The 102,834-nt window shown below is 41.1% G+C and overlaps 5 protein-coding genes across 17 annotated transcripts; 3 read left to right on the forward strand and 2 right to left on the reverse strand.

The window, feature by feature from the left end:
• Positions 1-543: 543 nt before the first annotated feature.
• Positions 544-3,995, reverse strand: LOC113036786 (non-histone chromosomal protein HMG-14A-like). Its single transcript, XM_026193275.1, has 6 exons — positions 3,787-3,995; positions 2,737-2,766; positions 1,670-1,699; positions 1,535-1,573; positions 1,325-1,441; positions 544-1,231 (listed from the first exon to the last, which is right to left on the reverse strand). Exons 1-6 carry the CDS (start codon positions 3,799-3,801, stop codon positions 1,169-1,171), a joined length of 294 nt encoding a protein of 97 aa, XP_026049060.1. The 5' UTR covers positions 3,802-3,995; the 3' UTR covers positions 544-1,168.
• Positions 3,996-4,180: 185 nt separating this feature from the next.
• On the forward strand, positions 4,181-7,934 carry get1 (guided entry of tail-anchored proteins factor 1). 2 transcript variants are annotated; one of them, XM_026193274.1, is made up of 6 exons: positions 4,181-4,253; positions 4,433-4,614; positions 5,082-5,247; positions 6,528-6,595; positions 6,768-6,882; positions 7,600-7,934. In XM_026193274.1, exons 2-6 carry the CDS (start codon positions 4,525-4,527, stop codon positions 7,671-7,673), a joined length of 513 nt encoding a protein of 170 aa, XP_026049059.1. In that variant the 5' UTR covers positions 4,181-4,253; positions 4,433-4,524; the 3' UTR covers positions 7,674-7,934. The 2 variants fall into 2 exon arrangements, with proteins under 2 accessions (XP_026049059.1, XP_026049058.1); XM_026193273.1 differs by having other exon boundaries at positions 4,188-4,614.
• A 246-nt stretch (positions 7,935-8,180) lies between these two features.
• On the reverse strand, positions 8,181-11,177 carry LOC113036782 (lebercilin-like protein). Its single transcript, XM_026193262.1, has 9 exons — positions 10,979-11,177; positions 10,645-10,880; positions 10,292-10,548; positions 9,864-10,106; positions 9,620-9,757; positions 9,288-9,357; positions 9,078-9,205; positions 8,856-8,967; positions 8,181-8,680 (listed from the first exon to the last, which is right to left on the reverse strand). Exons 2-9 carry the CDS (start codon positions 10,841-10,843, stop codon positions 8,208-8,210), a joined length of 1,620 nt encoding a protein of 539 aa, XP_026049047.1. The 5' UTR covers positions 10,844-10,880; positions 10,979-11,177; the 3' UTR covers positions 8,181-8,207.
• A 2,317-nt stretch (positions 11,178-13,494) lies between these two features.
• sh3bgr (SH3 domain binding glutamate-rich protein) lies at positions 13,495-40,826 on the forward strand. 10 transcript variants are annotated; one of them, XM_026193266.1, is made up of 10 exons: positions 13,500-13,729; positions 15,743-15,928; positions 16,109-16,189; positions 30,120-30,194; positions 31,803-32,006; positions 32,496-32,525; positions 36,313-36,339; positions 37,548-37,574; positions 39,176-39,237; positions 40,082-40,826. In XM_026193266.1, exons 1-9 carry the CDS (start codon positions 13,685-13,687, stop codon positions 39,191-39,193), a joined length of 693 nt encoding a protein of 230 aa, XP_026049051.1. In that variant the 5' UTR covers positions 13,500-13,684; the 3' UTR covers positions 39,194-39,237; positions 40,082-40,826. The 10 variants fall into 10 exon arrangements, with proteins under 10 accessions (XP_026049048.1, XP_026049049.1, XP_026049050.1 ...); XM_026193267.1 differs by lacking the exon at positions 37,548-37,574 and having other exon boundaries at positions 13,502-13,729; XM_026193263.1 differs by lacking the exons at positions 37,548-37,574; positions 39,176-39,237; positions 40,082-40,826 and adding an exon at positions 36,882-37,250 and having other exon boundaries at positions 13,495-13,729.
• An 807-nt stretch (positions 40,827-41,633) lies between these two features.
• On the forward strand, positions 41,634-63,199 carry igsf5b (immunoglobulin superfamily, member 5b). 3 transcript variants are annotated; one of them, XM_026193023.1, is made up of 10 exons: positions 41,634-41,801; positions 42,774-42,869; positions 46,166-46,474; positions 50,856-50,983; positions 52,915-53,080; positions 55,688-55,819; positions 58,560-58,584; positions 59,131-59,219; positions 61,674-61,738; positions 62,269-63,199. In XM_026193023.1, the coding sequence occupies exons 2-10, from the start codon at positions 42,821-42,823 to the stop codon at positions 62,377-62,379; spliced, it is 1,074 nt and encodes a 357-aa protein (XP_026048808.1). In that variant the 5' UTR covers positions 41,634-41,801; positions 42,774-42,820; the 3' UTR covers positions 62,380-63,199. The 3 variants fall into 3 exon arrangements, with proteins under 3 accessions (XP_026048808.1, XP_026048810.1, XP_026048809.1); XM_026193024.1 differs by lacking the exon at positions 41,634-41,801 and adding an exon at positions 41,820-41,915; XM_026193025.1 differs by lacking the exon at positions 61,674-61,738 and having other exon boundaries at positions 62,269-62,336.
• The last annotated feature ends 39,635 nt before the right edge of the window (positions 63,200-102,834 follow it).

Below are 102,834 nucleotides of genomic sequence, written 5' to 3' on the forward strand. Positions count from 1 at the left end.
CATTTACCACGCAGATCAATTAACCATGACCACCCATGACCCTGTTGCTGGTTCACCATGGACCACTGCAGACCAGTAATGCCCCACAAGAGCTGAAGTTTTGGAGATCGACTGACCCAGTCATCTAGCCATCACAATATGGCCCTTTGACAGACTCGCTCAAATCCTTACGCTCGTCCATTTTTCCTGCCCCCAACACATCGAGTTTGAGGACAAGATGTTAATTTGCTCCCTAATATAACCCACCCACCATCAGGTGCTATGATGGAGATTTAATCACTGTTATTTACTTCACCTGTGGTCATAATGTTATTCCTGATCAGTGTAAATGTCACCATCTTTATAAAGTGATCTTCAGTGATTCTCTTATCAAATTAACTGAGAAATCTAAAAAAAATGAAAAAGCAACAATTAGTAACTTAGGCATTTTAGTTTGAGGAATTTCTAATATCTATAATTTAAGTGGTTTACAATAGAAACATCTGAAATAGGTCATTTAAGATAAATCCCTCTGGCCAAATACAGTACACAATGGCTGAGAAATGCATGGTTAAATCAGTCCTCACTTTAATTGGTATTTTATACCATTTATAACAAAAGGAAACTTGTTTTGTTTAAAGGAGGAAACTACATTAGTAGAGAAATCCCCAAACCAAACAGATTTCACAATAGGAAAAAAGTCAGAAGTACAACTCTAATGCATTTAGTTTAAAGCAAAGCAGAAAACATGGATCAATCGTATTGGTCTCAAATACACAATAACATAAAAATTAACCCAACGACTTCCTGTGATGATAATGAACATGAGCAAGGCATTACTTAACATAGAACACAACTGTCAAACGATTACCCATCCAGCACAGAATTTTGATGCATTTTCCAAAACCGGTTACAAAGTTCCAAAATGGTACCTCTGAAATGTCTCGGGTAAACAGGCTTTAAAAAAGACAAAGAAATTAAACACAAGACAAAAAGATCACAAGGACACAATAAACTTTCCCTTCACAGAAGCCGTGATACTGAATGGAAACCATACTATTCTTAAAAAAAGCAATCATATCCCTAAAAACACTGCTGTCTTAAGAAAATAGTAGATAAAAATATTCTCTGCATTTTACAACAAAGGAGGTACAGGGAGCATTGACGAGTTAGTTCAGTGGCAACACGACTACTCTGCTGCTTTCTCCTCCTCTTCAGCCTTGGCGTCCTTTTCGTCTGCGGCTGCGGCCTGCTGGAGAACGGAGAAAACACACTTTTATTTTGTTCTGTTTTGCGACAGTGTAAATGTCACGTGGCGCTCACAAAAGAGGGAAACTTAGAATACCTCATCAGCTTTGGCCTCTCCATTTTCTGCTGGCACCTCTTCCTTTTCTGCCTGAGGTTCTTCTTTTTTCTCCTCTGTCTTGGTTGCCTCTTTCACCTTTTTGGTCTTGGGGGGTGCCTGTGGTGTCATTAACAAACCAAGCATCATGAACCTGCTGTGCATTTTATGTGGTTATAGCGGACGTGTGCAATGGTAAGATTTGGCTTTTACCTTTGTCTTTTCTGGCTGGGGTTTTGGTTGCGTCTCTTTCTGTAACACACAATGATGTTCCAAAATTACAAACACAGCAATGAGAAAATCCACAGATTAATCTGTCAAGGCCGTTGCTGAGCTTTGTAGACTTACCTCTGATAACCTCTGAGACTTTCTCCTTGGCTGAAGAAAAAACAAAGAAAAACAAAACAAAACACAGAAGGCCACATTAATTCAGTTAAGCACTCCGGAAGAGAAGCCCCCCCACGCATTTATGATGGAAAAAAAAAACAAAACATGTTACTCAATGAGAGGTGCTACAATGACACAATGAGCCCACAAAGGGAAGTAGGAACTTCCAGCATGTGTTTCAGACATGCCATTTTATTTACATACCACCAAATCACAACAGGACACCTAAGGATTCTTTATACTGTAATGTAAAGATGTTGCAATAATAGAGAAAACCCCAACAATCAGACAATCCCCAATTTCCAAGCACTTGATGACAGTGGGAATGAAAAACTCCCTTTTAACAGGAAGAAACCTCGACAGAAAGGCTAAAGGAGGGGTGGGGCCATCTGCCGTGACTGGTTCGAGGTTACAGGACAGGGGACAAAGACACACTGTGGATATAATTGCACTCTGTATGCTCTTCATTATTTGTCCTTTAAGGGAGCAAAGATGAAACTTTGCATTATGGGAGTTTGTTTTGATTCATGCTGCAAATTTAGCATTAGCAATATCTATATTGCTATTATTTAGGTTTGTAATCAGTAAGGAAGCTGGATAAATATTAATTGCCAACTTAAGGAGAAGGGGTGGAATTAAACAAGTGTGCACTTCTTCCTGCTCCTATTCAATATGTATACTGAATCAGCATAGGTGGAGCATTATCAGAGTGTAATTTGCTTTATTCTGTATAGTATTTTTTTGTCCTTCCTTTTTTCCCTAAATGAAATAAATTGAACGAATAGTTTACTGTTTTAGGGTATTAGAAACACTAAACTCTTTACCTGTGCACTCATTTAAGACAAACCAGGTAAACAAGAACAATTTGGGCTGCACAAACTCAATGTAACTTGCACTTTAAAACCCATCCAATTTACGATCGGTCTCAAAACTCCGATTAAGACTGGGATGCACTGAGCTGGCTATGAAGCATCAATCTTATTCTGGGTATCAGCATTAGTTTTGAATTTATTAGTGGAAATACTAACCTCTGCACTTGCATCTGCATCAGTGGTAGCCTGAAAAAGACAAGAGAGTGAGGGGGGAAGAAACATAATGAGCCAAAACCAACAACCATTCATGAGTGAGCTAAAGTGGGTGTGTAACGCAAAGAGGTGGGGATGGTGGGGGGGATGGGCACTTCTCCTTCCCTTCAAGTCACAAAGAAATTATGCAATCTGTACGTGGGGAGGATCACGTTTTTGAGCTGACTCAAAGGATCTGGCGGGTGCCAGTTTATTTCCCACAGAGCAACAGCAGCTCCGTGGACACAACAAATAAGGAGTGGATTCGCCCCGCCTGCTGTCACTGTTTATATCACCAGCGTGACTAAACTGAAAAAATAAGACCATCCTCCATTACTAACAGAGCTCCGCTTGACATCAAAACGGCCAGATGTGTCGCTGTGCTGTCGAGGATCCATCAACTGCCATTAACGAGCCTAACCAGAGAGAGGGGGAGAAGGGACTGCACACCTCAGGAGTGACGCGCACCAGCCTTCCAGTGCGCGCACACTCGCCTGAGGTCAAAATCTCCGCCAAATTTGGCCACAAATGCGGCTAAAAAACGCGACACGTGACCGAAGCTGGTACCTGAAACGGCACGCGTGCAACCCAGAGCACAAGTAAATAAATAAATTAATAAGGAGGCAATTACGAAAGAAATTTCCTCGAAATGCCAACCTGTGCGCCTCGACGGTGGTTACACCCCTTTGTTTCAGCGCACAGTTGGTGATTATTAAAACTCAGCCGGGCACACATTTTACAAAACAGAAGCTTTAAACTGGACTGGGGGAAGAGAGCGAAAAAAGCAGTGCTAAGTAAAAAGGCGCCACTTCCCTGTATCAGCCGAGTGAGACAAGACAGACCTGAGCGCAGGAAAAGGTGGACTCCACGGCACGCACATGGACACGCCGTAGCGTGTTGCATTGCTCCTGCATACGTGTATTAACACCACAAAACAACTGCTACAGTTTCTTAAAACGCTATTTCTGCATCATGCCGACCCAAACGTAAAGCACACATTTTCTTTCCACTTACTTTCTTCCTTCCCATTGTTGCTTAGGTTGCACGGCAGGAATTTAAAAAAAAAAAGGGAACACTGCCTTTCTTTTAACAGTTACACAAACAAAAGGAGGACTTGTTGTTGTTTTGTCAGCCCAGCTACCTCTGCCTACACCTCCACCAGCTGCAGTCTGTAACTTAACATAAACGTCCGAGCAGTACCAGAACTAGCTCAAACCGGATTGGATCCCCCTCTCGGTATATTTTATCCCTTATCCTACCAACCTACCAGGAAGACAGAGCCCCCGCCCACTGCTTCCTGTGATTGGCTTTGAGGATGAGGCAGCATATTTTTGAAACACAACATCTTCACCTGTGTGGGCAGGACAGTGTGCCAATCAGTCAATCCAGGCCTTATCTAACTTTATAACCGCTTATAACCTGCTCGCAGGGTGTATTAGTTGTGTGTGTACGTGTAGGGTTTGAATAATGCATGGCAAATGGTGAGTTTGAGATATAGTTTACATAAACAAAGAAGAATATAAAAATAAATAAATAGATCCTGCATTTCCCCCATTTTCCTATCCAGTCATTTATTATAGAGGACGCCATATATATGCACGTTACATTATTTTAGTGTTTAAAGAGAGTCGTAATTACTAACAGCATGTCCCGTCTTTAGTGGGATAATTATTAAAGTCAGTGCACCGAGCAGTCCAGTCGCTCAACAGCTGCAACAAGGAGGAGGCTGAGTGGAGGAGAAAGGAAACAAACATGGCGGCCGGTTATGCATGGCTCCTGGTGCTTGGCTCGGTTTTTCTCTGCAATCTTATGAAAATCCTTCTGCCGACCATATCTTCCTTCGTGAGTAGGAGTTATTGTTTGCATATATGGTTGTTGTTAAAGTTGTTTGAATGCCGGTATATTATTATCTGTGTCCTCGTCGGACACACGGTGGATTGTTGTTGACTAGCTTAGCCGTCTGTCAAGCTAACTTATAGCTGCTGTACCTCCTCAGTTATAGCAGAGCTACAACCAGAGGGTGGGGTTTCACCGAGAATCCAGTAGTTGCTGCATTTAACTGGGATTCCTTTTCCTCCTTTATCGCCAAATGTCCTGCTTTAATGTTAAGAAACTGTTTACAGCTTAGCTTTACGGCTAAAGATTGTTTGTAGCTCGAAAGGTTGCCTCATGGAAATCCTCATGGAAAGTGTTAAACTGACATTCGTAGGTGCTGATTAGACTGCCTAATAGGGACTACTACTGTAATTATAAAAAATTTCAATCAGGCCCAGGCTGCTCAGTGATAGTATTTTTCCCCCTTCTTCAAGCTCTCAAAGATGGTGCAGAAAGATGCTGAGCAGGAGAGTGAGATGAGGGCTGAAATCCAAGAGATGAAGAAGGAGCAGTCCTCCATTAGCATGATGGATGAGTTTGCTAGATATGCCAGACTGGAGCGCAAAATCAACAAGACAACAGACAAGCTGAAAACACATGGTGAGATTTAAAAGTGCCTACTGACATTCAGAGGATAGATGGTGTGACAGGAGCCTCAAAATGAAGTTTACTGCAACAGAGTGATGAGCTCTAAAAAGTTAAAACTAATTGCTTTTTCTTTATGGAACACAGCAGAAAATATGTAGTAGGTACTCTGAAAGGGCATATATTATGTCTTCCACAGATGTGAATGTCTATTAATGTAGATTTACATGTTATAAATTATCAGTCAGAAGACATATTTGGGGGATTTTCGAGGTAAGTAACTGTTTTTGGCCCCATAGCCTCAGGATTAGCATCCACTTCTGTCACACCAACCCTCTGCATGTGTTCCTTCACTGAATCCATCAGTCTTCTCTGTGGTCTTCCACTTTTCATCCTGCCTGGCAACTCCATATTAAACATCATTTCATCCAGCATATCCACTCAGCTTCCTCTGCACATGTCTAAAACCTTGTCTAAACCATGTTAGCTTGCCTCTAACCATATCTCCAGACTGCAGACCTGTCAATCTTGGTCACTCCCATCTTCAGTTCTGCCACCACCAGCTTGAGCTCCCGTCTTTTTGTCAGCACCACCCTCTCCAAACAATACATCATAGCAGATCTTACTCCCATCTTATGAACCTTCCCTTTCACTCTTGTTGCTATCCTTCTGTCACATATCACCCCTGACACTTGTCTCCATCCACTCCAACCTGCCTGCCCTCTTCTCTTCACCTCTCTTGTTCATTCTCTCTTGTTTTGGTTGGTTGACCCCAGACAATCTGGTAAAGAAACACTGTCTATTCTGTGTGATAACTTACTTAGCAATACAAAGGCTGCTAAAGACTGTTTCTTTGCTGACCTATTCCAAAACCTGCACATTGTCAATTTTAAATTATTGTACAATCAGCATTACACCCAGGCTCTTCTCTATTTTGATTTTATTCTGACCGCACTGTCTTGTGATTCTCAAAGTGTTGACTCTAGTCTTCACCTGATTCTTGAATAAAAAGTAATAGTGCTGTCTGTTTACATTTAAGCAAAGATTTACTTTGTGTAATGTTGGTATTAACAAAGACCATATAAAGAATGGACTAATACTTTCCCTGTTACCCTGTGACTGGTTAAAAAAAGGAATTTATCCTGGTTTCAGTTCCCTGGACATGGGATGGTCAAATAATAAAGTGAAACAAAATGACAGTTCCGTCTGATTTAAAGGAACTGGCAGTATCACTACAAAATAAAGAAAAATTAATATGTTGAGACTAACAGTTGCATATTTCTTGTCTATTGTAGTCAAATCAAGAACCGCTCAACAAGCCAAAATGAAGTGGGTTGTGAGCATTGTTTTTTACATACTGCAGGTAGGTGGAGCTTTCGAGTAGAAGCATGAATGTATTTTAATTTAGTTGTGAGTCTATAGCACTGGCCAAAACCTCCAGATAATCGTTTTTTGGTAGCTGAATCAGCTTATTTGCTGTTATTGACAGTATATGTCTGTTTTTGTGTTTTTGTTGTTTTGTTTTTTCTTGTCAGGCTGCGCTGATGATTTCATTGATATGGAAGTATTACTCTGATCCAGTGACTGTGGTACCAAGTAGATGGATTGCTCCCGTGGAGCGCCTCGTGGCTTTCCCAACAGGAGTGGCAGGTTTGTGTTAGATAGCATAGCCTGTAGTATACACTGAATGCACACAAGCTGCACGTCCTTGATGTGACTCTCCTGTTCTACCACATTCCAAAGCTGCACTATTGAGCTGAGATTTGGTGACCGTGGAGGCCATTTGAGTACAGCGAACTCACTGTCATGTTTAAAAAAAGTTTGAGATGATTTGTGACATGGCATTTTATTCTGTTGGAAACAGCCATTAAAAGATGGGTATAGTGTGCTTGATCCCTGAAATACTCAGACCAACACATCTGACACTAACCATGCCGCATTCAGAGACACTTAAATCAGCTTTCATTCCAATTCTGGTTCCCATTTTGAACTTTAGCATGTCATGTTTCACGTAGCTTCATGCCTAAATTCATGGAGTTGTTGCCATGTGATTAGCTGAATAGATAATTGTGTTGAGGAGCAGTTGAATAGGTATACCTAATCAAGTGGATGGTAAATCCATAACAGCTTCATTATTAATAAAACAAACAAACAAAATTACACATAGCTTATAGTTTAATAGAAATCATGATGATTTTATTATCCACTGATAATAAAACCTAATTCATTTCACTTCAGTGCAGGTATTCTGCAATATGTAGATTTTATACAATATGATGCATGTAGTGTATCAATATGTGCTGTTCTTTTCCGCCTGGAGTCAAGCTCCATCAATGAGCTGTTTGTTTTGTTGTTTTTCTTTTTCAGGTGGAGTAGGAATCACATGCTGGTTGGTGGTTTGCAACAAAGTAGTTACTCTGGCTCTGAATGCTGTCAGCTAGAGTGTTTCCTAATCCTGTGTTCAACAGTTTCCTTTGATGACGAACGCTGCAGTTTTTGTTTTGTCGTTTTCAGTCAGCTGTTCCTAGCAAAGAACGTTAAAATAATGCAGTGCATTTTGGTGATCTCGAATTGCAGCAGAAGTTTACTATAAAAAGTGTTATCATTGTTATCATTGTTTTATAATTATGTGGTTATTTGATTGTGTGTATATTGCTTTGAAACAGTGGTATGGAAATGTGGAAATTAATTTTTATTAAAAAGAAGGAAAAAAAAAAAAGATGTGTTTTGTTATTTTACCTTTACCTGGGAATGAGCCAACCAAAGCAAATTGGGCAGTAAAACATTACTGTAATGAAATAACGACTGAAATAAAGAGTCTGGAGTAGAAAAACATTAGTTTACAGGCTGTTAATACGTTTCAGAAAGTCATACTGTGTGTGTTATGATGCAGAAAGGAGTTTCTCTATGGTAGCTGCATAATAATCATATGATGAGCTAGCCTGCACTTTCCTTTCAATTGCACTTTATTCAGTCTAAGAGCTGTGTGCTCCACCTCCATCAGTTTTCTCATCTGGTAGATGAAGCTCAGGAATTCTACTGAGGATCTCCACCTCAGAGCTTTCCTGTGGGCTCAAGTCCTCAGTGCTGTATGCTGGTCTTCCACAGTGCAGGTTCTCTGTGGTCTGTTTGAAGGTGTAGCTGCTTCTGATTCTGGGGATTCTGCTTTCTTTTCTCTTCGGTGCTGCTCGATTCAGACACCTCTCTAAAGTAAAGGCCATTGTGCTTTCGTGCTGTGTTTGTCGCGTCTCTTCCTGCACCTGAGGGGCTTCTCCGTTATTTTCATTTTCTGGGCTCTCATCTGAACAGATGTCTGAAAACTGATGTTTTACTATGGATTCAGGTCCATTGAGCGCCCGTGTGGGTTCTGGTTCCTCCTTTTCTTTGATACAATCTTCTTCATTTAGAGGCTCTGGACTGTTGTCTGAACTCCTGATGTCACTGCAATCTGAAAGCAAATATTTCAATTTGAAAAATACTGAATAACCTGACAAAATGCCAAAACAACTTATGCCTCTGTTACTACGATTTCAACCGTTCTTTTTTCCCCCCTTTTACAGTGTTTGGTTTCTTGATTGTATATTGTTAGAGAATTGTCACTTTGTTAGGATTGAGTAACTTACTTGCAGATATCTTTGCATCGTCTTGGTGATTCTCTTTTAAAGACAAATGAGCAGGACCCTTTCTCTCTAGACGTTTTATAACTGAAAACTTCTGCGCTGGACCGTAACGACCCTGAAACAAGAGAAAGATTTTAAATTGGTTTGCTGATAAAATAATTTAAAAATGATAAAAGACAGGTATGTGAGAAGGTTGTTCTGTTTTTGAGTAACTGAACCATATACCCAGTTCACAGAGCTCTCCTGCTGCTCCAGTCTCTGAACATGCTCTGAATATTCATTCTCCAAAAGACTTGCAGGGCCAATGGGGAGCAGGCCTAATCCATCTGTTTGAACCATCTTGTTTTCCCTGCCTAAAAATCAAAACCACTCAGACAGCCAATCAAGCATGAGCAAGCTGCGATAAGGCAGATTGTTTTTTTTTTGTTTTTTTACCTCTATTGCTTGACCCGTTCTGGAATCGGTGGGAGTAAATGTTACGTTTTCCCATTTCCCGCTCTCTGTACTGTATGAGTAAAAAACATACCGCACACCGATCATCAGTCAGCGCCTTTAAATTGTTTACATATTTTTTTATATATATATTTATTTATTGAAAAATGACAAGTGAGTTTAACTAGTAACACCCAAGCATAAGACCTTGTGTTTCTACAGTTGATCATTGGCTATTTTTCTAATCAAGACTTTTTCACTTTTTCTTCTCCCAGACTTATATGGCGACAGGGGGAGGTGCCTCAGAATGACCACACACATCTCTTTCAGCTTACCGCTAGTTCTCTGGTGAGCTGATATACTTGCTGTTGCAGGTGGATGGATATTTTTCTCGCCTCTTTCATCTTTCTTTGCTCTGTGACTATTTGCCGCTTGAATGAAGCTTGGCACAACTCAAAATTCTTCTCCATGTCCTAGAATAGAGTGAAGAGACAATAAAGAAGCAAATGTTTAATGTAAAACATATTTTTTTAGGATGCTATATCGTCCACCATCATTCTACTCTCTGCTCCTTCGTACCAGTATCTTCTTGTCCTTCTCCTCCAGCTCAGCAGAGGCTTTGGCCAGCCTCAGGGTGAGCTCCTCCCGCTCCAGCAGGTTGTGATCCTGGCTGAGCAGCTGCAGGTGCTGGAGAGCTTCCCTTGTGTGCAACATTTTGTCTTCTGTGCTCCTCAGCTGCCTTGCTAGGTTGTCACGGCAGGTGCGGGTCTCACGGAGCAGATGCTGAAGAGCTCTGGCCTCGTTTTTGTGCTTGGTTTCAATCTGTGAACAGATATGGTCAATATTATGACAATAACAGAAACACTGATGTTATTTGTGAGAGGGACGTATACAGGCACTATAAAGAGAAAGATGAGGAAAAATAGCAGTATTTTGTACACATACAGTTAATTGATAACATGAATCTGAAAAGCAAGAGAGACTAGTGGCAGAAACCACAAACCCACCTGTGCAATACTGTTCTCTGAGTCTTGGAAGTGCTGCAGTGCCACCATGTGGCGATGTTGCACGTTCTTCAGGAGTTTGTTCTCCGCCCTGGACTCACACAGCTGCTGCTGCAGACTCCACACCTTGTTCTCAAGCTCCCTGATGCGCTTCAGGCTTGGCTTTGGAGTCTCCAGGGACCTGATTGGAGGCAAGCTAACCATATAGCAGTTTGTAGTAGGGTTTGTCTTTTGCATGCTGCCCCCATGAGCTTTATTACCTGAAGAGGAAGGACACCCCCAAACACTTTACTCATGGTAGAGGGAATTGTATATAAAATATTTAGATATTGAGATGTTTGAGATATGAAAACTACCAAATACAAGTCTTCTAGACCGCTTTGATCCTTGCCACTGAAATGATGGGATGGCATCTGCTTTGTCTTCACACACAGAGGTGTATTGTGGATCATCAGAGCTACTGTATGATCCGGAGGGACTGGACCATATAGAGGTGTCAGAGCTGCTGGTCATACCTTCATCCTGCTTCTCGTGGGCAACAGCCTTCTGCATCATCAGGCCCTGCTACCTCCCACTCACGAATCCTCTTTACCTGAGAGAAAAAGCACAGTTCAAAGCCAGACTGGCATGAATAAGAATTTACACGAGGTAAAATAAATAATGCACCAGCCATAACGGTAATAAACCAACCTAAGTTGCTTCTATGCGTGGCTATCTTCTCAAACTCTCTCTGTTTCAGGCTGTAATGTTTAGCAGGGTAAACTATAGTTTGTTTATATACGAACTCGTTCACTATTCGTTGCTGGGGCTTTTTATTTATTTATTATTTTTTGTAGATGTACGTCCACGGTTGCCATGGTACCCAGCCGGTAAAGAAACAAAATAAAAAGAAAACAATAAAGTGACGGTAACTAGAAAAAAAAACTGAGCAAAAAACAAAATAAACAAAAAAGACCATTGTAGTCCTGCATGTAGAGGAGATTCTTTTAAAATAAATGTTCAATGTCCTTAATTTCTTATGAAAGGGAATGTAGACCACTCACGAAGAAGAAAAAAAAAACTGTTCAAGGACTCTAACAGGGTTATTGAGTATGAGACTTTGTTATTTGCCTACTCGAGCTGGCTCCATTCTTACAATGAAACTAAAGTTTAGAAAATGAAAACTTCATGTGGAAAAACTGAACAGAATGTAATTTAGAAAGGATTTCACACTGAAAGGTACAGGTTGGCGGATCGAGCCAAATATCGATGACATCAATACCGACGCTGGTAGTGGTTCACTAGCATGATAGGATCGATACTTTCTTTCTATCCTCTGAGTTCAGTATTGCACTGAACCATAGCTGGACTGGCCATCGGGCATACCGGGCATTTGCCCGGTGGGCCGCTGGCGATTTTTTGTTTTTATGGGCCGATCGATTTTTTTTTTTTTTTTGGAAGGGTATAAATAATGAAAGGTGTTGGATTGGCCAGTTGGTCATGATCGACTCTGGGCTGGACCGATTACAGCCGAGGAGGTCGGATGCACCCTCCCCCTTGTTTAGCAATCTTATAGACGAACTAAAGAAAATGGAGAACAAAAAAAGGAAAGAAGGTGCAGAAAAAATTAGGACCAAAAAGAAACAAGCCCTTCAGGCAGACGCTGCCAAATGTGTAAAAAATAACTGAATTGTTTGGCGGTAGCTATGGCATAGCTTCCACAGATTTAGCAACATCAGCAAGTGGTGGAGGCCAGCAGGTGGATAAGGGAAAGGGGAGGCAAGAGGAGGAGAGACCGAGGCGGCCGCCGGTCATAGTGGCAGAGGAACTGAACTTCAGGCAAGAAGTTATGACCTGCTGTCTGTGTCAGATATAAACCAAGTTTAGTTGTAGTTTGTTTTCGTTGTGCTGACTTTTTACAGGCGCTTAGAATAACTGGTACTGCGTACTAGCTAGCATGATGGAGTTTATATACTGCTGGGCGGGTGCTATGAAGTTACTGATAGTAAATTTTATTTTATGCTTTAGGTTAGTTTCTCAAACTCCTCAAAATCTTAACAAATTGTGCCAATCCTTACATGTTGCACCAGGCTGATTTATCATCTAAAGTGGAGAAGTCTGTGACAGGAGACAGGAGAGCAGCAGAGAGAGATGGAGAGATGACTTCATGTCATCCATGAGGGATGCATTTGACATATGTTTCACATATTATAGCCCAACAAGTTACTCATAGCAATTTAAATACCAGCAATCAGTTTTTGGCAGACTTTTTGGCACAACACCGGCTATTGCAGTTAATAATACAACAGCTTCTTGCCATTTTTTGTGTTTCTTTTTATCGCTGTGTAACTGAGCTCAGAACTGTCTTAAATTACTGCAGTTTTTTATGAAAAACTATACCTCAAACATTATAAAAAAATGTCTGACTGACTGTCAAGTCTATTTTATTTATAGCCTATAGCCCATCTGCAAAAACCCCATGAAACACGGAATTGTTGGTTTATTGTGTTTACTAATATTTGTGTAAAATAACAATGATAGTGATCACAGTGTCATTAAAATGTGTTTAAGAATTTGCAATCTGATGATGATTATTCTCATAAATCAGCATATACTGATCTTGGTATCGACAATACTAGCCCTTTATTTACTTGGTATTGGATCGATACCAAAATTTGCAGTACCGCCTGTAATCTTTCAAACATCTCAAACATCTCTTACGAATCAGTTTTTGGTTATATTGGTTATATAGCCTTTAATGCAGGCAAAATTCTCACTGACATTAAAAATGTCTTTGTCAAGAGAGATCTGATAGAGGGAAGCAAAAATCGCAACAGATATAACATCACAGCTCCAATAAGATATTTTAATAATTTTTAGGATTAACATGTAGGTAAAGTAACACAGAGTCATAAAGATTAGTTGCAAAAACACAATTTCTTTATTTTATGTATGATCCCTTTGTAAAAACCTTTTCACCACAATATCTTTACCAATATAAGCAAAGGTGTCACGCAAAGAAAACATACAGAAACATCGGAATACAGTTTTTGGCAGCCGATCACTTTTTGGCACAACACCGGGTTTGAAAACCTGTCAGCCTATAGTGCTGGTCAGTGCTATTTCTGTCCATATATGCACTCAGCAGGACGCTGGGAACCAGCTCCACTGCGCCCCCTCCCTCACCGACAGACAGCTGAAGTTGCCAATCAGTGTTTGTGAGTAGTGCTGCGCCCCTACGGGCCGACCCTCACTAATGGAGCCTGGAGACAAAAATAACCGTGTGTGTGTGTGTGTGAGTGAGTGAGTGATCGCTGTGCTATGTCTCCGTCCAGGGTGTGCTCTAATAATAGAGAAGGCTGCCTGCTCCTTTAAGAGACCGCTTGTTGCATAGTCGACAAAATAAATTGTAGCAAAATGGTCATTAAAGTTTTCCTCGCGTCTTCGTCGGGATCCACAGCGGTAAGCTTTTTACTCCAAAGGATTTATTTCTCTTAAAGTGAACTTTTGTGGTTGTAACCGGCCAGGACTGTCACTCATACAGTGACACGAGAGCGTTAAACCTCGAAATGAATGTGACTTGACTTTTATTAGGCATATCTAAACACTGCAGGCAAGTGCACGGTTTGATTTGTGCCTGAGTTTACGCCTGAGAGGCTCTGGTTCTTTGTTTAATTGTCTCGCAGGTCGATGTGATTTATATGCAGAGCTTTCTAGAACAGGGGCTCCCAAAGTTTTTTTTTTTTTTGTTTTTTTTTGCATGTTAAGGACCTCCACATGCAGACGCTTGACGTCGGTGTCTTCCCCAAAAAGAGATTTAACATGAAACTTTAAGTCAGACTCGCATTGAGGTAACGGTGTATATGTTAGGTGGGATGATAACAGCAGAGGGGAGGGTGAATTTATTTCTTACATCCACTTTTGGCCATGCTAAAGTGGTTGGGGCCCACTTAGCAGTGTTGTATCACAACACACACTACTTGGGGTTTATCCTTTGAGTGGACTTGTTTCATGCGGGTATGGTCATCTACCCGTATTAGCAGATGACACTCAATGACTGACCACAACAGTCCTCATTAACTCTTAGAAAATGCATCGTTGTTTATCCTCTTATTTGTCCCTTTTTCGACCCTGCTGTTTGTATTTTTTTTATTGTTTTTTTTTTTCATTTTTACACTTTTTAATCAGTTTTTTTTTTATCAGTTTAAATATGATCTGTCAGCAGATGTAGATACAAGTAAAAATATCAAACATGAAGACATTCAACCTTCACCAGAGCCCAGAAACATGGATTATGGATTATTAACAGACCAAAACAGAAAACTATTAGTCATTCAACACCATATAACACAAGGATAATAGCATATGTTGGCATCTGAGAAGCTGGAAAAAGCAATCATGTTGTGTTTCTGCTTATTTAAGGGCTTAAAATAAAATAAGATCAGATAATATACACTCAAGAGTCGCTTTATGAGGCACACCTTGTTAGGTCATAAAGGGATGGACAGGGTCAGCAGCAATCAATACTCCAGTAGGCTGTGGTGTTTAAATGGTGCTCAGTTGGTACTAAGGGGGCTAATTGTACTGAGATCCACATCCGTTACACAACCACCAGCAACCTGAACTGTTGATAAAAGGCAGGATGGAAGCATTTTGTGTACACTAAATTCTGACCCTATTCGAACATTGCAGAAAAACTCAAGACTCACAGGACGAGGCGATGTTTTTAGTCTTCTGTTGTCCAGTTGATGAGCCTGTGTGAATCGTAGTCTCAATTTCTTGTCCTTAAATGACAGGAGTGGCACCTGGTGTGGTCTTCTGCTGCTGTAGTCCATTTGCTTCAAGGTTTGATGTACTGTGCATTCAAAGATGCTCTTCTGCATACAAGAGTTTTTTTTTTTCTTTTTTCTTTTAGTTAGCATTGCCTTGCTATCAGCTTGAAGCCTCTGGTAGACCTCTGGTATCAACGATGGATTTCTGCCCAGACAACTGCTGCTCACCTGCTTTCTCATTTTGAGACCATTGACTGCAAAGCCTGAGATAGTTGCGTGGGAAATGAAATTAAGCCACAGCGTAAAACACAACCTGTAACAACTTATATACTATGATAGATGAAGTAGAAAAGCTCAATAAATATTAATAAAAAAAATACAAAATGAAAACAAGATAAGTAAAAAATACACAGAAGATAGGACACCTGTTACATAGACAATAATAATAAACCAAGTACGGTAAAAAAATAAAGTAAAACTCGTACTTCTTTTAAATTGTTGTCAATGGTTTCTGTGTTTACTTAGTAGGAGAGGATGGGAAGGGAGCACTATGTAGAGCATCAGATGTGAATCCATGCTGTCATTTAAATAATGTTAGTTGATATTCCAAACCCCAGAATGCTGCAGCTGCCATCCTGAGGTTAAATATTCCAGGCTTCTCCTCATATACAGTGCAATCAGGGAGGATTTCTCTGCCTCGCAGATCAAGAAGAAGCAGCAAGATGTGGTTGGCTTCTTGGAGGCTCTTAAAGTTGACTACACTCCACTGGACATCGCGTGCAATGAGGACAACCGCATGTGGATGAGGCAGAACGTCCCTGAGGACAAGAAGCCAGCCAACGGCATCCCCCTCCCCCCACAAATCTTCAACGAAGAGAGTTATTGTGGGGTGAGTATACATCGCATTCAGATACGCCAATGTTTTTAACTTGTGTCTACCTTCAGAATATTGAGAGAAACGCATAGGAAATGCACTTTAATGTCTGTAATGGAACAACTGTAGCAACAAAGTTAAAATTGGAGGGAAAGTAAATTATTGTATTGATTTAGATCTCTAAATCTTGTGCAGGACTACGACACATTCTTTGATGCCAAAGAGGACAATTTAGTGTACACCTTCCTGGGGTTGCCCCCTCCTCCTGGGTCAAAGGTCAGTATTATTTTCTACTGTATGTTGTGGAAAACGTATGCAAAAGCCACATTTCTTCTCTAATATCTCTAATCTTTTACTTCAGTACTGATACAACAGAGTTAGTCCAACAATTCAGCTTGGACTAATTCTGCTTTGACTTTCTTCAATACACAATATTCTTTTATCGATTGTATATGAATTGCAACATTATGATACATTATGTTTTAGTTTTCCAGGTAAGACTTGAGAGTTTAAGGTGATTAATTTGAATCAAAAGAATGTCAGAAGAATAAATGCTCTTCTTTATTGTTATTGAAAGGTTTGTAATCAGATGAAATCAATGTATCCAGCTATCATTTTGGACACAAACAGGTTTAACTCCCTTCTTATAATGAGGGGGTTCCTATCATTTATGGCTCATAAAACAATAAAAAGTCTGAAAATACCATGATGAATTTTCAAAACTTCATGTGTACAACAAAATTCCCAATTAAATAAGAACATCTGTGCTGTCATAACGTACAAGTAAAAACAAAGATGCAACAAATAGTCTCTCTTCCTTTATTCATATATTAAATAATTTAGACCACGTTTATGCTCATCACAGGAAAATTCTTTCAGAACTTAGGTTGTGTGTACCTAGTTTAGGCTGCACTTTAGTCCATAAGTATTTGAACTATTACACGTTTTGTAGTTTTAACTCTTTGCACCAATGCAGTGGGATTTAGATCAGCCAAAATGTGATTGAAGTGCAGACTATTGGCTTTAATTCAGGAAGTTTAACATCAGTTAAGTGTTAACTGTTTATGAAAAACAGCCCTTTTTGTACAAAGTAATCACTTTTCTGATCTTCAAAAGTAATCGGACAACTAGTATAGTTTTAAATATAAGGATTGTTTATTGTTTTTTTTTTTTGTTTTTTTTAATGACCTCCTGAAGTGTAGAACCTATGGTTATCACCAAATGTGGTGTTTCCTTGTTTAAGATGCTCTGCCAGCTTTTTACTGCAGCCACCTTCACTTGTTGCTTCTTCTGCATTTGATTTTGTATTTAATAACTACGAAGCTGCTCTGTTGGGTTGAGCTCAGATGCCTGACTTGGCCATTGTGAGTATCATGTTTCTTTGCCTTGAGGAACTCATGGGTTTCTTTTGCAGCACGCTTTGGGTTGATATACATTTGCATTGTGAAGCTGTTTGATCAGTTTTGCAGCATTTGGCTAAATCTGAGCAGAGGGTGCAGATCTGTACACTTCACAGTTCATCCTGCTGCTTTTGTCAGTCACATAATCATAAACACTAGTGACCCAGATGTACTGGCAGCCATACATGCCCATGTTATAACATCTACAGTATTTCTCTCCTTCTACTTACTTTTTTCTTCCAATTATTCTTTTGCATCTTAGTTTCTGTTTCTGTCCAAAGAATTTTTTCAGAGCTGTTCAGGCTCCTTTAGATGTTTTCTGTCTCTAACCTGACTTTCTTGCTCTTGAGTGTAACCGGAGGTTTGCAACTTGTTGTAAACTTTCTGTATTTACATTTAATAAGGGTCTTGACTGTAGGTCTTGACAATGAGATGCCTACCTTGTGACGAGTGTTCTCGATGTTGTAAAGTTGTATTCATCCATTTTAACTGTCTGTGATGTCCCTGGCATTTTGGTGTTAAGCAAGCAGGTGATTTGTGAAAATGAATCAGTTAATTGTGTGGATGCTTTAAGCATCCACACTATTGAGTTCCTGTTTCTCTTTATTCTTTATTTTTGTGTGGATGCTCACCACAGGGAGAGCAAGTAAGTTTCCTAGGTCAGCCTGGGAGCTGTGAATTTGAATCCCACCAATCAGAGAGGCTGTGACTTTTCCCCCAAAACAGGTGCATCTGTTTACACACGCAGCAGCACAGAGAGGCACAGGATTTTTGCAGCCTTTTCTCATAGTGACGACTCCCCTCAAACAAATGACCAAATTTCCTAACCGTAGGGGCTAGACGGTCATTCTTACACTGTTTTGTCAGAAGAGATGGGAATCTTCCAAGTGTTGACAATTTAATATTAAAATATGAATTTTTAGAGATATATGACATGGATGACTTGTTGACTTAGAAGCCACGAATTCCCCAATATGCAAATTTGAATGCCTGAGACCACATATGTGATTGGCTGGCTGGGAAGCCGTGCAGGCCCTGATTTGTGGATTTGAATTCCTCAGCCCTCAGATATGATTGGCTGGCTTAGAAGCCACGAAGGCCCCAATATGCAAATTTGAATGCCTCAGGACACTTATTTGATTGGCTGGGAAACTGTGCAGGCCCTGATTTGAAAATTTGAATGTCTCAGTCCTCACAGAGGATTGGCTGCCTGGGGACCTGGCAGAAATATATAGAAATACTATTATTAAAAGCATAAAATACTACATTTAGTAGAAATACTATGTTTTAGCACAAATATTATAAAAAGAAGAAAAACTATAATTATAGCAGAAATACTAATATTAAGCACAATCCTATAAAAGCAGAAATAGTATGATTTAGCAGAAATACTGTATTTAGCACAAGTAACCGAAAAGTACCAAGAAATACTATGATTTAGCAGAATAGTAATAACTTATTGAAACACAAATGCACAGAGGGACAACACAACACAGGCTCTAATCCAGTCAACCAGTCTAACTATGTTCAATTTAAATCCTACAATGACATGCTGTCAATAAGGGCAGGGTCCTCTCTCTCCCACTAAACACACACACACACACAGAGACACAGACACAGACACACAACACAACCCAACACCAACCAACACGGGAGAGAGGACTAAGTTTCTAGTCAGCCTGGGAGCTGCTGAATTTGAATCCACCAATCAGAGAGGCTGTTTACGTTTTCCCGCCAAAACAGGTGCATCTTTTTACACACGCAGCACAGAGACATAGACCTGCTTTCTTTCAGTTTATTTCACATAGTGAGGATTCCCCTCAAACAAATGACCATAATTTCCTAACCATAGGGGCTAGAGCGGTATTCTTACACGTTTTGTTCAGAAGAGATGGGGAATCTTCAAGTGTTGACAATTTATCATTAAAATATGAATTTTAGAGATATATGACATGGATGACTTGTTACTTAGAAGCCACGAATTCCCCAATATGCAAATTTGAATACCTGGACCCACATACATGATTGGCTGGCTGGGAAGCTGTGCAGGCCCTGATTTGTGGATTTGAATTCCTCAGCCCTCAGATATGATTGGCTGGCTTAGAAGCCATGAAGGCCCAATATGCAAATTTGAATGCCTCAGGACACATATATGATTGGCTGGGAAGCCGTGCAGGCCCTGATTTGAAAATTTGAATTTCAGTCCTCACAGAGGATTGGCTGCCTGGGGACCTGGCAGAAATATATAGAAATACTATGATTAAGCATAAATACTACATTTAGTAGAAATACTATGTTTTAGCACAAATACTATAAAAAGCAGAAATACTATAATTTAGCAGAAATACTATATTAAGCACAAATCCTATAAAAAGCAGAAATAGGATGATTAAGCATAAACACTACATTTAGTAGAAATACTATGTTTGAGCAAAGTACTATAAAAAGCAGAAATACTATATTAGGCACAAATCCATAAAAAGCAGAATAGTATGATTAAGCATAAATACTACATTTAGTAGAAATACTATGTTTTAGCAACAAATAGTATAAAAAGCAGAAATATTGTAATGTAGCAGAAATACTATATTAGGCACAAATCTTATAAATAGCAGAAATAGTATTATTTAGCACAATAGTAATAAGTTAAACAGAAAAATTGGAAAAGCAAAATGGACAGCTGAAAAAATGCTGAACATGCTGAGGGTCCCTCAAATATACTTGTTAAATGAAAAAATCAGCAAAAAAATGCACAGGGAGAGAGAGTAAGTTTTCTAGGTCAGCCTGGGAGCTGCTGAATTTGAATCCACCAATCAGAGAGCCTGTGTACTTTTTCCCGCCAAAAACATGTGCCTCTTTTTACACACGCAGCACAGACGAGGCACAGGATTATTGCAGCCTATTTCTCATAGTGAGGACTCCCCTCAAACAAATGACCATAATTTCCTAACCGTAGGGGCTAGAGCGGTCATTCTTACACCGTTTTGTTCAGAAGAGATGGGGGAATCTTCCAGTGTTACAATTTATCATTAAAATATGAATTATTAAAGATATTGACTTCTAATGCACCATAACTGAGTAGAGCGAAGCAAAAACTGCCTTGACTTGCCCTCAAACAACGCTTTCTAACTCGAAATCTATTTGGAGTATCGATATCATTCTTTCACCGTAAGAGACAGCCAGGCTTTGGTGAACAATCATGGAAATTTTCAGGTCTCTGTGGAAATCCAACAAAAGTTATGAACGAGAGAAAAAAGTGGTTCATTTCCACAGTTTGAAATCTTGAAGAAATCTGAGCGAAGGACAAATTTCCTACCCTCAAACAAGTCCAACTCATTTCAGAACGGTAATAGGTGAGAAAGAAATTCTTGAATTGTGAGCGTCAGGAGTGTCTGAAGATATTCGGGGACAAGCCTCATGTCTTAACTTTGCTTCGTTAAGGAGATATGACGATTCGAATATGCCTCTCATTACAGAAATCCAGCGGTGATTTTGAACAAGCTCTCCATTCACTTTATATGGAGAGTTTTCTGACCTTGTGTTAGTCTGAGGAGATTTGCCAAAAATTCTATAAATCCCACAACAATGATGGTGGACATTTTCTGAAAGCCAGCAAAAATACCTACGTTTTGATGTATAATTTGTGGAAGTTGAGTGAAATTGGAGCAAGTAGCAGGAAGTTGTTCGGACATGAAGTGAAAATTGCAAAACCTTCAGTGGCACACTGGAAGCCAAGAGCATAGCAACCATAACAACACCATGTATTTTGTGAAAAATCACAATTTTGCAACTCAAACTTTAAGAGGCATAAAAGTAAAACGGTATAAGATTTGAAAAAGCTGAATCATACCTGAATAGCCCAATAATTTGTGAAACATTTTAAAATTTGAATGGTTGTTCTAGGTGAAATATGAGGAAGTAGTTAAGTTTCAAAAACAAGCAAATTTAGCAGAATTGCAGAAGTTTCCCATTCATTTCAATGGGACAAATTAAAGAAAAAAGCTTAATATTTTAAAAGTATAATAGTTAAAAATAGCAAAATCATAAGCAAGGAAAGAGCAAAAATAGCAGAATAGTTTAAAATTTGAACGGTGAAAATCGGCTGAAAAATTGTGGAAGTAGTTAACGGCGAAAAGTGTAGCGGAAGCAAACTGAAAAAATAATAAAACTAGAAAAATTTGCATTTCCTGCGAAAATGCAGTGTGGATGCTTAAGCTGAAGCTGTATGCAAAAAGTAGCTGAAAAAGCTGAAAAGTTGCAGAAATTGTAAAAACTTTGCAGAAGCAAAAGAAGTTTGCTAAAATGGAATAACTTAGCAGAACTGCAATATCTTAGAGGAAACATAATACTTGGCAGAAATACAATAGCATAGCAGAATTTAGCAGAAATATTGTAACTTACCAGAACATGATAACTTCTCAAAAATACAAGAATTTAGGAGAAATAGTATAAAGATAACAGAAAGAATATATTTAGCCAAAAATACTTAAACATTACAGAAACACTATGATTTAGAAAAATAGTACAACAGAGCAGAAATATTGTGATTTACCAGAGACACTGTGATGAAACTATGAATATTGTAATTTTAAATTAAGACTATGTTTTAGCACATATTATAATTTGGCAGAAATACTATAATTTAGCAGAAATACTATATTAAGGCACAAATCCTATAAAAAAGCAGAAATGGTATGATTAAGCATAAAATACTACAATTTAGGTAGAAATACTTTGTTTTAGCACAAATCCTATAAAAGCAGAATACTGTACTATGATTTAGTAGAAAAACTTATAATATAATCAGAATACTAAATTTAGCAGAAATACTATATAAGCCAGCAATACTATAAAAGCAGAAATAGTATGTAAGCATAAATCACATTAGAGAAATACTATTTAAAGCAAGCAAATCCTATAAAAGCAGAAAATAGTAATAATTAAGCACAAATTTTAAAAATAGCAGAAACAGTAAATGATTTAGCACAATAGTATAGTTAAAACGGAAAATTGGAAAAGCAAAATGGACAGCTGAAAAAATGCTGAACATGCTGAGGTCCCTCAAATATACTTGTTAAATGAACAAAAATCGCAAAAAATTTATTTACAGCCCACAATCAAAATATGTAACATGAAGGAAAACACACATGTGCACAGAGAGACCACACCACAAGATCCAATTCAGTCAACCAGTCTAATAAATATATTGAATTTAATCTTAGAATGAGATCATCCCATTAAAAGCCTTTCTCTCTCTCTCTCTCTCTCTCCTGTCCACACCACACACAACACACACACAACCACCACACACCACCGCCACACACACAACACACACACACACACACAGGGAGAGGAAGTAAGTTTCAAGGTCAGCCCTGGGGAGCTGTGATTTGAATCCACCAATCAGAGAGGCTGTGCACTTTCCCCAACCAACAACAAGTGGCATCTGTTTTACACACTGCAGCAGTCACAGAGAGACAACAGGATTTTTGCAGTCTATTCTCCCTAGTGACGACTCCCCTCAAACAAAGACGTAATTCCTAACCGTAGGGGCAGACGTCTTCCTACATAAAACCGTTTTGTTCAGAAGAGATGGGGGGAATCTTCAAGTGTTGACAATTTAATATTAAATATGATTTAAAAGAGATCTAGAACATGGATGACTTGTTGCCTTAGAAGCCCGAATTCCCCATATGCAATTGAATGCCTGAGACCACATATGTGATTGGCTGGCTGGGGCAGCCGTGCAGGCCCTGATTTGTGGATTTGAATTCCCAGCCTCAAGATATGATTGGCTGGCTTAGAAGCCACGAGGCCCAATATGCAAATTTGAATGCCTCAGGAACACTTATTGATTGGCTGGGAAACTGTGGCAGCCCCCTGATTTGAAAATTGAAATGTCTCAGTCCTCACAAGGATTGGCTGCCTGGGGACCTGGCAGAAATAATATAGAAATACTATTATTAGCATAATCACATTTAGTAGAAATACTGTTTTAAGCACAAATATTATAAAAAGAAGAAAAACTATAATTAGCAGACAATTACTATATTAACACAAATCCTATGAAAAAGCAGAAATAGTATTGATTTAGCGAAATACGTATTTAGACAAGTACCTCTGAAAAGTACCAGAAATACTATATTTTAGCAGAATAGTAAATAACCTTATTGAAACACCAAATGCACAGAGGACACACAAAACAGGCTCTAATCCGTCACCAGTCTAACTTGTTCAATTAAATCCTACAATGACATGCTGTCAAATAAGGGCAGGGTCCTCTCTCTCCCATTAAACACACACACACACACACACAACCACAGTGAAGAGACTAAGTTTCTAGGTCAGCTGGGAGCTGCTGATTTGAATCCACCAATCAGAGAGGCTGTTTACGTTTTCCGCCTAAAACAGGTGCATTTTTTACAACACGCAGCAACAGAGACCAGACCTGCTTCCTTCAGTTTTAATTTCACATAGTGGGTTCCCCTCAACAAATGAACCATAATTCCTAACATCAGGGGCTAGAGCGGTCAATTCTTAAACCGTTTTGTTTCCCAGAAGAGATGGGGAAATCTTCAAAGTTTGACAATTTATCATTAAATATGATTTTTAGAGATATATGACATGGATGTCTTGTTGACTTAAAGCCACGAATTCCCCAATAATGCAAATTTGATATACCTGGAGCCCACATACATGAATGGCCTGGCTGGGAAGCTGTGCAGGCCCTGATTTGTGGCTTTGATTCCCTTCAGCCTCAGATATGAATTGGCTGGCTTGAAGCCTGAAGTCCCCAATATGCCAAATTTAATGCCTCAAGTGTGTGTGTGTGTGTGTGTGTGTGTGTGTGTGTGTGGTGTGTTTAGTGGGAGAGAGAGGACCTGCCCTTATTTGACAGCATGTCATTGTAGGATTTAAATTGAACATAGTTAAACTGGTTGACTGGATTAGAGCCTGTGTTTGTGTGTCCCTCTGTGCATTTGTGTTTCAATAAGTTATTACTATTCTGCTAAATCATAGTATTTCTGGTACTTTTCGGTACTTGTGCTAAATACAGTATTTCTGCTAAATCATACCATTTCTGCTTTTTATAGGATTTGTGCTTAATATAGTATTTCTGCTAAATTATAGTATTTCTGCCAAATTATAATATTTGTGCTAAAACATAGTCTCAATTTAAAATTACAATATTCATAGTTCATCACAGTGTCTCTGGTAAATCACAATATTTCTGCTCTGTTGTACTATTTTTCTAAATCATAGTGTTTCTGTAATGTTTAAGTATTTTTGGCTAAATATATTCTTTCTGTTATCTTATACTATTTCTCCTAAATTCTTGTATTTTTGAGAAGTTATCATGTTTCTGGTAAGTTACAATATTTCTGCTAAATTCTGCTATGCTATTGTATTTCTGCCAAGTATTATGTTTCCTCTAAGATATTGCAGTTCTGCTAAGTTATTCCATTTTAGCAAACTTCTTTTGCTTCTGCAAAGTTTTTACAATTTCTGCAACTTTTCAGCTTTTTCAGCTACTTTTTGCATACAGCTTCAGCTTTAAGCATCCACACTGCATTTTCGCAGGAAATGCAAATTTTTCTAGTTATTATTATTATTCTTCAAGTTGCTTCCGTACACTTTTCGCCGTTAAACTACTTCCACAATTTTCAGCCGATTTTCACCGTTCAAATTTTAAACTATTCTGCTATTTTTGCTCTTTCCGGCTATGACTTTTGCTATTTTTGCTATTATACTTTTTAAAATATTAAGCTTTTTTCCTTTAATTTGTCCCATTGAAATGAATGGGAAACTTCAGCAATTCTGCTAAAATTTGCTTGTTTTTGAAACTTAACTACTTCCTCATACTTTCACCTAGAACAACCATTCAAATTTTAAAATGTTCACAAATTATTGGGCTATTCAGGTATGATTCAGCTTTTTCAAATCTTTTACTGTTTTACTTTTATGCCTCTTAAAGTTTTGAGTTGCAAAATTGTGATTTTTCACAAAATACATGTGTTGTTATGGTTGCTATGCTCTTGGCTTCCAGTGTGCCACTGAAGGTTTTGCAATTTTCACTTCATGTCCGAACAACTTCCTGCTACTTGCTCAATTTTCACTCAACTTCCACAAATTATACATCAAAACGTAGGTATTTTTGCTGGCTTTCAGAAAATGTCACCATCATTGTTGTGGGATTTATATAATTTTGGCAAATCTCCTCAGACTAACACAAGGTCAGAAAACTCTCCATATAAAGTCAATGGAGAGTTTGTTCAAAATCACCGCTGCATTTCTGTAATGAGAGGCATATTCGAATCGTCATATCTCCTTAACGAAGCAAAGTTAAGACATGAGGCTTGTCCCGGTATATCTTCAGACACTCGTGACGCTCACAATTCAAGAATTATTTTCTCACCTATTACCGTTCTGAAATGAGTTGGACTTGTTTGAGGGTAGGAAATTTGTCCTTCGCTCAGATTTCTTCAGATTTCAAACTGTGGAAATGAACCACTTTTTTCTCTCGTCATAACTTTTTGTTGGATTTCCACAGAGACCTGAAATTTCCATGATTGTTCACCAAAGCCTGCTGTCTCTTACGGTGAAAGAATGATATCGATACTCCAAATAGATTTAGAGTTAGAAAGCGTTGTTTGAGGGCAAGTCAAGGCAGTTTTTGCTTCGCTCTACTCAGTTATGGTGCATTAGAAGTCAAATATCTTTAATAATTCATATTTTAATGATAAATTGTAAACACTGGAAGATTCCCCCATCTCTTCTGAACAAAACGGTGTAAGAATGACCGCTCTAGCCCCTACGGTTAGGAAATTATTTTCATTTGTTTGAGGGGAGTCCTCACTATGAGAAATAGGCTGCAATAATCCTGTGCCTCTCTGTGCTGCGTGTGTAAAAAGAGGCACATGTTTTGGCGGGAAAAAGTACACAGGCTCTCTGATTGGTGGATTCAAATTCAGCAGCTCCCAGGCTGACCTAGAAACTTACTTCTCTCTCCCTGTGCATTTTTTTGCTGATTTTTTTCATTTAACAAGTATATTTGAGGGACCCTCAGCATGTTCAGCATTTTTTCAGCTGTCCATTTTGCTTTTCCAATTTTTCTGTTTAACTTATTACTATTGTGCTAAATAATACTATTTCTGCTATTTTATAAGATTTGTGCCTAATATAGTATTTCTGCTACATTACAATATTTCTGCTTTTTATACTATTTGTGCTAAAACATAGTATTTCTACTAAATGTAGTATTTATGCTTAATCATACTATTTCTGCTTTTTATGGGATTTGTGCCTAATATAGTATTTCTGCTTTTTATAGGATTTTTGCTCAAACATAGTATTTCTACTAAATGTAGTGTTTATGCTTAATCATCCTATTTCTGCTTTTTATAGGATTTGTGCTTAATATAGTATTTCTGCTAAATTATAGTATTTCTGCTTTTTATAGTATTTGTGCTAAAACATAGTATTTCTACTAAATGTAGTATTTATGCTTAATCATAGTATTTCTATATATTTCTGCCAGGTCCCCAGGCAGCCAATCCTCTGTGAGGACTGAGAAATTCAAATTTTCAAATCAGGGCCTGCACGGCTTCCCAGCCAATCATATATGTGTCCTGAGGCATTCAAATTTGCATATTGGGGCCTTCATGGCTTCTAAGCCAGCCAATCATATCTGAGGGCTGAGGAATTCAAATCCACAAATCAGGGCCTGCACAGCTTCCCAGCCAGCCAATCATGTATGTGGGCTCCAGGTATTCAAATTTGCATATTGGGGAATTCGTGGCTTCTAAGTTAACAAGTCATCCATGTCATATATCTCTAAAAATTCATATTTTAATGATAAATTGTCAACACTTGAAGATTCCCCCATCTCTTCTGAACAAAACGGTGTAAGAATAACCGCTCTAGCCCCTATGGTTAGGAAATTATGGTCATTTGTTTGAGGGGAATCCTCACTATGTGAAATAAACTGAAAGAAGCAGGTCTATGTCTCTGTGCTGCGTGTGTAAAAAGATGCACCTGTTTTGGCGGGAAAACGTAAACAGCCTCTCTGATTGGTGGATTCAAATTCAGCAGCTCCCAGGCTGACCTAGAAACTTAGTCCTCTCTCCCTGTGTGTGTGTGTGTGTGTGTGTGTGTGTGTTTAGTGGGAGAGAGAGGACCCTGCCCTTATTTGACAGCATGTCATTGTAGGATTTAAATTGAACATAGTTAGACTGGTTGACTGGATTAGAGCCTGTGTTTGTGTGTCCCTCTGTGCATTTGTGTTTCAATAAGTTATTACTATTCTGCTAAATCATAGTATTTCTGGTACTTTTCGGTACTTGTGCTAAATACAGTATTTCTGCTAAATCATACTATTTCTGCTTTTCATAGGATTTATGCCTAATATAGTATTTCTGCTAAATTATAGTATTTCTGCTTTTTATAGGATTTGTGCCTAACATAGTATTTCTGCTAAATTATAGTATTTCTGCTTTTTATAGGATTTGTGCTTAACATAGTATTTCTGCTAAATTATAGTATTTCTGCTTTTTATAGGATTTGTTCTAAATTATAGTATTTCTGCTTTTTATAGGATTTGTGCTTAATATAGTATTTCTGCTAAATTATAGTTTTTCTTCTTTTTATAATATTTGTGCTAAAACATAGTATTTCTACTAAATGTAGTATTTATGCTTAATAATAGTATTTCTATATATTTCTGCCAGGTCCCCAGGCAGCCAATCCTCTGTGAGGACTGAGACATTCAAATTTTCAAATCAGGGCCTGCACAGTTTCCCAGCCAATCAAATAAGTGTCCTGAGGCATTCAAATTTGCATATTGGGGCCTTCGTGGCTTCTAAGCCAGCTAATCATATCTGAGGGCTGAGGAATTCAAATCCACAAATCAGGGCCTGCACGGCTTCCCAGCCAGCCAATCACATATGTGGTCTCAGGCATTCAAATTTGCATATTGGGGAATTCGTGGCTTCTAAGTCAACAAGTCATCCATGTCATATATCTCTAAAAATTCATATTTTAATATTAAATTGTCAACACTTGAAGATTCCCCCATCTCTTCTGAACAAAACGGTGTAAGAATGACCGTTCTAGCCCCTACGGTTAGGAAATTACGGTCATTTGTTTGAGGGGAGTCGTCACTATGAGAAATAGACTGCAAAAATCCTGTGCCTCTCTGTGCTGCTGTGTGTGTAAACAGATGCACCTGTTTTGGTGGGGAAAAGTGCACAGCCTCTCTGATTGGTGGATTCAAATTCACCAGCTCCCAGGATGACCTAGAAACTTACTTCTCTCTCCCTGTGTGTGTGTGTGTGTGTGTGTGTGTGTGTGTGTGTGTGTGTGTGTGTGTGTGTGTGTGTGTGTGTGTGTGTGTGTGTGACAGAGAGAGAGAGAGAGAGAGAGAAAGAGAGAGAGAGAAAGGCTTTTAATGGGATGATCTCATTCTAAGATTCAAATTCAATATATTTAGACTTGTTGACTGAATTGGATCTTGTGTGTGTGTCTCTCTGTGCATGTGTGTTTTCTTATGTGTACATATTTGTGATTGTGTGGCTGTTATAGATTTTTTTGCTGATTTTTTTCATTTAACAAGTATAGTTGAGGGACGTTCAGCATGTTCATCATTTTTTCAGCTGTCCATTTTTGCTTTTCCAATTTTTCTGTTTAAGTTATTACTATTGTGCTAAATCATACTATTTCTGCTATTTTATAAGATTTGTGCCAAATACCGTATTTCTGCCAAATATAGTATTTCTGATTAATTATAGTTTTTTCTACCAAATCATAGTACAGTATTTCTGCTTTTTATAGGGTTTGTGCTTAATAAAGTATTTCTGCTAAATTATAGTATTTCTGCTTAATATAGTATTTCTGCTAAATTATAGTATTTCTGCCAAATTATAATATTTGTGCTAAAACATAGTCTCAATTTAAAATTACAATATTCATAGTTCATCACAGTGTCTCTGGTAAATCACAATATTTCTGCTCTGTTGTACTATTTTTCTAAATCATAGTGTTTCTGTAATGTTTAAGTATTTTTGGCTAAAAATATTCTTTCTGTTATCTTATACTATTTCTCCTAAATTCTTGTATTTTTGAGAAGTTATCATGTTTCTGGTAAGTTACAATATTTCTGCTAAATTCTGCTATGCTATTGTATTTCTGCCAAGTATTATGTTTCCTCTAAGATATTGCAGTTCTGCTAAGTTATTCCATTTTAGCAAACTTCTTTTGCTTCTGCAAAGTTTTTACAATTTCTGCAACTTTTCAGCTTTTTCAGCTAGTTTTTGCATACAGCTTCAGCTTTAAGCATCCACACTGCATTTTCGCAGGAAATGCAAATTTTTCTAGTTACCTTTGAGACTCTGAAAATGGGGAAGTGTGTATAAAAATGGCTGTAATTGCTAAATTGCTTTAGTTAAACCACTGAACCGGAAGTTTAGCACTTCAATCCTATCTTAATTGTTTGGTTTAAAATCCGCTGTGGAGGTAATTATGGCCCTAACTGTATTTATCCAAAGTTCCAGTCTTCATATATCTGCTTTTGACTGATGTGAGATTCGAACACATTTTTCAAAATTCAATTAATTTAAAATTTAAAACTGAAATTTGTTTTTTCTTTAACAATTAAATGTGTTGAAATTAGATGCAGTGGAACTTGTTTTGTAGGTAACCAGATCTGAGTGACTAAAAGAAACAAAAACATGCCGTGGACATTTTGGCAAGTTATCCGGACACTAAATGTCAACGCGATTGTGTTAAACCTGGTAATTTCCTTGGTACAGGAAGCAGAGCAAGCTGACAAGGATAACATTGTGGAGAATGGCACCCATGCTGAGGAAAACCTTGACGACACAATAGTAATGCCTTCATTTAGTCTGTGTTTAGTTTCTTTTCTCCGTGTCTCATCTTAAATTTTCAGCGTCACTTAACAACTTTCCTTCTGTCCATAACTGGTGACTTAAAGAGATTCCTAATTTCTTCATGGCTGCCCCGTCTCATCTACCACATCGACTTATTCTGGTGTTGCATGAGTGAGAAATGTGAGCTCATAATAACACACTATTCTGATTTGTCATCATAACACTGTGACACTGCATTGCTGTGTTCAGACTGCCAAAGGGCTGTGAAGCAACCAAACTGTGGTATTATTGTGTGTAAATCGTAAAATTTGATGTTTTATTTTTATCAAAAGCATTTTTTTCTAATAGATATATTTAATAACATATTTATTTCTGACAAGATTATTACCACGAGAAAATTCCTGCTAGTTCTCAGTTCACTAGAGCTTACCTACCGTAGCCCAGATTTCCCTTTCTAATTTCCCAAATTTTAGCCCCAAGAGTAACGATTTTCTGCAGCACTGATCTCTTGTCCTATTTGCAACAATATTGCATTTTACTGTTACATTTCATGTTCTTTATCATTTTTATCACAATTTTATAATTTTAGTCTCTGAAGTAGGCAATGCTTCAGAAGAGTCATATGGCAGAGAAAACGTGACTTAGTAGTCAACAATTTGCTAATAATATATTTAGGATTTCCAGTTACAGTATATATTCTCAATATGAGATCAATAAATTTTCATCAGTCTCTTCACATAAGAGACAAAGCCAAAAACCTGTATTGTAAATGATGACTGCGTTTAACTGTGACAGTCCAGGAACACTTTTCACATCGGCCTGCTTCAGAAAGACAGCGCCAAACTACTTTAGACCAAACCTGTATTTCTGGTTAATTGAACTAACAATGTGAATAAGATTTTTTTAGATTTAGCCTTGTAGAAGAATAGTTTGACATTTGGATAAAGATACTTATTGGCTATTTGAAAGAGATATAACACAATATGTTAAAAAAAAAAAAACCCATATTGTACCTCTCTTATAACTGAAAATTTAATGTGAAATTATGCTAGTATTAGCTTAGCAGACATGGTAAAAACAGGTAATCTAGCAAATGAGTGCTTCACAATTAACACGTTACATTTGGTGTGTTTAATCTGGCGCAGTAAACTTTTTAAACTAATGAATGTTGGACAAATACTGTTACCTGTTTTTCTTTGTTTGTTTCTTCCTTTTGCAGGTTTCGTGTTAGGCTAAGTTAAGCTAATTTGCCGTTAGCTGTAACTTAATATTTTTTTTACAGAAAAGAGAAAAATATCTATATTCTCATTTTAAAATGTCAGTATTAATTTTTAGCATATCCAACTTTGGATTTGTTTTCTAACAACCTACACCTTGACTTTTTAGCTTTCCCTTCCTATTTTTATTTATTTATTTATTTATTTTTAACTGGATGACAACCTACCAGGATAACATCATTGTTTTGAGTTCATAAACCTTTCCATCTGATGAGCCAACCATCGTAATGCTGCTAAAGCAGTGCCTGAAGTAGTATATCAGATTTTTTTTTATTTCTTTGTGTATTTCTTCTTTCACACACTATTGTTTACACCTTACAATAACAAGGTTCCAGTGGAGGATCGTAATGGGGATTCAAATAAAGAGGTGAAGCAGGCCACTGATGAGAATGAAGAAGGTGAGGGTGATGAGGAGGAACAGGAGGGGGCAGCAAAGGAAGAGACTGCAGAATCGGTAGGAGACGAAGCCCCCACAGTGAAGGAGGAGGAGGAAGCAGCAGTGGAAGAAACAGACGAGGTCACAGAAGACACTGTAATTGCGCCTTAACTAGACCCTAATCTCCCTTCGTTTTTCCTCTGCCTCCATCCTTGGAATGCCAATTTCTTCCACTCAGAATCCTTGTTTTCCCTTTAATCTCCTCCTTTACTCCACATTTAAGGTTTCCCTCATTTTCAAGTTCCTGTCAACCTTGTATCTGCATCTTCTCCTCAAGTCTCCTTCCCTGGACTCAGTAATTTACTAATTCACCTCGCCGAGATCCCTAATCATCATTCTTACACGTCTCATCATTGCCAGTGGATGTTTAATTTATTTATTATTGCCTTTCTGTCAATTCCATTAGGTGTCTTATGTTTGGTTTTTGAGTTGATGACACAATTCACTTACTGTTAACTATCCTGGTCAAGGTGTGTTAGTATAGGGTCCCCAGAAACTCCTCACTCTGTCGTGTGTGTGTGTGTGTGTGTGTGTGTGTGTGTGTGGTCTCTGATGTCTCTAATGCTATCTTATCTCCACTGTCAGGAGGGCCAAGCAGAAGAGGAAGAAGAGCAGGTGAGATTATCTAAAAAAATTCACGTAACACTTATTTCACTATTTAATAGGGAACAGTGCTTTATTGATGTTTTATAGACACAATACACAGAAACAGCAGCAGTTACTATCCCAGCATTTTTAATAACTATGTGCATTCAATAAATGACATGTGTTCTTCATCTTTTTTATTTGAGAGGGAAAATAATTTATTAACATACTGTGCAACGCATGCAGAATAATTTAAGCGGGTGCTTATTAATTCTTTCTTTTCTTAGCAGTCATTGCTGGTTTAGACCAGTCTTCACCTTTACCCAAACACGTGTACTTGCCAGTCATTCAGACTTTCGGACACTGACATGAGCTAAACTTATAAAAGATTTCTAAAAAGTTTTGGGTCACTTAAATTTTTTTTAATTTTTTAAATTTTTTTTTTTTTTTTTTTTTTTTTTTTTTACATTATTTTGGATGTAAAATTTTGTGAAAGGAGTCTGCTAGAAGGCAGTGAATCTCACTTCTGTCCAATGGCAGCCATAGCCAGGTGAGCTGTTGAGGATAGATTGAACTTTTCTATCGGTAAGCACTGCTGTTTCTGCTACTGTTAGCTGCTGTTAGCCCCTGTTAGCCAGTGTTAGTGAAACTTTCTTTGAAATTGACCTAACATTATTGGGCTTGGACACTAAGTTTATGAGAATACATAAAATTGTTGGAAAATTGAATTACACACTTATTAATGCATAGTTACAACATTCTAGGTTTTTTGAGCATCAAATAACTTCCAAAAATGAATTATTATACCTCCAAAGGAACAATTTAAATTTGGCTAGTCGAGTGTGTGAAGCATTAGTCTGCGTGAGTCAGTTGCAGTCTCATAACGGCCCCAAAAGAGCCCTTTTCTAAAACTTAAGTCTTCTTGTTCTAAAAAACCAGGACTATTCCATCCAAGGAAATGGACCCCCCCCCCCAAATTTAAGATCCTTAAGACTTCATAGCAGAGAGTTTACTCTGTTCTGGGAAGATTTCGGTATATCTCTTTGGAGAAGATGCAGTAAGCTGCTATTCTGTGATAACAGAGTGACCAGTCCCTGAGTTGCTGTGGGAAGTGACTTAGTTTACTGTAGGAAGCGTGGGGGGAAGGTTTCCATATTACTTTAACAAACTGCTCTGCAAAGGTGTGTTTAATGACACCAGAGTTGGAAGGATGAACTTCTCATTGTGGCTAACCTTGATTTCTTCACTGTATTTTCTATTCATTTAAAGTTTAAGGCGAGTCTTTGAAAAATGTGAATTTTTCTGTGTGACCCCACACTTTTGAATAGCAGTGAAAACATGCTGTACCACCTCCCTCACTCTGTGCTTGTCAAGGCCAGTGAGAATTTTTCTCTCTCTTTGTCTCCCATCACTTTCACTGTTTACAAAAATCTGAGTGCTTAAGAAACCTCTGCTATTTAAAATATGTCTTTTAATCTTGTGCAGTGTAAACACTTATAATACGGGGTTTTAAAGCAGTTCTAACTGAGATAGGCTGAATGCAGGTATAGCTCAGTAGGTAGAGTGGTGGCCCCATGATCGGAAGGTCGGGGGTTCGACTCCACTGAACGGCTACCCTGAGGTACCCCTGAGTAGGGATGGGTACCGGTATCTGGTGCCATTACGGCACCGGTTCTGACATAAACGGTAGTAACCAGACCGAAAGGAAGCGCACATTTCGGTGCTTTATTTCGGTGCTTTTTTTCCTGAGATGTCATACACTTTGGATTCCAGCCAATCATTTTACCTTTGTGAGCGTAGTAGGCGGGCCCAGGTACGTACGTTTTTTTTAGAGCAGAGCTACAGATTAAAAATGCCCAAAGCGAAGCGGTCAAAGTCTGGCTGTACTTCACAGCAAAATATGCAAACTCAGCAGCCTGCAACAAGTGCTTTAAGGTGATACTGTGATACTGTCAAAGGAGGTAACATCTCAAAACTGATGAAACACCTGGCGACGTATAGGGTTTTTTAAAAGCCGAGAAATGCGCCGTATTTGATAGCTTGCTGTGTGACCTCACATTGAGCACATCTACTGCGGGTGTGATGCCTGTTATCGGACCCGGAGTTAGCAACATCTGCAAAAAACCCGAAGAGTAGAGTCCTGGCCCCTAGCCCTGCCAGTGTAGCAGAAATGATGACGGATGATGATGATGGCAGCAGCAGCCGTTCTTCTCTGTGTGAGTAGCTTAATGTTGTTCGTGTGTAATTTACGTTGAGTAGGCTAACCACATTATTACATGAAGGCATGTAAGGTGAACTAGCAAACACCGTCGTAGTTACATGAGGCTGTCTTCTTGTTTAATGGCTGATACTCCCTTCACCCTGGCCAAAAAGGCTAAAATGAGGCTAAAAGAAAAAGTGGAAAACAGCCAAACATGAGAGGTTTTTGGACAAAGTTTGTATTTTTTCCATTGTTTAAGCACTGCTTCCAGCCAAGAGTGATGCCATAAATCCCCTATAGCTGCAGAAAAGGCACACATTGTTATCTTTTTACAAAAAAAAAACAGCTGAACATGAGTGTTTTGGACCAATTATGTGTTCTCTATTCTTTAAGCACCGGTTTAAGCACTGGCACAGTTTCAAAAGTACCGGTTTGGTACTGGTATCGGATAAAACCTAAACGATACCCATCCCTACCCCTGAGCAAGGTACCGTCCCTTCACACTGCTCCCCGGGCGCTGCATTGGTGGCTGCCCACTGCTTCACTGGGTGAATGGGTTAAATGCAGAGGAACTATTTCCCTATGGGGACTAACACATACACATTAAAAAAAGCTGCCTAATTGACTCACGCGTTAAACACCAAATGACTGATCTCATTTAGCATTTCAGAGTTGATATGTTGTTGTTTTTTTTTTTGTTTTTTTTGAGTTCATGTTCCAGCCCATCCCTCACCTGACTCATTTCACACAGGCTAGGTCAGGGGGGTCAAACTCAATTTACATTGTGGCCAACATACAGCCCACATACAGTTTAACGACGCATTTAATCCCCTTTAATATAAATTAATTTCAGTATTTCTCAGTTTTTATGCACAATAAAGAAATGCTGCTGTAGTAAATGCAAGAATGCTAAACGGTCTTTATCTGTAGGAAAAGCAGCAAAACTTAGTAAAATACAGTTTAAAATCCAATATTTATGCCTTAATTCACATTTCCCCCAATGAGCTTGATTGAGGTCTTTGCGGGGCTGATTCTGGTCCCCGGGCCTTGTGTTTGACACCCCTGGTCTAGATGCATCAATATCAGAGCTGTGTCTGCTGGTTCCTCGTGTACACAAACACACACACGCTGTATGACATTTGACTCCTTTGCCCTCTTGGTTTGCTCCCTCCAGGAGGAAGAGGATTTGCAGTCAGAGGTAACTGTGCTTCTCTGTTCGTCTCTTTCTGTGCGGTTCCTCCATACAGTCATCAGCAGTGTGGGTTTGATGGTGCAGATATCAGGGAAGGTCGTCCAGATGGGTTTGGGAGGGTCTTGGTCTGCCTTTTAAATTGCCAACTTTGAAAACTTCACCTGTCTACCCCTCTCTCTACTCTCTCTTTATTACGATCTCCTCAAGTTTTTTTTTTTTTTTTTTTTGACCTTTCCTGTCTTTCTGCTAACATCCCGTTCCTCATTTCTTCCCAGTTTTCTAGCTGCTTCCTGACAACTTCGACTGTTCCCATAGTTTCATTTGAAATCATAAGACATTTCCATACCACATGCCTGTTGTGCTCTTTTGCTCCCCACACAGCCGGCTGACCTGCTGCCTGTTACTTTTTCTTTTTTTTTTTTTAGGAGGAAGAAGAGCTACGACAGCTTGAGGTAGATTCATGTTTTATTTTAAACTGCTTCTAGCCTTCCTGAGTTTGTCTTGTTTTTTTTCTTTTTGTTGTTTTTGTTTAGTGACTCATTACTTTGTCAGATTATTAATCTCTTTCACACCTCAAGCATTCCTTCAATGATTAGTATTTCACTATTTGTTAGCATATTTTGTCTTTTGCCAGAAACAATGAATTGGTCGCCTCGTGTCTGTGATAACAAAGGGTCAGAGTAAAATGCTAAAAGACCAACAAAACAACACAAGTCAAAGTCAAAGATGTATCATCCAGAGTGATGATTAATACAGCACCTCAAGTAATTCTCATAAAGAAATGACCAATATAGGGCTCATTAAAAAAGACAATCATGGTAACAATGTAATAATCCATTTTCCTCAGTTATGTCATTATGTTGAAAGAGTGTTTTGTGGGCCTTTTTTTGCCCTGGATTTTGCCTGTCAGGACACATCCCCAAAACTTTTCAACTTCATGTGACCCAACTTTCAAAAAGCAAACTCACACACTTGCTCTTGCACTGTTTTTCAGTCTGCACCCTGTGGACAGGGTTTGAAGTCTGGTGAGTCAGCCCAGCCGGTTTTTCACCCAGCGTTGCTCATCTCAAGGGTAGCTCCTCTAAAGAGTCCACACTTTAACCATTCCCTAAATCAGACTCTGCCCCCTGCAACACACCAACACAATGAATAATCAGTTGGTTCAAAAAGTTGTTTTTAAAAAAAGTCTGGTTCTAAGTGCTGTGTGAAAAGGGCTCTGCTTCTCAGAGACATTCCAGCCTCTGCTTGAGTTTACGCTGCTTATGCTTCAGTGCTTCGCCCTGCCGTTTTTCCGCTCTTCCTTCCCATCTGTTTTGTCCTTGTCCAACCTCTCTTGCAGGAGCAAGACGAACAAGGCAGTGCTGTAGTTTCTGGTGGTTCTACTTTTTTTTTTTTTTTTTTTTTTTTAATTAATTAATTAATTTTTTTAAAGCTTGACAGACTTGCCCTTCTCTCCCTTTCTCCTTCTTTCTTTTGGTGTTCTGCATGGACTTTTAGGTCCACTTTCCATGGACATGCCTGCTGGTTTGCAGCATGATAAACCTGATCATATTTGACCTAAACCTTAAAGGTGGATTTCATGTAGTAACAGATATGCGAGTCACATATGGACCATAATGTTGGTTTCTTTTTCAAAACTGCCTGATTTCGTGTTCCACAGGAGGAAGAAGAGGCTGAAGTGCAAGAGGTATATCTGGATTATAGAATCTTTGTATAAGTTTTGCACGGTGTGAATCACACAGAGACTGGGATTTTTCTTTTCATGCATGATCCGATTGCAGAGAAAGACTGTGTGCACATGTTCAGGCGAACTCTCTCTCCTCAAGATCGTACTTGTCATTGGTTCAGTGAATATTGTGTGCAGTATAACTCATATGGCCTCAAACAAGCCAGGACAAAGATGAGGTTGTTCAGAGTTGGAGCAAACTTTTATGAAACTTTCACAGAGAAACATTCTGCAAGTCTGCCAAGACGTTTTCCCTTTTTTAGTTTTGATACCTAAAAAAAACCGCTTGAACGTTCCGTTGTCTTCTTTTAAAACTTGGCCTGCACGCACGTGAGGATAACTTGGACATGTTTGGTTTTGTTGTACTGGGAGATGGGGCGCACTGACTTGACAGGATGACATTTTTTTTTCTTTTTAAAGAAGCCATGGCTTTTGTTCCTTTTTTGCCAAGAGCAATCTGAAGAAAGTGGACGTGAAGTGGATGTGACAAGTTTCAAAGAAGATGGAGGAGACGGAGCACATCTTGTTCTCATGCAATACTCAGAAAAAGAAAAAACATTTCACGTTAGACGACACACTGCGTTGTTTCCAGGCTTACTGCTCTCTTAGTTTGGGTCACCTGTTGGAATAAAGTGGTTGTAGGATCGAATAATAGATAACCTCAGTGAGCGTGTTGTTTACTTCAAGACTAACCAGGAACAGCATTCGCGGCTTGAGTGGTAACACTTAAAACACGTGACACGCAGTTTAACCTCATGTTACACGGTGCGCCTGCTTAAGCACCACTCTTGTCTCACTTAGGTCATCTCATTAAAAACAGAACTCCATAACTAGTTTCCTCAGTTTTTTTTCCGACCCTGCTGTCATCACCACTGCCCACGCTTCACATCTTCTCCATTTTTAACCCATCCTTAACACAGCCACTAACATGGGAAGTCGTCTCACCTTCTCCCTATTTAAGCCATGACTTCACATAGCCCCTCCCTCTTCTTTTTTTATTTTTTAATTTTTTTCAAAGGAGGAGGAAGAGGAAGAAGAAGAAGAGTTGGAAGAAACACAGGTAGTATTACAGCAGTTTGTCACATGTGGTCTTCTGCCTGTGCTTGCCATGCCTGGTCCAGTGTTGTAAAGAGGGAAGATCTTTGTGTGCGACACAAACACACATCACACATCTTGGTAGCTCACTCATAGTAAAGACTGTGGGTTTGTTTGTTTTTTTTGTTTTTTAAATTGCAATTCAAATAGTTTTGTTTTATTTATGCAACAAACTAAGAAACAACTGCAGTCTTTCCACTTTGAATCCCACAAATCCTTCTCCGGTTGATGAGACGCATCCAGGTAAAAGGTTTAACAACGAGAGAGTCTCAGCTATCATTGGGATCGCTTTTTTTTTTTTTTTTTTTCTCCCCACAAATTAAAGCTTGCACCGTTAGAAACATTAGAATAGAATACACAAAGGCACTTTAAACAGATTTTAATCCGACCTTCTACCACTGCCACGTGTCTCTGCTTTCTGTGTGTGTGTGTGTTGGTTATCAATACATGATTTTGTCTTCTAACAGGAGGAAGAGGCGGAGTAGTTGAAGCTAAGCGATGCTGATGATGTCGATTTACTGCTCCCCAGGTAAAACCCTCTGCTTTTTTCTGCTTTACCACTGGAGGGCAGTGCGATGTTATGTGGCTCGGTAGAAGAATGGCTAGAAACTTCTGTGTGTTGCTTTTCTCTTTGGCATTTATGTAACCAGATTAATTAAAAAGATAAACTTGCATTCAGTACAGATTTTTTTTCCTTCTTTTTTTGTGCTTCTTTGACCCTGTTAACAAAGCTCTGTGCAAAATACAATTACGCAACCTGTATTGTATGCATGATGCAGTGGCATGCATTAATATCTAAAACAGGCAAGTTTTTCATTAAAGCGCTAAGATCCTGCTTACTTTACCTTGGTGTTTGGAAGGAGTTATCTTTTTAACCTGCACTTGCTGCAGCGTGTTTGCAGAGGACTGCCACTGTTGACTCATCTGCAAACAGCTTCAGTGGGTACACAGCATGCCTGGGGATCACCTAGATCCACCACCAAAGCATCTCACTATCCCCTGTTTTTCCCTCGGAGTCAGTGGGACTAATGAAGATATTTGTGGTGATTAAAAATTCTAATCTTCTTTTAGCTCTTTTGTGTGTTTAAGGCCTCTATGTCCCACTGAAGGAATAGCTTTAGAGCTGGCCCTGAAAGAGTGGCAGTGCCCACTCTCCTTCCTCCCCTCCCTCCTCTCTAAGCTGTGCACCAGCCCCTGCGAGCCCCTGTCACGCCTCGTTTGTGAAAGCTGTTAAGTGAGCTTCAGAAGTGCCTCAGGAGGTGCCGGCACGCTGGGTGGCACAGGCGCGGCGATGGTGGTGTCTTCCTCAGCCACCACGGACAACTCAGTAATGTGTGACCTATTTCTAGTCATCTGTTTTTCTTGTGTCGCAGCCCGAAGGAGCCTCCCGTTCCATCTCTTCCTGACCCTTGACACTTGGCCCGCCCCCCTCAGCCCCATCAGAAAGCCCCTCTACGTCTCCGCAAAGCAGCACATGACCCTACTGGAAACCACTGGTCATGTGCTTGAAGGCTCCATCCCAGCTGAAAACGTCTAACCCACATTTGCCTTACACCCTTCCCTGTTGACTGCAATGTTGACTTAATTTTTATATTTTGCGTGTACAGACATACTGTAATGAAAAACGAGCAGAGTAGCCTAGCGGTGTTGGTTTGGTTGTTTGCCATGAGCAGCTTTTTGTAAAATGCACAGTGGTTTTGTTAAACTCAGACCCTTTTCCCATGTTGTACTTGTAGAAGTTCTAGTTTTCTAACACAAAAGGCCGACGACCTATGAAGGAAAAAAAAAAGAAGAAGAAGAAGGAAATCCTGGCATATCCTAGCTTGTGACTCCTGGCTTGTAGATTCAAAGTGTCATAAGTCACTCTCTTTCATAACAGTTCTGTTCTTGTGCTCCTAACTTCATGCCTTATCTAACGGCAAGTGTGTAAATTCAAACTGCGACTTCTAATGGCAGCGAGAAAGGAAATAGACACATGCTGCAAGACTGCAAACCCCTCCACCACCGCCACAGCTACTTCTGCCAGAAATGCTGTCTAATCAATGCACTTTGTTGAACGAAGAGTGAGATGTGGCTGAGATGTTGGAAAAGAAAATAAAGTGGACTCGTAAAAACATTCTCAGTGGATCTTTATTTAAACTCTTTTGTTGGCATATTTAAAGAAGAATGGGCTATTGTGCATGTTGGGGAGTGTAGGGGTCAACAGGAAAACAAATGCCTTGTCCCATGAGATTTTCTTGTAGAGGTGGATGAGAACATGCAGTGTTATTTTTAGATAGATGATCAAAAAAGGGTCAGGCATGTGCAGTACAGGCTTTACAGGATAGGCATTATTACTATGCCCAGTATTCACCAACGTCTAATGTGTGCAGGAATGCCACAGATAAATTCTTTCAATGAATAACTACAGTGGGGGAAATAGTTACATGATCTCCTGCTGCATTTGTAAGATTGCTCACTTACAAAGAAAGGAAAAGTGTTTTATTATTATGTTTAATTTTAATGGAGAGACAGAATATCAACCAAAAGTTCAGAAAGGAAGCACATAGTACATAAAAGTTCAATAAATAAATTGATCTGCATGTTAGAGTGGGGGGCACTGTAATAACTAAAACTGTTAAAAAATTTAATACAGTAAAAATTACAGTATTTGCCTGACAACTGTCATGAAATGTGATAATTATGTAGAAGAAAAAAGAAGAAAATATTAATTACAGATGTGTTAGCTCTCTTGATCTGACCAAAAACAAAAGATTCCCGCTTTTGTAAAAAAAAAGTGATGTATTCTGTGATCCATCAAACATCTACTGTGTTCCAATAAAAATACATCATCCTTTAAATTCAATAATTTGAAAAGGGAGGGACTCTGTAAGGCCCCTGGGATCTGAGGAATTACAATGGGCAATATTTGCAGTCTCTCCCACACTGTGTATTTACGCATGTGAGTGTGCAGCATGGGCCAAAGTTCCCACTGAATTTGGTAATATTTAACGGGACAGTTTGGTGTGACATGGCTGAGCACCACGCATGAAGTGGAATTAGAAAACATCGATGACATTGTTTGCTTCTCATACACAGAAACTCCAGATCAAGGTGAGTGAAATATTACACAGCTGGATTTTTGAGAATGCTGCTTTGGATCGTTTGAGAAAGGAATGGTTAGGAGGCAAGTGCAGTTGATCGAGTAGCTCACACTGTACCTGAGGGGTAAGATGGTGTTTATTCTGAGCGTGTAGCGATCGCTGCACCTGTGTTAGAGAGAGCACAGAGCTTTATCACAGGTTTATTCAGACTTAATTTACAGTTTGTGTAACTCGGGTTGGCTCTGTTTGCATTGATGCCTTCAATTTAAATAAATTCCGAGTTCATTTTTTAAAAAAAGTGTAAATTCACAGGGTTTGAATCTAACAAACAGACATTTTGTCACAATTTTCTTTTCATCATTTTTTGTGTTGGAGTTCTAAAATTAACACAGAAAGTACAGACAGTGGAGGCAGATCAGAGCTTTAACAATAAGGAGGAATCTGGCAGAAAATTGAATGTATTTAATTTCTGACCTCCATATTTAACTGTGGAAGGTTCAGGCATTTCTAAGGTGCTGAAAGGAGTTAATAGAATTCGTATTAATGTTACTAATAATGCTGTCATGGTTTCCTTCTCTAAGAACCGTGGAGTTGTTCTGCCAAGCTATCTAGTAGAGAATCTGAGATATTTTTAAAGCGTGAAGAAAGTGTTTGTCCTGCTGCTGGCATGAGAGGAAAAGCCAAATGAGCCTCAAAGTTGTTCAACCTCTTAAAACAATGAATATATTTGCAAAATTTTGTACGTATCTATCAAGGAGGCATTAAAATATTCACAACAGATGGCAACAGAAAGCTTTAGAAGTTGCATGATCATCATAATAATGAGGGTTAATATGCTGGGAACCATGAATAAATGATAAATGTTTTGATATTCCTCTGTGGTCAAAAATGAACTATCGTGATAGCTGTCATGGTTAAAAACATGCAATTATGATTGACCATTGCATCCATTAAGGGAATAACAGAATCACTGTTGTTTCAGGATCGTTCTGCTTTGAATAATGGACTGACTGGACTGACTGATCAGTCATGGACACCTTCCCACTGTTAGTGCTCCTACTGTCATGGAGGACTGAAGGTGAGAGTTCAGCTGAAAACAAGCACAGTTTGTTTGTCTGGGGATGTGACACAGAGACCAGTAATGTGCTCGAATTAACAACTTCATTCATTGGTGTGCTGTGCTTGTTAGCAGCATCCGTCAGATTAAAACCACAGACAATAATTAGAGGGCCTAATGATCTATCTTCACTTTGTAATTAATTTTCTTAAGAATGGCTGCCTGTCTAGTTAACAATTAGATGTACCCAGTGGTCAGGGGACTTCAGAGTCACTAGTTCATGGTCCCAACAGGAGGAAGCAGAAATTATGCTCATTAGTTTGACATTCTCTCATAACAATGAAAAGAAACTGCTCTATAGGCTGGCCTAGATATTTCTCAGACCTAATTTCCTAAATGGATGCATAATTCACAACTCGGCACACGGGCTGTAGAAGGTGCAGTTATCTCACCACAAACAAGTTATACATCACCCCGGGCACTGTGCCATAAACGTCACGTTTCGAGGTTCGCCATTAATATTAATTCCTATTTTCTTTTACCTCTCGGCTTCGGAAAGCCACAAAACATTCTGGAATTCAACTGTGTTTTTATTTGCATCCTTGTTTCTGTGTCTGGGTGATTTTTTTGTAGAAAGATGAAAAACGCGCCCTAACATTTGTTCATCTTGAATGTGTTCATCTATTTTTGTCCCACTTATCTCATCATTGTTGGTTTTTATATGTAGTTATTGTTAAAATGTGTTACTCCAGTGTTTTCTTATTGTGAGTCCCAATGGACCAGACCTCATTCCCTGACAAACAATGAAAGATTTTGGCTACATCTCTATTAGCATGAGACCCTCTTCTTTGGTGAATGCCCCAAACGTTTCTCACTGGTCCAATGATGTGTTAAATTGAGGTGAAAGCTCAATTATTTTTGGAGGGTAATGTCTGACTTTTGTAACTATCACACTGACAAAGAAACCATCCAAAACCCCTCTTCCTTTAACCATATCTTTTCAGTGTCCCTCTTTCTTCCTAACTCAGTGTATCTCTATTTTGTCCACTGTTTACATGTCGACATGTGAACTGTTAAACTTATTAATAAGAAGAATTTGCCAAAGTGACAAACAAAATCAGGGAGTTGTGTTGTCTCTTACTGTCTCGCACTCATTCTCTTTACATGTTGCATTTTTTAGCAATTTTATCTTCTTGAATCGGTACTTTATCATGGTGGAGGGGTTTGTGTGTCCCAGGGATCCCAGGGGCTATTTTATCAGGGGTCTTTTTCACCCTGGTAGTGTCTCCAATGGCAAATTGGTTCATGGGTGAGGGACCAGACAAAGAGTGATTCAAAAGACCCCTATGAGTGAAAAATCTAGGGAACAGTTCACCATGCCTGGGATAGGACTACTGAGGTCTACTGAGACTAATGATTGGGACATCGAACGTCAGCTCTCTGGTGGAGAAGGAGCCTGAGTTAGTGCGTGTGGTTGAGAAGTACCAGGTAGATATCGTCGGGCTCACCTTAATGCACAGCTTGGGCTCTGCAACTAGTCTCCTGGAGTTGCCCGTGGTGAGAGGCTGGGGTGGGTATTGTAGTATTCCCCTGGCTTGCTCTCACCTCCAGCTGAGGGACACTGGAGGTGAGAGCATTGAGTCCAAATGCACCATGTTCAGCACCTCAATTGCTGAAGATGCTGCGCTGAGCTGTGATCGCAAGGTGTTTGTTGCCTGTCAATCAGATGGTGGGGTGAAGGGAGCCATCAGGCTGAAGAAGTAGGCCAATCGTCTTGGCTGCCCTGTGTCACTGAAATGTTCATGATTTTTATGGACAGAATTTCTATGCGTAGCCAAGTAGCGGCAGGCTTCCACTTGGGCAGTCTCAGAATCTCCTCTGCTTTTTGCAGATGATGTGGTTCTGTTGGCTTCATCAGGTGGTGGAACTTCAACAGTTCACAGCTGAGTGTGAAGGGGAGGGAATGAGAATCAGCAACTCCAAGTCTGGGGCCATCGTCCTCAACTCTAGGTCCGAGACGAGTTCCTGCCCCAAGTGGAAGAGTTTTAGTATCTCTGGATCTTGTTCATGAGTGAGGGGAGAAGGGAGCGGGCGATCGGCAGACGGATTGGTGCTGCGGCTGCAGTGATGCAGACACAGTACCGGTCCGTTGTGCTGAAGAGAGAGCTGAGCGTAAAAGCCAAGTTCTCGATTTACCCGTCGATCTACGTCCCTACCCTTACCTACTGTATGGTCATGAGCTTTGGGTAACGACCAAAAGAACAAGATCGCGGATAAATCAGAGCAGGCAAAGTTTTTGCCAATCTTTTATTGTCCAGTTTTTGTATGCCGATATGAATTGTAGCCTCAGTTTTCTGTTCTTAGCTAACATTTTGTCTTCTCCAGACCAGTCTTTGTAAACCTAGAGATACTTGTGTGGGAAAGTCCCAGCTGATAATTAGCTTCTGAAATACCCAGACCAGCTTTTCTAACACCAACAACAATCCCACATTCAAGGTCCCTTAAAGCAACTTTCCTCCATATTTTGATGCTCAGTTTGAACTTCAACAGGTCATCTTGACCATGTCTGAATGTCTAAATGCTTTGAGATGCTGCTGGTAAGACATTACAGTTAATAAATCGAAAAGCATGAGTGTAAAAAAAACCACAACAATTTCTTTGAAATCATTGTGTAATTTTGAGTCACACTTGATTTTGTTCTTCAGACAACCTGAATGGACACATTTCTGGTTATTTTGTTTATTCTTTAATGTTTTAATGTCTTCATCTTGAACTTGTGTTTATCCCCTGAATATGAAATGAAAAAAGAAAAATATATTTTTTAGTTGACTAATTCATGACTCCATTTTAAATAATGAACTACCAGTGGGTGATCATGCTGTATGTGAACTCTGGTTTTGAAGCAGCCAATATGCATCAGGCAAAAAAAGTAAAGCGATTTCTTGGATTACATGATACACAGTGTGTGATGCTTTAGATATTTTGGCAGACAATTTTTCTTGCTCTTGGACTGAGTGAAGCTACTTGCTCCCCCATGAATTTAGCCCTTATGTTAAGCTATGCTACACGGCTGCTTGCTGTTTGAGTACGATAGATTTTCTCATGTAACTCTCAGCAAGACAGCCAGTAAGTTTGTTTCCCAAAATGTTCAAATATTTCTTTAAAAGTACTTCAGCAGTGGTAAGAAGTGATGCTCTGGAGAATTGTTTTGTTTGACTTATCTCAAAGATAATTTCAGACAGATTTCTAGATCAAACTTGATGTAAAATAAACAAATAAATTACAGACAATGTTTTGTTTATGCTGGTTTTTTGCAGTTGAAGCTCAAATAAAACTATTCCCAGAAAACCTGACGGTCCTGAGAGGGGAAAAGGCCAGATTTACCTGCACTCCTTCTAACAGCCAGTGGACTGCTATGATTTGGCTGCTGAATGGTGAGGTAGCACTCACTATCTCTAATAAACATGGTGTCCTGCAATCCCCCAACACGAATATGAGTCTGATGGCTGAAAAAAAGAACGACGGATGGATGCTTGTCCTGAATAACACAGAGAGACACGACCAGGGAGAAGTGACCTGTGATCTCCAGGGCGTTGATAGGAAAACAGCGAGGCTGTTTGTACAAGGTCTGTACATTCGTGTGTGTGCGTGCGTACGTTTGTCTGTGGGAGAGTCTATGTAGGTGCATTTATGGGTGCATGCATGCATCTTAGTGTACCTAGATTCACTGAAGCAAGATAGTAGCAAGGTAGGTTTTTTTTTTCCATTGCAGAGAATTTCAAAGGCTTTTGTGAAGCCATTTTCCCTCAAGGATACTCAGTTTCTTGTGAACTAGAGTCTGCAAGTACTCACACACACACACACACACACACACACACACACACACACACACACACACACACACACACACACACACACACACACACACACACACACACACACACACACAAAGCAGATGGTGAAGGCTTTTAAAAACCTTTGCCTCAAACACAACAGCAAAAGAATTTTGCCTTCCAACTATCGCGCCTTAATTAAGACTCTTTTTTTGGTTTAGTTTGCTTTGAAATGGGAGACTGAAGATTGCACGTTTTCACTTTACCGTAAAAGCAGCTGAACAAGCGCCCAAGAGATCAATAGCAAGGGTGGGGAATCATTAGGGCCAACGTGGTGGAGTGAAGTTGCTCAGGCATGTTCGATGGTCTCTGCATTACTCTGTGTTAATGGCAGCGTGGGCGGTGTCGGGGATATGAACTGATTGGCCCCCAGACATAAATACAAGATGGAAACGCTTGGACACTCCATGCCAGTCAGAACAGGCAGCAGCAGCGCAGGATTTACAGGCTGCAGCTACAACCAATCTCATTTCCTCTTCATCCCTCATTTACTGTATACTGTATGGCATAGCATACATCCACAGCATGGATGTATACCATGCCAGAGCGAGGCATGTTTGCTGAGAACTTTAGATTTAGGACAAGACAAGCATCGGTCATTTTTGTAGATCAAAAAACTACAGCAAAGATAGATCGAATGGATCACAAAACATCTTATGTGGTGTGCACAGAAAGCAGTTTTATTTCTGGGAATGATGATTAGATAAATTTAATGGATGGATGGATGATTATTTTCTAGCGAAATAACTATAAATTAAAGATCAAAATCAATCACAGTACTATCAAGCTGCTGAAAGGATCAAATCAATTAGGGTGACATTAACTTACATCACTAATGCACTTACTATCTTTTCATTTCCATTCCCTGCATTGTCTTTAACTGTTGCAATGCAGGGATCTAGTGAAGCACAATAAATATACATCCGAGTGATTAAATGTCTCTTTACACTGAATGGGAGTCAGTTAATTAAGAAAAGCTGAGACTTTTTAACTTGCAGGCTTCTTTTTGTTCCCATGGTAAGGAGGCAAAAGGCTTAGGAGGCCTGGGTGTGGTGATGACAGAGACGGTGTAAAGCTTGTGATTTTAACAGTAGTTCTGATACCCCAGAAAGCCGATTCTGTTCTTCTGGATGTTGCGTTTTCATTGGGAGAAACAGTTCATCACTCAGTGATACTGAGACTGGATGAGTGATGAAACATTTCTCCCGCTGAAAACGCAACGTCCAGAACAGAATCAACTGCGTGGTATTTCCTTACCTGGATGGTTAAGCATGCATCAAGGTAGTCCTGATGGAGTTGTCATTTTATTCGAAAAAAGTACTGCAGTATCATCCAAAATGTTTTCAAGTGGGATTTTCCTTTTACCATTTACCTTGGGAAAAATACATCTAGCAAGTTACTGTAATTTTTAGCCAGACCAATCACAAACATTTTAACGTCTACACAAATGGGCTATAAGGCTGGTTGCAGAAGGGGCTTTTTTCCCCCCTTTTAGATGAATGGAAGATTGCAGAGGATACTATATTTGTTCTCACCCCAGATTTAAACAAATATGTATTGTAAGGCCACAAATAGTGCAAACTATTTCAGTGACACAACCCAAATGTCAGTTTTCGAGAACCAGAGCACATGAGAGCTACAAATACTACCCAGTGAGTATTAACTTTAACAGTTGCTAGAGTTGCATCCTGGTGTTTAAAACAGAAGGTTCTTCTGTAATAATGCTGGTATTTTAAAGTTATTGTTAATCTCTGGTTTCGCTTGAGGTTTTTTTTCCTGTTTAAAAGCCGTTTTTCATTCCCACTGTCACCAAGTCATGGCTCATGGGGGGGTCTTCTGATTGTTGGTGGGTCCTCTGTATTATTGTAGGGTCTTTACCCTACAATAGAAAGCACATCGAGGATACTGATAATGTCATTTGGTACTTTATGAATAAAGTTATGTATTATTTAAAAGGCAACAAATTGTAGCTTCACATTTTATTTGAAATCTTTGCATTCACTTTGATGGAATGGCCATATATGCACGGCGACCCAGTTCCCCAGGCAGCTAACAGTTGGACAGATGTCTTCTGGTTGTTGGAGTGTGATAGGATAATGAGTGTGTCTGACATGTCCAGTTTGTACCCTGCCTTTTGCCCAGTGATAGGATGGATCTTTTTATCCAAAATTCAAGCGTTTTGAAGTATTTGTTAGCTTGATGTGTTACCAGAAATTTGGATGTTGCTAAGTCTACAACCAGAGTTCAAATTGGCGACTGTTGTGATGGTCATGTTTGATTTGAGGTTTCAGTGGTCCCTCTGAGCTGCTGATGTCACAATTTTAGCTCACATGGAAGTAGCTTGCATCAAACAAAATGGCAACTCAGGGAATTCTTCAATACGTGCTTCAGTTTATTTGCGTCTAAAGTGCGTGCACTTGAACTGAGAGCACAGCTAAAAAAAAGAACTAACCCCCCCCCCCCCCCCCCCCCCCCCCAACATCTCTGCACAATGCGACAGGAAACGAAACCAATGACCCAATGCCTCCAATATATCATGGAGAGAGCCCCCATTGCTGCCAGTGCCACAAATCCCCACTGACATATGCAGCCATTAACAGCAGTGTGTGGTGAATCAGGCCCTCCAGTCTGGATGCAGAGGATCACTAGGGCCTGACATAACCTTTGAATTAATTGTGCACCCTGGCACGCCCAGTTAACAGTCAGCAACTCTGCATGTGATTTGTGTGCTGTGGTCTCAAAAGTACGGCTGGAAGAGAGACGCAGACTTACAGCGAAGCTGCTTGACTCTGTTCCCCCCCCCCCCCCCCCCCTTATCTTCCACTCTCAAATTGTCCCAAATGAAGATGATGCAAATATAACTACACCCTCTCCCTGCTCTTTCTGTGCTTAGTTCTTATGCTTGGTAAATCACAAATGCAGCGCATCTACGCAAACCCTTCACTCAAGCAACTTAGTGTGGTTGCATGCGCTGTTGACTACGAACGGGGACTGAAGTGAAGGCGAGGCTGTAGAAAAGGAGACATGATAAATCAGAGAAGATAGAAAATGCTTGTGGTAATTGGTCTGTAGAGGCGTAGCAGATATTCTCATTGGAGTAAGCTTATAAACACGCATAGAGTGTGTACTGTTCATTTAAGACAAATTGCACAGGCACACTTCAAATCTGCGCGTAGACACATACAAATGATAAAAAGCTTCCTTTAGAACAGCAATTTAGTCTCCCGAGGATCCCTGCTGAAAAATCACTAAAATTACATTTAGCCGAGAGCCCCCTGCTTCACACTACCAGTCTCCCTATAGTGATTAACAAACCATATGAAACCTTATTTCAGGGATCACGTAGGGCGGGGCTTTGTGTGCCGATGCCTTTCTTTTTCTGTTCGGTTGTATCAATCAGCCACGATCGCCAGAAGCTGCTCATCAATCAGTACAAATGAGGCTGCTGGTTGCCTGCTAACCTTTAGTTGGCGGTGCTGAGATTGTGTAAAACCGGAACTCCACCATCAGAACGGGTGGTTCAAAGAACAGGAGTGCGTATGGTGCTCATGCCACCAAATCAGGCATCAAATAAATGCTCCTAGAGGAAGGGGACAGCCAATAATGTGTATAAAATATGTGAGGATTTGAACCTGAATCAACACAGACATGCCATTCGCTCAGACAAAGCACCCAAGTTCCTGCAATTATCTTTCTGTCTGTAGCAATTGTGTGTTGCCTCCACCACCTTTCATTCTGCCTGACAACAGACTTCACATATGAGATACTGTATCTCCCGGGGCTTTAAGTGGCTTATTTGGCTGGCAGGGAAGGAGATGAAGGGGAAAGAAAAGGAGAAGCATTCGTCAGGCAATTGAGAATTGGAGACATGTGATCAATCACCTGGGACAAATGAAATCCATCTTTTGTAAGTGAACAGCCCAGCTGAAGAGGTGATAGCAGAGACGCGTGCATCCAAACAGAAGGATTTCAGAGGAGACTGATGATGGCGCTGAAAGATTCCTACCCACTCACTTACATTTATACATAAGGACATCTACTAAACGTATGTGAAACAGAAATAAGGTAAAGAGTACATCATTCAGGTTTATGACTGACTGTTTTCTTATTTCAGAAAAGGGCAGTGTGAAAATCCTTGGGAATAACAGGTTGGCTTTTCAGCGAGATTCAGTCCTGTTTGAATGTGAAGCAGCAGGATGGTACCCTGAGCCTGTTCTGAAATGGGAGGTGAATAATAACAAGGTAAATACATAAAATCAATCAGACAAGATCATCACTATCTTTAACAAACACCGGAACTAAAACTTGTTTTTCTTACTATTCAGCCTGTAGTATATCCTGCTATGCCCTCAGGCAGTGCAGCCAGTATATCTGGTACTATAAAGGGACTGTTAAGTACTTTATTCTATTTCTTGAGTAATAAAATCGTAGCTACTACATTAACCCTCTGAGGTCTACGTTATCATTGGTGATGACCGTAACCAGAACTCCAGGCAATCAGAAGGAACAAAGGAAATAAAAAATATTGCCATTTTCCCCCAAAAAGTCTGTTTTGGCTGTCTCTAAAATATAAAGACTTAAATTCAGGTAGGTTTATGTAGTTAACATCACAAACACATAGTGCCTCAAATGTAGAATTTCAAAAGGGGCAAATTAAATCAAAGAAACTCATCAGATTAGATTTCTTCTGTAAAATCCTTTGCACTCAGTGACTTCCTGAAATGTTTGACCCATAAATATCTGCATACCTTGTGCATGAGACCAGATAATGGACTCAATCAGGGATATTCCCCTCTTTCACCTTAAAGAGCTCTTTAGGAAGTGCTGACTGATGAAATGTTGTGCAGTGAGTTCTGATGCATTTGGCTGAACCCGACAACACAAATGCTGCGAGATACATCTGCCCTCATCCTGTTGCTTTTGTCTGCAGTGAATAAATCAATAAATGCCAAGCCACAACACAGCCATCCCTGTGTTCGACTGATCAGACACTATGTGATTACATTTTCTAGTCTATAAAAGGAATCACGCTCCTTGGCCTACCAGGTTATTTGTCATTTTCTAGTTCTTCAACTGATGATTCTTGCAAACCAAACTTACTGACTGAGATCTGAATTCCAGCTTACGGATCCTCTGACTTTCCAGTGGAAAGACGCGCATGCTCTGAATGAACAGAAATGTGGGAACAATGAGGAGGACTTCTTGAATTTTCAATTTATTTACCCCTGTGTTTCCTGTATGCTGTTGTCAAGTTGTTTATATTCTGTCATTTTGATAGTTGTTTGTCTCTGGTGCTGTGTTTTTGTCTGACGTCCCCATGTCTTGTTGTCTGATTTAGTTTCAGCTGTGTCTCACTCTGCCCCATTCACCCCTCTGTGTATTTATAGTCTCTGTCTCCCTTTTTCTGACCACCTTTACTCCTAGCCTTGTTGTGCTTCTTTGGATTTAGCAGTTTCTTTTCTGTTTTAGAGTTTTATGGACTTATACTCCAGCTGAATAAAGGTTGTTTTTATTTTTTGTCAAGTTCTGCCTTTGAAGTTCACATTTAGGTCCTTTTCTACACAACATGTCACTGTAAGAGGCCAGAGGCTTCGGCAATGAGTATAACAGCAGTATATCTGGAAAAGAAAATGGCCTGGAATGAAGTGTTGTGGGATAATAAATGAATAACAATGTGGGAAATGTAAAATGTGAGCATGCAATAGCATTTTACACACTTGGTGTAGTAAAATGTGGCCTCGAAATCTATATCTTTATTTTCTATACATGAGCACTCAGCAAGGCCAAGGTCAAATGCTTAGCCAATATAGGTTTCCATGTCCTGATCTGAATCTGAAACCCAACATCTGAAAAAACATAAATCCAAAAAGACAGACAAACTAAACTAATTACACACTCCCTCCATTGAGGGAGGGAATGAGACAGTGCAGTTGCCTCCTCTGATGACAAATCTCAGACACACTGGTCACCTTCCAACTGCTCAGTTTCTCCAATTTCTTCTGAAGTGGGCACAAATCTGTCTGTACAGCACACATTCACTGGTGAAATGTCCCTTAAAACAGGTTATATTCAGGGTGCTTACTGAACAAACAAGACTGTAAACATTAAAATTAATAAGCATGTTAAACTATAAATAATAATGGTCCTCTCTGTCTTGGGGGAACGGTGCGGAGGTGAGTCCAAGTGAATACAACATCAGCAGTGGAGAGTCGAAGGAGAGCCTCTTCACCTTGACCAGCAAGCTCAGTGTGCTGGCAGCAAAAAGTTCTCACGTGGACTGTCTGGCCTCTGTTTCTGCCCTCCCCCAACCACTGAAGAGCACAATCAGTCTAAAAGTGGGTGAGTTACATTAAATAACACACACACACACACACACACACACACACACACCCACCCACCCACCCACCACATATTCTGAAAATATTCTGTTTTTTTTTTCATCTGAGATTGTTGAGTTTAGACATTTAAAATATTAATTCCACTCTTCCAGTGATGTAAAGAATATGAGCTTTCAATATCCATTCATGTGTTCTAGCTCTAAATTTTCTTTTGCTATTAGACATGTTTCTCTTATGTACATTTTCAAGCCTTTCAGCTAGTTTCCAGATTCTTCTGTGTGAATTTCAGTTCTGCACTTTGGCTGTCAGGTGAATGATTTGGCGTATTTCAGCCCATTAAACAAGTTTTTTTTGTTTTCAGCAATTATAAAAATTCAACTCAAACCATTCACACTGCATTTTCTACAGGAAACGCATTCTCTAGTTTTATATACCGGTTTCAGTCACTGTTGTTAACAGTTAACAGTTAGAATAAGTTCAAATTCTCTTAAAAATAATAACATCAATATGTTATGTTAAGAACACTTACTGGACTTGTGGAAGTATTTGGAGAACCGTGAGGGGCCCTTACAAACATTTGAAAGAAACAAATCTTTAATCATAGATGGAGACTTATGCAAAAATATTAATGAGGTTTTAAAATTTGACTTCTGTCATGGTGTGCTGTGGCAGGCAGGTTGTAGGACCCAAACACACATGACTCGTACGCGGAACGAAACTTAAAGCGGCAGCTTTTATTGCTGGAAAAACTTTTCATAAGAAAAACGCAGAGTAGTTTGGGCCCGAAAGCAGGATTCATCACGTCATTGCTTAAAGACCGGATAGTCTGATGCTGATTTAAGAATGTATAATTCTAGAAGGGTCAAACTTAGCATCAGAAAAGAAAAGGTGATTGAAGTGACTTTGAACGTGGCATGGCTGCGGGTGCAAAATGGTTTGATCTGAGTATTTCAGAAACTGCTGATCTACTGGGTGGGAATTTCCCACACGACCATCTCTGGAGGTGAAGGACAAAAGAAGAAGTAGCAAGCCTGAAAAAACACATCTAAGAGAGTCTTTACTGGACTGTGTGCACAAACAGAAAATACAGATTTTCAGCCTGGTAACCTCACTTACCTTTTTACGCCTTAACCTGCATAATTTGTGTCAACTGCATTAATGTATTTGTAAGTTAAAAGTTTCATTTACTTGTAGTAGGATGTAATCATGTAAGTGCTGTGGTATCTTACTTCTCAGTTACTACCTTTAGGTGACACTGAATGTCTATGAGCAGCAACGTTCAGTATTTGTCATTTTTCAGTGACCTCTATCTCTGTGTTTGATCATCAGTCTGCAAAGGCAGTGTGTTTTTTTGTACTATGATAATTTTCCATCTGTACTCTGCATACTGCAACAGAGCACTGATTCTTCCTGCCATTTCACATCTACTGTGTTTAGAGTGCAATATAAGAGTTTGCATTTATATTATGTTCCATAGCTTTTTGGAGACTTTTATGTTGTTAGGCAGGATGTTAGGCAGGATCATGGCATAACATTGAATTTTAGGTGTTAAAAATACAAAGTGACTGCTTTTCATTTAATCAAATAAATAAACATTCTGATGAAGAGCCACTAAGGACGTTCTTGGAGTAACTCTCAGCAATAATTTGTACATGAAATAGTTAGTAGACATGTTATTAACCCTATCAAAAAATCTTTAGTTCTATTCGGGTACAAAGCCATAATTTAGGCTACAGGAAACAGTTTTATTCAAATACAGTTTATTGTCAAAATGTTCAGTGACTGCACTTTTACAACTTAGCTATTATAAAGTGACCACAAACATTTTAGAGCCAATTCATAGTGTTTAATTGCTTGTGTGCTTGAATGTATTAATGCCTCTGTGTTTAGTCTGTATAGTTTATCTTGCCACTAAAACACATTAAATAATTGAATAAAAACTCACAAATTACTTAAAGATTCAAAACAATTTTACCTGTTCACTTGATGCCAGTTCGGCTCTTTCTCTGCATGTCACTCATTCGCTGATACAAACACACACACGCACACATGCACACATGCACACATGCACAGTGAGAGTTGTCTGTCAAGCCTCTTTTTGTTCTGTCTTGCTTTCGTTCTCTTTACATGTCTTTTTGTTTCTTTTTTTAATCTTTCACTCATTGTGTTCCTCACTTTGTTCTCCATGTTTTTTTTTTTATATCTGTCCCCTTCTCTCTATTGGGAAGCATGTGAATCATCACTGAGCGATATTTTAGATGTGGAGAGCGGTACAGAAAAAGGGCTGCCAAGTCAGTGCTGGATGAGTCTGCATCACAGGGTGCTGATGTTACAAACCTCTCTCCGAGGCCCAAATCTTAAAAATACAAACGCATTTAGAATCTTAGCATTTTCAATTTGTTCTCGCTGTTGCAACAATTTCTTCACTCAGAGCAGCTTCCCTCTGCACACACCCTCATGACTGTACTACAAATTAAACCAGGAAATTAAACAGTTTTCTATCCACCAAGTCTGCAAATCTGCAGATGAGCTGCAATGTGAAAAAGCAGACAAAACAGAAACACTGCTTTCGTTTTCTTTACTAAACAATGTGACCTTCTCTCCTCAGTCGCCGAGGTGTTGGAGGAAGGAGGCTACTGCACAGTCCCGCTGGCGATAACTGCCTCCCTCTCTGGTTTTCTGGTGCTCCTCCTGCTCTGCATCTGCACTGTCCTCTGCTACAGACAAAGGAGACAAGCAAGTAGGCACTTTACCTTAAACTGCTGTCCGTGAACATACATCACACTTTTCCAGCACAGAAACTGTGAGTAAAGTATAATGAAGAAGACGGGTGGATGCATGCTGTGACTCGGCACTGCCCCATGGTGGCCTTCAACAAGGGTACACAGTATTCTTTCTGACAAAAGCAGAACATTTGTTCTCAGCAGAAAGGAAACAGCAGCAGGAAAGGTTATAGAAGTGTGTGTGCATGGCTGCAGAGTGGGAAGACTAAGTGTGATTTTAGTTGGATTAGTGTAGGTAGTAGGTAGGTAGTATTTCTTATAAGAACATCCCTTACACAGTGAAGCGTTCTTACATTTATATCAGCAGAATCGCCAACTATTCAGGTACATGTCTGCACACATAAACAAAGGGACTCGCACAGTAACACACAGCCACGAAATGTCATTGGGATATTTATTTGCTTAGAGAATTCCTGGAAACACAGAAAACAGCCAACCTAAAGGCTAAGTCTGCAGCTGTGGTCAGAAATGAACATACAGTACACTCATTATGGGCATGAATGTCATGGTACTTTGGGGCCTTTAATGACTTCTTTGAACTGTTGTTCCCCCCCCCCCCCCCCCCCCAAAAAAAAAAAAACAAAAAAAACAAACTAGCTTTTAAGCATTGTACACAAATTTTCAAGGGGGTTGATGTCAGGACTTTGGGAAGCTAATTCCAGAAGCTTAATGTTAGTCTGCTTCATCTATTCCAAAACCAGTTCTGATGCATTTGGCATCATTTTCCTGCATAACACAAAACTGTGTTAAAGTTTCACCTGTTTAGCTGTTAATTCAAAGTGAAGCTAAGTAAGTCCTGCTCTTTCATTATTCCATTCACTGTGCAATGTACCAGTACCACTGGCAGCAAAACAGCCCTCGAACATGATGCTACCACCATGCTTGACACTTGGTACAGTATTCTTAGGTTTGAAAGCCTCACCTTTACTGCTCCAAACTTACCTCTTGTTATTGTAGCCAAATAACTCAGTCTTTGCCTTGTCTGATCATAAAACTTGTCTTATTCATGTGGAAAGGTGCAAATTTCAGGCAGGTTTGAAGGTGCTGATTTTGGGCTTCTTTCTTGGCCAGCACCCTCTCAGTCCATGGTGATGTTAAACTTGCTTCGCTGTGGACAGTGTTACTGGTTTTCCAGCAGTTTCCAGTTCATGACAGGCTTAAGCCTTGTGGTTGTTCCTGAACATCCTAACACATTTCCTCTCATCTGAGGGTGACAGCTTGGGTCTACTTCCAGACTTCACCAACATGGTGACACAGCTTAAAAATCTTTACCTCGAGTTGTTTAAACTGATGATCTTGGAGTCTTCAGTGTTCAACAATGGATCTCAGAGATCTTCCCAAAAGCATCGAGCATTGGTCAGTCTGCTGCATGCTATTAAAAGAAACTACCAGATGTGCTCAAATTGATTACTGACAAGAGGTCTTGTCAAGCTTAAAGACATTGCAAAACCTTCAGCACCACTTATTAAAAGGGAATGTATTTATATATTTGAGCCTGTATGTATACTTTGGCTCTGTGTGGATTATAGAAAATCGTGTTATTTAATGTCATTAAATATTTATTTTGTACAATCACTCTATCTTGGAAAAAGAACAATTCAAAGAATTCATTAAATGTTACATCTTCTATGTTTGATTCTCAGGTTATTGTAGGCAAACTGGATAAAATGTGCTTTTTAGGTGGATTTTCTACTTTTGAATAGAGACACCTTTTTATGTGTTAAGCTATTCTGACTGACTGTGCTCTTTGTTTCATATTTACTGTACAAACAAGAAAGGTTTATCAATCTAATCACACAACTCTTAAGGAAAAAACTCACCAAGCATACAGTAATTAAAGACTACAGATAACAAAGGCCATCTCCGAGGGGAAGCTCACTCTAGGAGGCAGAAGAGGTCTGTTTGTGTGCGATAAGAAAAAAGTGGCCCTGAGTCACACATTTTAAGTCAGTGTAATCCCTGTGACTGATTCTGGACCACTGCAAATCGTGGCCATGGTTTGGAGCCAGGGGATTATTATAAAGCAGGTGTGACCTTTCTCTTTTGGCAGTTGATTCAGTACCTGAAACGTCTGATACCTCCTCCGTCATTGTCCTTGCTCCATTCTTTGAAACATCCTTGAGTTAATTCATAAGGGTGCTTCTAATGTTACGGGATGTGGCATGCTTTCGAGTTGCTGAGCTCTTCTCTGAGTAATCCACCTCAGTAGGGACTAATGTATGCTTTGGAATTATGGGGGAGAAATGTAAGGGATCTAGCTCTCAAAGACGTTGGCCAGCGTGACAGCAGGGATTTAAAATATAATGACAAAGACTGGTTCTCTGCCTATAAAGGGAAAGTGAAGCATTTATATCTCTCCCGAGGCAAGTGCCATCTGTACCATTGTTACGCTGGTGTTGTTCTCGCCATGGCCAGGAGGACCTTTGGCAAAGGAAACCATGAAGCCATGTTACAAAACTCATTAGCTCCAGCTTTCAGTGCTAAATTGTAGACTGGCTGGAGGCTGTGATATTAGTGCAGAACCCAAACTAATAAACAGCAGGACATTTACAGCTTTCATATTGATGTAGATGCAATGAGCAAGCATAATGTTTCTGTGGTCAATGCAGTGAGAATAATAAAGTTAGCAGCTGATAGCTCATTACAGTAAACTCGATGCCTCTCTCTCTCTCTCTCTCTCTCTTTTTTGCTTTTCAGAAACAAGCCCGCAGGAGGTACTAAGGTGAGATTTAAGAGCTCTTTTGTTATATACAGAGTTTTCTAACCCTTAGATCTACTGTGGGACTTTTTTGTGGAGGAAGCAGCTTCTGTAATCAGAGACCTACAGCACAGTCCTGGGTGCACTGAGCTCCATTTATATTTTACATTAGCTGTTAAGAATTCATGCAGCTTATTTCTGGGAATGAAGAGGTTTTCATTGATTATCATTATAAAATAAAATTGAAGGCACAAATTTGAAATTCCACCTTTAAAAAGTAATTATTTTGGTAGTAATTTAACATGATTCGGACTGTCATTAGCTCTTTTAGGAAGCTAACTTATTCAACATTTGTTTTCCATATAGCTGAAATACACATTCAGAGTTGAGTACTTCAGTCTGATAGTAAAATAAAGTGAAGAATGATGTCCAAGTACTTTATAATGAAAACAGCACAGAGGCCTGTAATATACTGCAGCTTAGCTGGGAGAAGAAAATTGTCTTTTCACAACAGCCTCTGATGATGTGACTCTGCCATACCTCCGCTAATCGTTATCATTTCTATTGCAGGTTTGACCAATCGGTGTTTAGTAGAAGCGTCGATGCTGATGCGCCGGAAGGGAAAGTTAACCTGGGATACTCTAGTGAGAGCCCCACAGGTGAGAGTGACCAGCAGGTCGTTACCATTTGGATATGTTTACAGTCGCACTGATCTAAACGACTTCAGTGTTTGTGTTGCCTTCCGGAGATGTTTCAGCGTAATGTGCTGTGTTCAGTGATCAATTTCTGCATTGACCTTTCCCGGTAAATTACAGCACTGGCGCCTGAGCAGGTTTCATTTTCACATAATAGACGTTTTGAAACGTGCGTGACTAATTCAAAATAAATCTATAATATGATAAAGTTTTTAATTTCTTCTGTCAAAGTCAGATTATGATCACTTAGCAGTGCAGTTTTATTGCAGAGTGATTTGGCTGCTTTGGCTTTTTCCACAATAACAATGTAGCTTTTCATGTTTGCTGTACAGAATTACAAAATGTAGGTAACATTAGAATTTGTGAGCCATGTGGGGAGTAAGCCAGTAGAAAAAGATATTCATGCAGAATTCAAAAGCACAGCTGCATGGTTTGCAAAATGATCATGTGTAATGTAAGTTACACATGATTTGTGGTGGAAGAGGAAGAAAAACAAGATAAATCAATCACACTGGCTTTTTACAATAGACCGTTAAAACAAACAAACAAAAAAATCAAAGGTTTTGCTCCCCGGGGAAAAAAAGGATCTGGCTCTGGTCTTAAAATTAGGTCAAAGCAACCTCAGATGACCTATAAAACATGACATTTACATGATGTCATTATTTATTTAACAATAAAACAATAGCAGTGCATGAAATACTAAGTAGACCCCATTATTTGCTAAAGATATCAGCACAAACACCTCAAACTAACTGTTGAGCACGATGGTGGAGTGGTGATGATTTGAGTTTGTTTTGCAGCTGCAGGACCCGGGCGCTTTGCAGTTAATGAATAAACCATGAACTCCTAGCTTGTATAAACAAGTTTAGCAGCAAAAACAAAATCGTATCTTTTCCTCTGTGATCTTATCAGTGTTTCACGCTGTGGAAGAATTTTGTCCCACTCTTCTGTACAACAGTGCTTCCTGATAGGTTCGTAGCTTGAACCCATCCGCTGGAACGTTGAAGACAATATAATTACACTGCAAAGCAAGACACAAGTAGGCAAGGTTCTTCATGTTTACTCATGCATGAGGGAGATCTGGCTGGAGCCAAGCGTCGTCCCACCACCTGACCTCCATCAGACTCTCAGCCAGGCTCCCCATAGCACTCCTTTTATTGTGGTTACATGAATATGCATAGGGTCATTAACATATAGCATCTTACATAGGTATACATGTGAACAAAGAATACTGTGTGTGTGTGTGTGTGGGGGGGGGGGTCAGAGTGTGACCCCATAAACGACTTCCTTAACCTGCTGGTCTGGAAAATCCAACAGTTCATCTAAACAAAAAGCACTTAGACTAGAACAGACGTAGCTACGTTAATCCTACCATAAAACAATAAGAGAAGGTACGACCTCTCTCGTGCTCCCAGGATGTGGGTGTGCATTCTAGTGTGGAATACACACCAAGCCTTTGCAGCCTGTTAAAGATCACAGTCCTATCACTACACAATTGATTATACACCTCTAAGCATATATGGTTAAATATTTCTAAGCATAAATGACAATCAACAATACAAAACCTAACACTTCTGTTCATTGAGGTTTGTGTCCCACCGTGACATTTCAATCACTGAGATTTGGACTTTGACTGCAACAGTTGTAATCACTGTCCTATTGATGAGTCAATAATGGCCAAGCTTTAGATGTCGGACAGATGGCCTCACATATGAGTCTAGAATACTTTCATGGTTGACTCGATGACCAGAGGATGCCCAGCTCCTGTTGCTGCAAAAAGCCAATTTACCCACCCTCCACCACTATGCTCAACAGTTGGAATCAGGTGTTTGTGCTGATATGCTGTGTTTCATGGCATTATGCTTGTTCTGTATATATTTTTTTCAGTTGCTTCCTTTAGAAGATCGTCTCCCTCGCTCCCATCCCTACTATGCTCTTCTGTCACACTAACCCTCTACATGTCCTCCTTCACTGCATCCATGAATCTTCTCTGTGATCTTCTACTTGTCCTGCCTTCTACATTTGCTAGGCAGGAATAAAGCTTTAGAATATAAGTACTTTTTTTTTTTTTACCATGACTTTACATAAATACACATAAATTACAAATAAGTCTTTGGGTATGTAAGGTATTTGAAAATAGCTTAATGCGTGTTTCTTAAAATGTCAATTAGGTTTTAACCCCTTAATAATTCATAACTACAGTAGGTGGCTCCAGTGCATCTTCAGGCAACCATAATTTGTCATATCTGGGTGTAAAACACCACGATTGTGTGCTACCCATTCCAAACCTCTGAGCCATTAAACCTCCTAAATCCTGCTCTCTCCTACTGAGGTCTCCTTCAGGTCCGAAGTATGCTGTTGCCGCTTGAAGGAGCTGTTAGGTTAGATGAAGCTAAAAAGCTGTTTTTCACTCTGCAGATGCAGTTAACAGTGAGCTATTCTGGGAAACTCGTAGACAGATGGACTTTGTCAGCTTTCGCAAGGTAAGATAGAAACAGAGAAGGTGGGAGGGATAGGAGTCAGAGAAACAGAGATGAACTGGAGCTGAATAATTCGGCCAGTCATGTCATGTCACATCCTTCCCTGTTACAAAGAGCATAAGGGAAATGCACTCTTGCACCTCTGCTGGCCTCCCATCATGCAGATTAATCTCAACAGATTACTGCATTAACCAGTAATAATGACACTATTTTTAGTTAACAGGACATCTGTCATCACCCTCATTGTCATAATGTATCATAAATGATGATCTACAGATGTATAGACCAGACCCTTCAAATGTATCCTCCAGCTTGGTCTTGTCAATACTGTAATTGCACCTCAGAAGACTTGCAAGTTGTCTTGCTGTTTATATCTCTCCTGTTGGTCATTAATGAATGACTGGTTCCTATTAGTTTAAGGCAGTAGTTTTCTTCTTGGTGTTTTCACATCACAGGTACCTGTTGTTCTTCTACTCTGCTCAAAAATGTTGTAGTTTTGTTCAGTAAAACCTAAACTTTGACGGTTTCATCAGGTCCCTGATGTCGTGTCCTCCAGCAGCTTTTCTACACAAAGTGAGAGCCAGGCCAACATGTGTCCCCCAGAGGATGACTGCAAGAATGTCCGGAGAATCACCACTGTTTGAATATTAATGTTATGTTTTGTTTGCATGACTTTTGTATAAGTATTCACATTTTTTATAAAGCCACAAGCTAAGGATATATGTTTTTGAACTACAAGTATCTAACACAATCATTTAGCAAAAAAGAAAAATCACTCTCTGGACACTTCATTAGTTACTCCTAGAGTGAGAACGATGTGTCATCCTGCTGGAAGAAAAAGATGGGTACACTGTGGTCATAAAGGGTTTGACATGGTCCGTAACAATACTCAAGTAGGCTGTGGTGTTTACCAAGGGGCCCAGAATGAGCCAAGAAAATATTCCCCACAAGTGGCACCTGGTGTGGGTTTCTGCTGCTGTAGCCCGTCTGCTTCAAGGTTTGACATATTGTGAATTCTGAGATTCTCTTCTGCATACCTTATTTGTAACCAGTGGTTATTTGACTTATTGTTGCTCACTGAATATTTTCTTTTTCAGACCATTCAAACTAAGCCCTAAAGGTGGTTGTGTGAGTAAATCCCAGTAGCAGCCGTTTCTGAAATACTCAGAGCAACCCGTCCGGTTCAGAGTCACTTAAATCACCTTTCATACCCAATCTGATGCTCGGTTTGAAGTTCAGGGGGCTGTCAACCATGTCAACATGCCTAAATAAAGTGCTGCCATGTGATTGGCTAATTATATATTTGCATTAATAAGCAGTTAGACACATAAACCTAATGAAGTGGCCAGCGAATGTACGCTGTGATGACTTTTCTCATTTAATTTTAATGAAACCATGATATCTCAACAACACATTGTATATTTTAAATTTTTTTTCAATAAACTGTATTATTGCATATGAAAAGATTTTTGGCCGATCACTGAATCCTTGAATTTACAGTCATAGTAATTTGAACCAGCATGCCGGATAACCCACAGTAAACATTTTTATACAGAGTAATGAGCATTAAAAAGAAACTTCATCTGGCAGCGTTGCTATGGGGAAATCAAATGGACCCTTTGAGACAGCTGCTCGGATGCTCAGACAGATTTTAAGCAACTTAAAAGGCATTAGAGTCAAAGTTTAACCAGGATATCAGTCTGCAAAAGCTGGTGGATGCTTGATTTTATACAAGGTTTAAAGTGATGCTGTGAACACAGTCATGAAAAGGAAACGGCAGTAAAGTGCAGTGCAAGTGCTGACTGGGGCTGTAAAGAGAAAAATACCAATGGTGAGATTCTTTAGTACTACATGGGTGATATAACATTTGCATTCTATAACAATAAAAGACGGAGGGGAGGAGAATGCCGGATGCAGAGGTGTATGAATCTGCCAAACACTTTGCAGAGTGTCTGGCAGTTTAATTGTCCTGCTGAAACTCATGTGTTGTTTTCCACATTTCAGAAACCATATATACAGTAAATAAAATGGTCTTGATTCAATCATTCACCATATGAAGCCGTGATCATATAAAATAATGTTATTATATATGACATAAAATCTGCCCCAATCAAAAGTAAGGCTTTTCTAAAGTATTTATGCACCATTTGTCACCTCTCACAATTGCAAAGGCCTTGAAAGGAACACGGAAGCATGAAATCAGCAGCTTATGTTTTGTCGAATGAGAAATGCTTTTTCATTACACCGAAGGCCAATACGTTCTGTCAAGACCTCTAAGCTTTAGATTTGATTTATCTCTGCTGGCAACCTTGATTAGCTGAATATGAGTGCTAGTGCAAAGAAACGGAGAGAGAGAATGGGATGCCGGCTAAATCCCTGCAAATGCAAATGCCGCTGAAAACAAATACAGTCATTTGCAACACGCTTGAATCGCTTCCTGTAATAATAAAGAACGTACAGTGGCACAAAGGAGAATGTGTTTTATTTTTTCAACAGATTCATTCTGTCAGAAGAAAATGGGGGCTATGCATGTACAGTATATCTGTAACAGACGCACAGAAGTTGGCATTTCGCGGAAGTCTCGCCTTGAAATGTCAGTTATGTAGTGACAGCATGCATGCTTGCATTATTGAAAGAAGCATGCTGACATAGTTCTCTGCTATTCGTTATCACCAGATGGCTGACACAGATCCTCACTTTCGAAATCACATCTCGCTAGTGAATGTGAAGAAAGTGTTTGTCCTCCCTCTCTCCTGCTATGCTTTCATCATTTCTGCCTTCTGTTTTCTCGCACCGATCGCCCGGAATTGAAGCGACAGGCTATTAAATAAATTAGGTTTCCTTCAGCAGGCTTGACAAAGGCAGCGGCAAAATGAGAGGCCTATTACATGACCCGCTTTAGTGTTTTGTTTTCAAGCTTAACCTTACCCTTCCCTGGGGCTTACTTAGAGCACTTCATGGGTGTCAGTTACGGTTTGTAAAATGGTCTGGCGGGTATCATTTGTGGGTATCGAAAGCTCACAGAGCCAGCCGCTGCTTGCCTTTCCTGGAGAAAAGCTCTGACAAGGTACCTGCACTCATATCCGGAGCCTTTTTCTGCAGTGCTTGTCAACTCATTTGACATCTGTCCTGCTTCTCCTTCTGCGTGACACTACAGTTCCACTGCACATGCTCGGTTCCTGGTGCCACTTTGGAAACCAGGTTGTTACGTCAGTCAGTGCAGCAGGTATCTCCGTCCTGCCAGCGTGCATCAGAGAAAATTACTGAGTGGAACACAACCATCGGGAACTACCAGAGAGGAGTCTGCTGCTATGGTGCTGCTCCCCAGCTACCTCAATGGTTTTCTGTTTGGCAATTAGCAAGAAGCCACTACACCCTCCTATTTTTGGTGTGTAGATAAATAAATGGAAACTTTGGTTAATGGCCCTCCAGAGTACAACGTCTTGTCTCCAGTGGCTTGTTATATACTACTTTCCACTTCCTGTTCGTCAGGGTCCATTAGCAGTCCAGTCACTGATCTGCTGCTGGAAGAGAATTCACTGAGGGGAGTGCATGGAAACCACTATATACAAATGCACTGTTAAGAGTTTTCTAAAGGCTAAACTCAAGAAAAGACAGTCTGTTTGTTGCCATTATAAGTTCTAAGAACAACAAGACCAAGGACTGCCCACCTGTGTGTGGCTCACAAAAACAGACCAACAATGCATTTTGTGTTATGTATGAAAAGGCAATTTCATAAACAGCTGTGCTCTATGTGTTTAGTATTTATTAGTGCTGTCAGCGTTAATCTTGTTAAAATGACGTTAACGCCATAACTGCATTAACGTGTCAAATCTCTGTTAGCGAGTTAGCGCGGATCACCCTGTGGATGGGGCTGCACGGCGCTAACGCGTTAATGAGCTAACCACGCTAACGCGTTCCTTCAATATGACTGTGATAATAAAACACGAACCCAGAGAGCACTTTATCGTGAGCTTGATAAATATTTATTCATGCACAGCAGTCTGCAGTGACACATAAAAACACTGCCACCCTAAGTGCTACTGTGCTGACTGACGTGAATTAAATGGACACACTGTAAGGGCAAATTAAGCGACTGATGTTTTGTTTGGGTTCTTCAGGGCCAGCATGGATAGAGCGCCATTGATGAATAACTTAACACGTCCACTCATTATTGAAATCCAATGCTTTTAAAAGCATCATGGCATGAGGCTTCTACTAAATTAAAGGCTTTTAAAAGTTACTTAGTGCCACCGAATAATGTGTCCAGAGACAAAAAGCAAGTGAGGATAAAATCCTCCCGCAACCTTGTTAGCACAGGGAGGATAGACTTTATTAACTGTTCAATGCAATCCAGCAAATCATTGTGCAGAGGGATGATCTCAGTGATCATGCAGAGCAGATGGTATTTTTAAAAAAGAGAAAAATCATGAAAAAATGAATAAATATGACACTTATACACTTTAATTTCTTCTCTTAACTGACTGTTATATATCATATTAATAGAGGATATGAAAAGGTTTGTTTGTGACCTGCAGGTTGATTTTCCTGGCTGGCCAATAATGAAAACTATAAACAATTAATATATTTAATTACCATGATTTATTATTGCACCAAACAAAGTTAAAGATTTCTAAACATTATCTACAGTTATGTCCATATATATTTGGACACTGACACATTTTTCTTTTACCTGTTTACTGAAACATTTTCCAATTATACTTATATAACGGAAAAGGACATAATGTTTAGACTCTCAGGTTTCATTTGAGGGTGTCCACATTCAAACTGGATGAAGGGTTTAGGAGTTTTAGCTCCTTGTAGTAGTATTAGGAGTGACAAAATCTACAGTTTTGAACATCCTGATACAGAAATAAAGCACTGGTGAACTCAGCAAGGCAAAAAGATCTGGATGTCCACAGAAGACAAAAGTGTTGAATGATCACAGAATTATTTCTATGGTGAAGAAAAACCCTTTCACAACAGCCAGCCAAGTGAAAAACACTCTCCAGGAGGTAGGCTTATTGATATCCAAGTCTACCATAAAGAGAAGACTGAATGAAAGTAAATACAGAGGGTTCACTGCAAGGCACAAGTCACTCATAAGCCTCAAGAATAGAAAGATTAAGTTTGACAATACTTTGCTGACACCAAGATCACCCTCTACCAGAATGATTGCAAAAAATAAGCATGTAGAAGGCACACCACATCATCTGTAAAACACGGCAGATGCAGTGTGTATTTTTATCCATAGTAGTTTATATTTGGCAGCCCAGCTCTGTTCTGCTCTGTTCTCTGCCCTGGCAGAAGGAAATGTTAGCATAAAGCTAACTCACGTTTGCATAGGTCACAAATGCACCCAAATACAAAAACAAACAAACAAATTCAGAGCACATAATTTCTGACTAAACAGATGACTAAAAACAGAGAGGAAAAAGACTATTTTTATACAGGGTACAATTTTTAATAGCTTAGTCACACTAAAGTTAAAGAAAAGGACAGCAACCTCTTTGCAACTACTACACTAAATATTTTTGCTGTTTGGAGACTGAGTGCAAATAGTTGCAGCGACCAACTGGTCAAGCAGAGCTTAAGCATGCAAAACCCTCAAACTCACAAAGCAACTGCAAAAAGGTTGTCTGTTAGGAGGCAATAACTGCAGTGTGACTTGGACCGACTATAATCACTCTGAAGTTAGCAAATGATTGCTGTCTAATTCATAAACGCAGATTGCAACCCACTGCAATCAAACGGAGTCAGTCTGCATTATGAGGGTAACTTTTCTGAGACGTCTCTTTGCAGCAGATGACTTGTTTAATGTGGTTGTCAACTGGTTGCATTCTGGTTGTATTCCTATAAAAATACAAGGATGATAAGTATGGAACGCCAGGACTGCCATAATGAATTAATTAAATACACCATTAAATAATTAATTAAATGTGGCAATAATTAATTAAAATTGGAATTAATTAATTAAATAAATAGTTATGACACATGTAATTAATTAATTATTGACACATTTAATTAATTATTTATGTATTTCACATTTTAATTAATTATTGACACATTTAATTAATTAATTATTGACACATTTAATTAATTATTTATGTATTTCACATTTTAATTAATTATTGACACATTTAATTAATTATTGACACATTTAATTAATTATTTAATGATATATTTATTTATTTCATTTTGGCAGTCCTGACGCCTGGCTCTCGTCATGAAATAATTTTATCTGTCAGCCTCACCCATCAAACTCAGGGGGCGGGGTTAACGCTGCCCATGCAGCTTCTCTAACATTTGATTGGTTGCCGTGCAAAGTAAGTCAAAACAGGTCGATCCTAGATAATCGATTGCTTGTGTAGACTTGGGGCAGCCAGGTATCCCAGAATGCAGATCAAATCACAGGCCGTTTTTCTGTCACCAGCTACACTTTTAACAGTGTTTTAGCTGCGAATGTCGCGCCGTAATCTTCACATGTCTGGTCAGGTTGTCAACATAGAACATGTTTGCAAAAGTGCTCAGATGTTTTCAGAGATTTCACTAGCTCTGCTAACAGTTAGCATGCAGAGTGCACCGAGGGGGTACATTAACCGGTTTGTTTACATATTTCACTCTCCGTGTTCCACATGTTGCATTCGCAGATTCTCATTTTCACCGAACGATCGTCTCTTTCCGCCTGGTCTTGTGTCTCTGTGCTTCTGTAACATAAAGAACGAGCTGACATTTTTCTCACGAAACCAGCGATCAGCTCAACAGACCCTCAGTTTACCTGCATGCATCCTCCTCCTCATCTGTCAGCTGTTTAACACCTGCTGCTAATTCAAGAAACAGCCTAGTTACCTGGTGATAGTCACAGTTTAACTGCACAAGATAAGTAAATATAGTATTTTCCCCGAGCGCAGAGCTGCTGGAGCTTGTTTCCTTACAGAGCACTTTATAGGCGAGCCAGCTTTATCAGCGGCTGATGTCCAATCACCAGCACACAGCTTTCAAACCTCAGCTGAGTTTTAGCTCTCAGTGGTTAAACGCTGGACTTCATTCACTCAGGTTCTGTCTGTCGGGTCACGTTTACTTCGCTGTTTTATTTACAACTGAGCAAATCGGTTTGGCTGAGGTTAAAGTTACGTTTCATAACTGCATAGTTTCACAGACGTTTAATGGTTCACTGGCACATGTGTTAGACTGAACTATCATCTAAATATCATCTGTTTTTTAATAGTTATTCAACTGTCCAGCTGTCTGTTAGAATGTGATTTTTTTTCTCTCTCTGTTGGCAGAGGTATAAAAATGCGCAGGAAAATCTGACGTGCATGGCAAACTTCACCGACGATATTTAGGGAGGAATAAACACACATCAAACATAAATGAACCATTTGCCTGTCTCCATAATTGAGAGCATTTTCTCTTCTTATGTCAACACTCTCTCTCTCTCTTTTTTTTTTTTTTTTTTTTTTGCTTTTTCGGTCATGTTATGTTTACCTGTCAAAGGCTTGTTACAAACTATGAAACACATTGTGCAGACTTCTGGATGTTAGAAGAAAACGAATACTGCTCATGAATGAGACTAAAGGCAGGAAGGTGTCCTTTAAAACTAAACATGTTAATAGGACCTCCCTGTTTATATCATAGTTTATGATATAGCACGTGTATTTCAGTAATAGCCTGCTGAGGCCACTATACGTGCTGGCCTCATATCAAATGTGAAGGCAGACTGAGTCTATGTTTGACGTTTTTTATATCTAATCTTCCTTTTCAAACATTTAAACAGCAGCGAGTCTGCAGCTGAGGGAATACAAATTCAAATTGTCGGAACAGGTTTGCTCGTTTCTTGGATTCATTTGGTGATTTATTAAATGTATAACTGTGTGGTGGGGCGTGGTCTGCGGTGCCGTGCAGGGAGGGCGGACGCACCTGCACGGCATCCTTAATCACGCCCGCCTAGTTAAAAACACGGGGACTGAGGGGTTTGGGGGTGTTGTGGTGTGGTGAGATGTAAATAAAGATGACTCTGAACGTTGCTCCGTGGTCCCGCCGTGTCTTATTCACGCCACATTGGTGCCGAAACCCAGGAGGCAGCACGGCGGGTCCATATCGGAGCCAGGGAATGGAGGAGCTGGCCCAGAGGGTGGCCGAAATGGCGGCCGCCCAGCGGGAGCAGGCGGCGGAGGTGCGTCGCCAGCAGGAAGAGCTGCAGGACCAGTCCGAGCGGCACCTGGAAAGGATTGGGGAGCTGGCGGCGCTGCTCTGGGCCTGGGCGCCACCCCCACAGGTGTGTCCCGAGGACAGTGAAGCGGTGGAGGAGCCGCGTGAGGCACCTCAGCAGCCGGAGGTGGCAGACGAGGCGCGCGGGGATCTGCGCCTGCCGGAGGAGGGGGAACAGCCAGGTGAAGGGCTGCTCCTGCCGGGAGTGGTGGATGAGCCGCTCCAACCGGAGGCGGCAGACGAGGTGCGCGAGGGTCTGCGCCGGTTGGAGAAAGAGGAGCTGCACGAGGGGCTGCTCGAGCCGGGAGTGGCGGCGGAGGGAGCAGTAGTGACGGAGGCGTCGCGCTATGGGCTGCTCCAGCAGGGAGCGACAGCGGTGACAGAGGGGCCGCGCAAGGAGCTGGAGGTCCCAGTGCCAGGGGAGCTTCCTCGAGTGGAACTGGCGAGCGAGGCGGGCGCCACGCTTGAGATCGCCGTGCTCGCCAGACCGGCCTCACCACCACCAGAGGCCTGTACACGCCACACCTCTGCCCAGCCACCTGTGAGCTGGGGCTCACGCTTGTGCCGGCCGCGCCGGGTGCACCTGTCACGTGTCCGACTTCCGAACCAGCTTTGCCTGCGCCGCTGGATTCGCGGGCGGCCGCCTGAACTCGCACCTCCCCGTCGCTTGGCCGGGGCCTGGGGGTGCCAGCTGTCCGGGCTGATTCCCTCTCCCACTGGCGGTGGGGGAGTAGGTTCGGCCGGATGGCTCCCCGGCCTCAATCGGGCGATGGGGGTATGTGGTGGGGCGTGGGTGCAGGGAGGGCGGACGCACCTGCACGGCATCCTTAATCACGCCCGCCTAGTTAAAAACACGGGGACTGAGGGGTTTGGGGGTGTTGTGGTGTGGTGAGATGTAAATAAAGATGACTCTGAACGTTGCTCCGTGGTCCCGCCGTGTCTTATTCACGCCACAAACTGTTATTCTAATCTGCTGCTGAGTCTCTTACACTTTTCTTTATGCTGTATATTTTCACGTCTCTGGAATAGTTGGCAGTTAGATAGTCAGCTGGGAAACTTTGTGTTAACTCATGGAGCTGAGGATATCGTGGATATGCTGACCTCGCTGCGTGGTGTACAGAGCGAGGTCAGCATGATTAATATTCACAATAAAAATATTAGCCGAACATCATGAAGTCTGTATGTGTTTCATAGTGTCGAACAACCTTTGTACAGTTAAAGCCAGCAGTTACTACATGACGGAAACACCAACGTTATCTCTTTTATGTGTTTATACACAGGTCACGCTGATTACTGAACAAAAACCCAAAGATCAGATGTTAAACAGATTTATTTGCTCTCTCTCCTCCTTAAACATGTTTTTAATGTTAGTTATAATTCAGAATTGGCGACTGAAACACGTAGGACACATAAGAACATCAGGAAATAAAACACCGATAAATATAACCTCAGTAAAAGAAGTCAGCGGGGGTTACTACAGCTGTGTACCGGGGCCTGCGCTTTGTCGGTGGGATTGCTTGCGAGGCGAGCGGGTCTATCCCACGCTTTGCCGTGAGACTGGGATGACATCTCCGAAATCATCGAAACACTTTTGCAAAGAGGCTGTATCTTGACAAACCGACCAGACACATGAAGATTAAACCACTACATTCTCGGCTAAAAAAATATTAAAACGGTATTTGGTAACACACAAACAGGGTTTTTCAAAGCTCAGTTCTGTTAGCTTCCACATGCCGGTTGTTGTGTGCTAGAAACAATGGCCACCAGGCCAAAGCAATGGTTTTGACTCGATCAGCGTTAACCCCGCCCCCTGAGTTTGATGGGTGAGGCTGACAGATAAAATTATTTCATGATGAGAGCCAGGCGCCAAGACTGCCAAAATGAAATAAATAAATATATCATTAAATAATTAATTAAATGTGTCAATAATTAATTAAATGTGTCAATAATTAATTAAAATGTGAAATACATAAATAATTAATTAAATATGTCAATAATTAATTAATTAAATGTGTCAATAATTAATTAAAACGTGAAATACATAAATAATTAATTAAATGTGTCAATAATTAATTAATTACATATATCATAACTATTTATTTAATTAATTAATTCCAATTTTAATTAATTATTGCCACATTTAATTAATTATTTAATGGTGTATTTAATTAATTCATTATGGCAGTCCTGGCGTTCCATAGATAAGAGCCCTGGCTAATTTACAGTTGAATTCCCAGCCTGCAGCAACCATGTTACTTTTTGTGGGAAAGTTTAAGTTCTATGATGCTCTGACACACTGAATGAATTTGTCTTTATGTGAATTTGGTTAGTTTAGTTCAAAACTAAAGTAAGAAAACCCTTCATCTTAGAAGAATGATCTCTTACTGGTGTTGCAGTTACAGAAACACTGTTTCATTTACATTGTACAGTAATTTAAGGCTGTGATTAAATTCATCCTCTGAGCTGTACTAATTAAATTATTATTTATTTCTTTTTGCCCAAACTTTACTGAAAGTAAGCAGATCTCAAGCTTGCTCTCCTACCAGACACAGAGTCCTTGTGTGTTTCCCAAAGGAGCAGGGATAGCTGAAACTCTGTCCAAACTCTTGGTCCAGTTCTTTATGTGTCCAGGCCATCTATCTATCACGCCCAGGCTCAGATGGCAACAGCTCTGGCAGTGAAGTGGTAGCATTTAAGCACATCAGCGCTTCTGCAGACCGTGTCTCTTGATGGTGCTGTCCTGATAAATGATATTCAACTGTCATTGAATGGGGACCCAGAAAGACTTACACACCAACTCTGTTGCAGTAGAAAGCACTTGTCGTAAAATCCAGCGCTAACTCTTCGCTCAATCTGACAACCTGCACAGTCGCTGGGTAAAGCAGTTCCTATCCAGTTGTTAAGTGATGACGTCTGAACCCTCTCTTCCGGGCCCAAACTACACTGGGTTCATTAAGGCTGTTGTCTTTTTAACATGTTTTAATGCTTTGTGTCTTGTTCTATTAAATCTAAGCAAGTACCTAAAAATAGTCAGTGATAACTCTCGGCCTCTCTGGGTTTTAATTACTACAGGGTGGGCCATTTATATGGATACATCGTAATACCTTGGGAATGGTTGGTGATATTAAAGTCCTGTTTGTGGCACATTAGTATATGTGAGGGGCCAAACTCCTCAAGATGGGTGGTGACCATGGTGGCCATTTAGAAGTCGGCCATCTTGGATACAACTTTTGTTTTTTCAATAGGAAGAGGGCCATGTGACACATCAAACTTATTGGTAATGTCACAAGAAAAACAATGGTGTGCTTGGTTTCAACGTAACTTTATTCTTTCATGAGTTATTTACAAGTTTCTGACTACTTATAAAATGTGTTCAATGTGCTACCCATTGTGTTGGATTGTCAATGCAACCCTCTTCTCCCACTCTTCACACACTGATAGCAACACCGCAGGAGAAATTCCAGCACAGGCATCCAGTATCCGTAGTTTCAGGTGCTGCACATCTCGTATCTTCACACCATAGACAATTGCCTTCAGATGACCCCAAAGATAAAAGTCTAAGGGGGTCAGATCGGGAGACCTTGGGGCCCATTCAACTGGTCCACGACGACCAATCCACTTTCCAGGAAACTGTTCATCTAGGAATGCTCGGACCTGGCACCCATAATGTGGTGGTGCACCATCTTGCTGGAAAAACTCAGGGAACGTGCCAGCTTCAGTGCATAAAGAGGGAAACACATCATCATGTAGCAATTTCAAATATACAGTGGCCTTGAGGTTTCCATTGATGAAGAATGGACCCACTATCGTTGTACCCTATATACCACACCAAACCATCACTTTTGTTGTTCCAACAGCCTTGGAGGGATCCATCCAATGTGGGTTAGTGTCAGACCAATAGCGGTGGTTTTGTTTGTTAACTTCACCATTCACATAAAAGTTTGCCTCATCACTGAACAAAATCTTCTGCGTGAACTGAGGGTCCTGTTTCAATTTTTGTTTTGCCCATTCTACAAATTCTGTGCGCCGATCTGTCTCATCCTTGTTGAGATGCTGCAGTAGCTGGAGTTTGTAAGGGTCCCATTTGTGAGTAGCTAATATCCGCCGAAGGGATGTTCGACTAATGCCACTCTCCAGTGACATGCGGCGAGTGCTACGCTGTGGGCTCTTGCTGAATGAAGCTAGGACAGCCACTGATGTTTCTTCATTAGTGACAGTTTTCTTGCGTCCACATTTTGGCAAATGCAACCCTGAACCAGTTTCACGAAACTTAGCAAGCAGTTTGCTAACTGTAGCATGGGAGATGGGTGGTCTCGTAGGGTGTCTTGCATTGAAATCTGCTGCAATAACCCAGTTACTGCATTCACCAGATATCAACACAATTTCGATCCGCTCCTCACGTGTTAACCTCTTCGACATGTCAATGGTTGTGAACAAAGAGAAACTTGTAAATAACTCATGAAAGAATAAAGTTACGTTGAAACCAAGCACACCATTGTTTTTCTTGTGACATTACCAATAAGTTTGATGTGTCACATGGCCCTCTTCCTATTGAAAAAACAAAAGTTGTATCCAAGATGGCCGACTTCTAAATGGCCACCATGGTCACCACCCATCTTGAGGAGTTTGCCCCCTCACATATACTAATGTGCCATAAACAGGACTTTAATATCACCAACCATTCCCATTTTATTACGGTGTATCCATATAAATGGCCCACCCTGTACTATTCATCTGCAGCATGTTTTAAAGCTCAGTTTTTAAAACCTTACGATGTAACAAAATATTTGAATGGGTCAGAAAATAATCACTCTGAGGCTGACAAAGATTTCAATGGGTACATAAAGTTAAGAATCAGGAATTTCTCATAGTGATCAATCCAAACCACGCAACAGTATATTAATGACCAACCTGCTCCAACCTCCACACACCTGGTCTAATCACACATATTCCTGATGATCTTGTTGTGCCCACTTGTGCCACTCCTTAAGGGAGTGGCAAGTCTTCAGTACTCACAGGATCGTTGTCTCGCAACAGTGCAACCCAACTCAAAGCCTTGAGTTTGTTTCTACTTACCTGTGGGAAAGATACTTATCTCCATCTTCCTTGTGCTCAGGTTTGCCTGGAGATTGGTGAGCAGTGTTTGTTTAGATTGACACAGAAACTGGAAACTGTAGAGAACTAGAGTGGAGCCTGGGACTGTCACTCGACTCTCCAACTCTATTTAAACTGAGTCCAACCTGTGTCCAGACCTTGACAGATGGTTACATTTTTAATTCTAGTGTGACGACCTCTGCCCTATGCTCTCAACCTTTTTTTCCTCACGCGTTCCAGTTCCATTGTGGACCAAGCAGGACTCATTAGTGCCAACTAGGAATACTTTGGCCATGTGTTCCCAGACTATAAAACTGGCTGGCACTTCATTCTGTCTCTCACTCACCTTCCTGCTTGTCACCATGCCACGCATCAAATAGCCTTTCTTTACTTCATCTTATATTTCACATTTGCAACACCCACTCACATCTTCACACTCATGAACACCCTATTCCACAGATCAGATTTGCACACCTCATTAGCTTTGCATTTAAGTTATTTATTAAGTCTACATAATAAACTACTTTTTTAAACTGCCAAACCCTTTTTTTGTGGCGTTACCAACCAGCGATGACACTGGAACAAACACCTTGATGGTTGCACGAATAGTTGACCTGACTTTTGGATGACTCGTTTGATTTCTGGCATCTCAGAATGTTTGGTTTTCTGTGTTGCAGTTTCTGGCTGCTGCACAGTGTGATAATATGCTGCAGGGGACTAAGCTGTGCAGGCTGTTGAGTTGACGTTAAAGCCTCTTACAGGAGCAGCTAGATTCTTGACATGCACTCTTTCACCTGACACTGCAGTTCAGGAGTGCAACATGCAACCAATTCTTACCACAAATGTCCTCCTCCAGCAGCTCACTGACAGTCAAACAGCGATTTTTGTTGCTTAAAAATGGGCATTTGTTCTAAAAATCACTGCACACACACAGACACAAATGGTGCGCATTCCTTTCACTAGTCCTTAGCCAGAACAGATTCAGTGACCTCTGATCAGTGACATCTATCGTAATGTTGCCCTTCAAACCATGCTGGCAGAAAAAGTAACTTCCTCAAATTCTTGAGTGTAAAAAGCACGCTATTGATTTCTTTCCTAGTATTCGGAGGTGTTAGGCAGATGATATGTGGGTGTCTTTACGCTCTGAGCTTGAACTCTTCATTCCCCCAAGATCCTTACCAATGATCAAAGAATGAGCCCCCTATGTAAAGATAAAATGAAAGCTAAGCAAAAAGGGTAAATGGTGAGGGGAAGGTATGTCGGATGCCTCGATATGAGAAGACAGATTTATCCGATGGCGCTCTGGAAGCAGCTTTGATTTAAGAGGCTTTTCATTTCAGTCTTTAAGAAAAGTGGCTCCAAGGTGTGATGCAGGCAAGAAGTAAGATGAACTACTTTCAAGATGTCATTTTTTAGAAAGAGGTGTATGAATTCAAGTTGCTGACAATGATTAGTTTTTGTTTACTTGGACGTTTTCTGGCATATGGTGAAGCCATATAAGATAGAAAGATTAATGCTTATTGATTAGGTCAATGAAAAAACCTTTATGTGGACTGTTTTCAGTGTGAGTGCTATTTGTAGATGGCATTGTGGCTGAGTGTGAAGTGGTGGGAATAAGAATCGACCTCAGACTTGGAGGTACAGATACGGTGGAGTGCATGGCTTACAGGAAGGAGACCCAGGACTCACTGAGAGATTATATCTCTTATCTGGCTTGGGAACAACTTGATGCCTCCCTAGATGAGCTGGAAGAGGTGACTATGGCGGTGGAAGTCTGGGTTTTTCTGCTTATGAACTGAACTGGGATAAGAACTGAACTGGGATGCAGAAGTGAATGACGTCATGGGTGGTCAAATTTGGTTAGCGGTCCATGTGGTATTGCTGATGGTAGTGTGGCCATAAAGCCTCTGTTTTTCCAGTGTATTAGGAGTTGGCATGAGATGGCAACATATACCACTACTCGGGTTGCTCATATTGAACATTCACCTTCAGATGCCTAGGCTCTTTACCTTACAATATTAAGCACCTTCAGGTAACTGTTATGTTGTTTATAAAAACAAAATAAAAACCTGAGCGGAAATTAATTGAATTGAACCTCATAAATGTTGGAAAAATGATCCTCTTTGTCTCGGTTCTCATCTCTCCTTCCACTTTCGGGCTTGGAAAGTGTCTTCACCTGAAAACAGCTCAGTTTTTTGATGGAGACTCGGCGTTCATCATGATGCTCCACATTAAATTCGAGTCAGTTTAAAACAGACGTTGATGCCTGCTGTCTGAGTGAGTTTTAGGTCAGTGGTGAAATTGCAGAGCGCACAGTCAAAGTTGTCAGAATGAGAGTGATCTAAAATAAGCAGCCCCGCTGGAAGCCATCTGGACATGCCCAAACAAATGACCTTGTGCAGAAGAAATTTACATCAGTTCAGGTTTTTGCAGCTCTAATCACAGCTCAAACCTATTAGAAGACTGCACTGTATAGCTTAATTCAGCACTATCATTATAGAAGAAAAAAAATATATAGAATATAAGATAGAAAAGACAAAAGGCAAAAAATAAGGTAAGAACACTGAGGTCACCACACAAGGACAATCTGGTGTTGCTAGTCACATCTGGAGTGATCCAGTGATGCTTACATGTATGAATTAGGTGCAGCTGGCTTGGAGGTATAATAATATTTGGGTAAAATAACGGTGTTCAGTGCACCACAGTTTTTGCTTAAAGAAAGGCTTTGCAGCCCTAGTACAACACTAATGAGATATGTAGGAACAGCGAGAAGATGTATTTTGACAATCATGTGATCTGAGGGGGAGCCTGGTATGTGGGAATGGTTTTGTTATGGAATGACAGGCAGAGAATAAATGAATACATAACATCATTCATGAAAAACGACATTTTTCACTCTCAGTGGCGACTGAAAATACATTAAAGACATGGACGATAAATATGTTTCGGACATGATTTGATCATTATTTGTGTCCTTTTATTTGTATAATTCCTACAATCCTACAATTCCTACAGACGACACAGCCATCATGGGGTGTATCTGGGATGATCAGGAAGAGGAGTACAGAAGTCTGGTGAGGAACTTTGTCGCATGGAGTCACACAAACCACCTGCAACTCAACACCTCAAAGACTAAGGAACTGGTTGTGGACTTCGGGAGGTCTAGAGCAGGTCCACTGCCGGTTCAGATAGAGGGGGAGGAGGTGGAGGTGGTCAACAAGTACAAGTACCTCGGGCTGTGGGTGGACAATAAACTGGACTGGTCATGCAACACAGAGCACCTGTATAAAAAAGCCCAAAGCCGACTGTACTTCCTCAGGAGGCTGAGGTCTTTTAACATCTGCAGGAAGCTCCTGAGGATGTTTTACCAGTCGGTGGTTGCTGGAGTACTTTTCTATGCTGTGGTGTGCTGGGGGAGCAGCACAGCAAAGAAGGACTCATCCAGGCTGGAGAAACTGATCAGGAGGGCTGGCTCTGTGGTCGGCATGAAGCTGGACACTCTGGTGACAGTGGCAGAGAAAAGGACATTAAAGAAACTGATGGACATTATGGACAATGCCAGGCATCCTCTGCACACGGCCATTAACAACCAGGAGAGTCTGTTCAGTGACAGGTTGCTTCTCCCAAAGACAAGAACTAACAGACTTAAAAACTCCTTTGTCCCACACGCCATCAGACTGTTTAACTCCTCTCTGGAGGGGAGAGGGAGGGGAAACAGGAGGACAAAGGAGGGGGGAACAACTAAGCTGTAGTGCCTCTTCACCTCACTGTGCAACACTTTTGTGCAATACTTTTGTAAATAGTCAACAGTGCAATAGACCTCCATACTTGAAATGTGCAATTCACTTGTATTTTTATTTTTATTTTTTATTCCTATTTATTCTATTTATCCCCTTTGTATATTTTATTTATATTGTCTCTGTATTTATATATATGTGTGTGTGTGTGTGTGTATATATATATATAATATTCTGTAACTCTGTAACTTCTGTCGGTGCTGTGCTTTTTTGGAAATCGAATTTCCCAGAGGAACCCACCCGAGGGATTAATAAAGTTCTATCTAATCTAATCTAATCTAATCTAATCTAATCTAATCTAATCTAATCTAATCTAATCTAATCTAATCAATCATTTGTAAAATGTCATAATTTTGTTTCCTTTATTTGAATGTGATATGTTTTCCAATTAGATAATGTGGACATGTGTTAGCCCAAAGTCGCTTTAAGGCTATTAAACTGTTTATTACCCTAAAACCAGAGACACTGTGGCTGATCAGTTCGTGAATGAATGAATAAAGTCATGAATGTGCACAGCAAAAAGTCAGGATTTTACAACCCACCAATTTTCAGAGTTAATGAACACTTTGAGATTAAATGTTGAACAGCCTGAGTGATTAAAGAAACAAATAACTGTCAGCCGGTGATCAGCTGTGACCAGCTGATCACGGGGCCGGGGGTTAAAAGAGAGACGCCACCCACCTGTTCGCCGCTCAGACATCATTCTCTTCGTGTCAGGAGCTCCGAAACTCTGCCGACGTCAGTCTCCGCCTGATTCAGCAACCGTGAGTGTTTTTCCCTTCAATCCTTTTTCTCTTCCCGGCTCCGCTCGCTCTCTGTCTGTAACGACAGTTCCGAAGCCACGCTTCGTGCACTGATCGTTACTAGAATAACTGCGTGTCTGCTCCAAACCCACCGCTAGCCGTAGCCGCGCTTGGGTCTAGTCAGCACGCTACACCGGCACGCCGCGCTACTGTGCGTAGCTCGCCCCGCCGTGACAGGATGTCTGAGCCCGCTATAGACCCAGCGGAATTTGAACGGCTGAAAGCCGAAGTTCTATATCTTCGCGGTGTGGTAGATCGGATGTGCACAAAAGTGGAGTCCCTCACCGAAACTGTCCTCCAACTTTCCACTTCCGTCACCTCGCTGCAACGTCAGCCAGCGCCGGTAAGCGCGGAACCCCGGATCGGACTACCAGACAAGTGGAACGGAGTTGATGGCCGGCCTGATGGGTTGCTTGCCACTTTAGACATGCTGTTCGAGTGTCAGCCCACTAAATACACCACCGCCCGTGCAAAGGTTGCACTGCTAACCTCTCTCTTGTCTGGCCAGGCTCAGGAATGGGCCGCGGCTCTCTACTACAATAAATCGGCAGCTTGCAATGACTATGCCCTGTTTGTGGAGGAATTAAAGAAGACGTTTGTTCCCCCGAGCAGCGAAGTGGAAGTGGAGTCACAGCTGCTTCATCTACGCCAGGGCAGCCGACCCGTCTGTCACTTTTCCTCTCAATTCCGCACCCTGGCCGTTAAGCTACAGTGGGGAGACGCTTCTCTGCGCTCTATTTTTCTGGAGGGACTGGCTGACTACATCCGAGACGAGATGACCGGCCGTGAGGCCCCTAAAACCCTGGATGAGGCCGTGGACCTTGCGCTGAAGATTGACCAACGTGTGATGTCGCGGCCTCGCCATACCCCTCGGGCCTTCAAACCCTTCCAGCCTCAGAGGACCACGTCTTCGCGACCTCCTCCCCCCTCTGATGGAGCCACGGCTAGCCCAAGCAGCACATCCAGCGAGGAGCCCATGCAGCTGGGTGGACTCCCCAAAGAGGAGAAAGAGAGACGCTGGCGTGAGGGCCTCTGCGCCTACTGTGGATCAGTTCGACACCGTCGTCCCCAGTGCCCGCTACGGCTGGGAAACGACGACGCCAGGTAGACTGCGGGGGTGTCCAACCTGGCCCTTCCCACTCCTCTGACCCCTCTCGTTTTTTGTTACCGGTAACTTTTCACCTGAAACACCAACGGCTCTCATCTGAAGCCCTCCTGGACACCGGAGCCGCTGAGAACTTCATCGATCAAAAACTGGCCTCTCGGCTTCGCATTCCGTTGACTTCCGTCGACCGATTCCTCCCGGTGACCTCAGTAGACGGGCGACCACTCCAACCCTACCCGATCCAGTTCCAGACCCAGCCAGTCCGCATGTCTGTCGGGGATCATCAAGAGGAGATCCGGTTTTTAGTAGTCTCGGCCACTTCCTCTCCTCTCATCCTCGGATACCCCTGGTTCCGTCAACATGACCCCCACGTCTCCTGGTCTTCCTGCCAGATCCTGGACTGGGGTCCCCAGTGTTCACGCCGCTGCCTTCTCTTCCGGACTGGAAAGGACTCAAAGTCAGAAGAGGCGTCACCCCCGGAGCCCATTGATCTGGATAAGATCCCTCCGGCTTACCATGACCTATCTGAGGTCTTCAGTAAGAGGCGAGCCTCTGCTCTCCCTCCTCATCGCTCCTACGACATGGCCATCGAGCTCCTCCCGGGAGCGGTCCCTCCTCGTGGTCGCCTGTTCTCGCTGTCACCCGCAGAGAACAAAGCCATGGAGGAGTACGTCGCTGAGGCTCTCCAACAGGGCTTCATTCGCCCTTCTACCTCCCCTGCAGCTGCGGGATTCTTCTTTGTCAAGAAGAAAGACGGCGGGCTTCGCCCCTGTATAGACTACCGGGGCTTGAATAAAATCACTGTTAAGAACCGCCATCCTCTTCCTCTGCTATCCACCGCACTCGATTCCCTCTCCCAGGCCTGCATCTTCCTAGACCTACGCAGCGCCTACAATTTGGTGCGGATTAGGGAAGGGGACGAATGGAAGACGGCCTTCATCACCCCTAACGGACACTGGGAGTATCTGGTGATGCCCTTCGGCCTCTGCAACAGCCCTGCTGTCTTTCAACATCTGATCAACGATGTCTTGCGGGACATGCTGGGCCGGTGGGTGTTTGCCTATCTGGATGACATCTTGATCTACTCCCGCACCGAAGTGGACCATATTCGCCATGTGCGGGCCGTGCTGAGCAGGCTGCTCGAGTACCAGCTGTTCTGCAAACTGGAGAAGTGTGCCTTCCATCAGCGGTCCACCACCTTCCTGGGCTTCACCATCTCCTCCAATGGCCTGACCATGGACCCGCAAAAGGTCCAAGCCGTGACCCAGTGGCCTCAGCCCGCCAGCCTTAAGCAGCTACAGAGCTTCCTGGGCTTTGCCAATTTCTATCGGCGCTTTATCCGCAATTTCAGCACCATTGTCGCCCCACTGACATCCCTCACCAAACCAGCTAACCCGCCCAAGCCCTTCTGCCTCCCCCCTGGTGCGAAACAGGCATTCCGAGACCTTATCCGCCGGTTTGCTACGGCTCCCGTCCTGCTCCATCCTGATCCTGCCGGAGATTTTGTGGTGGAGGTGGATGCCTCCGATGTTGGCGCTGGCGCCGTCCTCTCTCAACACGGCCCGGATGGGAAACTTCACCCGTGCTGCTATTTCTCGAGGAAATTCTCTGACACGCAGCGACGGTACGGTGTCGGCGACCGGGAACTCCTGGCCATCAAGTGGGCCTTGGAAGAGTGGCGGCTTTGGCTCCTGGGAGCGAAAGAACCGTTTCTGATCTGGACTGATCACCAGAACCTGATCCATATTCGTTCTGCCAAGCAGCTCAACCCAAGGCAGGCTCGTTGGGCCTTATTCTTCGAACCTTACAACTTCCACCTCGCCTACCGCTCTGGCTCCAAGAACACCAAGGCAGACGCTCTCTCCAGGCAGTTCGCCCAGGACGGCCTCACGTTAGACCCTGGACCTATCCTACCGTCTCATTGTTTCGCTGCCCCCCTTCGGTGGCCCTTGGAGGACTCTATCCGGGATGCCCTGACCGCTGAAACGCCTCCGCCTGACACCCCGGCTGGGAGGCTCTATGTACCATCCTGGTGCCGTCAGGAGGCCTTGCTCTGGGCTCACTCCTCCCCGCTCTCTGGTCACCCAGGGCCCGACAGGACCTTCCAGCTCCTCCGTCGTGCCTTCTGGTGGCCCTCCATGACTCGGGACGTCCATGACTTCATTTCCGCCTGTGACAGCTGTGCTCGGGCCAAGTCCTCCACCCAGCCGCCCGCTGGCGACCTTCGCCCTCTCCCTGTGCCGAGACGTCCCTGGTCCCATGTCGGTCTTGACTTTGTTACCGGCCTCCCATCTGTGGACGGTCTTGACACCATCCTCACCTTTGTGGACCGGTTTTCTAAGGCGGTGCACCTGGTCGCCCTGGCCGGCCTCCCCTCCGCCAAATGGACGGCCGAGCTCCTCCTGGACCATGTCGTCCGGCTTCACGGATTCCCCAAGGACATAGTCTCCGATCGGGGGCCCCAGTTCACCGCCAGGTTCTGGAAAGCCTTTTGCCGCCCGATTGGAGCGTCTCCCAGCCTCTCGTCCGGCTATCACCCTCAGACCAATGGGCAGGTTGAACGGACCAATCAACAGTTGGGGCGCTTCTTACGGTGCTTCGTCTCCGCCCAACCGTCGCTTTGGCCTCGTTACCTGGTGTGGACTGAGTTGTCTCATAACCTTCACGTCTCTTCCGCCACCGGTCTCTCGCCCTTTGAGGTCTGTCATGGTTTTCATCCTCCTATCTTCAGCCATCAGGAAGTGGGGGTCGACGTGCCTGCTGCTGAACGGATGGTCCGCCGCTGTCGTCAGGCCTGGATCAAGGCGCGGGCTGCCATTACCCGGGCCAACGCTCTGTACACCCGGCAGCATCGTCGCCGCCACCGCCCGGGTCACCCCTTCCAGCCAGGGGACCGCGTCTGGCTCTCCACAAAGCACCTGCGGCTGCGCGGTGAGTCCAAGAAGCTCACTCCCCGGTTCGTCGGCCCGTACGAAGTCACTGCCCGGCTCAACCCCGTGGCTTACCGTCTCCGGCTTCCGCCCGCCATGAAGGTCCATCCGGTTTCTCACGTCTCGCAGCTTAAGCGGCGCGTCACTTCCTCGCTGGCGCCCCCCTCCCGGGCCCCGCCCCCGCCCAGGATCATCGATGGGGGTCCTGTCTACACTGTCCGACGGATCTTGGACTCCCGTCCCCGGGGCCGGGGGGTCCAGTATTTGGTGGACTGGGCTGGCTACAGCCCTGATGAGCGCTCCTGGGTGCCATCCCGCTTCATCTTGGATCCTTCCCTCATCTCGGATTTCCGTCGCCGCCGTCCTGGCCCGTCGGGTGCCGGTCCTCGGGGGGGGGGGGTGTGTCCTGTCAGCCGGTGATCAGCTGTGACCAGCTGATCACGGGGCCGGGGGTTAAAAGAGAGACGCCACCCACCTGTTCCCCGCTCAGACATCATTCTCTTCGTGTCAGGAGCTCCGAAACTCTGCCGACGTCAGTCTCCGCCTGATTCAGCAACCGTGAGTGTCTTTCCCTTCAATCCTTTTTCTCTTCCCGGCTCCGCTCGCTCTCTGTCTGTAACGACAGTTCCAAAGCCACGCTTCGTGCACTGATCGTTACTAGAATAACTGCGTGTCTGCTCCAAACCCACCACTAGCCGTAGCCGCGCTTGGGTCTAGTCAGCACGCTACACCGGCACGCCGAGCTACTGTGCGTAGCTCGCCCCGCCGTGACAATAACATGGCTTTGAGTTGCAATTTATATTTAGTTTATATTTAGTTTTACTCCCTAAAGTGTCAAGGAATTTATTATAGAAAATGTTAAAGTTAGGAGAAATAATGGCAAGAAAGAAAATACATTGCAAAATAACATCTATTTTTAACATCTTCCTCCAGCAGTAACAAATATAACTGAGGGAGAGCTGATAGCTGAAATCTCATTTAATAAACATGAAGAGTTTATTTAGCTCAGACTTTATTGTCCAGCATTCTTTGCTTCATGGAATTCACTGCAAGAAGATGCTCATTAAAATTGTATTTTATCTGATTGTCAACTGAAAAACGATCACCTATCAGACAAAAATGCTGGAATGTTTTTATCCACTGCACTGCAAGAAATAAGTCCAACTTTATACAATGCACTGGCTTTAACCCAGCAAGTAGATAAACTATTTTAAATAATAGTACATTAAAACAAAAAAATACAATCAGCTGCTGACTGCAGTTTCTCACACTTGCAACACACAATGTAAATTCCCCATTTGAACCAACATTAAAAAAAAAATATGAATAGACAAAACGCCAGGTGCAGCCCTAAGCCAGTGGTGTGCGATGACTTTTACAGAAAGGCAGTCAGAGAAAACTATGTTGTCCCAACACACAAGCAAACAAACAAAACCATCTTCCTCCTCCACTATTTAAAATCAAATGGATCAGGTTAAAACATACCACGTGTCTTCACCTCTCTGCACTCCTTCCTGGCTGAGGAATTGTAAAATGTTACTTCTATAGCTAAATAAATACCTAATAAATTACTGAAATTAATCTACTGTTAGCTGACAATGACAAGCAGCAGAGGAATGTTTTAAACTTTCCTTTAAGGGAAAAAAAACCCACTATGAAATCACCTCCCTGTACAGAAAAATGTTCCCCATCAGCGTCAAATGGATGGATTTCTCCTACATAAGGCTGAGCTCATTTTAAATTCTTTATATTATGTCTAGCATCAAATTCTATAAATCATATGTTTTTATTGGTTGTCCTGTGAGGACAACATATCTCAGAAGCTTGTTTCCACACAAAGTGCAAATCACAAAAGAGCTCAGAGCAGCAAAAGCTGAGCCAGCGGCAGCTTGCCGTGCACGGTGGTCTCCCATCAGTTTACTGTGAAAGACTAGAGGTTTATCCACAATGTGCATCCGCCACCACTACCAACTCTCAGCTTGCCTAGCTCCAGTCACTGCTAAAAGGCGACAGACACTCCCATAAAATGGAGACAGCTACAGTTTCCTCTGAACACAAAATAAGCGCAGAGTTCACCGACAATAGCAGACTGTGGCCACAACAGGGCAGTAATGTGAAGGATGGATGCAAACAGGCGAGGACCTTTATGACCGCTCTGTCTTTCTGACATAACACCAGTGCCCTAAACTAATAAAAGAGGTATGCCGGGTTCTACAAACATGGTTTTCATTTAAAATTTAGAGAAGCCACAAATTTAAACTCAGCCTCAAATCAGATTTTTATATCAGCAAACCTTTGTCTTTGCTTTTGAGTTGAACTTGGATGCAAACTGTCATAGACAGTCACTGGTAGAACTGAAGATGCTCAGTTAGCTATTTACTTTAAATTACTACATATAGTTAGTTAATCAGTCACCTTCTTAGTCAGTCCTGGCAACAAACAACGTTGTGTAAAACATTCTCTGTAGGTGCATCAGTGCACCTTGAACATTCTGCAAGTAAGGTTGATTTAATTGCACTTACCATGTAGAACTGTGAGGATAAAAATGGTGCCAACTTGGCACCTCATCTCCATTCAAAGTAATTAAATGCCTGGATGGAGTTTAATTAGATCTCTGCAGAGTTGGGCTAACATCGATGTGATCAACTCTGCCAAATAACTCCAAAATCATTTAAATCAGAATGCATTAAAGCTACAATTGAAATCAACCTCAAAATATTTAACCTGATAATTTAAAGCTTGTGTGTGTACAGACATACATACATTCAATGGGCACTTGATTAGGTACACCTTGCTAGTGCTGGGATGAAAGTACTTTTGCTTTCACAACTGCCTCCGTGGCATAGATTTAAAAAGGTGCGGAAACATTTGTGCTAACATGACAGCATCCCATATCCTGTTCCACCACAACCCAAAGGTGATTTCCTGGATTGAGATCTGGTGATGTTGGAGGCCATTTGAGTACGATGATCTAATTGTCTTGTTCAAGAAACCAGTTTGAAATGATCTGATCTTTTTGACATGGCACTTTATCCTCCTGGGAGCAGCCACCAGAAGATGGATACCCTGTGGTCATAAAGGGGTGGACATGGACAGCAACAATACTCAGGTAGGCTGTGAAAGGGGAAAATTAAATGATGCCCTGTGGGTACTAAGTGGCCCAAAATATGCCAGAAAAATATCCACACCACGAGCAGCCTGAATCATTCATACAAGGCAGGACGGATAGACGCTTTTATGTTGTTTATGCCAAATTCTGACCATACCATCCAAATATCAGACCAGGCAATATTTCTATAGTGATTTCTGTATAGTTTTGTGAGATGCATCCTTATTATCCTGTTCTTATGTGACATTCAGTGTGGCCCTCTGCTTCTGTAGTCCACTTGGTTCGAGGGTTAATGTGTTGTAATGAGTCACTGTTGCCTTCCTATGAGCTGAAAGCAGTCTGGTCTTTTTCCTCTGACTTCTCAGATCAACAACACTAAAAATCTTTTTATTTGCCTTCATAAACATGATGCAAAAATTTTGAGTAAAATGCAGCTGAAATATATAAATTCAAAGGTTTCTTTGAAATTAATAGTCATTATGGAAAATATACTTAGTATTAACTGTAAACCAATCAAGTAAATTTAATTTAACCAGATTCCATAAGTTTAACATTTTACATTACATATTACTTATGCAATTGTAATTTTTTTTTTTTTTACATGTAGTCAAATTACTTAAAGTCAGCAATTTGGGTTTAAATAGTTATTAATTTTTAATTATTAATTTTTAGATGAGTCCTGATTCTGAGTCTGTTAAAACTGTGATTGCTGGCAGCCTTGCAGAGCGAGCAGCTTTTGATTAAATAAAATGTTTCTAAGGAGAGATGGCAATCTGGAATAATATTGGACAAATAATAGAAGTGTGATGGGTACTGAGATAGAGGTGGCTTTAACCTTCTGCTGCAGTTTCATAGATTGACTGACTTAATGCAGTGAGCTGCAGAACCTCACAGAAAAAGAATTTATGTCAAAGTAAGAGTTATTCTACTAATAATACAGTGTCCAGTACTGGCACTTTATGGAAGTTGGTTCTCCAGACGCTCGAATGTCTGTTTTTATACTTTGTTTTACCACCAGTTGATATCTAATTGATGTTCCTGCACCCCAAATGAACTAACCCATTAGCCAGTCTCTGTCACAGGCTTTTGTCCTGGGCTTTTGGGTGAAATGGAAGCAATTAATAACTTGCCAAGCTAAAGGGTATCGATAGGCTATCAGCAATGTACCCACAAGCTCTGCCAGAGCCTTTTGTGCCCCGGTTCAAGACGACTTGTGCTTCGTTCAGCAATTTCATGTCTCATAAAATACACCATGAAGTAATCATCAGAATCAGTTTCCAATAATGTCATTGAGGACCAAGGTTGTGTAATAATTAAGCACTGACTCACCACGGCTGCACCCTCGTTTGCTGCTGACTTGACTGGTTCTCTCTTTCAGGACTTTCTTGCAGGCTGAAATGCATTTTTATTCAGCTAATGACAGGATCTACAGCGCCTCTCTTTCCCAGCTGAGCCAAAGACCGTATGAAGCAATATAATTGCACACCTCCTGCGGATGTGGATTTCTTTGTGCATGGACTTGATTTTCGCCCCTTTCTTGTGAGAAATTGAAAGTCAACAAAGAATCACTCTTTTTCCAAGAAACTGAGCCCAGAGTCTTCCTTGGGTTTTTTTCTTTCTGTCCTCAAGCTGCATAAAAGCTGCACTTAAATGCAATGTTTGTTTACCTTCAAATCAAACTCTCTGATGTTTCACTGCACTGCCTGCTTTTACCTGACATTTTCAGACTTATGTAACTGTTTCAGCGGAACGATTGTCTGCTCTCTGTTACTTCTGTTCATGCTGGTACTGTTCTGCCTTTCAGCATTACGATGTAATAATAACACACATAATGAAAGAGCTGCTTTTAACACTTCTGTAAATGTGGTCCCAGTAATGTAAAAGCTCTTAATATTCTTTGTATATATGGAATTAACTTTTGAATTTAGTAATATTTGACATTTCTGTACTTAAAACAGTTCAAATCTATCAGATTTTTTTTTCATGCAGTTATTGGACAAGATGATGGTACAATTATGTAAAAATGTCCCTCATTTCTCCGGTCTCTGCTAAAAGCCACAGAGCTCTCCTCTCATCTTTGTTTGAGACAACCTCCCAAAACAACAACCACTAAAGCTAAAACTGTTTGTAATATTCTATGAAAAATTTGTGTGTGTGTGTTTTTTATTATTTCTGTACACTTTTAAGACCTAACACTTGTTATAGTAGCATTTTGTTCAAGACACTGGTTAAGACATTGAATTTATCCAGGACCAGGATGCAGGAACAAGCCTAAGCAGAGACCATACCTCCCCAGCCACCTTCTGTTTCTTGTTAGGGGGAACACCAAGGCGTTCCCAGGACAGCCGAGAGAGACATAATCTCTCCACCGTGTCTTGGGTCTGCCCCAGGGCCTCCTCCCGTTGGGACATGCCCAGAACACCTCACCCAGGAGGCAAATAAACTATGACATAATACAAAATGAAAGTAAAGAGCCAGATCAGTGAGAGTAAGAATGAAGTGCAAATCTCTTGGCAGGAAAATAGAAAATATATGCATCCAAGAAGCCACACTGATCAGTATTTATTAAAGGCACCTTACTCAAGGGATAAACCAGTGTTTTGTGCACTCATAGCAACTTCCCAAAGAACCCATTCTAAAGTGAATTTGTGATGTACCTGAGAGCTGAACAAAAAGGCAGCTACCATCCAAAGCAGAGCTCTGAGTGTCCTCCAAGAAGCCTACTAGCCTAATCCTTCTTCTATTTAAAGAAATGACAGAAAAGCTTGACTAAGAGAGCGCAGGCTGTGTTGAAGGATAAATGTGGTCATTACAAATACTGACTTTCAAGCTGGTTAGAATCGTTCAAACTCTGATTTGGCTTCTATACTGTGATTCCATGTGCTGTACTGTCCTTTTGAAAGACAACAACAAAACAAACAACAAAAAACTCTTAAAGTCTCTTTTGCAATATTTTGGCTTCAGTGCTTTCTTCCTTCTATTTTCTTGACATGCAGCTGCTCATGCTTCAGACCTCAAATTGACTTTGTGATCAAATAACTGACAATATGATCATCGTTAATTTACTATTTAAATACATGACGCGAGGGATGGATTCAGTTACTATGTGTTTCTCCCTGATATGAAAAAACAGCAGCATTGCCAATATTCCCACACCAATCCATCTATGTGCAGGTGCTGACTGTGCTCATTGACGTGACTCTGCTCCACTTGTAATACAATTGGTATTGATCAGCAATCGAGACAAGGCAAGACAAATTGAGTTCAGACTTCTCCAGAGCGTCTGTGGGTTCCACTTCATCTGTTGCTACATCTCTCTCTTGTCAGGCTGACTCTCAGCATGTAGAAAGTCTGTCATAACTTTCCTCTGACTGGCAATATTCACAGTAATTAGCCACTAATAACTGTAGTGTGTAGAGCTGAGACATGAAATGAAGTGTCCGTGCTCTGCTGGAGAACCTCACTAGGCATGACAGCTGTAGAGATGCACTGTCTTTCACAGACACACAGTTCCCCTGTGTGTCTGTGAAAGAGAGAAAAGGAGATGGGCAGAAAAACAGCATGTATATTGATTTATTTATGATTTATATTGTTACATATGATTTATGTATGAGTGTTCATATCCTACATTGACAAAAGTATTCACTTTATTTAAATCATTGAATTCAGGTGTTCCAATCACTTACATGGCCACAGGTGATCAGCAACCGACTGGCAAAATGAAGCATCTAAACATGCAGACTGCATCTACTAACATACGAGGAAGAATGACTCCCTCTCAGGAGCTCAGTGAGTTCATGTGTGGTACAATGATAGGATGCCACCTGTGCAACAAGTCCAGTTGTGACATTTCCACTCTACTAAATATTCCACAATTAGGTGTTGTTGGGAATGACAGCAACTCAGAAACAAAGTGGTTCCCAGAGCGCAGTCAGCAGATGCTGAGCTACAAAGTGTGCAGAGGTCACTTTCTGCACTTTCTGCAGAGTTAATTGCTATAGACTCCATATGGCCTACGGATTAACTCAGGAACAGTGGGTAGAGGGCTTCATGGAATGGGTTTTCATGGCCGAGCAGCTGCATTTGAGGCTTACATCACTTAGTGCAATGCAAAGTGTGGGATGCAACAGTGTAAAGCATACCACCACTGGACTCTAGAGCAGTGGAGACATGTTCTCTGAAGTGATGATTCACGCTTCTCCGTGTGGCAATCCGATGGACTGGGTTTGGCGCTTGTCAGGAGAACTGAACTTCTCTGACTGCATTATGGCAAATGTAAAGTTTGGTGGAAGGGTGTGGGGTTGTGTGTCAGGAGTCGGCCCTTAGTGTTAGTGAAATTTTAAAAATTTTGGACAATTTTATTCTTCCAACATTGTGGGAACAGTTTGGGGATGGCTCTTTCCTGTTCCAGCCTAACTGCACACTAGTACACAAAGCAAGGTCCTTAAAGAGATGGATGAGTGAGTTTGGTGTAGAAGAACTTGACTGGCCTGCACAGAGTCCTGACCTCAACCCAACAGAACATCTTTGAGAGGAAGTAGAGCGGAGACTCTGAGCCAGGGTTTCTTGCCAAACATCAGTCTGACCTCACAAATGTGCTTCTGGAAGAGTGGTCAAAAACTCCCACAAACACACTCCTAAATCTTTTGGAAAACCTTCCCAGAAGAGTTAAAGCTGTTATAACTACAAATGGTGGGCCGACACCATAAATAAACCCTGTGGATTAAAAATGGAATGTCACTTAAGTTCGTGTGAAGGCAGACGAGTGAATACTTTTGGCAATATTTGCAATTATCCTGAGAAAATATGAAGAAATGGGATGTAATTTAAGATTTTTACACTGTATTTGTAAATCTTGGGAGAGTTTAATGAGTTCAATGAGCTCAACAAGACTCAATAAGCTGGTTGGAATTTTATTTTACTTTTTCAATTTACAAAATAAAAAAAAATGCTGAAACTGTGATATCCTATGTCTGGACATCCTTTGGTTACTCTCTTCTTCGGGCACTGAGAAACCAGAGCTGTATTCTACTTTCCCCTCTCACAAACCCAAAGTATACATGTCATTAGCTACACCCTACTTTGTCTTCAGTGATCTGCGTGCTAATGAAAGCTGATTGGCTGTGCGGCTTTTAATGCCCAGCAGGAGCGCTTATTAAAAAAATGGTTCAGCATCCACAGATGAGGGAGAGCATTTCACCACCCAGGATCTGACCACAGCAGATGACAGTCAAAGAGACGCGGGACATCACGCAACAAGGCGTAGGAGAGACAACAATAAGGAGTGGACATAAAGAAGAAGACAAATGAAAAGTGTGAAAGAGGAGAGGGACAATCGCTGTACATCATGAGGAGGAGGAGGAGGATTCCAGGCAGACAGAGCTGTCAGGTTTCCTCTGTGTGAGATTTCATTATGCAGCTGTCTCTGGTAGCTACGGGCTGTTCTCACAGGATTGGATTAAATTGCCAACTACAGTCATAAAAACAAAGAGAATGTCTCCAGGCTCTTTTGACACAATGTTTGTTTAGAGTGTGTGTGTGTGGGATGGGGAGCACATACACACGCACGCAAAACTGGGATGGTGGGCAACATATAAGAGCTGCAGAATATGGGAAAGATTGTATTTTGATGAGACGCAGTAATGTCTAAAGGGCAAAAGGTCATATGCCTTTTCTTTATGCTGGTTTTACTGTTATAAAATACCAGCTTCTGTCACAAAATCACTGTGCCACAGAACACTGGCTTCCTCACTCAATTACTGTACTGAAATGCCACTGTTTCATACAGTCGCTGAACTTTAATTTAAATGATAAAAGCAGGGGGAGGAACGCGCGACAGGTTCCTTAATGATAGCAAAGACATTCTGCTTTGACTGCAGTGTACTTTAAATAAAATATATTCATGCTAACATAGACAATGACTATATGCATGTGCCAAAAAGCTGTCTATGCTATTCCACACCGCCCTATTGCTCCCCACACCGCCCTGCACCGTGACTAAAATTATAAGAGCTGCACTTGTAACGTGTCAGCGCTGAGCACCGTGCGGTTGTATCTTATTCAAACATATCGAGACAAGAGACATGACTGCTGATATAATGGCCTAAGCCTGTGCAAATAGTACAACCTTACACAAGAAGAAAGAGACATGCTCTCTATAAATATGTATTTCCCCAAAGGCAAACTAACATTAAAAAACTCTTTTCATATCAATCCAGCCCCGAGTGCATCGGTTCCGAAATCGGACATTGACTTTAATGTTACTGCACAATTACGTGAAAAAGAACACTTTCGGAGCACTCTCTGCAGTCCTGTGAAACACTAAGTACCACTTTTAGCAGCAATAAGTTAAAGCAGTTCTTTTCTGTATGACTTCATCAGTCTCTCACATTGATGTGGAGGAATTTTGTACCGCTCCTTACATCCTAGCTTCAGTTCATTGAGTTTTGTAAGCACTCATTTTATCCACAACTCTCTTAAGGTTCTACACATAGTTTCAATCAGTTTGGGGTCTGGACTTTGATGGGACCTTTGCAGCATCTTGACTCTTTTCTTTTTGAGCCATTGTGTTGCTCTGCTTCAGGATCATTGTCTTGTTGCATGTACCAATTTTAGCCAAGCTTTAGCTGTCACAGACCCACATAGCAAAACTGGTGTGGCCCCGATTTGGCCCACACAATGTGCTTACACATGGCCCACACACCGCAAAGAATGACGGCCCTTTGGTGGCCCACACATGGGCCATCACAAGGCCAGTTGCAGACGCACTGTGCGCCCTGTGCTGGCCCAGAACAGTTTCAGCTCTGGCCCCAGATGTCAGCCTAATGTGTACCTTAATCAAGCCATGTAATAACAACATGTGCCGGAACATAACGAAACTCTGTTCAGACAGTGAATGGACTGATTCTTATATAGAGCTTTTCTCCCAGATTAATCAAAGTGCTCTATACAACATGCCACATTCACCCAATCACACAATTTCTCTAAACTGAGTGCTTCCTAACTACATTCATGCACATTCACACTCTTGACTGGATGAGACAGGGATCGAACATGAGTAAATCCTCACTAGGTTTTGGATAAAGTGTACACTCACAAACCTGTCAAACCTGCATTTGAAACGTTGGCTACCATAGCAGTATTGCAACTTGGCATTTGGGTCTTCTAACTAAAATAGGAACATAAATGGTGCCATCATTGCCAGACCTGGCCCACATCTGGTTGCCTTACACCCTGGCATGACACCAGTCAGAAGTGCCAACTTGATGCCGGATCCGGGGAAGACATGTTTTCTATGGGCCTGGGCTACATAAACCAAACCATAATCGGGCCAGATATGGCATGCCATCACAGAGACAGTGCCATCTACACCAGGCCTGGCCCATATCTGGTTGACATACCACTTACCATGCCAGAAGTCAGCCAGCAGTGCCGGCTTGACACCAGATACGGGCCAGACCTGTCTGCTATGTGGGGAGATGGCCTCATATTTATGTCCTCAATATTTTGTGTCCAGGTCTGCAAAACAAGCCTAAATCTTCCCTCTGTCTTTAGCACCGGCTTGGCAGTTGGTAGGAGGTGTTTGCGCTGATATACTGTGCTTGGGTTTCTCCAAACATGGCGCTGTGCATTAGGCCAAACATTTCAAGTCTTGTGATTCATTCAGATGCAGCTTTGTAAACCTAAGCCATGCTGCCATGTTCTTTTTAGAGAGAAGAGGCTTTGTCCTGGGAACCTTTCCAAACAAGCCATGCTTATTCAGTATTTTTGTAATTGTACTGTCATGAACTCTAACATTTAACATGCTAACTGAGGCCTGTAGAGTCTGAGTTGTCAGAGCACTGCACGCTTTCAGACCTTTCAGACATCCACTCCTTAAAAGCAGTGTTGCCAACTCCTCAGTAAGGAAAATCGCTATTGGTTGTCCTAAAAGTCGCTAGAAGTCGCAAAATGATGTCATCGCCTAATTTGCATAATTGGTCAAGCTAATATAATTGTAACCTATGTTGTTGGAGAGAGAAATAACATCATGGAAGAGACATAAAGTGAGTAAAGAACGTCCTAAATGCATTTAGAATTTATTTATAACTACAAATTAAATTTATTTTAGCAATTATTGTTTTTTTTTAATGTCACAATTCCAACCCTGCTCCTTTACCCGGGCTTGGACCGGCAAAAGTGACCCGAAATAGGCGCTCTGGTGGAGTTACTGTGTGTGTGTGTGTGTGTGTGTGTGCGCGCGCGCTTGTACAAGTAGTTTTAAACCTCGTGATCCACAAAACAGCATAACAGTAAAAGAAGAACTGACTGCGTTATAGTCAGTGCGGGAGCAGCGGCTTCGCTCATGCGCGATTCATTTGCAATTCGGACGCACAGGTGTGAACGTCTCCTGCCCTGATAGCAGCTGGGGGAGGACTATTCTCCGCCCGTGAGCGCTTTGGAACGGGCGAGGTACCCACGGCAGCACCCGCTGCTTGTTGAGAGTAAAAGCGATACCCGCTTTCACGTCAAAAAGTCGTCATAAATAAGTCTCCAATAACACCAGAAAAAGTCGCCAGATTTGTCGCTAGTCGCTTTTTAGAAAAAAAAAGTCGCTGAGGGGGTCTGAAAACTCGCTAAATATAGCGACAAAGTCGCTAAGTTGGCAACACTGCTTAAAAGACTGTGGCATCATGTTAACACACACCTGAACACTCCAGTCTAACGAACTACCTAATCTTCGGCTTTCACAGAGGTGCTTGCACATGCTGATGATCGGTTAATTGAGTGCATTTGATTGGCAACACATGGCTGCTAACTTCTTAATTCTTATGGAAGCAACAGAATAAAACCAGATGCAAAGCCAAACAACTTCCAGATCGATGCACAGTCGCTATAATCCCCAGTATTTCCTGGCTTGCCAGTAAACCCTGGTGTAACACAGACTTTTATGGGAAGACCCCACACATGACCCCAGACACTCTGATCAGCCTTTCACATAGACTTTTTTATACACTCTGTTCTTCACAAATGCACTGTGTTTGCAGCTCTCCTTGAGTAGGTCTCGCTGCTGCTCTGTCACTGCCGGCCACAGCTTGATTTCTCTCTGCCATACACTTCTGGGTCTGGTGTCCTGCTGTGACAAATAGGAGAATCTTGATTAGCTGATGGCTGACAGCCTACACTGGCACGGCCCCACTGCTGCAGTTGATCCACAAACCACACCTCGCCACCACAGTTAGCAGTAGGAAGGATAGGATTATAAGTATTCAAATATTCACACGGATAAGTATGGTCTATTTTAAAAGCCAGAGAGAATCCATATGCAGTCTTATTTCACCTTTAAGTGTTAGTTCTGAACTGATCTGATGTTTCATTTGCGAGAAGTACGAGCTGAGACAACGTATCTGAAGCTGGATCTCCTGAAACCTTGGGTGTTTGAGTTCCTTCATTTAGCTCAGCTGTGCTCGTTTCATCTTCCTTCAGAAGATACACAACTGCAGTTTGCACTTGTTTTTCTCCACTGTTTCCATGTTTCTTTTCGATTTATGCCCATCATCAGTCAGCTCTTTCCCGAAGCTCTTCTTCTCAAGAGCATCACTTTTCTGTTTCCACTGCTCGCTCTAAATCAGGCCAGTCATTCCTCTCATATTAAGGCTGCCATTTCTTCATATACTCATGTTCATTTTTGTTTAATCTGCCGCTAAGCATATTCTTATTTCCTTCACAAGCTGTCCCAATCTACTTTTGGTTGTTTCTTGTTTCTTTTCTCTTTTTAAAAAAGCAACCTTTGATCTGTTCACTTTTCTCCTAGGCATCTCTGATCTGGTTGTTCTCCTCCTTCTGAGCTCTCCTCACAGGAGCTGATTTTCTTTCCTTTATTTAAGATTTTCTGTCTTCTAATACATTCAGTGTCATCTTGTTTGCATATTATGCCGTTACTCTTTGCTTTCCTACTCCTTACTGTTTCATCCGCAATTAATATCAGTCTTATTTTCTCAAGACTGAGCTGAGAGTCTCCTGTCTTACAAATGATTTGCAGATAGCAGATAGCAGGTAGCAGCACAAACTCTCTTAATATCTAAAGCCAGCAGAAACATTTATGATACTGGGGAAAGAAGATGTGTTGTATTTGACATCCGTTTTCCTCTTATAATTGAAAGTCACAGGCATGTTCTTCATTGTGGTGCCACCGATACACATCTATAGTCTGGGTAACTGCAGGCAGCAAGCTACAGATGAAGTCCAGCTTCCTTCTGTAGAGTCTGATCACATAACGATAAGGACTTCCTGTGCAGATATAGTCTGTGGCATAGAGGATTCATAGGACTATAGTATACTGTAATCCTGCAGGGTGGCTGCTTGTGAGGACAGATTTGTACTGTGCACTCAGCTGTGTATCATATATCTGGTAACGTCGCCCGCAGTGCAGAGTGACTGTGAATTATTCTTTACACTTAGCTCCTGTTGTTCAGACTATGTGTGCTGTGAAACTCTGTGAGCTGTCACCGAGTCCACAACAGTGACACCAAGACCAATCTGTGTGCATCTATTGTACTCGTGATTCAGGGCACTTTGAATGCAGCAGTTTATTATACAAATGGGCTCTGAACAGGAGGGAATCAATTTAAAAAAAAATCATTTCTAAATTGCACCTTATTATTTTGCAAGTAATGAGGCAGAATAGCATAAGAGACTGTTCTGATCTACAGTAAGCAATTATTGCTCACTAGATCTTCACAGTGTGTCTCTGTAGTGGAAAGTGTCGATGTTTCTGTCAGTAAGTTCAATCACAAGTTCCCAACTCAGAGTTTAAGCATGTAGTAACGCCTTAAGCGACTGTGCTTTAAAGTGCTTATGTCGAGAGGAACTGAACCTCACTGTAGTTTAGCAAAGGACTCACATTAGTAGTGATCATGCACATGAAATATATTTTACTGTTAAAAACATAGACCTGCAGCTCTCTGCACTCTCTGCTTTTGTGCAATTGATATATAAAAAGCAGAGCCATACAGTAATGAACAGTCTGCTCTCTAATAGTGCTGAAACTTGTTTTCTACACTAACCAATGACTTTACAAATTAACCATGCAGAAAAGCATCCCATAACATGAGCTACAGCAGCAAAAGATCACACTGGGTGCCACTCCTGAAAACTAAGAACAGGAAATTGTGACTAGAGCTCACATATATTCACCAAAAGAATGTAAGGGTTGAGTTGCCTGGTCTGAAGGGTCTCAACTTCTGCTGCCACGTTCAGATGGTAGAGTCAGTAGGGCCTGGTGGTGGACAGGTGTGGGCATATTTTCAGCAAACCCTATTTAAACAACAGAAACAGTATTCAGCATGTGTGATGCTTGGCGCTGTAACTTTAAACAAGCAGGTCACAAATGTCAAAGTCACGAAAAATCCTCCATAAACTATTATTTGGTGACTACTTCAGCTGCAAATTACACGATTTATGCATTTCTCTTCAGATGTTAAACACAATTTTCATATTATTACATTGTAAATATAATGAAACTGTCCATGTGAGGAAGTGTGATTATGTTACAGTTACTGTGACAGTAGTGAATCCTTCGACTTGTCACGTTTGATAAGCAAATGATGGATTACGACACTTTCCCTTAGCACTCCACTTGACTGAGGTCTTACTGCTGTAATCAATAACTCGTGTTGTTATGGGTCATGACAAAAGTGATTTATATCGCAACACTCATGCTCATATTGTTTCAAATGGATATGTGAAGGTGTTTATTTTTATCCACAGCATCACCCTGTAGCAAAAAGGGCACTGCGGCCACTCTCTTTGTTCCTGTGTACCAACCTGCTGGGCTGAGATTGGCTTCCTCAGATAGAAGCAGATGAAAGGAAAAACTGCCCGTGGTCGAAATGCTTCTCTGTGTCTCTTTAATAAAGATGGGATTGATTGTGTGAGAGCTAGTGCATGCTTTATGGAGGAGCCATGGAAGAACAACGTGATCAAACACAGAATTTCATGTGTTTGTGTCACTTCTTTGCCGTACTCTGGAAAACTGCAAATGATGCTTTTTGAATTTAAATAAATGACAGTGATTACGTTTTAGATTATGAAAAATATTTTAACCACATTTTATTTATTTTCAGGTCAAAGACAGCGTGGACTTGCTGTGTGTATATAGAGCTTCCTAACAAAACAGCAAAAATAATTTTAGTTTTGGAGAACTCAAATGTCTACAAAAGGCCTAGTTAACATATATTTACATAAATGTGCACACTGCATCATCCAGACACACAACGTAGAGAATAAAAATAGGTTCAGTGAAACTCTCTGAGGGAAGAGTATCTGCAGGAAAACAAAACAGAGGTTTTTAATTCATGAATCCAAACCTTACAGAAGATATAACAGCATTAACACTGTTAATGGGAAGTTTTAAGGTGCAGTGTTTAATAATAGCAAACAATAACCAATCCCACATCGGAATACAGTGTAATTCAAATCCAGCTTGGTTGTAGTTTAATGGACATTTCATTATTCTACTGTCACACAAAGAAAACTGTGATTGGAGACCAAACGTACTGTGACTGCATGCAATGAACTTTGAAATGGCTGCTTGGGAGATGGCAACAAGTTTATGACCAGTCGCAGACAATTACAGCAATAAGATGTCAGTCTGCTATCAGTTTGCAAGTAAAGTTCCCAAATCTGGTGCTGTCTGCATGCACAGGAATTCACAATAACTAGGGAGTTCACTCAGAACCTTGTAGGTTTCCTCCAACCAGGCAACCACTGCTGTTGCCTCAGGATCAGACGTCGTTGGTGCTGCAAGAGTAACCACTGATTTTTACTGGTGGCATCCTATTTTTAGTCTAATGCAGAGGTGACAAACATAAGTCCTGGGGCCCAGAATTGGCCCACTGGAGAGCTGTGGTAACTGTGACAGAGAGCGTAAATTTTGGACTTTTTACAGCTTTTTCATTTAACACAGACCGACCCACATGGCCATTTATATTACACTAAAGGAACTGTGAATTAACACAAACTTTCAGTTTTGTTATTACAGGATGTCTGGGCAGTGAGTTTTTCACACAGGGCCAATGAGGTCTGGAAAACTTTTTCCCCTTAATTAATGAACACACACACACACACACACACACACACACACACACACACACACACACACACACACACACACACACACACACACACACACAAACACACACACACAAACACACACACAAACACATGCACACACACACACACACACACACGCAGAGCAAATGTGAAACAGTACAAAACATGACGGTCAGTTCGTAACTTCATGCTCATTTTGCATGTTATGCATCCTTAGATGAAAACACCTTCCCTCACTTTAAGGTGATGCTCAGTTTCTCCTCAAGGACAGCCATATGTTTCTCAAAATGTTGCTCTGACGTCTCCGCGCCACTAGCTGACTGGCAATCTGTTCCTGATTGTAAATGTTTCACTGCTGTCTTCCCTGTGGACAAAATCAGCTGTTTTCTTCTTTTGCCTTTTAATTGCAGCAGTTAAACATTTAAACATTAGGTTATTCTGTTAGGTGCACTGTTTTCAAGACAGGCTTTGTCTTTTATCCTGAGGATATACTGTATGTGAAGATGAAGGTGAGGAAGTGCACAGTAAAAAGGTTCTTACTCCACTTTTTACCCCAGTATGTCTTCATTATGGTTATTTCTTCTCGGAAAATTGTAGAAATTTTCACATTTCAAAGGTTAAAAAAAGAAGGGTTCAGAAACGTGTAATGATTGTATTATAGTCTCTGCATGCCAGAACTCTTGCTGAAATCACACAGTTTGAACATTTATGCAATCCTATACAGAGGAGAGTTTTTGGGTACTTGTGTTTCACAGCAGTTCAAAGAGTTGTTGTGTCCTGCTAGACTGAACACCATGTAAGTCATCAGACTTACATGTATATATGACTTCCTTCACCTTTGTTATCTCGATAATTAGAGCAAAAGTCTCGGGCAGCCCCCCTTTTGTGGGTAAATGTCTTTGTTTTTTAGACTGCTGTTGGTTTCTCATGATCTTTTCTTTAAACACTGTGTGTTGACATGCCACTCTGCAGTTAATCATTAGTAATTAATAATCTCTGGCTCTCTTCCACAGCATGCCATTGTCCTGTCTTCCCCCCTTCACCCTCAACTGGTCACAGTAGATGACCGCCCCTCCCTGAGCCTGGTTCTGCTAGATGTATCTTCCTGTTAAAAGAGAGTTTTCCCTTCCCACTGTCACCAAAGTGCTTGCTCATTGGGGGTCATCTGATTATTGGGGTTTTCTCTATTTCTTTTTGTATTTTTTGTAGCGTATTTACCTTACAATATAAAGTGCCTTGGGGGAACTGTTTGGCACTATAAATAAAATTTTAATGAAGAGGATTCCAGGATTTTGGAGCCACAAAGCACATGCAAAGACTGGATCTGATAACCACACTCTGCTAAACTGTTGATTTTCCACTGAGGAAATGAACATCATATGTGAACAAGTATCAGTGACTTAAAACTAGAGTCAAACTGATATGGGAACTTTTAAGATTAATACCAATACCGATATTTGGTGATTTAAAAAACATAAAAAATAACCAGTTATTTGTGAGTTCTTTCTAAGATATTGTAACAAAGCAGTTTAAAAAAATATTGCTTTATTGACAAAGCAAGTTGTGGATTACTCGTTTCCACCTGATTCTGGTTGTCGGGTCTGTGGTATTCCAAACATTTGTGTTGCTAACAGGTAAATTGCAAAGTGCCCTCTAGTGGACAAACTATTCAACATCAACATCATAACATAGTTTATTGGCTACTAGCTAACAGCCAATAGCCAATATATCGGTTCCGCTCTACTTAAAACTAGCCATTGTCACCATAAACAGGAAATCCAGTGAGATATGAGGCCACAGCAGTCTCCCTCTGCTGGCCATTAGAAATAATGCAGGTTTACGGAACTTCCAGCTTGGCTGCACTAGGCCACAACTTCATGCTGGAAAAAAACATGCAACTATGTCCATAGAAAACTTTTTATAGCTCTGAAATGTGGATACAAATGCTAATAATCTATATGTATGAACAACTATAAAAGAGAGATTTAGCAGCTGGAGTTCTGTGAGCTAAAGACTGAGTGGAGTTTTAAAAAGACCTTGCATGAGCAAATGCTTGAATTGAATACTGTAGAGCAAGATAACTTTCAAGTTGCATTTTAAAGTGCTCAATAACGCTCTTAGATTAAGAATTTATATTCTGTAACATTCATTTTTTGTAACCCTATTGTTCTTTTTTAGGTTTGCAGAGCAACTGGGCACTGTAGGACACAGTAACTCATTAATGACACTGAGTTTGTCTATAACACAGTGATGTAACACATCGAGTATGTTCTCCTTTCAGGGTAAGGAAGGAAGACATACTGAGTGATACAAACAGTCATTTTGTACAAGGAGTAAACTGTTTTTAATACAAGTAGCTGTAATGCAGCAGTACATTGCTTTGCACTAACTTTGTAACCCTCTACCAGCTGCATTACTAGCTGCTACATTTGGCATAGCAACTTCTTTTTCCTCCAACTACCTCAAGCTGACGAGGTCTGTTTCTGCAGAACAAAGACACCCAAAGCCATTTTCACTACAAATCCGCCTCAGCTCGTCAGCGTTTGACATTAACTCTGAGACTCACACAGGTCAGCGCAGCAGCGCCGTTAGGCTTCATTTGTAAGTGCTTTCCTCTTCTTCCATCTATCTGAACTCCACTGGGACTTCAAGGCACTCCAGTGATAGTCCACAAGAAAGCCGAACAACCTTCAAATAGCATCCACATCAAAGCTTTGTGAATACTGGACCTGTTCCTCTTTATCTGAGGCAATTTCCATGTACATGTACATGATGCAGATGGAAGTTACCTTCTGGATACCGGATTGAAGCTGCTTGCTATTTAAAATGTTCAGTTTGAGAAACATTGCATGCAATTTTTAAAATGGATCAAGGGATTGAGGACAAATGATGATTACCTACTACAATTTGAAATAGATGCTGAATGGGATGAAAAGGGAAATGGACAGGGCTGGATAC

This window comes from Astatotilapia calliptera, chromosome 14, assembly GCF_900246225.1.
Source record: "Astatotilapia calliptera chromosome 14, fAstCal1.2, whole genome shotgun sequence".
In the NCBI taxonomy this organism is placed as follows: Eukaryota; Metazoa; Chordata; class Actinopteri; order Cichliformes; family Cichlidae; genus Astatotilapia; species Astatotilapia calliptera.

Coding starts and splice junctions, on each gene's coding strand:
- LOC113036786 (XM_026193275.1), bottom strand. Junction 1,700..2,736: donor ATGCAGATGCAAGTGCAGAG/GTTAGTATTTCC, acceptor TTTTTTCTTCAG/CCAAGGAGAAAGTCTCAGAG. Junction 1,232..1,324: donor GAGAGGCCAAAGCTGATGAG/GTATTCTAAGTT, acceptor TCCGTTCTCCAG/CAGGCCGCAGCCGCAGACGA.
- get1 (XM_026193274.1), top strand. CDS start 4,525: ATGGCGGCCGGTTATGCATGGCTCCTGGTGCTTGGCTCGGTTTTTCTC. Junction 4,615..5,081: donor TGCCGACCATATCTTCCTTC/GTGAGTAGGAGT, acceptor CCCTTCTTCAAG/CTCTCAAAGATGGTGCAGAA. Junction 6,596..6,767: donor TTGTTTTTTACATACTGCAG/GTAGGTGGAGCT, acceptor TTTTCTTGTCAG/GCTGCGCTGATGATTTCATT.
- LOC113036782 (XM_026193262.1), bottom strand. CDS start 10,843: ATGATGCAGAAGGCTGTTGCCCACGAGAAGCAGGATGAAGGTATGACC. Junction 10,549..10,644: donor GTCTAGAAGACTTGTATTTG/GTAGTTTTCATA, acceptor CTTCCTCTTCAG/GTAATAAAGCTCATGGGGGC. Junction 9,758..9,863: donor AGAAGGACAAGAAGATACTG/GTACGAAGGAGC, acceptor ACTCTATTCTAG/GACATGGAGAAGAATTTTGA.
- sh3bgr (XM_026193263.1), top strand. CDS start 13,685: ATGGTCATTAAAGTTTTCCTCGCGTCTTCGTCGGGATCCACAGCG. Junction 16,190..30,119: donor CCCCTCCTCCTGGGTCAAAG/GTCAGTATTATT, acceptor TCCTTGGTACAG/GAAGCAGAGCAAGCTGACAA. Junction 36,340..36,881: donor AAGAGCTACGACAGCTTGAG/GTAGATTCATGT, acceptor ACTGTTTTTCAG/TCTGCACCCTGTGGACAGGG.
- igsf5b (XM_026193023.1), top strand. CDS start 42,821: ATGGACACCTTCCCACTGTTAGTGCTCCTACTGTCATGGAGGACTGAA. Junction 55,820..58,559: donor CAGACAAAGGAGACAAGCAA/GTAGGCACTTTA, acceptor TTTGCTTTTCAG/AAACAAGCCCGCAGGAGGTA. Junction 61,739..62,268: donor ACTTTGTCAGCTTTCGCAAG/GTAAGATAGAAA, acceptor CGGTTTCATCAG/GTCCCTGATGTCGTGTCCTC.